At 36.6% G+C, this 115,397-nt stretch overlaps 4 protein-coding genes across 14 annotated transcripts; all 4 read right to left on the reverse strand.

The window, feature by feature from the left end:
* Positions 1-252: 252 nt before the first annotated feature.
* On the reverse strand, positions 253-16,640 carry LOC109062208 (CYFIP-related Rac1 interactor B-like). Of its 2 annotated transcripts, none has more exons than XM_042718475.1 (11): positions 16,479-16,640; positions 7,428-7,517; positions 6,455-6,576; positions 6,216-6,321; positions 4,353-4,489; positions 2,836-2,913; positions 1,938-2,054; positions 1,615-1,694; positions 1,380-1,506; positions 1,084-1,154; positions 253-958 (listed from the first exon to the last, which is right to left on the reverse strand). In XM_042718475.1, exons 2-11 carry the CDS (start codon positions 7,498-7,500, stop codon positions 892-894), a joined length of 978 nt encoding a protein of 325 aa, XP_042574409.1. In that variant the 5' UTR covers positions 7,501-7,517; positions 16,479-16,640; the 3' UTR covers positions 253-891. The 2 variants fall into 2 exon arrangements, with proteins under 2 accessions (XP_042574409.1, XP_042574410.1); XM_042718476.1 differs by lacking the exon at positions 16,479-16,640 and adding an exon at positions 16,391-16,415.
* A 2,847-nt stretch (positions 16,641-19,487) lies between these two features.
* LOC109062209 (arf-GAP with SH3 domain, ANK repeat and PH domain-containing protein 1-like) lies at positions 19,488-62,384 on the reverse strand. 4 transcript variants are annotated; one of them, XM_042718478.1, is made up of 31 exons: positions 62,152-62,379; positions 61,617-61,709; positions 59,900-60,026; positions 44,600-44,672; positions 38,945-39,090; positions 38,716-38,790; positions 36,570-36,619; positions 36,243-36,372; positions 35,514-35,599; positions 34,857-34,932; positions 34,479-34,565; positions 33,958-33,966; positions 33,542-33,642; positions 32,810-32,879; positions 30,137-30,224; positions 29,907-29,955; positions 28,336-28,499; positions 28,001-28,134; positions 27,268-27,359; positions 26,935-27,121; positions 26,500-26,585; positions 26,285-26,400; positions 25,785-25,852; positions 25,483-25,590; positions 24,552-24,777; positions 23,437-23,598; positions 22,622-22,697; positions 22,275-22,339; positions 21,636-22,192; positions 20,285-20,407; positions 19,489-20,194 (listed from the first exon to the last, which is right to left on the reverse strand). In XM_042718478.1, the coding sequence occupies exons 2-31, from the start codon at positions 61,673-61,675 to the stop codon at positions 20,120-20,122; spliced, it is 3,465 nt and encodes a 1,154-aa protein (XP_042574412.1). In that variant the 5' UTR covers positions 61,676-61,709; positions 62,152-62,379; the 3' UTR covers positions 19,489-20,119. The 4 variants fall into 4 exon arrangements, with proteins under 4 accessions (XP_042574414.1, XP_042574415.1, XP_042574412.1 ...); XM_042718480.1 differs by lacking the exon at positions 23,437-23,598 and having other exon boundaries at positions 19,488-20,194; positions 62,152-62,384; XM_042718479.1 differs by lacking the exon at positions 33,958-33,966.
* Positions 62,385-63,269: 885 nt separating this feature from the next.
* Positions 63,270-74,842, reverse strand: LOC109099306 (nucleolar transcription factor 1-A-like). Of its 7 annotated transcripts, none has more exons than XM_042718486.1 (20): positions 74,391-74,842; positions 71,246-71,352; positions 70,932-71,113; positions 70,667-70,750; positions 70,389-70,544; positions 69,489-69,553; positions 69,276-69,396; positions 69,048-69,158; positions 68,827-68,954; positions 68,405-68,546; positions 67,424-67,465; positions 67,184-67,297; positions 66,917-67,072; positions 66,670-66,798; positions 66,114-66,199; positions 65,825-66,014; positions 64,866-64,913; positions 64,413-64,478; positions 64,042-64,155; positions 63,270-63,960 (listed from the first exon to the last, which is right to left on the reverse strand). In XM_042718486.1, the coding sequence occupies exons 1-20, from the start codon at positions 74,588-74,590 to the stop codon at positions 63,859-63,861; spliced, it is 2,343 nt and encodes a 780-aa protein (XP_042574420.1). In that variant the 5' UTR covers positions 74,591-74,842; the 3' UTR covers positions 63,270-63,858. The 7 variants fall into 7 exon arrangements, 6 of the variants coding, with proteins under 6 accessions (XP_042574420.1, XP_042574417.1, XP_042574419.1 ...); XM_042718483.1 differs by having other exon boundaries at positions 64,347-64,478; XM_042718485.1 differs by having other exon boundaries at positions 64,042-64,158; positions 74,391-74,841.
* A 2,671-nt stretch (positions 74,843-77,513) lies between these two features.
* Positions 77,514-109,112, reverse strand: LOC109096629 (anion exchange protein 2-like). Its single transcript, XM_042718488.1, has 24 exons — positions 108,918-109,112; positions 99,736-99,894; positions 93,199-93,355; positions 92,079-92,329; positions 91,831-91,967; positions 91,526-91,737; positions 89,250-89,389; positions 88,830-88,886; positions 86,992-87,172; positions 86,750-86,885; positions 86,449-86,638; positions 86,254-86,359; positions 85,976-86,160; positions 83,965-84,181; positions 83,652-83,855; positions 83,404-83,552; positions 82,853-83,047; positions 82,435-82,647; positions 82,202-82,291; positions 81,172-81,338; positions 80,822-81,075; positions 79,846-80,015; positions 79,533-79,706; positions 77,514-78,391 (listed from the first exon to the last, which is right to left on the reverse strand). The coding sequence occupies exons 2-24, from the start codon at positions 99,793-99,795 to the stop codon at positions 78,311-78,313; spliced, it is 3,726 nt and encodes a 1,241-aa protein (XP_042574422.1). The 5' UTR covers positions 99,796-99,894; positions 108,918-109,112; the 3' UTR covers positions 77,514-78,310.
* Positions 109,113-115,397: the final 6,285 nt, after the last annotated feature.

The raw sequence follows: 115,397 nt of genomic DNA on the forward strand, positions 1-115,397 counted from the left end.
GGAGGTGTGTCCAGTGCAGATGGCGCACGTTCCCAATGGGGCCGAGATCAAATACTGTGTCAGAACAGGGAATGTATTACTCATAATTCTGTAGAACAAACTCCCACTTCCTGGGCTGGATGATGTGGGAATCTCATTCTCCTGACTAATCCACAAGAGTCAGCTGACCATCAAATGGACAGCCTGGAATTTCTAAACACTCTGGTTTTGGTTTCTGGGGGAAAGTTGAAGAGATGCTAACTCATAACAGGGTTAAATTTCAACCATATGTTTGTTTATTTCTGGCTCCAAAAAGCAAAAGAACAGGAATACAGCCTTGAATGGACATTATACGATGACGTGCTGGAGTAGACACTGTCAGGGGATATGAATAATCCTGAACTCTGTTAGCTAAAAGGATGTGGGTTTAGAACGAATTATTTTGTACATAGTAAAGTGGTGAGAGTACATGGTGATTTCAATGGCCTGTTTCGAAGAAGCCTTTCCTGTAAGAGCTGTCAGCCATTCACAGTCCTCTTGGTTAAAATAGCTTTATTCAGTTCAAAAGAGTCATGTTAATAAAAATCACAGTAAATTATGTTATTTAAAAAAGCAATACATTATTTGTGGTCCTCTGGCTGGGCACTCAGTCAACTGTAGAAAACATGGGAAGGGAATGAACGAAGCTCATATTTGTTGGACGCCACACAACAAAGAAGCGTCTTTGAAATCTAAAGGCCACACATGACTTTAAGTCTAACAGGATAAGATGTCAAAATCAAAACTACAACAGTAAAAACAGACTGACAACAGTAGCTGCCACATGATACATGGCTATTCTCATTGTATTACTAAAACTGCTGAAGCGTCTCGTCCAATGTATTCGAGAGGAAATACTTTTGGCAGACACAGTCAAGCTTGTAACATGTTTTTGATTTGCTTGGAGGTAGTCTCATCGTTCAAATGTTTTGTTGTGTACCTGTGAAAGTCAAGAGAGAATGTTTAAATGCAATGAAAGTCATTACATACTGCATGGTTTTTGGCAGAATCAAAGTCTTATATGGATTTCTATCATACTGTAAGAGTCCAGTAAAGCTCACAGACCTGAGGGCATTGAGAAGCCCCTCCACACTGTTGGGCGGCTGATACCGCAGAACCTTAATGCATCCTTTCATCTGTATCATACAAAGACAGACGAGAATATTATATCATTTTATTTTTAATCAGGTTTTGTATTTTCTTTTGCATTTATTTCAACAATGTGTTAATAAACCCTAATTAAACTATTTACAAATATAAAATCTATTAAAAAAAATTGGATTAGCTAAACAGCATATTAATCTAATTAAACTAAAGGAATACATTTCAATAAAATAACAATATGACAGAATAAGGCATACATCGATTTTGGAGGATTTTACGAAAGCTCCAGCTGGATGGACATAGTCGTATAAGATGATCACCCCCACCATCACACGCAGACAGAATAACACTGTGTCCTCACTTGCAAAACGACTGCGGTACTCCCTGATCAATACACACACACACACACACACAGAGGGGATGAATTACAAAGCTACAGCCTGCTACAGAAGAGACAAAAGACCAGTGATTAAACACAAACATGTAACTTACGGTGTCTCTAACATGACTTTACACACGCTTGCCATCGTACTCAGACAATCTGTTGTGTTCTCTACGGGCAGTTCTGCATGCTGATCAGACAGAGAGAGCAAAATGTGTTATTTACCATGGTTTGTAATAAGAAAACAGTGTTTTGGAAGTGAAAGTGATCGAGAAAGATTTTTATATAGATGTGTTGCCGATGTATTTTTTGAGAATTAGGTAGAATTTATTCATGAGCATCTAGACATCATTTATTTAACACCCATTTGAGTGGTTTGAGTTGTGTAAGCACTGCTATAATCAAAATACAGCAGAATTTAACATCCACCTACCTTTGATACAAATTTAGTTGTGGCATCACTTAACGTTTTCAGCATGGGCGTGGCATTGGCGTAGAAGAGAGACATGCGATTGGCCAGTTCGTTGTCAACTTCATTATGCTCTTCTGCCTGTAGAAAGAACATGCATGTTTTTTTTGTTTTTTTTTCAGTATCTAAATGTGAAAAATCCATACTTTTGAAGATTTAAACTAAAGGGGCCATTTAAGAGGTTGGGCTTTTTGGAGGTTATGGATGCGCTTTTCCTTGGTCAGCTTTACTTAAGTAGCTAATCATGGAAATGGATGTAGAAATTGGGCATTCTGGTGCACTGAAAATGCATTTTAGCTGACTTGAAACATTTCATTCATTACTCTATGCTAAAAAACGAATGTAAATCCTGCTTTAATCCACAGACTGCAGACATGTCCAGAATTCCTAATACGTGCTCTTCCACAGCCGAGCTCATGTTTCATGAGATGAAAGCGGCTGTCGTAATTATTCCTCACAGATAGTGCTTTTAATTGGCGAGGCAAGGTCGACGATCCTCGGTGTCAACCCCTGCTGAGCCGCTCCCTGATGATGCAGCACACGCTAATGAGCCTGAAGTCGTTAGCACGCGTTACCGACTCGACGTCAACCAAACACACTACAGCTCTGTGTCAGCTAAAAGATAAAAGCAGGAGGGAGACATACAAAATAAATAGCAGGAAAAGATGAAGAGGATGAGATGTGTGCGATATCTAATGTTTTCCTGACTCAGGATCTTGTGCCGCTCTGCCACCTAATGATCCAGACCATTAGAGAACAGAAGAGCTCCCATTAACCCCTGTGACACGGGGGAACGGGGTATTACTAAAGCATAAGCCGTCTGATAATAAGCCACATTTCCATACGGAGCAGGTTTACTCACTGTTTGGTTGATGATACGCATGCGGCTCAGGGTCCTTCTGTAATAGCTGAAGTCATTCTGGATGGCCGGGTTGGTCATCTAGAAGAGAGAGAGAGAGCAGGTGAGCATTTAAATGCAGAACTGCCAGCTGAAAATTGCATTTCTGCTGAATATGGGAATGGGAAACATGTAAACACGGCATTCATGCATTTTTCATTTTACTGTGAATGTATGAATTCGAGTGAGCAGCTAGAAAATCAATAGAGCATATGGCCATTTCATCCACCGCTGGGTTTTGTGACAGACTTCCTCAGTGCAGTAATCTAGACAATAACAGATTCTCTATGGCACCTTTGAAAGCAAGTGCACTGAGTTTTCCATTAATTTGACTAATTGGTGGCAACTGGACTTTGTGTTCCATTAGTTCAACTAATTAGCTGAATCACTACAAAGCTAATTAAGTTAACTAATTTGATACAAAATTCAGTGGCTTACCAATAAATTCTATTATACACATGCTCTATAGCAATCACATTATGTGTGATACAGCGGCTGCTATCAGTTTCAGTACGAAAAAAAAGCAGCTTCACCGTAGTTTCTAAATGCATGTTATAGATGTACAAAATGAAAACTGTCACCTTTTAGTGATTTTTTGCAGCTTTTAAGCAAAAATATATCACTTAGCCTAGATGGAATTTTTGTATATGTGTGGCTGGGGGAGATCAGTGTAAAATTTTACTAAATGTTCACTTTTAACTTTTTCTGAGTCCAAAATCAGTGCATAATGCAGCACGTTTCCTTGAAGGATTCCCAAAATGCACTGTCAAACACAGAGATAAAGTTTTAGTCTTGTAATTTCCAGTGTTTATATGTTAAATATTGATTTATTTCTATAAGCTACAGAACATGGAGACTGAATCGACTTATAGGACTTATAATCTTAATAATCTTAATATTCTGGAATAGTGAGAATTTAATAAATTACATAGCCTCAGAGCACGCAGACATAACGTAATAAACGCTGTAATAAACATTTCAGATACTGTGTAAAGAAAACAGTCTGCTGGTTATGCCGTCGCATTGTCCAAAGTTACATTACTTTTTTAAGCGCATTGAGGAATTTATTTGGTAAATCTTATCCCATCATAGAGTCTATGCATTTTTTTTTTTCAGATAAAAAAATATATCTATATATAGCTAGAATTTATGTGCATCTTGGCGTTTCTATTCAGCATTTTGTTGTGTGATATCCCAAAAATGTGCATAAAAATAGGTAGATGGAAAGTGTTTTCATACCTTCCCCTGTGGTTTAAAAAGATATTGTAATTTATATACAATATAATTGACAGATTTTAATGGCCAGATGAGTTAATTACAGATTTTTGGAGGTCCGAGATTAAAGACAGGATGCTGGAGTCCCACTAACAACACTTTTGCTCCACATCCTCTCATTCTGCCTAATTGTTGATTTTGCCCATCTTAAAGCAAGAAAGATTAGACATGTACAGTATGGGTGTGACCTGAGGTTGCCTGGTTACCTTCAGCTCATCGAAGCGCAGCGTGAAATGCAAAATCTCAGCGAACTGCCGTGCCAGCGCCTGCTCCTGCTCCAGATGCTGAGTTGGGCTGCAGCGCGAGCTGGTGAGAAACTCCAACAGGCCCTGCAGAGCGTCTTCTACACAAGACACGGAAGAAACAGAACTGCTAATGCTTTTGGTGGATAATACTGGGTTATGGTCGCTCTATTATGACAAAAAAAAAAAAAAAATGAGGCAGAGTGTCTGGCAGAGGAACACGGCTGTGTGTTTGACAGAGAGATGTTAGGTCAGTCTGACCCTTTGATGTTTCACCAGAGCCTCTCCTCCAGAGAGCGCTGCCATTGGCTGGTGTTGATATGTGATTAAGGGCCATGTCATGTTTAATTAGGTCATGACCTATTTCTCAACATCAAGCCCTCCATCTGAATCACTCAAACCCACAGACTTACAAGCACAGACAGAGAGCATAAAAAGTAAAAACAACCACATTTTTCACAGAGCAAATCACATACTGTACTTTGAGACATACAAGATTATAAGACACAAAATATTTCTGCAAAGACAGCAGATAGCAGAACAAATGAGTTAATATGGCATTTCACATTGCTGCATTGAGTACAGTATCAATCTTTGGATTTTACTGGATAATATAATATTATAGTAGAATTTTCCATATGCTTGCTATAGTAACATCCATGCCACATGTACTCAGTTGTCAGATTTTCAGTGCATTCAAGGGATATGTTTTATCAATATGCATGTCAAACTCAGAGATCAAACTCAGAAGCTTGCCTTTGTTAGAATCATGCTACATCAGTTGAGCTACATACTGTATGTACAGTACAGCTAACATAAGCTACCGTTATTTTGGGGTCAGTAAGATTTTTTAGTTTTTTGAAAGACATTAATATTTTATTCAGCTAAAATGCATTAAATTCATCAAGTGTGACAGTAAAGAAATTTTTATCGTTGCAAAAAAAATCAATTTCAAATAAATACAGTTTTTTTTCTATTCATCAAATGATGTATCAAGTATTTTCAACACTGCTAATAATTGATCATAAATCAGCATATTTGAATGATTTCAGAATAATCATGTGAATACTGGAGTAATGACTGCTGAAAAACAGAAACCAGTCATTTTTAAACTGTAATAGTATTTCAAAATATTACTGTTTTTATTGTATTTTTGATGAAAACGTGCCTTGGTGAGCATAAGAGATCTTACAGACTCCAAACTTCTGAATGGTTCTGCATGTTCCAGAAAATGTATTTATTTTGAGGATAATGAATTTATCATTAAGGTACAGTAAATCTGGGGTGTGCTGTGTTTTTGCTGGATATGGTGAAAGAAACTGGCCTTGCCCAAAGAGCATGCTAATCCAATTATGACGCACTGCTGCTCTGTTTATGGCTTGTTTCCTAGGAGGATGTAATGAATCGGAACAGAAATACAACTTCCCAAGAATATTTTCAAAATATGTTGTGCAAAGTCATGTAGCTGTGATTCAACTTTAGGCTCAAGTTCTTATATTCATTACAAATGCAGTCTTGCTCATGTGACATTGCTTAATTATAGCACACAGTCCACATATTGACTCGTTATGTATAGCTGTACGGCAGTAGGCTGCTGACCTGAGCGCTGCTACAGTTTTTTACATCTCTGAAAATCAAAACACAGTCCAGAGCAGATGCTAATACTACAGTATATGGTAAGTGGGTCAGTGTACCATATATCCCTGTGAGGAATTGTAGGAGAGTAGATCATTAAAAATGTCCTCTCATTTATCACCTGTGCCATACATGTTTTTATTTATAGTGTTGTGTGCTGTGCACATTAAAGCGAAGAGAAAAACGACATACCCAGTTTTAGTGAGAACTCATAAAACTTCTTTAGTTTGCCAACCAGTGGGACCACAGCGGCCCACGCGCTCTCTTGCACACGCTCATCATTGGGATGCTGTATGGCCTGAGGAGACAACATGCACACGCTTAAACACAACATTCCTTACAAACAGAATTAATGAGAGCTTGTCATGCAAAGTAACATAAAGCCCAGGCTGATGTGTGAAGAACCTGAAGTGCATTATGGATGTACTCGCCTGCCTGATGGCTTCACCTGCTCCGCTATATGACTGCAGGTCCTGTAACACACTCATAGCCTCTGTCAGCACCTCATTGACCTCCTCCCATACTCTCTTCTCAGCTTCTGTGGGCTTGGCATCTGCAGAGGAGAAATCAGCTCAGTCTTAGATGTGCTGCTGCATTTCATGTCTTTGCTTGGATTTGAGGTGGAGTGTTATTGCTTAAATATTTGTATCCATATATTTACATTTTTGGTTATGCACTATGTTTGAAATGATGTTTTTTTTTTTACCATTAGAGGAACTGCCATTTCAACCATTGTAGCTTATTCGATGCAAGAAGTTAAATATAATAAAAACATATAGTTATAAATAATAAAATCTTATTAAATATGGTTAATAATTTATATCAATAATAATTATTATTGCTATTATCATTATTATTATTATTAAATAATCCAATAGTAATGGTAATTATTAATAATAAATATTAACATTATTATAATGACTAATAAATACAAATAATTATTAGTTATATTAGTAATAATAATTATTAATGTTATTTATAAAAATAAAACTATAATAATAATAACATTTATATGACATTCTAATATTATATTATGATAATTATTATTTATAATATAAATATTACTTAAGTATTATATTAGTATAATCATAATAATATTACTACTGCAGTAGTAATATTATTGTTATTTATATTATGTATTAATATTAATGTTATTGTAGTATTCATGTTATTTATAATAAATATGATTATTATGATCATTATAACAGTAATTGTTGACAGTAATTAATAATATTAATATAATTAATAATTATCAATGTTGTTTACAATAAAAAATATTATAATATTCCTAGTGTTGTATAATTTTATATTGTCAGTAAAATTACTGTAAATATATTGAGTAGGTGCTTTTTCGCCAAGCCCACAACATCAGACAATACAGGTTGTGATTGTTTATTAACTTACTTTCAAAGTCCAGGAAAAAGTTCCCTCCGTTGTTGTCAATGTCTCGTGTGAGAACCTTGATCAGATTCCCCATCCCGACCTGTCAGAGACCTAAAAGACAAGATAAAAAGAAAAAGTGATGCAAACTACTTTATGAATAATGACTTCTGCATGCGATTTGTGCCACTTTGAAAGTCAGTGAAGGTGTAAACCCCATTTGATTTGCCCATACAAGAACACATTCAGGTTGACTCCGTTCGCATCAAATACTGTGACACCTGTGCTCACGACAGCAACATCTGGCCACACGTATGAGCGTAGCAGGCAACATCTGCTCGGGGCAGTGCCGAAAATCAGGGGAGTCCCAAATGCTGCAGCATTACCCTCCTGAACACACACCTAGTTTGACTGCAGGTGAAAGCACACATGCTGCTGAGAATGCAGTAGGACTGCAGCACTCAGGGGTGGATCCTACTGCTGGATCATGTCGCCCTCTAGCAGTCTAAGTCTTATAGTTCAAAACTGACACTCCCTTTGGGCTGAGGGCTAAATCTTTGTGAGAATCATATGTTCCTTGAAAAGAGCACACGCTCATTCTTATTCATCCGCTCTGAGCTCAGCGCTCCCGCAGTGAGTCACTGTCTACAACAGATTAAATAACATCAGGAAAATCCTCAAGAGAACAGACGGACCTCAGAGTTAAGCAGCATGTTCACACATTCAAAGCCCAAGGTCAGACTTTTGTGTTCAAGCTGAAGAGAAACTTTCTTTATTTCTTTGAAGGACTTTGTTTCTCCTCTAAACGATAAGCCTTGAAAGTAGGTAAATGGGTCGCTACAGTGTCTCACTGACCTACAGTGCATCCTGCAGTGTGAGCGGGGGTGTGTTGTCTTTATATCTTGGCGTACTCATATTCTCATGGCATTCAGGATTTAAGAACCGAAGGGACTAAATAAGCACTGCTGTCTTGATCTGTCTTGAACCGCCTAAGCCCCCTGTCAGCTTTACACCCCTCAGACTGGGGGGGATGGTACCATCTAAACTGAGGCTGCTCATTTGACTACAGCATACACACCCTGCAATCCTATTGGCTAAGGAACAAGACCGAACATTCTGCTGTTTCCATGGAGCCTAAAAATATTTTTCAACCCAAAATGTGCCGGCAGCCAATAGGAGCGGAGCACAGGAGTACTCGACAGGACTTAATAGAACTCGAATAAATTAATCATGAGTGCAGCACTAGGAAAAAGAGACATGTGACTCAAAAACAAATTTAAACTCAAAAGTGGAACAGTTTGACAGGGTAAACCTCACAAGCTTTCTTGAATGTTTACAAATGTTATTTTATCTCAAGCTCTACAAAACATGCATTCAATTTATAGAAAGACAAACTATTAAAGCAAAAAGTAACTCATGGTCAAGTATCACAGTGATTTTAGGGATACATAGGTAGACGCAAAGCTTTTAAAATTGTCAAATAAAATTGCTAAATGAAATTGGTAAGGCTAACACCGTGATGATAATGACGTTATAAATGATAAATGGTTATGAATATTATATTTTAAGGAACAATTCTCATTATTCCTTGGCATGCATATTAATAGCATATTGGCTGTTTATTAAATATTAATAAGCTGGAAATTATGAGTTTGCTGTTGCAAAAGTTGTAGTTAAAAATAAGTTAATACAGAGAATTGGACCTTAAAATAAAGTGTGACCAATGAATTTTATATTTAAAAAAAAAAAAAAAAAATACATGTATTAATCATTCTAAAACTAATATTTAATAAATTAAGAAATATAATTTTATTGATTTATTATGTAGGTCTATTGCAAAACCTGTTCTTATTTTTGCTTGTTAATAAATTATAAATATACAATAAATAATAAACTCATAATTTATAAATTAAATTGGTATTTTCATTTCCATAATTTATTTTGAAGATAAAAAAAATGTAAATTATATATTGCAGTTCATAAAAATAAAAAATAAAATCATGCTTCTAAATTTAAAATAGGAAATGATCTCAGTGAGCATGACTGAAATCCCAGTTACTATTAGCAGAATGTGTCCTCATCTCAGTTAATAACAGTGGTGCTGTTCTGAGAGAGCGAGCGAGAGAGGTGTTAGATGATGGGTGTGAATGCAGTGGGCCGTTTCCTCCCCACTGCAGTACTCGTGCACCAGCGTTTGACAGCATGTGCTTCCACGTGCTTTCGCCTCCACTACTACTACTACCACCCAACCAGAGAAGAATACAACCCCACCCTTTTCCTCCCCGCAGCCACTTCATACATCAGAGTCACGTGGCTGGAGGGGAGGCTCTGCTCTGCAGTGAGACGGTCTGCGGCATCGCTCCTTCTGACCCAGATTCCAGCGCTGCCACGTCACACCGGGTTAACATTAACCCCAGAACGGCAAGACATGGACAGATTTGCTGCAGGCTGCCCACGGCTAATAATCACACACACACACACACACACACACACACACACACACACCTCTGGCCACAAAGAGTCTGTCTCTTCCATTAAAAATGAAATTAATCAAGCGAACACTTATGATAATAAATGTAATACATATTTATGTATGATTACATATATATTAATTATAATATTGATTATATAAATATAGTAATAATATGAATAATTTGTTGTTAATTTGAACAAGATTAAGAAATAAAATTGATTTTTACTGTACATATAAAATTTAATAACACTAACACTGAAATGGCAATAAATTATGAATAATGTTTTCTAAAGATTTCTAATATCAACTAATATATATATATATATATATATAAAGTTGATATTATAAATTATTATTCATAATTTAATGTCATCTTCATTTCATCTCATTATAACGTATTAAGATGACAATAAATGTAAATAAATATCTAAAAATGTTAATATAATAAATATATATTTAGGATATAAACAATTATATTTTATTTTTATAATTGAATATAATTACATATATTTTATTACTGTTAATTGTATATAATACTAACTATTATATAATTCTTAATTAATTGTTATATTATATTATATTATATTATATTACAGGACACCTTCAGAATAAAGTGGTACCTATTATTCTTTATTAATGTATTATTCTGTATTATATTATTAAATTCACATTTACATAATATACACAAACATATATTTTATATATATATATATATATATTATTCAGACATAACAAATATCATGAACTGATTCGATTAAATATTAAAATTAATTTGATTAAATTAATTAATAATATTAAGAAAAGCCCTTTGCTCTGATTTTACTCAATTAAATGTCAACCCAAAACCAGAGCTTGATTTTCTACCATCAGGATTCTGGAGGGAAAGAGAGAGACAGACAGTCTACACATGGACACAAGTATGTGACCCGGCCAGCTGTGACAGGGCAGAGGAGCTTCAGGCATGAGTCGCACAGACAGACAGAGCGGTCAGTCCTTCCTCCGCCGCATTACAGAAATTCTGACATCTGCACCCTTTATTTAGACCCTATAAATACCACAGGACAATCAGACCGAATCAAAAATACTGTTGCTACATTAGCCAAAACACAACTGTTAAGAATGTGTCTGCTATGAAAAAATATTTATGCCAATATTTCTAGTGATTTTTCTGTGATTTCCCCTACTGCTTCAGAGTAGACAATGTTATTTAGATCTGCAGCTGTAAACAGTCTCTGATTAACCTGTTAGGAACACAGCTGACCTTTACAGAAACTTAAAATTAACCCCACATCACCCACAAACCGTCTATCATCCACCCCTGCGTGACAATGGACGAGAGACACTGAATCCATCTGCCCACAAGCTAGAAGAGATGCACACACAACATTCTCCCTGAAGCACACAGAGGTGACAGTGAAGTGACAGAGATTTACACATCTAACCAGACTCCTGATGACCTTTAAATGTAAACCTTAATATGACCCTACACACGATACTTTAAAGATGATATGATACTTTTATATAAAGATACTATGTGTCAAGCTGACACGACCTTGAAAAAGCTACAGAAATACAGTTTCATATCTACTTCATAACAGGAAGGTTACAGTTTCTGTGTGAAGGCACTGGGAACTAAAGGGTTTTATTGCCACCTGGTGGACATCAGACATCATGTTTTAAACCTTGGCTTGCTGACTTCAGATCAGAGTTGTGCACCATTCAGAATTCTGTTGAGAATGCACTGTAAATTCTAAATTAATTTCTGACCTTAAATTGAATTTGCAATCAATCGGGATGCAAAAAATGCAATTGAATGTAAGAAAGTAGATTTAAAATAAAAATTGCAGTGCATTTCTTAGAATTTTACATTTCAAAAGCAAGATTTGTCAAAACAATGCTGGCCTAAAGCTTTGTCTGAAGTTTAAAAAAACCTTGAATTTTAAATGTTTATAGAATATGATGATTAAATTATTTTGCCACAACTATAAATAATTATTGTTGCAATTAGTTCAACTCTTAACATTTAGTATTTTCCAGATTTTAACTTTTGAGATAATTATAACAAAATTGTCACTTAATACAACGTAACATTTTAAGTCGTCTAACCTTAATTTTTTTAGGCTTTTTGGTTTGTTTTTTTGTTGTTGTCAGAAACAAGAAATACTTTTTTGCACCTTATATGGACATAATATAGACCATGTCAATGTTATTTTTGTCAAACACATTTCATACAAATAAAAAAGCCGTGGCTATAACCAAGCCCATCACAAACAAACAATAAATAAATAAATGAGTTCAACATCTATTCGTGCTTTACCCCCTTTTTAGGGGAGAGAAACAGATGCAGAAATACTAATGGTTGACACCTCTGGTTTACACCAAAAGCAAGTGCCAACTGTCAAACAGTTTAGAATTCATTTGAATTTCATGTGTTAATTTTTGCACTTACACTTTGAGCTCTCAGTTTCAGGTCATAGATCATATAGATTTATAGATTACATTTATCATTAAACCTCACAGGAACAGGCAATCCCTTGTCAACTCCAGGTCAGAAGGTTCATGTTCATAGGTGAATAATGTTCGATAAAGATATTCATCCACTGTCCTCAGACCAGCCAGATGCAGCTCGATAAATAATATTTGCTTGCTATTCATTTATGCTGTTTATGGGCCCAGTACTTTCCTCCTGAACTAAGAGAAAGGCAAGTTTGCTGCATGAAGTTGATTGCATGACATCAATCGCACTTGCAAGACTGGCTACCTTTATACCTTTTAATATTTCATCCTCATTTCCTTTAATAAATCTATTTTATACTGTGTACAAAAAATAGTTCCTCTCAGGACCTTAAGGACCAAAATGTCCTCATTGAAACCCATTAAAATTGCAATTTTTAATCCCAGGGCCATTTAACTAGAAAATGTTCTTTGTTAATAGGCTTTCATTCTGTTGGCAAGGCTTCAAAATTAAATAAAATAAAAAATACCAGATGGTGCCATTTTCTCAGGTTTGGCCTATAAAGCAAATACTCACATTTTTCCTGTTTTCTGCTTTTGCTGTATTATAGAGCCAGTCGGATAAATGATGCAGTTATAATTGTTTGTTTTTTTTGTTTTTTGTTTTGGTTTTTGGTGTGTATTTTTTTTGTGAAAAAAAAAAGGTGTGTGTGTTTGTGTGTGTGCACCTGTAATGTCTGATAGAGAAAAATTATTCTGTACTGCGAATCACAAATCCCACCACTGTGTATGCCAGCGGAGCTTTGCTGGAATCTAATGGGAAAAGTTTTGTACTGGACCTAAAGAAAATCTTACTAAAAGCTCATTTTTTGAGATATCAACGTCACATTTGGAACACAACTTGTTTAGATTTTTGGCTTTGGTTTTCTAGCAATTTTTGTGTTCAACGTGTTTTATAAAAATATATATTTTATATAAAATATTGCTCATAAATCATTTTCATAAACTTAAACCTTTATAACTTTTTTGGTTTAAATTTTTAAAACTTTTTACCTTCAACAATCTGTCAAGGGTTTTTTTTAATTGACGCACAAGGGTTAAAATTTATTTAAATGAATTATAAAAACATATTGATACAGAAACTTTTATCAATTTTAAAGTGAAATGCGAAACAAAAAGCAAGATTTTGAAACCAACAAAGAACACTGTGCAAAAACAAAACTGAGCAAACCAACTTTTTAAAAATATAAACCTTTTATAAAACACGCCATCATGAGCTTGTTTCCTCTCTCACAAATGCTTTCCTGCACTCACTAACATAACTTCTGCAATGCATGCTACTGAAATACTGGATTCACTTCTCTATACCTCTTCCAAAGAAAAAAAACAAGCAGCATGGAAAAATGCAGTAGGGAGGAACACAAGAGAAACCTAATGTGAGCCGCAGCTATCGGGCCTGTACAAGCATGCTTCCCCTGGCATGACAGCACAGGTGTTTCTGTTCTCTCCTCTGCTTTTACTGCCAAAAAAAAAAAACATGCTGTGTGTTCTTAGACAGTGTCTGAATACCTTTTTTGCACCACTTGACTTACTTTGTATCTTAGAGCAGAAATGCAAGTAAGCTGTCCATATGAATGTATCTGGGGCAGTCTAGCAGTAAAGAATAGAGCTCAAGAGTTTATAAAGAGCATCTGACCACAAAAAGGTGTCAACATTCTGTTGATTTGTTTGACTGTGAAGACTGATAAAAGTGAGCCTGTCCTATCACAAAGCATAATCAGGAAGTTGAACCCACACTAAAAAGGGTAACCTCCTTCACAATACTTCCCAAACTGAAAACAATATACAGTAGTATAAGCTCAGTTTTTAAGTATTTCTTCAGTCACTAATGTCAAAATGCACACACTCAATAATAATACCATAATAAAGTCTACTTAAATGATTTTTTGTTTAACATCTTGTCTTTAAACAGCTTCTACATGCACTCAAAAATATAATATTTAAAACAATATAGACCTCTGCATCAAAATGTAGTTAAAAACCTTGCTAGACATATGAAGGGCGTACTGCTTCTGTTAGTCACACATGCCTTAAGGGCATGTAAAGTGCCGCTAGACGAACCCTGCAGTACAGGAATGCTCTGCTAAATCCAGAAGCACAATCAAAACCTGACATCTCTCAGCACACAGCACAGAACAGATGCTATGGATCTGCATCTTACAGTGATTAGAGCTGTGCAGGTGTTTTTGCTGCAACATTGCTCTTTACAAACTACTGTCTGGAAAAACAACTAAAGCTGCTATACATGTATTTGCGTCCATCAATATTAGCTTTTTTGTAATAATGACCATAATTACAATAAACACTACAATTTTTTGTGAGCCATTCTCCTTTTATATAACACATGATATACATAAATACACTTATTACATGTAAAACATCATTCTGATATAAGTACTGTAGTTATGTAGTGTAGAACCTCCAACTGCTCCCAAGGCTGTGTGTTCACGTTGTGTGCGTGTTTGTTTATTACTCACTGCTGTGTGTGTGCACATGGATGGGTTAAATGCAGAGCACAAATTCCAAGTATGGGACACCATACTTGGCCACACGTCACGTCCTTTCCTTTCCTTTCTTAATAAAGTCTTTTAAATTATGCTAAAATAGTCATATTCACCATAACCTAGCCTGCAGAGTCAACATCTGCACGTCTTGGTGTTTTACTGCTGACCACTGGTCTGGAGATAATAATGAAGGATGCTGTGACAATATTTATAGTTCATGTTTTAATTAAAACCTGTGGCCTTGCACACCACAGACAGTTCTGCAGTCACGGGAGGAGGACAATGACATGGTACAGATAAGCTAATGAATGCATACATGAACAACAAACAAACAAAAAAGGTATTTGCTTGCATGCAGAATGTAGTTTCATATATGCTGTGGATTTCTATGGTTACCATGACCATGCACACAAGGAAATATAAGGGAATTTAAAATTAGACATGGAAAATAAGAATTACTTAAGTCACGCAAACATCATGGAATTCTTAAGTCATATACATTTCTATAAAATATATATCTTATAGTTATGCTCTTTTCTAAAATAAAGAGATTGTCCACTATTTTTCCCCATTAAACTTTAAATACTATGCCTTTCTCACTTGAGAAAGAACACACACTTTATATTTTATGCAAACAACACATTAAATACTCAAGTAACCATGTAGGCTATGCATAAAAAAAGAAGAGGGTTTAAAATTATTATTGCCCTATCTACTTAATTATTTCATAAAGATTGTGAGGAGTAAAACTTCAAAGAATCGTTTAAAACGGTTCACAAAGTGGTCTGCAAGTTTCATTAGTGAATCAGCCTGAATCAAAAATCATGAATATCTAGAAAAGGCATGTAAAGTTATGAAAATTCATTGGCCTAAGAGTGATAACCCTGCGGTTACTTCAAATGAACCGCGCAATTGTGTCATGAACATTTTAAATGTTAAAATGATTAACGTTTATTTAAATAAACAGCCATTAGCCATGTCAAAATAAATGGTTATTTACATCGAATAATCTAGATTTGAACCTGTTGCTGTATGATGTTCTGAAAATGTAGGAACTTGCTGTGCTTTGAAATGCGTGTTTTGAATAAACAAAATCAGGAAGTAGCATGATCTATTTGAACACAGAGGAAGTCTGAAAACTCGCACCATTGCTTTTGTTCATGAGAATAGTCTCGGTTTATATAATACAATTCACTTTTTTTTCTGCTCAGCAGCAGAAAAATGGGCTTCCCATAAGACAAGTGTACACATAAACAAACATATATCGCCAAAACTATGTTATCTATCTGTAATCACCGTCCATTACAATGAACACAAACATCCAAGTCAAGTGAAATGTGATCAAACGCCTTGTTTTCATACAAACGTTGTGAAGTAAAGGTTAATTATTATCTATTTAAAACCCTTAAACTTGAATATAAATTATCGTTGAGCTTAATTTCAGTTTAGTTTCAGTCATTTTACACTCAGGTCGTCTTAATAGACTCTCTCCTCACCTGCGCGCTGAAGGAAACAAACATTCTCTCGCGCCAGGTGTCAGGTTGCATATTTGAATGGTATTGCATCTTAATCCATGATTCTTACCTTAATTTCCAGTTAATTGAGTGAAAAGTAAATATAGGGAAACGCCGAAGAACACCCTGCTCAGCGGATCATTGTGAAGTGTGTCTACATTTTCCGGATTGGCCAATCAGAAGTGTTGCGTTTGACGCGCAGGTTGAGCTCGACTCGACTGTGGGAGCGTTAAACAAGCTCTGCCTACATCTATAAAAGGAACTGATTTCGATAGAGGAAGCTGACTAGTTTTACTATTCATGTAGCGTTCTCTATCTGTTTTGGATGACTTTGCTTTCACTTATGTTTGGAGCTCAGATATGCTAATTGCACGCTAAAAAGCGCAAACAATACGATAGAACGCTCACTTTATCAGTGAAGCAACGTTTGTGAAATGAAAATATGGAAATGCTCTAGTTCTTTTGCACGATAGTGGAGCAGATACAACAGGTGAAGTTGTGCTTTATGGGTCAGTCTCAGTTTCTAAGCTTGGTGACTAACGTGAGTTTTTGACATGGTGACTTAAATAAAAAAAGATTTTAAATATTTGAAGAAATCCAATATAAAAGACAAATCATTTTATATTAACATTTAAACAATAATATATATTAATGATTCCATTAAAATAATACACAAGATACTAAAACACTTAATAAATGCTGGTTTTCAGGATGAAAATAAATCATTATTAATATCAAAAATGTTTTTTTTTTTTTTTAAAGATATGGACACATCATTGGTGTTATCAATGTTAAAAACATTTTGAAGGGAAAAAATGTTTAATGTGTACATGAAATTCATGAAGATTCATGAAAAAAAAGTTCTTCAATTAGTATTGATGAGCCAAAATTCAGAAAATAAGTCTTGAAAGTCAATTTTTTAGACTGACACTGTATGTCAAATAACCCAGCCTGAAGAATAAATAAATAAATAGCATAGAGACTACATGGTTTCACCGTAAAGTCTTTATTTTATGATTCGAAGACTTGATAGCCAAGTTTGATTTTCTTTCAAACTGAACTTACAGTGCAGCAAACACAGAGAGAAAAAAAATTGAGAGTGGCAAAATTCATCCTAAATTTAACGTTAGGACTGAATCCAGTTTATTCACTTAAATGTGAAGTTGTCCTTTTCTCTGTTTCCAGACTTTATTATGCTACAATATTAGCAACCCAAGAATCCATGATCTGGAGTTGTATTGGATTGAACATCTAAACAGATAGATGTTGTCCAACAGTGGGCTCTAAACAAAACAGTCCAGGAGTTGCACAATCTTGAAGTTGTTTTCTTTTTCATGGAGCAGAGATGTTCTTTGTGCTGAATTCCTGTTATTTATTCCATAGTTATTATTATTTAATCGTAACATGACCTAAAACAGAGAAACAAAACCCATAATAAACTCCATGCTGAAACACTTTAGCCCTATAAATGTCAAATACTATCATCATCAAATATAGTACAGGTGGCATTCATTAATACATCTTCTTTTGTTAATACAATAATAGTTAAAAACCAAGAGTGAATGCTGGTCTCCCTGATAGGGTAACGAGAAAAGAGGCAGAGTTAGTTCATTCTGAGTCATACCGAGTCAGTCACTCACTGCCGGGTCCCCTTGCAGCTCATTTCAATGTAAATGAAAGAAATCACATTCCACAGTCACTGTAAGCAAACAACAAAACTCCTCCTAAGCAACCTTTAACAGATTGTGTTCTGCTCAACATATATCCATTTTTATACAAAGCCAAAGACGTTTGACCAGTCAGATCCATGAACGAGTGAAGCTTCATAAATTATGCATGATTCATGACTGATAACCAGAGACCAAATGAATAAGGTACGCTGTTGTATGATCTAATAAAAGAATATCGACAAGGACACTTTCCCAGAGCTGAGGCATCGGTTTTGTCAGATTTGGCATTAAATGACAATGGGGAAGGAATGAAGCGGCCCCACAGATGCAACCAAGGCCACAACCACAATTGACACTGAAATGTTTGACCGATATGAGCTCTTCAGTGGTTCATTCTTAAATTATTAGTGGTTATGTGTGGTAACGTCCTTGCATACAGCCGCCATATGAACATACTGGTAGAAAATAGTAGCACTGCACCAACAATTTTCTAGGGCTGTAAATTGGTCTCCTAATCACTGAGGCATTCAGGATGAAGATGATTTCTGTCTTTTTTTTTTCTTTTTTTTTTTTTTTTTTGTGAGTGATGCAAACCGAGTGAATGCACTTTTTATTGTTCATGTAGAGCAGATGAGATGTTCAAACCTTTGCATTTTGGTTTTGATCCCTGACCAGAATCCCACTCTGCTGGGAATTTCAACACTGGTATAGTATTTAAAGGGATACTCCACCCCAAAATGAAAATTTAGTCATTAATCACTTACCCCCATGTCGTTTCCAAACCCGTAAAAGCTTAATTCATCTTCAGAACACAATTTAAGATATTTTGGATGAAAACCAGGAGGCCTGTGACTGTCCCATAAACTGCCAAGTAAATAACAGTGTCAAGGTCCATAAAAGGTATGAATGTCATCATCAGAATACTCCATCTGCCATCAGACGTGCAATCTGGGTTATATGAAGCGACGGGAACACTTTTTGTAAGTGAAGAAAACAAAAATAACGACTTTATTCAACAATTCCTTTGTCAACAGTCTTCTCTGTGTCTCTCCATATCACCGTATGCTGTGTATGCTCTTCTGTATCATCCGCGGCACATGGACGCGCTGTTTTCTTTCAAATCAAAGCTAAATACACGTAGAAGCGCATCTTTGAGGCGCGGATGATACAGAAGAGCATACGCAGCATACGGTGATAAGGAGAGACACAGAGGAGACTGTTGACAAAGAAATTGTTGAATAAAGTCGTTATTTTTGTTTTCTTCGCTTACAAAAAGTGTTCCTGTCGCTTCATATAACTCAGATTGCTGACGACGACCTTCTTACCTGTTATGGACTTTGACACTGCTATTTACTTGGCAGTCTATGGGACATTCACAGGACTTCCGGTTTTCATCCAAAATATCTTAAATTGTGTTCCGAAGACGAATGAAGCTTTTACAGGTTCGGAACAACATGGGGGTAAGTGATTAATGACAAAATTTTCATTTTGGGGTGGAGTATCCCTTTAAGTATTCTTGCTCATCATTTACGCCTTCGAAAAATTCAAGAGATGATCTTTTTTTCTTTTAAAAGTCACTCTGGCTCCATAAGCAAGCAGGGTTAACACATTTGCACACTTGTACATTATACATACGTACATAAATATACACTTACATCTGTGCATATGTATGTACAGAGACACACTTAAAATGGACATACATATAATTCTATATGTGTACACATACACAAAGTTACAGCATACATGTTAAGTGCTAGATTTCCAAGTATAGCTACTGCAAACCCAGTTTGGCATGCTGGGCTGCCATGGCTACGATAATACTGGTAGGCAGGATAACACAGTTTATGAACAACACATAGTTTACACATTTCAACCTTGAGGATTAAGGGAGCATGGGTTTGATACTTCATGTTTCGTTGGTTTGGAGACCGTTTGGGTTTCAGCAGCTATGTACAGAGGCAATGCCCACAGTCCAGTGTGAGGCCAGAGAGAGCGGAGCTTGTGCTAGTTAGAGAGCCTCTTGGCTGCCGCTTATACACTGTCAGTCTGACAGAATGTGCACGAACGACATTGGGAAGACCCCTTTCCGTTCAGGCTCCCCCTCTATGTGCCCGATCTGTAAAAAGGCAGGTTGATGAATGTGATAGTCTGTCCTAAAACAGAACTAACAATGCTAGTGGCAAGCGCACTGTGCAGATTTACTTACCCACCACTCCTGGTCTTCCTCTCCTGTAACAATTATAACCTCCCCCTCCACAAAAGTCAACTCATCGTCATTATCCGCTTGGCAATCGTAGATGGTTTTCACACGCTTTACTTTGTTCTTGCCCTACACAGAGATGATCTCCAGTTATTAGTGTTACACCCGTTGATCTTTTCCAGTAAGCATTACTGATCAAAATTCGGGGGTCGGATAGATTTATTTGTTTGTTTTTTTAAATAAGTCTCTTATGATCACCAAAGATGCATTCGTTACATGAGAAAAAACAGCAAAAACAGGACAATGTGAAATAGTATTATTTAAAATAACTGTTTTCTATTTTGATATATTCTAAAATATTTTTCAAATTTATTTATTTATTTTTGTTTTTATATTTTATATTATATATTTTATAACCATTACTACATGGTTCAGTGTCACATGATCCTTCAGAAATCATTCTAATATGGTCATTTGAGATTAAGAAACATTTCTTTATAATATTAATGTTAAAAACAGCTGCTTAATGTTTTTGTGGAAACCATGATTTACAGGATTCTTTGATAAATAGTAAGCTTAAAAGAACAACATATATTCAAAAAAATAAATCTTACGTCTTATGTAATATAAAAGTCCCTACTGTCATTTTTTAAGCAAATTAATGTGTCTGTGCTAAGTAAAATGATTCATTTCTTTAAAAAAATTACTGATCCCAAACAGTAAGGTATATAAACTAAAAAAATGATAAATAAATAAATGTATTTTTTTTTTACTAAGAAAATATCTAAACTAATGCTTTTTTTAATGTATTATTTTTTTTATTTTTATTTCACCTTTTAAGCTCAATACTATGCTAAAAATGTTTCATTTTACAACAATAAAATAATAGATATAGGTTGTTCAAGGGATAGTTTACCCAAAAATGGTACTCTCATGAACGTGCATCAAGACTGACAAGAAAGAGAAGAAATACTTGAATAAAGTAATTATTTTTGTTTTCTTTGCGCACAAAAAGTATTCTTGTGGCTTCATAAAATTACAATTGAACCATTGACAGTTAAACTGTCAACATGAACTATTTTAATAATGTCCTTACTACCTTTCTGGGCCTTGAACGTGTCAGTTGCATGCTGTCTATGCAGGGTCAGAAAGCTCTCGGATTTCATCAGAAATATCTTAATTTCTTCCAATGATGAAGGAAGGTCTTACAGGTTTGGAATGATATGGTGAGTAATTAATGACAGAAATTTAGTCCCCTTAAGTGAGGACAAAAAAGAATTTGTGCACTGGTTGTTAAGCCAAAATCTTTTAGGTCCATACTAGATATATGAAACTTTTTAAAAGGTCTTCCACTCACCACTGTGTTTATTTTCCGTGGCATCGGGACTGGCATCTCCACAGCTCCTGCAGGTGCACCATTAGTGTCCTCACTGGCCTGTCTTGGAGAAAGCTCCTCCTGCTGACTGGATGACTGCACCTCTGTCAGCTGGGGCTTTGGACTTGTTTCATCCTGCGCTGTTTGCCTCTGTGTGGTCTCAGCTGCTGTAGACATCGTAGGCTTGGATGGGAGGTCAGAGAGCTGCGGCTTAGGGGGTAGATCCTTAAGCTGAGGTTTCGGGGGCAGGTCAGAAAGCTGAGGTTTGGGAGGTAAATCCGACAATTGTGGTTTTGGGGGAAGATCAGATAACTGTGGCTTGGGGGGGAGGTCTGAGATATGCGGTTTCTGTGGCACCTCCACAGGCTGGGAGCGTTCTGCGGGTTGTGGGATTTTAGGTGGCGGCTCAGTGGGTCTAGTAATTGTATCTGAAGCTCTGGTGGGAGGAGTGTCCTGGGCCTGTGGGGATTTCTGCAGCACATCAGGACTGGACTTGTCCACTGAGGGGAGGTGGATTGTGTCGATCTTTCGTAGTGCCACTGAAAGATGTGTATGTCAATATAAAGTTAAAAATGAGAAATATTATAAATAAATTGTATGTTGTTGTTGTGTTGTATGTACCTTTTTGAGGTAGTTTGGGAAGAACTCGTGGGCCAAATGCTGCTTTTGTGTTCATAGAAGAAGTGCTGAAATCAAGAAGGGCATGTCATTATTATCTCTATAACAGACTAGAAAAACCTTCATGATGGATTTTCAATTCTAACATGAAAATTATACAGTAAATGCTAAATCTTTTTTTTATATACCTTCAAGGTCGATTTGACATGCAGTAAAATGCACAAATGATTATTATGCAAAATAGGACTATTACATTTTAAACATTTCCATTTTAAATTTCTATTAAAAAAACAAAACAGCAGGTTTTCTTTATCAAGCAGGTTTGTCTGAATGTGAGTGCAGTGCAGCACCTTTGCTGCTGCTGAATTCCCTCAAACTTATTGGCCGGGGATGTCCGATTTGCAGAAGGAGGTGTGGACTCACTTCCTATGAGGTTCAAAATAAAAAGAGGGAAGAGGTTTAAAGCGGGTTTGAAGTTCCTGTATTTCATTAAAAGCTTTGGCCATGTTTTACACTCTTGTTTTTATGTGCATGTGACTTTCATTGATGTAAATGATTGATTAATTGTTGCCCAGCAACATTAACAAATTTTATTAACAAATTTTAATTTTAGTTATTCTAAATTCTAGCTGGTGAAGCTTATAGAACAGAAATTACACACTTTACCTTTAAACAAATTATTAGGCTAATTTAATCACAAAAATGCAACACAACATGAACAAAATGAATTGTTATTAAATTGCAAAGCTCAGAATCACAAAATGAAAAGAAAGCAGCCTATTAAGTTGATTAATATGGATATCAAATGGAGATTAACCACTTTAACTCTCATTGTGGGGTGAGGAAAGAGAAAATACTGAAGAAAATGTAAAGTCAAGCAATAATTGTATTAACATCCTTGGGTGTGACGGTTCCACTCAGAAAGCTCTGTTCATTAACACATACTCAAGAACAAGAGCCCTAAATCAGTTACTCAGAGTATCACTTCATTGCAATGGGCATATGAAGATCAGTCTCAGAATTCACACCCACCCACTTCACAGCAACACCACTATCCGCACCAAAACAACACAATTGCAAGATTTTGCTCTTTTCTGTCAGCAGAGGTGGCGACGGAATGTTGTTTCTGCAGTCACAAAACGGAGGTGTTGCCACCTGGACGCACCTTTGCTCTGCGGGCCCTGAAGTACGGGGCTGGGGGGGTCTGAGAGTGTGCGCTTGTGTCCGGGAGGTGGAGGAGGCGCTCTCTTCTTAGACAGAGTGGAGCTGCCTCCTGCACTCGATTGTGATCCCAGCGGCAGGGAGGTGGGCGGTCCAGTGGATGGAGCTGAAAGAGTGACGAGATGACGTGATTGGTCGAGAAACAAGTGAGGCCTGAGTGCACCGGAACACAAGGGCAAAAACAGCACTCCCATCACCACACAAGGAGCATAAAAAGATTTCCATAAACACAACCAAATTATCAAGAAAATTACATTTAGAGGAATAGTGCACCCAAAATTCAAATTTGTGGAAAATCTACTCAATTTTACTCATTTGATGAGTTTCTTCATCAAAACAGATCTGGAGCAATTAAGCATTATATCACTTGCTCACCAGTGGATCCTATGCAGTGAATGGGTGCCGTCAGAATGAGAGTCCATACATAAAACATTACATTAATCCACACTAAAGTTGAAGTTAAAAACATTTTAATGATGGATTAATTACAAACACACAAATTTTTTATATTACAAGATGCTAATTGATGGACTGGAGTCCAGATAATTGTGGATTATTATGATGTTTTTTTCAGCTGTCAGAACTCTCATTCTGACGGCACCCATTCACTGCAGAGGATCCATTGGTGAGCAAGTAAAATAATGCTACATTTCTCCAAATCTGTTCCAATGAAAAAACAAACTCATCTTCATCTGGGATAGCCTGAGGGTGTGCGTTTTCAGCTAATTTTCATTTTTGGGTAAACTACTCCTTTCATATGATCCCAGAATGCAGGCGGCAGGCTAATATCCGATTAGTTGAAACAAAAGCCAAAGGTTGCACATTCCAGTTCAGTTTGCAAGCAAACAGTGGTTGTGGTGTGAGAGGATGTTTCATAATCACTCACGATTAACCTCCATAGATAGCACATTACACCTCACCCACAAGTAGAGTTAATGTAAAGACATCAGAAACATGCAAACAGGTCAATATACCAGCATGTTTCACATTTCCAGGCAGCTGGTCTACTCGTTTTTTTTTCTGCAGTGTCATGCATATTAATCTTATAGGTGTGTATACCTTTTGAAGTGGTCTTGCTGGCTATTGTGGGCCCCTCAGATACTGGAGACGCAGGTGTATCGGTGGAGGTGCTGTAGACGGGATTAGCAAAGGCTCCGTAGGAGAGTCGCTGTTTGTCCCTGGGTCCTAAATACCCTGGCAAAGACAGCTTCTCCTGAGGGGACACGCTTGAGGAATGACAGAAGCTCTGAGGTCGGGGAGAACGCTCTTTCTTCACCGGACTGGGCTGGGGATGGAAAAAATATTTATTTGAGAATAGTAAAACCTTGCTATTACAACTGAATGCACTGGGTCTTCAGGAAATGTAGCAATATTTTGATTCTCATTGGCGTTTTCAGTTCTCATTTCTCAAGTCATGGATCTCTGCAGATGAGGATCCATGTTTATGATGCAATCAAATGTGATTTTGATATAAGAATACATTTAAATCGTTTTGAGAAAGTCTGAGTGGGCAAAGAATAAGGCTGTTAAATTGACTGATCGTGATTATTGCTCCCAAAATAAAAGTATGTGTTCACATAATATATGTGTGTAGTGTGTATATTTATATGTATATAAATACATTACAGTTTACTGCACTTTGTTATTCTTGTAATTATTTACCTACAGCTCCTAATGAATTGGAAGTCTAGCACATTCACAGAAAATAGTTTGCTTCACATTGCAAAATAAAGTGGATAGAATAGTTTTACCATACTATTTATATGTGCATTACACTAACAGCAGCAATATACTTCTCAAATTGTTTTCAGTGTAAACTCTGGGTAACTCCAGTAATGGTTTGACTTATTTTTCTCTTAATACAGAAAATGACTCATAATGCTCATGCCTACTGTACGAGGTGCATAAAAAAGGAGCTCTTAACTGACAGAGTGAAGCAGAGCTCTAGTATAGAGAGATATGGGACAAAATAAAAGGTAGGAACACAAACCTTATCATCTAGGTCATCGTCACTCTCGTCGATCTCCTCCAGCCTCAGATTCCACTCATACTCCACATGCACGTGAGGATTAAACCTCCCGGCTGCTGCCTCCAACAGCTGCGCATCCAATCACAAACCACTAATGTAATACACTTCTCCTCTCTGACATTAATGCCAGAAAAGGCCATGTTTTGAGTAATTACATGACTGTATAGTCAAATTGCAGGTGGCTGTATGGCAAAATTCTTTTGTAATTAACAGTATCGGCAACACAGAAAAATAAACACTGTGTACAAAATGATCACACTCACTAGCTCTTCACACTGTGTATTTTTCAGTCGTCTGGCAATGTCCAAAGCCGTCTCCCCATTTTGATTCACTTAAATAAAACACATAAATCACATAAGAAGAGCCTTGCTATAACTACTGCAATTAAATTAAGAATAAACAATAACTTTGTTTTTAGATCTTTGGAAGTTATATATTATGTTTTGGAAAATTTGCATGTATTTATATTGTGCAAGAAGCAAAAATCAAAGCCTCCAGGTTAGGTGTGGTGTGTATTACTCTGTGCAAAGATATGAGGAATGAAACATGTCGGAGGATGAGCCTCCAAACGTTCATGCAAAGATATGAGGAATGAAACATGTCGGAGGATGAGCCTCCAAACGTTGAGTTTTGAGTGTGGGTCACAGTGGTTTGTTGTATGTCACAAATTCAAAGTAATAAATATCATATTTATTTTGAAATAACTGCAGATGATGTCTCTTTTGAAACATCTTTGGGGAGATGCTATAGGTAGTCCGCTTACCCAAGTCAATAGATGGTTTTCCCCTGAGCAGCAGTTTGAGACACTCTGCCTTCTCATATGTGCAGCAGTAATGGAGAGCAGCGTTTCCACTCTCCGTCTGTCTGTCTGGAGTTCCACTGTACACACACATATCCATATTAACCATCTTGACTCTTAATTCTCTTCTATTGAGTGTCAGTGGACTAATGTGCACAACAGAATATTCTGTCCGATACCTGTTTTGGACAAGAAAATCCACCAGGTGCAGAGAGGTCTGGTCTGATGTCCGCACAGCAAAGTGCAGCGCTGTCTCTCCCGGGTCCTGTTGACAGTAATTCATTCAGAATCAGCACAGCATTACTGAGAATTTAATAAAATATGCTATATAGTTATACAGCTTATTCTTACAATTGACTGTGTAAACAAGCAGATTTCAGATCCTCTAAAATGAACAGGAAGCATCTTACAAAAACAACAAACAAAAAAAAACTGAATACTGATGAACCCTTGGGCAACCATCGCTTCAACCTCACATTTGCAAAAAGCCACACAAGCCATTTGTGCTGACATCAGTTCATGTTCAACTCTAGGGAATAAATGACTATATTTCTCTAAATAAGCAGCATTTAAATCAGTAGGTCCATGACAAACTATTAGTCAGAGATCAATACCTGTCGTGCTTCTGGAAATGGATCCATTAGCTCCACTCCATCTGCATAGAGCTGAATAAGAGCCATCAGGTCTCGAGTTCTCACGGCCTCGTACAAGTCGCCCTGTCTGGCTGTGGCTGTAGTGGCTGTCCTCCGAGCAAACCTGTGCTCCACATACTTTGCGTTTATGTACTCCTTCCTCTCGGTCCTACAAGATTTACAACCTCATTTCAAAGCATATACTGCTTTACATAAATTAGTGCATTAATTACTAAACAAAGGGTCATTCTCATAGCTAAAGTCTGTAGTTCTGTCTACATTTGTTACATGTCTGCTTTGTAGGCTGGTACTCACATGTCACTTGACGGTGTTGGCTTCGGCGAAGGACTCGGCAGATTCCCTTCTAATATTTCATTAAAACTGCTGTTACCCACATTCTTAGCCAACTGTGGAGAAATTGCAGTCAGCTATTAGTAACGAGCATTTTAACAGTTCACAGCATAACTATACTTTGTGCATTTCTAAATAGAAATACATTTGGCTAAAAGCTGATATAGAAAGCTTGATCATTTGTAATTAACATACATACAAATTACTGTTAAAGTATTTGAGATTGTTAATACTATTTAAATGACTATTTTCTCATGCTTACTAAGGCTGCATTTATTTGATTTAAAATACAGCAAAAATAGTAATATTGTGAAATATTATTGCAATTTAAAATGACTGTTTTCTATTCTAATATATTTTAAAATGTAATTTATTCCTGTGATGCAAAGCTGAATTTTCAGCATCATTACTCCAGTCGTCAAATTCACATGATCCTTCAGAAATCATTCGGTGCTCAAGAAACATTTCTTATTATTAGCACTGTTGAAAACAGTTGTGCTGCTTAATTTTAGGGTGATAAATATTTTTCTTGGATAAATAGAAAGAACTGCATTTTTAAATAGATTATAAAAGTTCTAACTGCCAGTTTTGATCAATGAAATACATCCTTGCTAAATAATTGGTAAAAGAATCAAACACTTACTGAACCCAAATTTTTAACAAATATTTTAAATGACCAGATTAATGTTCAGATTACCAAGAGTTCAGAGGTGCCGAGTTTGTCGAGTTCCATGGATTGGATGCGTGAAATATGGACTCCCATTTCCCTGTGAATCCCCGAACACTCGATGCATGTCAGGATGCCCAGGTTAGTGGATAACCATTTAGGCTCTAGAACAGATGAAAAAGGGGAAAATTAGGTCTTTATTGTATTTGTTGAGGGCTGTGCAGTCTGCCATTCACTTCTCAACCACAAGGTGGCGCATGAAGCTATAAAACTCTAATTTGATCCCTTGCTTTCTACACTGACAAAGTAGGGACTTTGTGTCAGATCCAACTGCTACAAAACTTTCATACACTAACTCAGCTAACCTGGTGCACCACAGTCGCAGCAGACTTCATTTCCAGGCATGCGCAGCACGTCCTCGATGATGGCTTTGGTCAGGTCTTCCAAACTGTCATCTCCAGCACTCTGCTCCCCACGGAACGCCATGTTCAGAGCCTCCTCCTTACTGTTAGTCAGCACTGAGATCCATCTGCACATCACACATTCACATACAGTATATGCATTAACCGCTTGAACACCTCTACAGATGGACACGCACATGCGATAAATTATGTGAAACACCACACGAACAAATAAAGGTTTGCATACAATGTTTACACACAAACACTAATTTATATATCAATATAAATGTGTCATACAGATATTATATATCAACAGACACACACAAGCTTAATAACGCACAGCAAAATATACTATATAAAAATCATGGGCAATATATTGACTATTCACAAAATATTCACAATGAATTTTCTGGCTTTCAGCTTATTCTTAGATTATACATATATACAGCAAATATTGTCATGTAAGACGAAAAATCCATATACAGGTGCATCTCAATAAATTAGAATGTCATGAAAAAGTTCATTTATTTCAGTAATTCAACTCAAATTGTGAAACTCGTGTATTAAATAAATTCAATGCACAAAGACTGTAGTTTTTCCTTCCACTCAACTTTCTGTTAACATGCTTGGATACAGCACTCTGTGAACAGCCAGCTTCTTTGGCAATAAATGTTTGTGGCTTACCCTCCTTGTGAAGGGTGTCAATGATTGTCTTCTGGACAACTGTCAGATCAGCAGTCTTCCCCATGATTGTGTAGCCTAGTGAACCAGACTGAAAGACCATTTTGAAGGCTCAGGAAACCTTCTCAGGTGTTTTGAGTTGATTATCTGATTGGCATGTCACCATATTCTAATTTGCTGAGATAGTGAATTGGTGGGTTTTTGTTAAATGTGAGCCAAATTCATCACAATTAAAAGAACCAAAGACTTAAACTACTTCAGTCTGTGTGCACTGAATTTATTTAATACACAGGTTTGAGTTGAATTACTGAAATAAATGAACTTTTCCATGACATTCTAATTTATTGAGATGCACCTGTACATATAGTACTGTTTAAAAGTTTTTTTTTTTTTTAAAGAAATGCATACTTTCATTCAGCAAGGAGGAATTAAATTGATCAAAAATATAATGCACCACTTGTTGCAATTTGCAGTGTCACATGATCCTTCACCAATCATTTTAATATGCTTATCTCCTGCTCAAGGAACATTTCTTATTATCCTCACAGTTGAAAACACTTGTGCTGCTTTATATTTTTATGAAAACTGTGATACATAGAAAGCTTGATTATTTCATAAATTTAATGCATTCTTGCTGAAATAAATGTCTACATTTGTTTCAAAAAAAAGAAAAAAAAACTGAACTGTTTTTAACATATTTATAGCCCAGCCAAGGATGAAATACACACAAACACACATTCATCTCATTAACATGCAGAAGCACTCATACACACGCATCTTGTTCTCACTCGTGAGCATGAGAACAGAGAAATAACAGATGGTATTAACTCTCGACCTCACATATTCACACTTACATCACAAACTCCTGTTCATCCTCTGCCTGGAAATGATATGTTCGATTATCTGCAGGAGAAATAAGCAGACAGATTATTTGTGGAAAGAAGTGCATTATGTTAACTGCCCTGAACAATGCACTTAGTGCTCTCTGGCCGAGTAATGGAGTGAGACTTCCAGAGGCCTTTCTAGCACTTGGTATGGATGAAAGTACTCCGAAGTTTGACGGGGGAAATGTGTAGCCACTCACGGGAGATGAGGTCAAAGCACTTCTTATCCTCTCCACTGGGTTTAACCTGGCAAGTCAGCAGATTCAGTCTCACCGGCTGCCTGTTGGACTGGACACAGCGTAATTACAGTGAGTAAATGACCCCGCAGAGAGACAGACATAACAGAGCTTCACCGGGGCTCAGCAATGAAGATAGCCTAATGGCCCCTCCACCAGTTTGAGACTCGATGAACATGTCATCAGGATGAAGGCATTTACCTGACTAACAAAAATAAGGCTTCGACAAAACTGGAAGAGTGACCTGGAAGCATTAGTTAGTTAGTTACAATGAGTTTAAAAAAATCCCATTGCTGTTTATGAATGTTCAATTTTTGAATTTCAGCTATTATTGTACATAAAAAAAACCTAATATGTTATTTGTTGTTATAAATTATTTTATTGCATTATATTGTATATATCTTTTAGTTATTTATTTCAATAATTATGTACATACATTTACTTAATATATATATATATATATATATATATATATATATATATATATATATAACAAATTAAAAACATTCCCCTGACACAATGTTGCTGTGCTGTATGTGTGACTGTACGGGATTGAGAGATGATAGGAGAGATGACATTATGGAGTCATCGACTTTGCAAAAACTAAAAAAAAAAAACAAAAACACGTCTGGAGAGTCCAAACGCATTCACTGCGCGATGAAACCTAATGGAATTCAGGTAAAATAACCTTATAATTCAAGCAATTAAAGAAAAAATAGCCATGTATGAGTTATGTTTTTATATTCATTGCACAAGGAATGTACTTTTCTGGATATAAGTAGGCCTGCATGCGTGAGCACAAATGTGCTATTAATTTTATACAACAGTGCATAGTAACACAATGTTTTGTTCCTTGAATGAATCAGTTTTTGAACAAATCAAGTGAGCCAGTGATTCAACGGGCCATTCAGATGGACACTTACCCTGAGTCCCAATGTGCATACTATCCAGCCTATCTGCCCTAAATAGTATTGAAAATTACTATTCACATAGAATATCACATAGAATTTAGGATGGATAGTATGCAAATTGGGACGCAGGCTTGTTTCGTTTGTAAATGAATCAGCCGTTTTGAACGAATTGTTTGATTTAAACGATTTAATAAATCATTTATCAAAACAGGGGCTTGCTGCCACCTCCTGGTGTTTTTATTGTCATCATTATTTATCCATGACAGGCCTAAACCAGCCAAAGTTTCAGCACAAAAGCACATTTAGCAAAATATTGTTTAATTATCAGTACTGACCAAAATTCCTCAATTTCAGGCCCAAGAAGGAAAAAAAGCTTATAAATAATAGTTCATTTAATAAGGCTATTTTTTCATTAAATAAAAACATTATGTAAAATTAGCTACAGGACCCACATACCCCCCACTGTGTGTGTATTTATATATATATATATATATATATATATATATATATGTGTGTGTGTGTGTGTGTGTGTATGTATGTATGTATGTATATATATATATATATATATATATATATATATATATATATATATATTGTTACATGTTACTAAAAATACTGTTGTAGTAGTATTCAAGAATACAGACTAAACGCTCATATTTGAAATGTGTTTTTTGTATATCTAACTCAAATCCTAGAGAGAAGGTTCTGCTGGGATTTTTTTTTTTTATCAAAAATCTATAAAAATAAAAAGTCTACAAAAAAGGCTCTTGAGACAAAAGCATTAGCTAGATATAATGTGATAAAACAGATGTCTATAGCTCCATGTCTACAGCCGTGATGAAATGAACTGCCAGCACAGATCTTGTCTGACATCTACAGTAGGCAGTACTGAAGAAATCATACTTCAGAATCATGTCAAATATTTCTCAATTTTTATAAGAAATAACAAGTAAAATGAAGTATCCAAAACATCCTGTATATTGGATGCTCCATTTCCAACCAGTTGTTTCTTCAAATATTACAGACTTAAGAAAAAACCATGAGATGTGTTTAACCCACTGTATTACCATTCAATAAATTCAGGAAACAACATTAATATAACAACTATCATGACTCATTGTTTTGTTTCTGAATAATTCATAAATTAAAACTTCATTTTGTTAAACCCAAGGTGACTAAACAGAAATACCAGCACTGCAGGAGCACTTTTATGCTGATGAAACACACAGACGTGATGGCAGAAAAGTTCTTCACATTAAAATGCTATCAAACAAGAATATGAGCACATTGCCACAGAGATCGGAGAGCAAAATGCATTCGCTCCACACGACATCTGCTGAGCAACAGCGTCCTCGCAGCAGATTACACGAGGAAACTCATAGACCACCTGGGGCCCAGAGCATGCTGGGTCTCATTTGTGCTAATATCATTAGTGTATGAGTCAGATCGCACCGGGTGCATGTTTCTATGGTAACTGGGCAGCACTACCCCCCATGTTCACCTTTACACAGAGCGAGTGAGAGTTTTCAGTGCTATAATGAGGAAACGAAAAGTCTTAAGATAATTAAACTGTGGCAGCTGTGTTGCATCACTGTTTATAAACAACAGTTTGAAAGCTACAGCTTTAATTAAAAAAAAATCAAACTTAAAAAGTATTGGTAAGTAGTACTATAATGAGACAAGTATCCTTTTAATGAGCATATCTTGCAGTTTGACAAGTACTCACTGTGGCATGGGAGATGGTGAGAATGCCGTTTTTCACAGAGCACTTCCTCCTCTGCCACACTTTGCGGATCCTGAGTAAAAAAAGATTACATCCTTCCTTAGGATCTCTAAAAATTGGAAAAATGCAGGAATTTTTTTCTTTTTTTTTCAAAAGAATTCAAATTCAGTTTTGTCTCATCCAGTCTTCAGTATCACTTGATCCTTCAGAAATCATTAATATGCTGTTTCTTAAGACACATATCATATTTGATATCAATGTTAAAAACATTAGTAATATAACTGTTGAAAGCAGTGTGTTTTTGTAACATTATCTGTCACCTTAATTCAATTTAGAGTGTCCTTGCTGAATAAAAATATTAATTTCGTACCGGACCAGACTGGGGAAAAAAATTGTATAGAATAGTAGTATGTTAGATAACATCCTTTCTAACAAATTAACATAAATTCACATTCAAATTATGTAGTAATTTAAACATAACATTTGTGCCTCTATTTCTTTAAAAACAGCTTATTTAAGGAGGGTGCCAATGTTGCATCTGTATTTATTTGACTGGCTTGACACTCTAAAGCCTGAGAAAGCAGTGCTCAGAAGCAGTGTGCTAATGTTGAATCAGTTAATTACAGTGTAGCCAATGCCATTAGGCACGATTAAGAGACAATTACGTGGCCCTACACAGAATGTTCAAAAACAACAACAACATCAGACTACATTTCAGTCAAACTGTGAGCTCACCCATCACTCTTCTTAAACAGATAGCCCTTCTTCTCACTGCCAAACACCTTATTGCCCTGTAGCTGGTGCATACTGTAACCGCTCTGCTTGCTCTGAGAATCCTGCACATCATCCAAAAAACAAAACAGCCATAATCTAATAAATAAAAAGTATGACATGATTATAGTTCAAGTAGAAACTTGTCTTTCTTGAAGAAAAAACAATGCGATCAAAAACCTGAAACTACATTAAAAGTCTGGGATTTTTATTTTTCATTAAAACTGAAAAGAAAGTTTTTGAATTTTGAACAAAGAAAAAAAATGATGTTATTTTTTAGCTGCGCTTTCAGACTTTTGAACACACATTATATATAGAATAAAATCAAATGGGGAAAAAGCAGTCTGGCAACATTAGATGTTACTTTAATGAAAACTTACTCTCCTAGACTTCAGTTGGAAGGCAGTGAAAGGGAAAAAGGAGGAGAGGAGTTAGAAATGCAGATGTCAGATTATTATTATTGCAGTGTGCATAGAATAAAAATAAGAGCGAACCTTACATTATACAATATTCACAGCCACGTTCGAGGATAATACAACGCAGTACATTGTTATTCAATCGAGACCAGAGACGTCCGGTTCAAATGGACATCAACTCCAAACAAAACACATAAAAGATCAAACGCTGGGCTCTACAAAAGAGCTTGTGTTGTCACTGCATGACCCTCATGTCCATGTTTCCTCTCTCTCATGAGAACGAATGTGTGCGCTTGCACACAAACACTGAAAACCTCCTTCACATGTCTCACAGAGGCGGCAAATGTCATGACATACTGGACATGAAAAGCAAATTCACATCTGGACTCATATCTTTAATGTCGAGTACAGCATGTAAATCCAATTCTACGCGATGTTTCTGAAAGGAATAAGCAAGAATATATATTCTCCGGTGATGTACCTACCTCTTTCTGGTCTAGTTGTAAAGACGATTTAATGAGGTCTCTGAGAGCTGTGAGCTGTTTTTTCTCTTCGTCCTGGGTCTGTTTTATCTGATAATACAAATGTAATGTGTTAAAATATAGGAGCAATATAAAACAAACACCTCAATTTAAGATATTTCATAACAGTAAACACTCTCTTAAGAAGGCATTGCTAGTGAACATTTATTACACGTTTGAAGGAACAGTTTGATTTGAGGCTCATATTAATAATGTTTGTCTCATGATATTATATTTAATATAATCCTAATGTTCTCACAAGTAGAGCTGTATAATAATTGAACTAACAACAGAAACAGCAGAAAACAGCAAAAATAATTATAAAATGAAAGGCTAACTAACATTATAGAGATCAGCTGCTAATTTCTCTATATACTGCTTCAACTTGTCAGCGGTTTTCAAGCCATCCTGGAAGAAACTGAGAGAAAACACAAGAAGAGCAAATGAAAGGCTGTAAGGCATTTTTTCAACGCTACATCAAATAATATTCAAAAGTTTGGGGTCAATAAGATTTTTTTCTTATTGTTTTTGAAATAAGCTCATCAAGGCTATATTTATTTGATCAAAAACCAATACAGTGAAATATTACTACATGTTGCAATAACTTTTAGCTATATGAATACATTTTAAAATCCAAAGCTGGTTTTTTTTTTTTTTTTTTTTTGTGAAAACTGCGATACATTTCTGGAATCTTTGATGAACAGAAAGACAGCATTTATTTGAAATAGAAAACTTTTATAACATTATAAATGCCTTCACTGTCACTTTTGATCTTTTGGCCTTGCTGTATAAAAAATATTATTTTTATTTTATTTTTGTAAAAATCACTAACCTTGAAACTTTTTATAACTGTGTACAATTTCAAACCCTTTAAAGGTAATATATCTCCACTTCACACCCTTAATACAGATATCTTAACTAATCTAGGAGACCATTCTTAAAAATTACAGTAACAGACCGAACATCTGATACGAGAAAACAGGATTCTGGGACACTCACTTGCACTGTGCATGATAATACTTGATGAGATTCTGGAGGAGATCCACTCCCTTCTTGGTCTTAATCTCGTTCACTTTGATCAGGTACTGTTGGGAACCATGGACAATAAAGCACATAGAGACACTAGTATGTTAACAGGAAAATACATCAACATTACACACTTCTCAAATGCTCTGCTGCAGACCTGATCTCCAGATAAATTAATCTTGGATATATGTATATATATATACATATATATACATATATATACATATATATATATATATATATATTTGTGTGTGTGTGTGTGTATACAATATGTAAAAAAACAGCATGTTTCAAGTTCCATGTAAAATTGTGTTTAAAAATAAAGCTGGTCTGATATCCTGGTTTGTCTATACTCGAGCATATTCTGCACCTGAAAATACAAAGCCCACTGTTGCTTGACTCATGAATATTAATCAGGTCATGTGAATGGATGGTTCAGCAATGTTACCTAGCAATGTCAGAATGGCCTAATTAATATTCATGAGCTGAGACACTGCCAAGCCATGATGTCTCAAGCAGCTGCTTCAGATCTTGCTCCAGAGCTGCTGAGTGAAACACGAATGCATCTGAAAATCTCCTGGCCTTTCACAACACCTCAAGTCAGAGAAGACGTCACGGCAGAAGAGAACAAGAAACAAAACTACCATCAAGCTAACTTCTCTTGGTGAAACAGAAAGTTTCCATTTTCACAAGCCCACACACCTCACACATCTGCAGCTGAAAGATCCTCCGTTCCTTCTCCATCTCCTCTGCGATCTCTGCACCGGTGATCTCTGTACGGATCATGCCGTGCTGCTTGGCATGTTCCCTCTTCTCCTTCTCAATCTTTGTGCTACAACAAAAAGGCAAGAAACAGAAGATGACAGAGAAAAAACTAGCTTAAATTTAGGTTACCGCAAATGGCTCTTTGACTGTGATGATTATATATTGTTGTGTTTGAGCATAAAACAGCTGTATATCAACACATTACATTAAACAAAATTGTATATACATGACAAAAGAATATGAACACACAATAATGATACTTACAACTTGGTCTCATAGTCTTTCCAGGCCTTGTCGAAAGGCTTTTTAAGATCCTGTGTTGGGGAAATAAAATAAATAGTGCAGGAAGCAATTAGGTTTACTGTGCAGAGTTATATACCATTTTTCACAGTTGTTAAGCTGAACACATTATTATACAATATAAAGCACCAAAGAAATCAAGAGATTTGATCACTACTTTGAAACTCACTGTGCTGATGTACAGTAGTGACTGATATGGACTGTGGTAATGCAATTGCTTTATCAGATTTTCCCACTCTCAGGAACCTATTCTCTGGAGTTAATGACGTTATTCACTTTGCTACTACCCAAATGTTCATCTGCTCAAATAATAATTGATCATGAAACATACGCGGATGTTTTGGAGTGTGTTACTTTACCTGAGGTGTATCAGCTTGCTGGCTTCTTAGAACGGGCATGAGCATAAATTTGCTTCCAGCATGAATATATTCATACTGCTGAAGCAGAATCCAGAAGCTCGCAGCAGTTTTTGCTTCTGAATACTGTAAGTCAGAGCATAAAAAGATGTGGCAGGTCTCCCTCGGTGCTGTTGTACACTTTTATGTTGTTTTTTATTTCTATTTTTAAAAGTTTCAAACTATTATGTTGTTTTGCACATCAAATAAAGCTGGAAGCTTGAAGCTGATGCAGGACTTACACACACATATACTTTTTTTCCCCCGGTCAATTTAAAATCTAACATTTAATCTTGACGTTTAATAGTGCCTCCTGTATGCCATATTATAACATTTAGTGTTTAACAACACCATCATCTAACACTCACTTAAAGTTCTATACATAAAATTATATAAATAAATGAATAAATATATATAAATAATAAAAACATTATAATTAATACATTTAAGAAATTAATTTAATAAACCATATCTGTAGAAAATATAAAAATAAACATCAACTTTTCTGTACTGTACATTATAATTTGCATTTAAAATGACAGATTTTATTTCTAAGTGTATTTAAATTATTTTGGATAAGTTCTTTTTTTCATGAAATAATATTATTTACTACTCCAATAATAGTAACATTGGCTTACACAAACATATATATATATATATATATATATATATATATATATACACATATATATATATATATATATATACTATATATATACAATATATATATATATATATATATATACCATACACATATACATATATATATATACACACACACACACACACACACACACACACACACATATCATTCAGTATATCCACTATACTGAGCTCTGCAGTAATTCTGATGCAACTGAATAGAAAAGCTGTCTTGTGTTTTGGTGTTTTGTCTTGATTTCCAAATAGAATTTAAGAGTCTCAGAGTGAGTCCTGGTTACACATTCAGGAGCACTGGTGTAGGTGCTTTTTAATGGTTTATAAGGCATCTGTTCCAGTGCAGGAAAGATTTTAGAGAGAGCTGAAAATGTCCTCCAGGGACGGAACTAATGCCCTTCAACTGCCTCTGCCTCTGTCAACAAGGGCTTTAGAGAATGGTTTCATTTCCGCTGAGTAAGAGGGTGAAAGAAAGAGAGAGACAAAGTATGAGCGAGATAAGAGAGTGAGAGAGAAAAAATGGGGGCTGGTAGGTATGTATACTAGGTCTATTGAACAAAAAAGTGAAGCCTCATCACTTCCACTCAGAAATTCAGCTGATGCTGCAGAGGCTCTTAGCTTGGGTCATGCTAATGTGAAAACAATCAGACAGCCTTTCCAAAACCGCCCAGTGTGAGACGGCCCTACACTTAGTGTAAGTAATTTTCACAATCACTACATGTTTGCCTTCAAGCCTGAGACATCAACAAGCGGCTGACAGGAGTAGTCAGTCTGACGCCTGAGCTCTTTACCCCAGTCAACCAGTAAACATTTCAAACCGACTGAGTCAAAGGGCCTTAAACACTCCCACACAGTTTACTAGCACTAACAGTGACCATTCCTGCAGCACTGTGTTTCATAGAGGACACGGGCGTGAAGAACCCTGTAATTTAACTCCAACAAGATTTACAGTGTGCGTTTTTTGGTCCAAAGGGATTCATTTAAGGCGGGTATGGAGCAGTAAATCAGAGGGGGCCTTTCCAATTAGTTTAGTTCAGAGACAGCGATGTAAATCTTACCCCCTTCACTCCCTTCAGATCTCCTTTGAGCAGAGAGTCCAGGGTGAAGATGACATTGTGGCTGAGACTCTGGAGCTGAGGAGAAGAATCAGACGAGAAATCATACAGCTTGTGATCAGAAAACTTTACAATAAATAAAATAAATAATAAAAATGTAAAAATGATAAAATATTAAGACTAAGAAAATAAGATAGGAATAAAACAAAATAAAAATTCCACTATCCCTTACCAGGTTCTTGAGGAGAGCGGCCAGTTCCTTGATAAGGCCAGAGAACTTGATGAAGGCTGTTCCCAGATCAGAGTTATCTCGGCTGATGAAGTTGCTGCCAAACTTGTCCAGTGCCAGCCCGTAATTCTCTTCATTCTGCACATGCTCTGTAGAGAATAAGAACAAGCCGTCCATATTATTATAGGATTGGAATATATTTTATTTAAAGATGAAGTGTGTAATTTCTGCATCACTAGAATTACCAAAGGAATTGCAAAATAATAACTTCATTAGTGTTTTCAAACATGCTGCCTGAACACTTCGTCAATCCCACAGCAGATATTTTACTTTTTTTTTCCTCGGTGTATCAACCTATGAATGGATACCTGTCTACATATTAAGCAGAGATAGGAGAAAGTAAATATAAAAAGAAAAACCACACACTTCAGCTTCAAGAATTTATAACCTAACTACTGATTAACATAAAAACCATTAGACTAAATTAAAAAATGACCCTAGTGGGTGGAGTCATGTCATGTCAAAATGGTGTCCATTTCCAAAGTTAGGAATGAAAATTCTGTCATTAATTACTCACCCTCATGTCATTCCATAAGACCTTCATTTATTTTCGGAACACAAAGAAATAGTTGAATAAAGTTATTTTTGTTTTCTTTGCGCACAAAAAAAGCTTCATAAAATTACAGTTGAACCAGTGAAGTCCCATGGACTATTTTAACAGTGTCCTTACTACCTTTCTGGGCCTTGAACGTATAAGTTGTGTTGCTGTCTATGGAGGTCAGAGAGCGCTTGGATTTCATCAAAAATATATTAATTTGTTCTCTGAAGATGAACGAAGGTCTACGGGTTTGGAACAACATGAAACAACATCATTTTTGGGTGAACTATCCCTTTAATAGGTGTGTTCGACTTGAAGCGGCGCTGCGCAGATCAATCGGTGTATGACATCAAGGTACCGCAAGAGTGATTCAAAAGCTTACGGAGCCATTTGCTCTCTAATCGCTCTCATGGTACATTGATGTCATACAACAATCAGTCTGCTCAGCACCGCTTCGATTCAAACAAACCTATTTAAATAGCATAACGTGAAGGAAGAAAAGAGAATTCCACAATTTCCTGTACATTTGTCAGCTAGGACAGCTTTCTGTGTAAATCTCAGCCCACAGGATGTAAACTATAGCAATAATAGCCCTTCCAATACAAACATGCACCTCACTGGGCACAGACAGAGAGTGTGGTCAAAGTCATCAGCACCCACAGGAAAATAATGTACAGCAGGTGCCCGTTAACAATTTGTCCAAACCAAAAAAAACAAAAAAACATCCACACACGAAACAGTCTTTTGTTTGATAAAGAACATGAAAAGAAGTTCTAACATTACCATCTTTAGAGCCGTATAAGTTTAGGGTTTCCATATATTAGGAAACAGTATTGAAACCACCAGCATCTGGGATCATCTTCCCATAGTTCCACACTGGGACCTCAGCCCATGACAGAGTCACATTATTTGGTCATTTGTCTTGTCGAGTGGAGCTAAGTCATCTGGTACCCTGACATAGGCGACTGTAACCTTCTTTAAATGAGCAGCTGGGAAGGTTTACTGCAGCCTTTTTGGACTCAGAGGAACCTAAGGGAACCTAAGAGTTTTAAAGGTGCTAATTTAAATTAATGTATAAACTCTCCACAAACAAGAAACAAGCAAACAAGCAAACAAATAAATAAATAAAAAGTTGAGTTCATTTCTGACTGTTTATGTCCTTGTTACGATCGAAGTGTCTTACTCTTAGGAGCTTATAAATTTCTCCCAAATGCACAAACTTCCACTTAAAAACTTCTTTTATATTACTATTCTCCACATTTTAGAATAATAGTCATTAAAGAAGTAATTAAAACTATGAAATAACACAAATGGAAGTGTTATTGTGTAAAATGTTTCCTTTTCTGTTTTTATTTTCTGATCAGTGAAGCACTTTGCAACTTTGAGCTGCATTTTATGTATGAAAGGTGCTGTAGAAATAAAATTATTATTATTATTATTTTAATTTGATTTATATAGAACCTTACATACATACAGTAAATACAAAATAAACACTACTACTAATACTACTTAATATAAATACTACTACTACTTAATATAAATATAAATTAAAACATATATTACTACTAATAATAATATTTATTATTATTATTTGCATAGCACATTTCATTAATTACATACAGTTTTACATTAAGCAGACATTGATTACACAATTACATACATTAAATACTAATACTAATATAAGCCACTACAGGTGCTGGTCATATAATTAGAATATCATCAAAAAGTTGATTTATTTCACTAATTCCATTCAAAAAGTGAAACTTGTATATTATATTTATTCATTACACACAGACTGATTTAATGAATAAATGACCTTTAAATGGTCTCTCAGTCTAGTTCTGTAGGCTACACAATCATGGGGAAGACTGCTGATTTGACAGTTGTCCAAAAGACGACCATTGACACCTTGCACAAGGAGGGCAAGACACAAAAGGTCATTGCAAAAGAGGCTGGCTGTTCACAGAGCTCTGTGTCCAAGCACATTAATAGAGAGGCGAAGGGAAGGAAAAGATGTGGTGGAAAAAAGTGTACAAGCAATAGGGATAACTGCTCCCTTGAGAGGATTGTGAAACAAAACCCATTCAAAAATGTGGGGGAGATTCACAAAGAGTGGACTGCAGCTGGAGTCAGTGCTTCAAGAACCACTACGCACAGACGTATGCAAGACATGGGTTTCAGCTGTCGCATTCCTTGTGTCAAGCCACTCTTGAACAACAGACAGCGTCAGAAGCGTCTCGCCTGGGCTAAAGACAAAAAGGACTGGACTGCTGCTGAGTGGTCCAAAGTTATGTTCTCTGATGAAAGTAATTTTTGCATTTCCTTTGGAAATCAGGGTCCCAGAGTCTAGAGGAAGAGAGGAGAGGCACACAATCCATGTTGCTTGAGGACTAGTGTAAAGTTTCCACAGTCAGTGATGGTTTGGGGTGCCATGTCATCTGCTGGTGTTGGTCCACTGTGTTTTCTGAGCTCCAAGGTCAACGCAGCCGTATACCAGGAAGTTTTAGAGCACTTCATGCTTCCTGCTGCTGACCAACTTTATGGAGATGCAGATTTCCTTTTCCACCAGGACTTGGCACCTGCACACAGTGCCAAAGCTACCAGTACCTGGTTTAAGGACCATGGTATCCCTGTTCTTAACTGGCCAGCAAACTCTAACCCTTAATTAATTAAAAGAAATAAACATTTGAAATATATCAGTCTGTGTGTAATGAATGAATATAATATACAAGTTTCACTTTTTGAATGGAATTAGTGAAATAAATCAACTTTTTGATGATATTCTAATTATATGACCGGCACCTGTATATTAAAAAATAATAAAATCATTGCAAATATAAATTTCCTTAACTGTCAAGACTTCTGAAGATAAATAGATTGTGCCTGTTACAGACAGATTAAAAGATCGCAGACAGATCTAAACAAGACTGTAAGCAAAGTGACATAAGCAGACCTCTGCAATTCAACAGAGAATAAAAGCCCCATGCCAAGTGTCGAGAGCTCAGGTATTAATCATCAGGAGCCGATTAGAGTGCTTACTATACTGTCACATCTGATTAGACAGGATCGTGCCACCTGCAATGCACACAGCAGTGTCGATAACACAGTGGGAGCCGGCTTACATCCTCTACCTGCCGCCCACAGTAACGCCCTGCACTTAATAGCATAACACTTCAGGAAGACAAGTGAGCAGAGTGATGTGCATCAGGAGCTGCGACATTCAGCTGGAGCTGGAGTGATTTCATTCACAAACCGAAAAGGTGACAATCTGCTGGCATTTGCTGAATAATGATGGTGATGTCTCTGCATTGCTGAAGAGGTATAGAGGACGAATGCTCTCTAAGGGATACTGAGGTCAGAGAGAGGTCAGCCAATCAATCTGATCAAGCACTGCAGTTCACAAGAGGAAGTCTTACATATCACATCACTTAAAACCACCACATGGAGATCTGATACTCAGAAACAGTGGACTGTCACCTTGTATAAATGACCAGCTGGACCCAGAGGAACAACCTGAGGGAATCTCAGAGCATTAAAAGTGCTCATTCAGGGTGATGTGCAAACCATTAATGAACAAAAAAATTAAGTTTATTTTTTCTGACCGTTTATGTCTTTGTAATAAGATTTTAAATCTCCCCCCAAGGAATGCACTTCCACTCAAAAGATTGGACAGACATATATATTTTTTAAATACTTGAAATAACACAAAAGCAAGTACCGTTGTGTAAAAAAGTGCTCTTTCTAAATTTTTTTTTAGTAATGTCAAATCGATTAATCACGATTAATCGCATCCAGAATAAAAGTTTGTGTTTACATTGTGTATATGTATATATAAATATACACACATACATGTACATTTAAGAAATATATGTGATATACATGTATGTGTGTGTATTTATATATACACATAAATATACACAGTACACACACATACATTATGTAAACACAAACTTTTATTTTGGATGCGATTAATTGCAATTAATCGATTTGACAGCATTATTTTTATTTTTAATTTTGAAATATATTGTGAAGCACTTTGAGACTTTGAGCTAATTTTTATTAAGAAAGGTGTTATAATAATAAAATTATTATTAATAATATTATTTTAAAAGTATTATTATTATTATTATCATCAGTGGTATTAGTAGTAGTATTGCTGCTATTAATAAGAATAATCACCGTAATCATAATTTCATAATTTCGTGAATTTCTTATTAATTTCTTGACTGGAAGCCCTGTATAATTAGCCAGCTTTTGATCACAATCAAATATAGTTCTTAAGACTCATTTGCTTTTATTAAACTCATAACAAGCTATCTGATCAAACAGCACAAGAGCCAAAGACATCTGTCTGAATATGTACGGCTGTAGCAGTGCTTTTATCATCTTTTTAGCCTTTTTATACTTTAATAGTCTAGTCGTCCATTGTGACCTATCTCTAGGTCACATAGCAGCAGAACACATTCATCTGTCCTGTTTCTGAGTCCTAAATATACTTACATCCACACACTGTTTGCTACTCAGTCTCCAGCCCTGATCCCAACTTTGCAAATGTCAATGTCTTTGTCAATTTCCGATCCACAAGAGATGACTGAGTGTAAATATTAGGCGTTATGAGGCCTTTATCAAACAGGCACTGATATTTGGCATCTGGACTGTGTGCCTGGCCAACAGGAGAGGAACGACATTGAAGAGTTACAAGCTGATAAAGGGCAGAGAAGGGACTGGTGAGCCAAAAAAACACTCATGAGATGGTCTAGAGGATTTCCTGACCTTTCATGCTGATTTACCCTAGAGGGCATGTAAGCATTCGAGTTTCCCTAGAAGGAATGGGGGAAGAGACGGTAGCAAGGAGCCTGGGAAAAGCAAGCGCTATGACCCACTTCAGGATTATCAGTTAGAGTAGCTCTTCACCAGGAATTTGTCAATTAAACAAGTTGAATGTCACCTTGACCTTTTTTACAGCTATGCATCGTAACAAAAAGTAACTTTCTCTAAAAATGTTGAATCATATTTTAATATTTCCAGAAGTACTGTTGAAGAGCTGGGTCAAAACTCACCTTGACCAGAGTTGTAGATTGCTTTGACGGATTTCTTGACCTTTTGTAAAGCTGTTCGGTCCTGGTCCAAAGCCTGGAGAGGCAGACAAAAAGAGAAGAGAAGAGAAGAGAAGAGAAGAGAAGAGAAGAGAAGGAGTAGAGAAAGAAGAGAAGAGAAGAGAAGAAGAGAAGAAGAGAAGAGAAGAGAAGAGAAGAGAAGAGAAGAGAAGAGAAGAGAAGAGAAGAGAAGAGAAGAGAAGAGAAGAGAAGAGGATGGTTATAAAACACAGCTTTAAAAGGTCTGTGATTCATTTATGATTCATGATCTTAGAATTCCAGAAGAACTGCATCACTGGCCACACCTCGAGGGGCAAAACCAGACACTGGGAATCTGGAGGCATTTCCAATGCTCATAAGGGCCAACAGGTGGAGAAAATGTCAGCGATATTCCCTGGAAGACTAAAATTACGACTAGAAAAGCAGCTTTTGTACTTTGTGAACTGCAATATTTATATACTGATTAAAAGTAAGTCTGCCAACTAATAAATTAAATCAACATTGGGCAAAATCTCCTCAGAAAAGACAAAAACGTATCATACCAATGACAGACCCTTGACATGCAGTTTCCTAGCAACCACGGCAGCACGAGGAAGGGGAGAACCCCTCGACCGCGCTTCATTGTCTTGAGGTGGATATCATTTCAAAAATCAAAGCCGCTGTGAAACTGAGAGGGTAGTGAACAGAACATGCTCCTAAGGGTCTCAGCTCATGGAAATCTCTTTAAATATTTTGAGGAATGACAGTAAACAACAGGGTGTCAACGAATCCTGTTTCCTCCGAGCACCCCACTGACCTTCTATCTACTTGTTTGTTTCTATCTTTAAAAGAAAGAAACCTTGTATGAACTGCTGGCTGTTGCCCTCCTCCCTCCTTGATTCTATCAGATGTGTGTTTCTCTGGATGAAAGGAAAATTATGCAAGTGTATAGGCAATATAATATAGGCAAGCTGACTCAGAAAAAAAAAAAAAAAAAGTATTTTGCGAATTGAATTTGTGATGCATCATAATGCATTCATGTGCTCTGTTCCAGCTGGTGGCTAACAGATGTGTGTCCTAACAGCCACCGTTGTTTCACACCCAAACGTACCCAAAAATAATCTGTGGTGTCTTTAAAGAAGCCCTTCAATGGTGATTAATGCGTAAGACAGAGCTTAAGGCCACAATTTGAAAGCAAATTCCTCCACATTCACAACAGCTCTTTGAAAATAAAAAATACAGGTGACATTTTAAAGGCCTTGGTGAATATTGATACATATCAACTACTAAATTAATGTATTTATATGCTTTATCATGAATTGTGAAGTTATTTGAATAATCTGTTATACATGTACGTTACTCTTACTTGGAATCAGTAAGATTTGAAAAAAAAAAAAAAAGAATACTACTATTTAGCAAGGACATATTCAATTGATCAATTTTAGAATTTTCTATTTCAAATAAATGTTTCAAGTTTTGCTTTTTATTTATTTAAATGAATTTTCTATTAATCAAAAAGTCCTGAAAAAAATATCAAGGTATCCACAAAATATATTTTTCAACATTGATAATAATAGGCCATGTTTTCTTGAGCAGCAAATCAGCATATTAAAATGACTTCTGAAGGATCATGTGACGATAAATACTGAGTAAAGGCTGCTGTAGCTTTACCACCACAAGAATAAATTACATTTGAAAATACATTACAAAAAAAAATTGTGCATTTTAATAAAAATATGTTCATTTAAATTAAAATAACATTCACAATATAATTATTACTCTGTTTTTGTTTAAATGTAGCCTTGGTGAGCATAAGAAAGTTCTTTCAAAATTCAATTTAAGACCTTAATACAGATTAGACGCCAATAGCCTTGTGGGCATCGCACAGACATACAGCACTGTTGCGCTACAGGCGTCCCGAGTTCGAATCCCCCCTCTCCCTCTCTCCCAACTTTATTATTTATCTCCTGTCTCCTCTACACTGCCCTGTCATAATAAAGTCAAAAACACCAAAAATAAATCTTTTAAAAAAATCATACAGATTAAACTAGTGAATGCACTTTAATACTTTAGCTTTGGTTTAAGTTAATATTGTTTGTTTTTGTTTGAAATCAAATGATAATTATCAGACCCTGCAGCAGCAAAACCATGACAAACCCCTGCTGAAGAATCATAATTTCTCTCATTTGCTCTAACGTTGAGATGTGATGTTAGCTAAATCTAATCAGTCACAAATCCATCCATTTTAAATATGAAAAAGGAACATAAAATGTGAATGACACAAACAGCAGTTTCTATACTGATTGTGACTGAGTTACCAGGAAAACCCTGACAGGAAATATGTCATTTCTAATCCAGTCTGTAGACTGATGTCCTGCTATATGTTTAGAGATGAGCTGTGTTTCTATAAACCACTCATTGTGTTCATGTACCTCCTCCTACAGTGAACATAAGGCATGCTGAGGCAGAGGAATAATGAGCATTTGCACAGCTGTGGCACACTGATCAAGAACCTGCGGTGATGAAAGTAGTAGTTCTGAGCCACTCATGTGATAAATGATTTCCCTCTGTGGCCATTCTCTCATTTTCTTGCAGCTATGTTTGGACATCGGTACACCAAAATTGGACTGCCCACTGTGGTCCGGGGAGAGACAGACTCGTCAGGTCGAGACTCTTCAGAGCTTTTTTTATCCCTGGTCATTTCCCTTGTTATTTCATTGTTATGAGCTACAACATCCTATAGCTATATACCAGGATTTAAAGGAACATTGGGAAACATAAAGTTGTAATTGGAAACGAGCACTTACAAATGGATACATCCATCGTTTGTAAAAGTGAACAGAAAATCATTTTTAGTAATGCACTTAGCAGGCAGCACCACAAACAAACATTTAAAAGGCAACTATCAGTCTTCATTAAGTATAACTAAACATTCCACGTATTAGCATTAAACTAGAATATATATAATGCTGCTAAATTTCATCCAGTGATCCAAAGAATAAAAACAAAGTCGATAAGTCTCTTTTGCTCACCAAGGCTGCATTTATTTAATCAAAAATACAGTAAATATTACTCTATTTTCTATTTTAATATTTTAAAATGTTATTTATTTCTGTTATGGCAAAGCTAAAATTTTAGCAGTCATTTCTCCAGTTTTCAGTGTCACATGATCATTCAGAAATTATTCTAATTAGAACACATTTCTTATTAGTGTCAAAGTTGAAAATGGTTGTGCTGTTTAACATTTTTGTGGAAACCGGGATACATTTTTTATATGATTACATATTAATAGAACAGAAAGAATTAACTAATTTCAGCCACAGTTTCAGCATCTATTTGTAGGGGGCAGGAAATTTTGGATTCTAGAGAGCATTTGATTGGACAGAATGACTGAAAAGAAACTGAAGTGCAGGGTGATGTAATGAGGAGTGTAAGTTTTGAATGCTTATATCTTGAAAATACAAATTTTGTTTTGGTGTATGCTAGTCTCAGCCTGAGACAATATGCACTAGAGCTGTGCAATTAATCGCATTCGATTGTCATGCCCATCTCGTCAGTAAAGCCAGTCCCGTGATTAGTAGTAAATCAGCATAACCTGCTTTTAGATTGAGCGGCTTTCACTTTTGTGCCCATTTGTGCGCCCATGGGCGTGCTGGTCTAAAAAAGAGGTGTGTTCAGGCTCATTGCTATTTTAAGGAGCTGAAAATAGACTGCGCCATAGACCAACTCAAACCTGGTCTAAAGTCTGGCGCAATGATTTTCTTTGTTATTTAAAGAGCGTGTTAGTATAGGCGGGTCCACAACGCGCATACACGCTGCTTATTAAACACAGGGACGCACAGCAGCACACAAACATGCCAAATATTAAAAATTAAAGGATTGCAATGCATGAGAATTTTTTGTAGGCTAATTAAATATAAAAATGCCTACATGTCATAATGGATAGTCATCGCATGTATCAGAATTAGGCTATCTATTAGCTCGCACCCGAGCAGCTCCGTTTCATCTCGGAGACGCGTTCTGTCTTTGCGCTTGCCAAATACCGCCATGTAAATAGCAAATCCGTCATGGCACGAGCGCAACTGGCTCTTAAAGGGAATGGAAGATGAGACTCTGCTTGGTTTATTGCACGTTACGCTCAAAAAAACACCCATTACTCATTAAGAGAATAGGGACAACCTGTTTAGATCATGCACCCGGGCGCTCCAACCGTTTTTCCGTCGTTAAAATAGTAAAAGTGGATTTGGACACGCCCTGAGTGCACCTGCGCCGTGCGCTTTACACTTTGCGTTTAGATCGTTAAAATAGGGCCCAATATCGCCTAGCTTGTCAGTGAACTACGGCTCTGTGTAGTGAAAGCCGCTCAATCTGGAAGCAGGTGATGCTGATTTACTACTAATCACAGCACCGGCTTTACTGACGAGATGCACATGACAATCGAATGCGATTAATTGCACAGCCCTATCACGCACACAGACCCGTTGGCTGAACTTCTGATGCATATGGCACACAAAATTGGAAACACTACAGGAGTTTCGAAGTCATCATCGGATTGGTTGAATTATACAGGATTTCCAGGAGACGTGTGTGTCAACGTTCCGCCTGGAAACAAAAAAGCTGTGATGCCTCATGGAAGACAACTGTGACGATGAGCAGCACCTATCAGGATCAACTAAATGCTTGATTTTCAAACGTATGTGTTTACGCCAAAGAATTTATAAAATATGTCCAAAAATGTTACACACCAGTCTGTTATTGTGGGGACATTTCCACACCCCTTAACATGACACAGCACAAAACGAAACGTGATTGGTTGCTTTACCTACCCATATGGCTTCTTGGGCGGGCCTTGGCAATTCAAAGCAGCCAAGGTTCCCAGAACTTCTACAGGTCTGGCTACGCAACACTAGGAGCACAGTATCTTACAGATAACCTTAAGGCTAACATTTTCAAACTAAAAGTCCAAAAACTGCAATTTTGATTTGGCACTTTAAAAAGAACATTATTTGATAAAAATAAGATTGTAACATAAATGTCTTTACTGTTATTTTTGATCAATTTAATTCATCCTTGCTGAAACAACTGCACTGACCCCAAACATTTGAATGGTAGTATATACTCATTCAGTTACCCTGTAAGCGTGAAATATCAGTCTTCAGATGTATGACCAAGAGGGTAATATCATTACACAACTAATTATAACAATCTAACCACATCCTCAAATGGTCTTGTAGGCTATTAGGCGTAACCACAGTGAACAGAACAGTGAATGTGAACACTGCAGAAACGATAAACCTCAGCAGATGACATCTCCATTATGATCTGGAGAATCTCTCAACCGTATGAGTTTGACAACTTAAGTAACATTTAGCTGTTTTATACATTTGACATTATACTTTAAATAATATCATTTCAAGTACTGATTGATATAACCTAGCCAAACATTACATCAAACACTTACATCAAACTGAAAAGAGCTGACAAGATATTCTTTAAAAAAAAAAATTAATCTTGTTCCATTGAGAAAGGAAACTCATACAGAACGACAAGAATGTGAGTAAACAGTGCCAGAAATGTCATTTTTGAGTGAACTATTTCCTTTATAGTCAATCACCTACTTGAATTTTTTTTTGCATTTTCAATCCAACACCATCTGGATCCCGAAGAGAGACCAAAAATGAAATGCAGCACTACAGATATTATACAGACAGAGAAAGTTAAGTGCCCTATTGAGAACAAATGCAACATTACACCCACTGGCACCATTACAATAAAGGGCTACTTTGTCCTTCCATGACTAAGCAGTTTGCTTCTTTATGATGGGATAGACTGCAGTAACATGCTAATACTCGTCTACAATACTCACAACAAACCTTGACCCTCTGTTGTTCACCCACTCAACCGATGGGCATCGTTGAGCCCTTGGCTCTCTTCCTGGAGCACTCAGTAATCCTAGCCTAAATTGAAAGCACCTTTCATGACAACATCTCAAAATCATTAAAATCATATTTTTTGCAGGGGCAAAAAAAGAAGCAAACCATAAACTAAAGAAATGACCCAATCTCGCACACCATTCACCTGAACAAATCTCAAAGCTGTAGGTCCCTCAGAAACAAGATACTGGTGGGAAAACTTCACTATAATATACTTTTACTGCCGCTCAAAGCAACCACAATCCATTAGATTCACACTAAGAAGAACCAGATCGATATTGGAATTTTTCAAGACAGTCAATCGAGAAGACCAACACAGACCTGCCAAGCAAGACAAGACACTCTCTATACAGCCGGCCAAAAAGGTCTTTTACTAGAAAACTTTTCCAGGACTTGAACATACTGCCATGATGCAGGAGAGACCTGCACCAGCTATCAGCCCCAAGAAACATGAACTCCTTAAGGAATTACTTCTCACAGCCAATCCAAAGCCAGCAGACTTGACTAGGGCTGTGGCGAGGCAAGGGAAAGAGCTCAGGCCAAAGTTTCATGGGGTTTATGAGTCAGAACTGCAGGCCAAGGGTGATCCAACTTTATTCTGTCTGTTTTTATTACAGTAAATGTGGAAGAAAAAGATACAGATGACTGAGAGAAACGCAATGGAAACATTACATGAAGTCAACACCCCGATTGCTGAGCCACTGAACACCCACAGGCCTGGCAAGCACCACTCCGGCGCTGGCACTGATTGAATCTGTGGCCCTAGATATGAGAAAAATGGGTCATTGTGTAAATTATGGTCTGTTTGGTTCATATCCATGGCAACGGGCCCTCCTATACTCACGCAGAATGCTAGGTATGCCTTTGGTTCTGAGGATTCCATGTTCTGTCCAAATCTGATTAAACACACTGACAAAAAGAACATACAGAGAGAGCCAGGTGGAAACTCTCGTGGGACTCTAAAAGAAACAATGGGGTCAATGCTTTTAAAAATGTAGGCAGAAAACTGATGTCAGTGCTTGTCATATAATAACTGAAAAATGAGTTCACACAGATATTATTTTTGTCAATTTAATGGTATGTATTAATTAAATATTTCTTTTAGGTTTCATGAAAAACAAAGCTATTTTTTTGTAAATAACATAGAACATGAAATATACAAACATTAGAGGTCAAAAGTTTGGAGTCAGTAAGATGTAGTAATATTGCAGTAATATTGAGAAATAATTTTACAATTTATAAGAACAGTCTTCTGTTTAAAATATTGTAAAATATAATTTATTCCTGTGATGGCAAAGGTGATTTATCATAGCCACTACTTCAGTGTCACATTATCCTTCAGAAACCATTCTTATACTGTATGCTGATTTGGTGCTCAAAGAGTATTTTTTATTATCAATGCTGAAAACAGCTGTGCTGCTTAATGTTCTTGAAGAAACTTTAATACAATTTCTCAGGTTTATTTGACAAATAGTACATTCAAAACAACATTTATTAGAAATATAATTGTTTCGTAACAATGTAAAAAGTCACTTTATCTATTTAATGCATTCTTGCTGAATATATGTGTTCTCTATTGAATTGTAGTGTACCTTTCATGAATGGACTGAATGAAAGAAGCAGAGGGAATGCCTTTTTCTTGTCATCGGCTTGCTTGACCATCATCCAGCCAACTGTAAACTGTCGTCTTTAGATCAGGGCAGAGAAAAGATGTAATAAATTCCAAAGGAAATTTTTTCCAGAAAACTTCTCCACCCATCAAACTAAACTTCTCCTGGAAGGACCAACTATGTGCAGTCTTTTCCAAAAGGCTGGAATTGCCGAAACTAAACAGTATTACCCCCCAAAAAAATGCATTTGTGTTCACTTATAAGGTCAAATGAGGATGACAAGGATGAATGAATCAATCAAGGTCTTCCTCCACAAATACCTAAACCCAAAACTAAAACGGTCTTTTACTAATGCTGTTCCTAAAAGTATATGTTTAGCATTAGTGGTGCCAGTCAGAGCAGGGTGGCTTTTGTTGACAGAGGGGTTGGTCAGCCCTGAAGACCAGTGAAGAAGACAATTCGTCCATGCCTAAGAGTGCGTCTGGTGACCTCAACGCAAGGACACGAGACGCAGCACTCTGTCTTTCCCTCAGCTGCTGCATGCACTTGTATAACCATTCAGCTGAGCTTGGCCTGGACAGTTCTCAAATGACAGACACACAGCACAATCACACAGCAGCAGAGTCAGAGCCAACAGCAGTAGCACTATTATTCTGCTGACTAACACCAAGCAGCCACTGTTCAGTAATCACAGACTGCTACTTCTGACTGATAATGACGTAAAAGTCACATGATCAGTCTTTAATGTACTTAATGTACCTCCAAGAAACACCTCATGCGTGGCCGCTCTCAAGTATAAAGGGCTTTCCTTTCCATTAATGCTTGGACAACCCGTTATTTACACTGCACACATCTGTGGTGCATTACAGCTCAGACACGGGCACTCTAGTCACTGCTTGAGTCCGTGCTCTTTCTCTAAAGACCTGGCTGCATCTCCTTCCACTAAAAATAATGGCTAGTGCGGTGGCTGCAATATATGTAAACTTATCAACATCTGTCACCATGACTTATCACGAGAGGAAAAAAATTATGTTTTAGACACATAACATGGGTGGATGTAAAAAGCGTCATTTCGCTATAGATTTTTATCGCCATTTATAAAATATCGCAAAAGTTTTGCGCAAATCTGTAACAGAAACCCAGAAACTACTGAGTGTAGGTCTGCATAATTAATCGAATTTCTAATTGCGATTATAATTATGGATGCCACAATTGCGTAATCGTGCAAAGCGGCAATTAATCATTCAAAGTCTACTTATGTTATTCTGCATGCTTAAGATGCGTTTTTTTCTTTCTACATGTTATCTTAAGGGTTTTTCCCATTATTTTAATTTTAGTTTTAGTATAGCAGACAAAACTTGCAGCATGTTCTTATAATTAACAGAACATTATTGTGCATTGGTGTGGATGCTATAGTTATCTTTCTTGGTGTGAACAAGCATTAAGGGTCAGTTCAAATGAAAGTGAAAAACTAAATCCATTCACTGACCACAGAACTGACAAATCAGAATCAAGAATCGCAGCGAGCCACAATAATAATTGATTTCCTTTATATGACTTGCTGTGTTCTAAAAAGGAAGCTTTACTTTATCACCGCTCAAGTTGGTGCTGATGCTGTAGTCTTGCTTTGAATCGATTTGTATAAGGTAATTATTACAGCAATTCTCTTTAAATTTCAAGGCGGAATTCTAATTAAATTAAAATAACACCAGGAAGATAATTAAATTGTTTTAAACTTCAATTTGGATAAAAGCATCTGCTAAATGAATGAATGTAAATGAACATTAAACAAAGTAGATTTAACAGTTCAGTCTTCTCCTGCTACATGAAAACATAATGCTGTGAAAAATTAAAATCTGTTCAGCACCGAAACATCAAACCGTACAATCCCATAGATCTCATGCACCAGGAATTTCAAGGCAACCAAATGTGGTGCAAATCCTCTGATTTCCCATCTGGCCACAAATCAATGGTTGCAGATCAGGTCTGCCATAAAATAGGTCACTAGAGCGATTTATTGTTGTTCCCATGAATACTATGCAGGGACTATAATGCATGAATGAATACACAGTAAATAAATGTGTAAATTAAAAAAAGCAAACAAATGCCAAAACTGCAGATGCCAACAATAATAAAAAAAAAAACGTAAAAATGATTTGTAAAAATACTAAACAGCTTTAAAATCAGAATCACATTTGTATAGTGAACTGTTAGCATGTGGTCTTGGCAAATATGCTCATTGTTTCCAGAGCCATCAATAAAAAGCAATGAGGAGATTCCTCAATACTGTCGTAATCTCTGCTTGGAGTTAAAACTACACAAAATGGAACCCAAAATGACAAAAGACTAGAAAATAAAAGTCAAGAATTATTAAAGAGAAAACTATTGTACTCCATAATACAGTGCAGTTCTGACTCCTTGTTTTATTTGCTTGTAGTGAACAAAGCAAACAATAGAGCATATTATGAGCTGCTGGTAAGAAGGGTGGACATCTTTTATTCATATTTATTTGGTTCTAGAGACCGGAATGACTAAGCAGTGGGTGTACATCAGTGTATTGTAAAGGAGGTATTCCTCTGACCCATTTAACCCAGAGTCAGACTACTGAAGTGGAGTTTAACTAAAAACATTCAACTGATCTTTCTGTTCTCATCCTAAACACATAAGACCATAAAATATCCAAGTTTCTTGGCTGTTTTGTCTACGGTTCCCTTTAATACTTTAAGCTCCACCTCAGGCATCAAATGAGTGAATTCGGTCTATAGTTGGATGGGTTTTGCTGCAGTGCAGAATATTACTGCACATCTCTGTGCAAGGAATTTATTCTATGCCCATGTAAATGAAGCACTAACTGCAGTATCAGTCACAGGGGACTTCTCCCTTAAGCACTCAGGGACATTTTTACTTTTTTTGCCAAAAGGATTATCAGTGCGGGCATTACTCCATGCTGGGCTAAAACAGACAATCTCTTCACTAGACTGTTCTGTGTAAAATAAAACCAGCAATAAACAAGAAGCAAGTTTCCATGCAAGCTCCCACAACAAAGCTGTGACTGATCATTTCTGAAATCACCAAAAAATGGAAATTAGAGTAGAAAAAATACTATCTGTGAGTATGCACGCCAGCAGCTTGTCTATTAGGCAGTCTATACATCTACCTTGCCATCTGGTCCTCATGATGAAAATGTACGAGCACAGTGCAATGGAAACCATTATCAAGATGGAGAGGCTTTGTATGGAATGCAGTATTACGGCAAAGGTATTGTGGACATAATGGAGTGAAGGATGCTGAAAATGTAGAAGATTACAGATTTAATGAGTGGAGATACAATACAGTCGTATTAATGTCTGAAGTGTTGAGGTGTTTTATTTGATATCCTACTACTGTTTGAGCACTCGTGTAGTTCAAACAATAAGACATGGTGCTAGCAGCACTAAGGTCATGGGTTTGATTCCAAGGAAATCCATGATCTGATTAATGTCTACATTACAATCATGATTTGATTCATGTATTTATGTAAGTTACTTTGGATAATGATGAATATGAATGATAGTACATATAAATTTCACATATTTACATGTATTGCTCTCAAGGATACAAGGCATATGCAAATTAATACAGTATGTGCTTCTGTAATAAAACACCACAGACATTTGAATAAGCTAACAATAAACTGTTGAATGTCTGATGAAAGAACATATAAAATACATTTGAAATTGTTTGCCAAAACCGTGAGTTGCCTAGAGAAGCAAGATTTAAGGCATCACATGTGTGTTCTTTGTGGATAAGGAAACCCAAGAATTCACTGTAATGAGTTCAGTCAATAAAATTAAAAGAAGACAGCAGATGAGAGGCAAGAGAAAAATTTGAAAACTTTATTTTAAGACACCTTATTTTAAGGTGTCTGTTACAGAGTAATTATACAGTTACTTAACAACTGTACTTACTATATGGTTTGGTTTAAGGTTAACTTCTTGTAATTATGTATAATTTACTGTTATTACTATAGTAAGTACATGTAACATGTCACTAAAATAAACTGTTACCTAAGCAAATACTGTATTTTGTTCAACACTGAAAAGAACTGTGAATAATAGATCAGTGCAATAAAAAAATAATAATTCATTGAATATTATTCAGTGGACCTCTCAACTGTAAGTCGAGTCTCCAGTGTAGAGTGCTATCATGGTGAGTTGCTGCTCTAAATTGATTATCTATGAGGTTTCATGACAGTTAGGAAGCTGCCATAAATGTGGTTTACACAGAACAAGAGATGTATTTAAAAACACGAGACACAAGTCTAGAGCCAAGTTTTTTAAAAGTTAAAAGAACTTCTTAGATTTTAGAATGGAGGAAGGTGCATCAAGTTTACATAGAAAAACACTGGAAAAGCAGTGCGGTGGAATGCAAAAACACATTCTGTGTGAATGTCCCCTTAGAAGGCAGCTGTCTTTGTAGGCAGGAAGCAACGAGGCAGGTTTTGGAACCGAACTTAACATGACTCACTAAAACAAATGTGCTTCACTTTGTGCAGCTGAAAGTGCTGACTCCAATAAAACTGCCAACACAGGTAAAACTTTACACCTTAATGCCAATAGCTTAGTTTGCATGCACCCGAATAATTTATTATCTGACTAATAGCTCAATCAGACTGAAAATTCTTCATGTAAACACCTCAATCGATTTCGACTGGATTGAAAGGGGTGGTGTAGACCTTAAATAATTTGATCAACAAGACAAAATTTAGCATGTCAACACTTGAATCTGGGTACTTTCACAATTGAATTTAAAAATACCACACAATGTTTATGTAAGCTTTACATATAGACCTTTTTCACATTTCCAGGTTTCTTTGCAGCGGAAGTCATCATAGTTGGGTACATTTCGAAAGCAGTGAATGGGAAAGTACCACAAATCTATTTTTTGCATTACCATTTGCTCAAATAGCAAAAGAAAAACTCCACAACATGTCTGGATGACTTTAAAGAAAAGGACAAATTTGAGAGAGACTGATAACGGCAGTCAGAAGAAATAACAATGTCAAATTTACCATCCCTCCCATAGATGCTGCATTACAAACACCCTCTTCATTAACCAGGTTTTTTTTTATAATTTGATGCAAACTTTTGAGGATTTACAATGCTGATGATAGTTGAAATGCGTCATCACAGTCTTGTGAAAAGGTTCCATTGTAATGCGTATGCAAACAAATATGTGAATCAGATTGCAACATTTAGGGTTCATATAAACAGAACTTTCAGTATCTGAAATTAGATTGGATCCATTCCAGTTTATGAAAATTTGTGCCCTTAACACACCTTGTGTGTAGGTTAAATAGAACATTTAAAAATATTTCAGTCATCTGAACTCTAGCCTGATGGTTAGTGCATGTGTTTTAAAACGTAGCGTGATGTCGCTCATATGGAGCAATGCAAATTCATGTCATCTGTCATCTGATCTGTCATTTCTCTATCGCATTCCCTTTTTCTCCCTAACATTCCTGTGTCTTCTAACTCTCAATAAAATGAGAGAGGAAATCCTTTGGATTCCTGATGATGCTTTCAAAGGCCAAAAGAACATGTAGGGCTGCCAAAATGAGACACCATGGAGGAGTCTCTCCAGATCACCAGAAGCATCATTAGCTATAACCACTAATGGGCTCTTTACACAACCCAGCCTGAGCTTTCTGTTTGCTTCCTTAACACCCTCGCTTTAAAAAATACGGTCAGCCTGCTCATGTGCATTATTCAGAGCTCTGTTCATTCACCTCCCATTCATTCCGCTTCACAATGGCTCCTATCAGTACCCTAGACATTGCTAATTCATGGTGGTGACATTCATGTCTCCCAGAGTCATTGGGGGATCACCATGTCTTTCTTGGCCATTAAAACCAAGTGTGTCAATAAAGAGTGGGCTCTGTGGCGGAGCAAGAGGAAGCCCCTTCATCTGCCTGCAGAGCTCTCTGTTGTCTTGGCAAGCCAGGTGTTCGCTGGGCCATGTGTAAGTAGGTTAATCCCTTCTCTCTATCTCACTCTTTCTGCTCCTGGAACCACTGCTCAGGAGAATAACCTCTCCTTGTTGCATGAACTATTCTTAGAACATCACAAATCTCAGATCCACAGAGAATGAGAGATGCTGGCAAGACTTGTGGGATTTCTTTGGGAAGCACAACTGGCTGTTCCCGAGTCTTACGTTTACTTCTCTAAAACATCAAAGATTGAAAATAATCAAAGTGATTGCATTTTCACGTCTGTGGATGGAACTTAAAGAGAGAGCTTGATGCATAACTTACTTAATAGCTCACATGATGAAATAAACAAGCTGATGCTTGGGTATATTATCCCAAATGGCAAAACTATAGGCTGCTGTAGATCATGTGATTTAAAGATATTTATTAAACACAAAAACACACATACACATTAAAACCACTTTCAAGTAAAGTTAATGCAGATTCCTAAACCCCATTCACTCTGCTAGTCCATGCTCATCTATGAACATAACAACATACAGACATCTAGGGCATGGGGACCATTAGCCCATCTGTCTTCACTTATGTTCCAGTGCATTTGTCGCTTTTTACTAATTAACTGAGGTTAATCTAATCACAGTTGCACTTGTATGAGGTGGTTTACAATCTCTGGATGTCCCCCAATATATTCAGCAGATATATACAGTATAAAGGAATTTATTGTTGATGAATTATTTTCTTTAATTAATTAGTATTCGTATGGTAATTATGCCTAAACATGCTTACTCCAAACGTGTAATAAAGACTTGTACAAAACATTATTTTATTTCTAGTTTTGTATAAATGTATTTGTGTGCTTGGTGAATCACTTTATTATAAACATTATTATTTTAGTAATTAATATTATTAATAATAACTGTCAATTGCACGATACAGCAGGTCATGTGATGTCAACATGGCAGCGACCATTAAGGAGCAACCCGCTCCAAGTAAAATTCAACAGCTTCATTATATTTCTGATATCATATGTCTCAAAAGTGTTGTTTTTAACAGCGAAATAAAATACGGAATGCACCTTTAAATACTGAAGGCTGTTTCATTACACAAATAAAAATGGACCGAATTCCCATTATGTCACATTAGGCTCCCAATATATTGCACATCAACGGCCTCGATGACATCACGGAGTTCTTAAGCGAATTGCGCCAACACTCCAAATTATGACGTGTTCTCTGAGGACACAGCAACATAATTAATAAAACGATTTTAAGTCCAAGTGACTTTCTCGCGTGAACGTAATTCTAAATAAACAAAATTAATTTTTATAAGCGCATTACAATAGACCTCTTTATTAAAATGAACTAGAATTCTTTATTTTAAATGAAATGCGCATAAATCAAAATAAAATACACTTAAAACAGCTGAGCGCGATTAAAAATCAGAAACGGTCACATAATAATATTCCTGAATAATGCAATCTATGTTACAGGTATAACGTTAACTGCTAACAATGGATCATAATTTCGTATACTGTTCATCAGCGCCGCATTCTGTGAACTATATCTACCAAACTAACGTTACAAGCAACCCAACTGGGACAAACCGGAGCTTCAGAGGAGAGATAACGTTAGAGAGTCAAGGAGAATTTAGAGGTTGTAGGACAGAAATGTGGATGAAAATAGTGGCTCCTCCATTGGACTGGGACCGTTATTTGTGTCTTGCACAACAGTGCGAGTTGAGTCTCCCTCGCATAACAGTGACAGAGCGGCCTTACCTCTTCCAGAACATTGACCGTGTTCCGACAGCTCTGCAGGCGGGTGGTGAAGCTGGATGTCGTGGGGGAATTGTAATCCTCCGTCGTCTCCGAGAGAAACTCGGACACCGAGATCTGATCCGGCATCTTGCAAACACAGTCGCCCAATAAAAATGGAGGGGAGAAAAATCACAATAGCACCATGAATTAGACAGGGCTGGTCAAGAACGGAGCGTTGTCTCTGTTTGGATAAGGTTGAATGGCAAGGCAATGCGTAAAATGAAAAGAAACGTGGCCAAATGTGTAGCAGTGCTCTTTTCTTCACTGACTATGCAGCTCCCGTCCCTAGAGAGGGTCGTTGTGTGTAATTTCCACGTCTTTCCTCTTCCCTTGTCTTAATTATCCACTTGCATCTACATAAAACGGTTCAGACTCCTCTCCTTGTTCTCTCAGTGTCAGCTGTAAGCTGCTGGTTTAGAATGCTCTCATTCCACAATCTAGCTTTAAAATAGTCTTATATTTTGAGTATTTCCTTCAATTATTGCTGTTCCGGTTTCGGAAGCGGATTCATTCTGTTTTCCCCCTCTCTTTCCTCCGTTTTCCCCCCCGTGCTGACGGTCTGAGCTCCTTGAAACCAGCGCGTGCACGCACGCTCATCTCCTCCCACCATTGATGACGGGATAAAAGAACAGAAACTGCGCATGCGTCAGAACGCAATGGAAAGGGTTTTACTTTGGCTGCTTTGTGACAGAGCACATATGGGGGAAAAAATCAGATAATAATACTAAGTACAGATTTAAATAAGGGCAAGAGTAAATTAAATAAATACAGTATATTACTGGTAAAATTAATGTATTATTATATTAAATTGTACAAAAAAAAGACCCATCGGGTCATGTATTTATGCATTCATTTATATTTATTAGTATTAATCAAAACTTTAGAAATGTAATGCAGTCTATAAAGCATATAATTTGCCCTAATGCTGATATCTACTGAACACAGCCAGAAATTATGGTTTCATGCACTGAAGGCAAGTTAAATATATGTAGATGGTGACCCTGGACCACAAAACCAGACATAAGGGTCTATATGTCTATCTATAAATTCTTAGCAATGCATATTATAATCAAAAGTTCAGTTTTGATATATTATATTAGAAAATTTACAAAATATCTTCATGGAATATGATCTTTACTTAATATCCTAATGATTTATGGCATAAAAGAAAAATTGATAAATTTGACACATACAATGGGCTTTTGCTACAAATATACCTGTGCTACTTATGACTGGTTTTGTGGTCCAGGGTCAAATATGTGTATTATGCTGCTATAACACAGCATAATGTAACTTGTGCCACATAAAATGGTTTAATCATTCTCTCAAATTCACCAATTTTACTTTGTTTGAACTTTAGGTTCTCACTGAACTATTACTGCACATAATTTGGATATCTCCATACTGTAACTGTGACAAGAGGGGACATCCATAAAGACTGTTGCCCAGGGCCTCACAAGACCACAGTCTGTCTTTAGGGGCATGAAACAATTTCAGAGGTCAGGGAGTTTTTTGATTAAACTTAAACATACTTTGATTACTGCGCTAAAACTGAGGAATGTTAGTACAGACTGATGTGCAAATCTAGAAGCAGAATAAACTCAAGCACATATGATGTGCAGATGTAATATTCACTGGTATAATGCATGAAAGAAGAGCAGTGCATTTTTCAACTTACCGGCTCCATAAAGAATCCCTGGAGGAAAAACTTGATAAACGCGAGGATGAGGACCTCATGGCTCTGTAGTCACCTCAACAGAACAACCTCGAGCTAAGACAATGAAGAAAAAAAGGTGATATTATCAGAGAGTGGAGCTAGATAATCAAGTCAATACAATGGATCTCTATTGGAAAATCCAGTTTAAGCTAGGTGCTGGTTTCTAGCTGTTCCAAGCTGGTAGACCAGTTTAGGACCATCAACAAAAATCAGCATCTTAAAATGGTTAATCTTTTTGAAACATATAGTTGGTCAGTCAGCTAAATGCAATCTTAAACCAGCTAGAAACCAGCTACCAAAACACACCCTCCAGTTTAAGTTGGATTGTCCAGAGAAATAAACACGACAATAATTAAGTGTGATTCTCATCTTTCCTAGGAAAAATACAATCCCTAGAAAAAGTGCGCCTTTCGTTAAGTTTCTATTTGCTGCTGACATCACATTTTCTAAAACAAATTTTGCCACTCGGGAAAAATAACCACGCCTTATAACTTACCGAGACAGCTGCGGTTTCACACCGTATTAATAGCTTCAAAAGTAATTTCAAAGTAAACTGTGCACAAAGCTCCGTGTTTCCAAGTGGCACCATATTCACTGCATTGTGCTCAACCCAGCGCGCGGACATTACGGGCTGAAATCACATGCCGCTACAGTTACAATGAGCTGGAATGCGCGCATTGATCTGCTCCATCTGGAGCTGCTGGACAGGAAGCGAAAATCAAGCATGTGAGCCGGAGGGGGCCGGAGGAGGGAATCCTGCACAGGACCACAACTAATTGCAGGAACTGGGAACGCTTAACTTTCAAATGGAAATCTGACACCGTTTGCGAAATGAACGCGGTATGCAGAATTAAATTCAGCTTTACTTACAGAAATGACAGTCTCGCTCTTTGAGAAAACACCATGCTGATCAACCTTGTCTCTGAAAGTAATGCGCATCAAAGAATTAAGGTCATCAAAAGCACAAAAATAGAGGTGTCACACACTAAAAACAGAGATTTAATATGATGTTTTTTTTATTACATTTAATTAGTTTCAACGTATTTGGAAACAACTAGTGACTACCAACTGCACGTAAAATTAAGTTAAATGATGCATAAGTAAATTTGTTTGCTTTTTTGAGAATGTTTTTAAATTTATAAAAAGATCATATCCAGAATCCTCCATCTCCTTAAAACATAAAGTTTTTCTTTAAAACTTCATATTTTCTATAAATATTCATGGAATCATGATAAATATACGAAGACATACATATACATAATAAAAACTTAAATATCTTACCCCTTATAAGGGGTATATATAAGGATTTATTGTTTTTATCATTATTATTATCCTTTTATTATCCATCATGGAAATTATTATTATAATTAAAAGTTAGAAATATGAAATCCAACATCTCTAGGGTCCCTCGGTTGGTTGAAAGTCCGGATCTGGATCTGTAAAGCTTGGAAATCATTGCATTGCTCTAAAGGCATCGGTCATATTATTTATAACAACTTACTTAATAATTTGGCACATTGGACCCTCCACCCTCCAATCCATATACTAAAAATCCCTTTGCAAAGCAGTATGTGAATATCCCCTTTCACAAGTATTTGAAAATACACAATTGAGTACAAGAGGGGAAAAGTGCATTTATTATTGAGGATCTGCAACAGAATGATCCAAACAAGACTTGAGCAGCTCATACAGCCCTCAGAGCCCCAGCAACTAAGTGAGGCGAACAAATATAAACAGGAGAACAGGAGAATTCATCTCCTTCATTTCAAAGTCTTTCATCCCTAACATCCACCTCCGAGCAACCCTGATACTTTCGTAACTTATAAAAGCTCAACCGGCTTAAATGAACAAATTATTTTCAAGTTAAAATAAAAAGAACAAAACAAAACAACACAGATTTTAATAACACACCTATATAAAGGCAATAAAATTGATGCGATTGCCACACATGTAACACAGCTCCTTTAAAAGAAGAAGAAAAAAAAAAAAACAGTTGTCCGATTGACTTCAAGTCGCATGACACATGGACGAGGTGATGGGGAGAGCTGTTGGCCCCCATCCTGTTTTTTGCCCTGTAAAGATAGGGAGCACAATTACTGCATGCTGTGAGCTCACAGCTACTGGACCTCCTCCCTGTTTTCCGGGAGGGGTGTTGCTAGGGGGTGTGTCCGGCACAGCCCCCTCTAAGAGGGGGTGGGACAGGTTAGTCTGAATCAGAGTCAATACTATCTTCTGATGATGAGCTGCTGGAACCGTCCGATTGGTCATCATCATCATTGTCGTCATCATCATCGTCATCTTCATTCTACGTCAACATTACAAAAGAATGAATACCTGTGCTCATAACAAAGCAGATTTTCTAGAATTTAACCAAAGCAAAATTAACCTCATCATCTTCGTCATCATCATCACTATCAGTGCTGCCAGATGACTCATCATCATCATCCTCCGAGTCTGACGTATCTGTTTTCTCATCATCTTCATCTGAGTCCGACGTGTCCTGCTGGAAACCAAGAGTCACACATCTCTCAAACTCTCTTTATATGTGCATATCACTGTATTTGCACACAAACACACACACATCGTCAGCACAATCAATTAGTGAAATTTAAAATGATGTAACACCCTAAGCCACTTCATATAGAGTCCACAGCCTGTGTGGGTGAGTTGCCCAGAGAGAGCGGGCGTTACCTTGGCCCGGTACGCCATGGAACGCTTGCCCCCCCCGGGACCCACCGTCGCGGCTCTGGCACCTACCGCCTTCCCCTTGGTGACTTGGACTTTCGCCCCGGGACCTCGTGCTTTTGTAGTGCTTCGCCGTTTCTGTGAGGGCAGAGAGAGGGCAGGGTGGGGGTGCAAGATAGAGCGACACGGGGGGAAAAAAAACACATTCAAGCTTAAGCAATGATTAGTAGCCCTAAGAACATTATCCATTCAAGTCATGTTAGTTTGAGCCAAGAGATGTGATTCTAAATAGGGAGAAAGTAAATAATGAAGCCACAGGTGATGGCATGGATAGAAACAGCTTTTACAAGCAAAGTCAATCAACTAAATTAACCAGGGTGCCTCATCTTGCCATGCAGTGCAGGGGTATCGATATAGAGAAGAGTAAATCATAATCTCAGCTATATGAATGACTGTGTGAGACAAAACACTAATATACAAAGCTTTAAGTGCAAGTTACAGCTGCAAAAATGAGCAATTACTTACCGTAGACGAGAACTCTTTATACACCGCACGCTCCTGAGGGGATAGCGACTAGGAAAACAAGAAAACAGTGAGGGAAATACATTACTACAAATCTCCAAACTCATATTGCTCACACATTGTTTTTTAAATAAGGTCATTGAGAGACAAAAGTTTCCATGAAAAAGAAAAGAAACGTCTTTTTAAAATGTGCCAATTTCTTAAAAGTTGTTGGTTTCATATGGTGTTGCAAAAATATTTTTTAGAAAAGTTTACATTTATTATGAAAATGTAATGTAGTGTAACCATCAAGTAAAAATTTATAACATTTTCGCTTGATTGCATCTTAGTCCTTCTATTTAAAAAAAAAAAACATATGCATTATTGTTTTTGCTAATTCATACTACATGACATTGTATACAATCTGAGCAACTAGCTTTGTATTTTTTAAAAATTACGTAGTGAAGCTTTTGTTAAAAGAAAAAATAATAAACAAAACTTAATTTAAAAAAGGTTACACTTTATTTTATGGTATCCTTGTTACACGTTACATGTGCTTACTATTACAATAACAATAAATGATGCATAATTATATGCAAGTAACCCTAAGCCAAACCCTAATCCTAAGTACATGTAGTTAATTCATATAACTCAGTACTTAAATGTATAATTACACTATAACAAGGACACCTTAAAATAAAGTGTAACCTAAAATATTATGCAGGGTCAGAAAGCTCTCTGATTTCATCAAAAATGTGTTCATTTGTATTCTGAAGATGAATGAAGGTCTTACAGGTTTAGAATGACATGAGGGTGAGTAGTTAATGACAGAATTTTCCTTTTTGGTTTTCCTTTAAGCGATTGCATATTTAAAATTGTTTTTTAATGTATTTTTTGAATAAGCAGGACAATAAATAAGCACCCAATAATAAACAAAAAGTGTATTTAATTTGTAGAACAGAAAGATTCAACAAACTTCCTACCTTTACCCAAGCGTCAAGCTCAGCTTTGTACTCTAGTTGTTGCTCCTCCACCTGTTTTTTATATTTGTCCTTCTGGCTCTGACTAAGCTTGTGCCATCGCTTGCCGATCTCCACCATGCGCTCCTTCAGGCTGAAGTGATTCAGCTCACCGTTAGTTAGCAGTTCCTGAGAGAACATTTGATACCCGCTCCTGAGGTTGGACAGGAGAAGACAAAGTAGCATTGAAACAGACGAAATAGTATTTTTTAAGTCTCTCAGAAAGCAACCAGCTAAAAAAAGTTACACTCACACTGGGGGCTTCTTAGGCTCGCCATCGAATTTTGGTTTTCTTTGACCCTGTCCTGACAGAACTGTCCTCATCTCCAACAGCTCTCTCTGCAGGATGGAAAAACAAGAAACATGAGCAAAGAGACTGTTTCTATTCAACCTGAATGCAAAGACAAGACATAAGACAAGTTGACATGCTCGTGAAAACAAATTAACAGACTGATAAACCAAAAACTACATACGTTTACACTGCAAATATATATATAATCAACCGTTTACAGCACATCAAGATGTCAGATTCATGAGAATATACATGAATAAGTGACAGATCACTGAAATGAAGACATTTAAATATCACTGCAATGATGGCAAGTCACGCTCATCAAATCTAAGTACAAATTCCACCAACTTCTGCTAGAAACAGCCCAGACTTAGCATATACACATTGAGACACATCTGCATTCATTGCAGACCCCTCCGCCTCTACTCTGGGGAGGAGGAAAGTTATGGGTGACCAACATTTTGACATTTCTTCAGCACAGGTGAGAAGACAGTGGTCAAAATGTCTGGTCACTGACCACGGTCCGGTACTGAACCTCGTATCGCTTCTGGTCCTCTGCAGCCTTCTTGATCCAAGGAATCTTCTCCTTCTTTTCCATGGCCTTCCAAGCGGCATCCATTGCATTCTGCGCTTTCTTCCGGTCATTCTGTGAATAGCAACAGTTTAAGGTTATTGTTTCTAGATGAACAAATCTTTCTTTAGAGTTCTGTGATTCTTTAGGGGTCTCTTTGTAGTATATGAACAATCATTAATGATGCTCTTACTCTGTATTTAGCCAGATAGTCTCCTATCACATTCTGCTGCCACATTTCCTCTGGAGTCTTCGGTGTTTCAGGAAGCCGTGTTTTCTTCTTACCATCTCGCTTCTCTTTCAAAAGCCCATGTACACACTGATCCTGCTCAGGGTCACGACACCGTTCCTACGGCACAACAAGAAGAAAAAAACTGCTTCTCATTCTGATTCAGACAACACACCACCAGAACATAACAGCATGCAAGTACATAAACAAGGGCATCTTGCACTTGCCCACCTTCACAGATGGGGATTTGGCCCTTAGGGGGCTGCCTACACCCGCTATGTTCAGCTTGGTGCCTCCCATCTTCTCCTCTCCCAACACACGCTCCCTCTCCTCTTCTGGGAGACTCTGCAGAGAGAGACGGAGATTGAGGCAAAGGATCAAAATAAGCCAAGCTTCCCTTTAAAAGCAGGACCAGGAATTCAACAGTAACAATTGTTTTAATAAAATGAATTGTAGTAAATTTGTTCTTACCTCAAGAAACCTCTGAATGTCAATCTCATACTGTTTCTTTCTCTGATGAGAAAGATAAACATGTTATTTTTAGTTATAACTAAGCCATGTTGTTGATGTAACAACTGTTATTGAGAACTGTAACAATAAAAATGTTAATAATAATAATAATAATAATAATTATTATTATTATTAATCATGCCTGCTTTGCTGATTAAAGGGATTAAAATGAAAATATGATGTTTATCTGCTTACCCCCAGGGCATCCAAGATGTAGATGACTTTGTTTCTTCAGTAGAACACAAACCAAGACCGTTTACCCCCAGGGCCCAAAGCCATGATTCCCATCCACTTACATTATAAGACTGATAGACTGCAACGGTCTTGGTTTGTGTTCTACTGACTCCCAAAACAAAAGTCATCTACATTATAAGACGTCTTGGTTTGTGTTCTACTGAAGAAACAAAGTCATCTACATCTTGGATGCCCTGGGGGTAAGCAGATACACATAATATTTTCATTTTTGGGTTTTTTTTGATGTTAAGTAAACAATTTCTAGTATAATTTTGAGTAAAAATTCTATATGTTTTTTTTTTTTTAATCTTTATCTTTATTATTTATGAAGAATCATGTGACCCTGAAGACTGGAGTAATGGCTGCTGAAATTTCAGCTTTGCCATCACAGTTATGAATAACATTTGAAAATGTATTAAAATAGAAAGTTATTTTGAACTGTAATAATATTACACAATTATTTTTTACTGTATTTTCTCTCAAATAAATGCAGCCTTGGTGGGCATAAGAGACTTTCAAAACCTTTGAACAGTAATGTATACATATGCATATATTATACTGGCCATCGACCACAGAGCTTCCTACAAATCAGGGTTGGCCATTACTGGTCAACCACAGAAACTTTTCCAGATTACAATTATTTAGCATCAATTTTTTATATTTTTGTTTTTGGTTTAAACAAATCAAGAGTGAGCTGTTCTGTCAGACCTGTTCACATTGTTTCTGGAACATATCCTTCTCTTTCTGGGTCATCAACTTCCATTTCTTACTGCACAGCACCATTCGCTCCGTACTTGGCACGTCCTTCATGGTTACCATTAGTTCAGCACAGTACAGAGAATAGCCATTTCTGCAGAACATAGCAATAAAAATATACATGAAATTAATACACAATTATATATATATATATATATATATAATGAATCGAACATATCACAAACACTGCAAATATATAGACAAGAACCATTAGTGGATTTCAAAACGGTCACCAACATTAATTTCTATTCTAAGAGTAGTATATCATGGTATGAGCAAGACTTTGGTAAGATACGACTGCATAAGCCGTGCAAAACAACTAAATTAAGGGATTCCTGAGAAAACTAAATTCTTCTAATTGGTTTGAAACATACGGTGGTGGTTTGGTTGGCCGGCCATCAAACTTGTCCTTGAGCTGCCGTTCAGCCTTGGTCAGGACAGATTTGACGTGTTCCTCAGAGTTTGCATCCGGGTGAGCTTCAAGATACGCTCTCATGCTGTCCTGTATGAGAAAGTAAAATTTCACAATGTCCTTTATCCCTTTAATCAACAAAGACTTCATCACTTTTGCTACTGTGAAAACACAAAGTCATACCTCATATTGTTTCTGCAGCTCTAGAGCTTTGCTGATCCATTTTAGCCTCTTTTTGTCTGGTAACTGGGACCACTGTCTACGTAATGCTTCCTTCAGGTCCTTCTGGCTTACCTACAGGCATCAGACATGGAAAAGTGAGTGCAGGTCTTTCCATAACCAGTTCAATCTGATGTGATGCTCTCAAAAATAAGAATAAATGACAACACACTAAGATTATACTAAGACTACCTCTGGGTGAACTTTCATGAAGGCCTTCTTCTCATGGTTGTACCATAGCTGCTGAGGGGTCTTGGGCTTCTCTGGAAGGTCTGACTTCTTTCTCTCCTCTATTAAATCTGGGTGGTCTTCCCTAAAAACAACCGAATCCTCTCACTGAATCGCCAATAAAAAACGGACATATATGTGTTAGGTATTTTTGTGCAGAGGAACATGGACACTTACTTGAATCTTGCCATGTTCTTTTCAAAAGCCTCTTTCTCTCTCTGGAACTCTTGAATGTACTTGAGCTGACAAAAGTAATAGTGCAAATTTACAAGCAAAACAGATGACCTTCAAAAGTAATATTTGCAAGCACTTAAAGAGAAACATGACTCAAAACTATGGAAAGAATGACATTACTAATACCAGAACTTTACATATAGTAGGACATGTTCATTAAAAAAAAAACAAAAAAACAAACAAACAAGATTTTAGGTTAAAGTTCATTGGAATGTATAACAGAAAGTATATATATTAGGTTACCATTCCTGGTACAATATTTACCATTGGTAATCATCATTTTGCCATTTCAATTGTCCTGTTGTGGGACAAATGAATACTGAAGTACAAATATTTTCAATTAATGTGAGATGTAAAGTGTTATTTTAATATTATGTTTATACTATTTCAGTATTTGTTAATATTTTCAATTACATTTTATATTTTAATTTTAAGATTTTAATCAATTTGATATGGACTTTTGTCATTTTATTAATTGTTTTTTAATTCTATATAGCTTTACTTACATTTTTCATTTTCAGTTTTTGTCATTTTAGTATTTCGACTTATTTAGTTTCCAATGCACCATTTCTCAAGATGCAATTCAATGCTAATAAAAATGATGGTGAGTCTCTTCAGACAAACACTGGAATGAAAGTTTCTTCATCTAATGTGATTTTAGTTTAATTCAGTTATCAAAAAATGTTTTTAATAATTTTAGTTAACTAACCCCAATGAGCTCCATTCATATTAGAAACACGCAAGCAAAATACAATCTTAAAGTTTAAAGTATACATGTCACACACTGAAGGACAAGTAAAACTTCCCAAAAGTGTTTCATGCCAAATACCCAGAAAAACTAACCTTTTTCTTTTCAGGAAGCTCTTTATATTTTTTGGACAAAATCTTGGTGAGATCCAAGTTGCTCATCTCTGGATGGATTTTTGCATACTTGGCTCGCTTCTCCATAAAGAAGCGAAAATAGGGAGTGAGGGCTTTCTTTGGGAAGTCTGGATGTGTCTAAAACAGAGGTAAACACATAAACACTGAAAATAACCTTTTATCTGACAACACATCAGGCTAAAACAACACATTAAGAAAAAAAGAGAGAATGTTAAATATTGACATCTTAGGATTCTCACCTTTAATTTTTTCCCCTTGTAAGGGTTCTTCACATGCTCAGTAGCATCAACAATGAGCTCTGTCATTGTTCTGTATTTACGCACCTAGGGTGGGAAAATCATACACAACTCCAATGAATGAAGGCAAATAGTAATTTTAACATTCAGTTTATTAAAATAATCTTTACATGGACAATCTAAAGAAAGTGTCTTTAACGTAAACACGTATTACAGTTATTTGGAAAACAGGCACATTATTGCTTTAGCTCGCTGGAATTTGGCTCACCTCGGTGGAAACTTTCTGCCATTTCTGCTTACACATGTCTCCAGTGAAACCCCCGAACCCCACCTTCTCCCAGTCAAAATGAGACTCTGTGGTTTTATACTTCATTGTGTCTCCATCAGGTAGCAGACTGCGTATCCTCTCCAGCAGTGTCAGACAATCCTCTTTGCTCCATGTATCTGCAACTAACAAAAACAGTGCACATCGACGCATTAAGCATGCTGATTGTGTTTGCAGGTTGCAGGTTGTGTTTATGCGGAATATAACTGCAATGAGTCTGTGTGACTATGCCCATCATGGACAACATGCGAGCGTACCTGACTCGCTTTTGAGTCGTGCTGTCTGGGTGCCAGACACACTGGTGCTGCCATTCATGATGACAGAATTCACCAAGCTCCACCTTGACACTTCCTTGGCCAAGTGGCTACATAGAGAAAACAAGACAATTCAAAGTGAGGCTACTGGCTGAATATGGAGGCTGTAAATATGGGCTACTGGCTGAATATGGCAAACCTTTATAACATTTATCCATCTACTTCAGTTACTAGCATTTTTTTTAATTACTAGTATTTCAAACAGTGACATTCATTAGATACTAGTGCTTATTCATTTACTACTAGTCACTATGCCAATGTCTAATGAGAATTATTTATTATATATTATTACATATTTATAAGATATTAGTACATATTCCTTTAACTGTTACTAATAGAAGAGAATCATGATAGTAACAATTGTTTTTTGACTTGTCATGTGTAATAAATAATCAGGAAAATGTTTAGATAAAAAACATATTTGGGATACCGATAACTATTTGAATTGTTACAAGTCATTAAAAAATAAGCAGCGTTACAACCAAATGAATAGTTACTAGTAAATACTGGAATAGGCACAATCAACAACTGAAATACATGCTAGATGGAAGAGAATAATTGATATCTTGAGAGATTTTTTTTTTATTATTTAATTTGTTAGCAGTAACAATGGAATAGTTATTTGTCATATTGAGTGGCTAACAGCGAAGGAATAAATACAAGTAAGTAATTAAAAGCACTACTGACTAATTGTACAGATACTGGTATTTAAACTAAGTATAGTATCTAAAAAAACTACTGAAATTGAAAAAGATATTAGTTAACACTGTATTGCTTAATGGAGCTTTTAAAAAGTACAAAAAAGACATAAACAGATGCTAGTTAGTTTTAAGGAATAAATGTATTGCCTTAACACGGGGGATTTAGTGGCATAAAATCTCCTTAATAAACGAGTGATTTAATTTTGTGAATGGTCGTCTAATTGTGATGTGATTAATCAATGTTCCGGATGTCATCAGTGCCACCCGGAGGAACACGTGACCTTGCTCCGCCTCTGGACCACCTCGACGCGGACGCGTCATCACGCACCAGCGGCGGCGGCGAGCGGTGAGAAACCATGACAAAGATGCCCTAACTGCACATTTCCAACGCCTATCCATGATCAAACCGCGAATTTCTTCTAGGTTCACCTATAGCGATCGGCTAAGTAAAGCGACAAGGATAGGACCGAGAACTGTCCGGGCTTCATGTCTCGATTCGAGGATGCGAGAGAAACGCACGTACACGGTGTCGGGGGTCATCTTGGCAAGGAATGGCAGGAAGGAATTTCTTTTGTTTTTGTTTATGTAAGAGCGGGGTGATGTATGTGAGGACGAGCACGACTCTCGCTAAAGTGCATCAGTGTCCCGGAAGCCTCGGTCTCTCCTCCCGTTCTCCGCGAGCGCTCTCTATTTACGTGCTGCCAGTATGACACATTCATAGGCGAGTAACGTTACTTCATTATATGCAAAAAATATTACAGACATTTTATTTTTTTATCCGTAAGGCACTATAACACATACTGTTTGCTTTTTAAAGAATCAACGGATTTTATAACTATAAAACTGTATAAATTTTCTTTATGAGTGATAACATCCCATGTAGCCTAATTTGTGTATAAATCATATTTAATAAATACGAGGTCCGGGATTATGTTAGCAAAGACTCGTGTGTATATTTTTATATACTTTGTCAGCATCACAATATGTACTGTATTGTATGTTGTGGTGTGTCATGTCATTTAGCGCGCAACATCACCGGGAAGTGCCAGTGAAGGGTCACCCGCGTCCTTCTCGAGCTGCGGCGTCGCTGCGCGCCCGCACGAGGCGCCGGTTCCCCGGTTACAGTGTCATCCCCGCCCGCGCGCAAGGGCAACCGAGCCAAAAGAGCTAAAAACTAGGAAAATCTCTTTTTCTGCAATATTCGAGACTCTCTGGTAACAATAAACCATTATTGGCCGTTTTATGTTCAAGAGGTATTGGACTAACGTTAAGTTAATCACTTCTGACAGAAAGTATGGCTTAAAGTAAACTGTCAAAAATGCAATGTGCTTTATTTAAATTAATGTCAGTAACAAGTCTCCGCATATTTACTTTAATATTTCGTGTGAACCGATTAAATAAATTCGTGTAAAATAGGTTGCTTGTAGCGCACCGACCGTTACTGTTTCCAAGCCCGGTAATGGCGTCTTTATTCCGGCAGGAGTCACCACGCAGCTTCCGCTGGCACGAATGCCTCAGCTAGCGAGCAAGCTACTGGCGAAAGTACGAGGAATATCGCTTACGCCGATTTAATTTGTGAAGTGATGTCTTAATATATACGTATCAAATACCTCCTTGCCGACGATTCAAGTGTGGATGCATGCACATTTTGATTTTTTTTTGCAGGGATTGTGACAATATATAAAAACGCATTATTTCGCTTTAAAATCAATTCTGTCGTGAACATAAAGGCTTAAATGTTTAATTCTGGTTACATATTCAGTCTTAGTATAATAATACTATGTTTTGGTGAATCAGAATCCCAAACAGAGCTATGAGCGGCCGCTTGTGCCTTCCCTCGCCCCAGAGCCCTCACTGCAGAGCCGCCATGAATGTTACAAAGACTCGGGGACGAGCAAATTGAAAAACGATCTAAACGGGCTCAAAAATCATCAAATCACTTACCTTTTTCAACAATACGTCGCGGATGTGCTTATTAACTAGCGACGTGTTCGTGTTAAATGCTTTTATTGTATTTAAGTATCTGTTTTTTAGCCGTAAACCCCGGGGAGTCAGGTCGAAACGAATCCGACAAAAGGAGCGTCTGGTTCGGTATGAAACTCCGCCCAGCGCCGCAGGGGGAGGAACTCCGAGGGACAACATGCGAGAAAAAAAAGGCGGAGGCTAAAACTTAAAAATAATATTTATTTTTAACATTTAGATACATTTCTGAATGAAATTGATCAAATGTTTATTCATTTTGCAACATTTTAAAGCGCTATTTTCTCAAGCCTTAAACTCACCTAAACCGAAGTAGCAAATTACCGTGCATGCATCTAACAATAATAAACTACGTTAATATTAGTTTACAATTGCTAGAGAGTTCTCTTTTATGACTGAGCATTTACCAGGACAAAAATATCTGGTTCCAATGCAAAAGAGTAGGACTCTTTGCCAACCCTGCAAGGACTTCAAGCACTAAACCGATTAGTTGGGTGCCCACGTTCATCCTGCTGCCGCTGAGACTCACACGGCCTCCGCGCTCCAAAAACCTCGCCTCTGCAGCCCAAAAACACACGGGTCTAATTGGTGTTGAGTTGATATCCATTTGACGTTAAACTGATGTGTTGGCAGAGACGATGTAGAATGACGGCTGCTTGTGCTTAAAGTTCCCATGGCTTGAACTGAGCGTAAAGATCAGAGTCAGAGAGGCACCGTTTCCTCTCAGAATGAGTAAAAGTGCCATTGACGGTATCTCGCCCTCATGCTCTCTGATTGTACACAATCGTCACGAGATTTCTTTACGTGAAACTGACCAATGGCACGAGGAAAGGAGGAGACAGCTGTGACTGACTCAACCCCCTCAGACTGACCAGGCCTGAGAGAGATGCTTCACTGGAAGTGTACCATTGATGAGCATTTATTTAGGCAGCATTTTGTGACATATATTGCGCTGGATGTTTCATGAATAGTGAGCATTAGTGGTGTGTGTGATCATTTCTCTCAAAATTCTGGTCAAGGAAAACCTGGAAAAAAACAAGTAAAATGGCAATCAAGTTACACATTTTACAAGGTGCACAATATACATTTATTAAGACATTTAGCTTCTAAATATTTCACCAGCTAGACAATTTTCTTAATTAAAATAAAACTTGCTTGATTTATAGTGATTAATGATTTGAGAGTGAATTGTTCTTTTGGGTCAGTTCTTTTTGTTAGGTGTATTTTGTTACTTGTTTCCTGAGTTGGTCTTACTGGTTTAAAACTAAATGCTAAAATTAAACAAAATTTGTCTGTAGGAAAATTATGCAAGGTGACTTTTTTTTTTTTTTAGGTCTAATTGCCAAATCTTTTCCACTCCTCATGGAAAAAGAAATGTATGGGAGGTCAGTTTTGAGTCACTATGACACAATAGTTTCATATATTTCCAAAGAAGATATTTTGAAGAATGTTGGTAACCAAGCAGTTGACAGCGTTATTGACTTCCATATAGAATGGGAAAATACTATGGAAGTCAATGGCTACTGTCAACTGTTTGGTTAGCAACATTCTTCAGAATACCTTATTTTGTGCTCAACGGGAGAAAGAAACTCATACAGGCTTGGAACAATTTGAGGGTGATTAAATGATGACATAATTGTTATTTTTGGATAAAAAAAATAATGTAACTATGTAATGGCCATGAGATGGCAGCAGAGGTTCATTAACAGAGTGACCGGGCCTTCATTAATGTAGATCACTGCATCTGGATTATAACCTCTTTTCATTTCATATCTAGCAAATGGTGTTTTATTGTCAGTTTGTCCTGTCCTTGTAAAATATGCCATCATAGTACAGGGAACATAAAAAGTGCACTAGATAGAGGATACGTGGAGAGTATTTACTCTGAAAGTAAAACATATCCACCAGTGACTGATATATCTGGTAGTTTTTAAAAACAGAATAACTTGGGAAAATATTGTAGTGGCATTGCCATCTAATACCATACTCATCTAACAATACAAGTCAATATGACAAAACATTATAGCATGTCAGTAAGATACACCAGCACAATTTTATTATTAATTTGATTTATATGTGTAAAATTATGATTGTAATAAATAAAAACAAAATGTCTAGTGTTAAATCAGTTCCATTATTTTATTAGGTTTGGGCCTGTACTCTAAACATTTACAAAGCTAAAACAAAGACCATTTTCATCATTGACATTCTACAGTAATATGTTAATTATCACAAAAATCTTGTTGAACAGCTCTTTTTCTTTCATACTTGCTAAGGTCACTTTTTTCAACTTTGTGAAGCAACATAATATCTGAAAAAAGGCACTACTACAATATGTGAGATGGTATAGAAAACAGTAAAATGAACTGTCAGTTTTTGCAGGGGAAAATACACATTTTGACATTACGCACACACAACAGATTAAATAACATCTTAAATGTAGTCCCTTCTTTATAAAAATAATTTGTTTCCAAGATCATCATTTTGATTGGAATGTACATGAGACACATTTAAGAAAATGGATTACAACATTATACTTAATCTACATTTGTTTTTTTTGTTTTTTTTGTTTTTTTGCTTTAACAAATTTTATAGATTCTAGTTCTCTTCCCTTAAAAGACAAATATTCACCTATGAAGCTTGTTAATAAAAATAAACTGTAGTGCATAAAATGATCAAACCATTTCGTGTGCTCTGTGATATTTTAATCATAACATTATTATTATCATAACAAACAAGGTGAATGAAATCCACTAAAATCAAATGACTCTGTATGTTTATGTATTATTGTAACTATTAAAGGGATACTCCACCCCGAAATGAAAATTTTGTCATTAATCACTTACCCCCATGTCGTTCCAAACCCGTAAAAGCTTCGTTCCTCTTCAGAACACAATTTAAGATATTTTGGATGAAAACCGGTAGGCTTGAGACTGTTCCATAGACTGCCAAGTAAATAACAGTGTCAAGGTCCAGGAAAGTATGAAAGTCGTTGTCAGAATACTCCATCTGCCATCAGACGTGCAATCTGGGTTATATGAAGCGACGGGAACACTTTTTGTAAGCGAAGAAAACAAAAATAACTTTATTCAACGATTCCTTTGTCAACACTCTCCTCTGTGTCTCTCCATATCACCGTATGCTCCTTCTGTGTTGTGTGTGCTTTTCTGATGCGCTGTTTTCTTTCAAATCAAAGCTAAATACACATAGAAACTGCATCCTTGTGGCATGTATGATACAGAAGAGCATATGCAGCATACGGTGATATGGAGAGACACAGAGGAAACCGTTGAGAAAGGAATTATTGATTAAAGTAGTTATTTTTGTTTTCTTCGCTTACAAAAAAGTGTTCCTGTCACTTCATATAACCCAGATTGCACGTCTGATGGCAGATGGAGTATTCTGACGACGACTTTCATACCTTTCATGGACTTTGACACTGTTATTTATTTGGCAGTCTATGGGACAGTCACAGGCCTCCCGGTTTTCATCCAAAATATCTTAAATTGTCTTCCGAAGACGAACAAAGCTTATACAGGTTTGGAACGACATGGGAGTAAGTGATTAATGACAAAATTTTCATTTTGGGGTGGAGTATCCCTTTAAGTCTACTTCTAGCATTCTCTTCATGTTCATGTTATATAAACACAGTTTCAAAACCGCTATGCAACAATTTTCAAAAGAACATATTTGTAGATCAACATATATGTTTTTTTCTTCCAAATAAACTGGTGACATCAACCAGTTTTTTGTTGTTATAGGCAATATTTATAGATATTTATATATTTAATTGAGTTGAATACAGCATAAATCTGTGTATTATTTCTGTTTAGCTACAAAAATATCAACCATATATAATTGGCATTAATGTCATTCTGTACAGTTGTTCATTTTTAGGAGTACATTGTTTGTCATCTTGCAATGAAATAAAATGAACTGATAAGTAGTAGAAAAGGCTTCATTTTAAATTTACCTTAAAGTGCTTCCTGTATCATTTTGAAATGACTGGATATCATATCATAAATTCATTTAACCCTCCAAAACACACACATAACATTTCAAATCTGATAAATATACAGAAAAAAAAAAAAATAATAGTACAGGTGACGCTAGTTGCTCAAGTGACATTGAGCAACCTCTTAACATTTTTACATATGTATAAATATAATGTTTAAATAATTTAAGCAAAAATAAAATGGGGGAAACAAAATGGAGATAAAAACTGATTAATGAAAAAAAAAAAAAAACAGGCAGACCATCTGGACATCTCTGACTGAAAAGAAAGCCAGGCCAGGCCAGCCCAGGCAGAGACAGGTGAGGAATGAGGTCATACTGGCATTTGCATTTCTGTATATTCGTCTTGGCCTTCTCTGTCATCCAATGACGGCTCTGCATCTTCTGCGTCAAGCTGTCACATAGACAAAACAAACAACATTAAAGGCAAACAGCAAAATAAGATTTAATATTAGTCCTGAAAACAAGGTGTTACTGAAAAGTGCAAAACTTTTTTCCATTATTTTTCAAACTATATAGCCATAATAAAAAATTAAATATATAAAATATACAGTTGAGGTCAAAAGTTTACATCCCCCTTTCAGAATCTGCTAAATGTTAATTATTTTACCAAAATAAGGGGGATTATAAAAAAAATGCATGTAATTGTTTATTTAGTACTGAATAAGATATTTCACATAAAAGATGTTTACATATAGTCCACAAGATAAAATAATAGCTGAATTTATAAAAATGAATCCCCTTGATTCTTAATGCTGTGTTGTTACCTGAATGATCCACAGCGGTTTTTTTATTTTTTTTGGGGGGGGGGGGGGGTTCCTTTAGTTGTTCATGAGTCCCTTGATTGTCCTGAACAGTTAAACTGCCTGCTGTTCTTCAGAAAAATCCTTCAGGTCCCACAAATTCTGTGGTTTTCCAGTATTTTTGTGTATTTGAACCCTTTCCAACAATGACTGGACTGTAAGATTTTGAGATCCATCTTTTCACATTTAGGACAACTGAGGGACTCATATGCAACTATTACAGAAGGCTCAAACACTCACTGATGCTCCAGAAGGAAAAACCATGCATTAAGAGCCAGGGGCTGAAAACTTTTGACAAGAATGAAGATGTGTACATTTTTCTTATTTTGCCTAAATATAATTTTTTTTTTTTCATTTAGTACTGCCCTTCAAAGGTTACAGAATATAATTACATGTTTCCCAGAAGACAAAATAAGTTAAATTTACTCTGATCTTCAAATTCAAAAAGTTTTCACCCCCAGCTCATAATGCATGGTTTTTCCTTCTGGAGCATTAGTACTAAATATACAATAACATGCATTTTGTATGATCCCTCTTATTTTGGTAAAGTAATTAACATTTTGCAGATTCTGAAAGGGAGATGTAAATTTTGACCTCAACTGTATTTTAATCTTTAATCTCACTATAAATTTACACAACTGCATAAGATATAACTAAACATGTAAAAAAACAACACTGTCAATACATCTACAAATCAATTTCCCTATCAACAAAAAGAAAAGAAACACTCACACATTGTATTTCACGGTGAGTAAATATTCGGGACAGCAGGAACCTTCTGAATGGCACAGTGAGGACGAGAACAAACGGGAAGGCTAACGAGGCCGAGGTTGACATTACAGCCCACAGCACAGCCAGGCACACCAGCTGCAAACATGTGAACAGGTGCATGCGTAGAGTACGCACCTGAAATAGACAAGTCAAGGGTTAAAGCACAGCTAAATCTGAAGAGACAATTTGAGAATGGCGTTCCAGACATACTGTTATCTGATTATTGATTTAAGACTGGTGAGTATTGTGCTTGGCTGTGTTCTCGATGACAAACCTTGCGGACATAGGTGTGGTCAGGATGGTACTTCGGTGGCATAAATAGCAGCATCATGCGTTCTGTTAGCTGGATCCCATTGAGAGACATCACTCCCATATAGAGGAATATACCAAACAACACAGCGATAGGAACCTGCCGCAAAACATCTCCAATCACAATGGACAGACCTTTGGAGGAAAAAGAGTTTGTTCGAAACAGCAAATATAAAGAAATTATATCTAATAACTCAACAAGCCATTCACTGAGGGTAACGTGTTAGAATTTATATAGGGATGCAATGATATTAAAATGACCAATAAGCCAATAATTCTTTCTATGCTAGGGCTAATAATAGAAAAAAAAATACTATTTTGAATTAAAAATAAAACATTAAAAACAGGGTTGCCAGGTTTTCACAACAAAACCTGCCAAATTGCTACTCAAAACTAGCCCAATTGCATTACGAGGGGGTCCCCCGGTAAAAATCGCGTTCCAGGGGGTAAAATACACTTTTTTTTGGTGAGGTTCCCCCTGTAAAATTCGCATTGCATGGGCTAAATAAGAAAAACAACCCACAGCAACAGTGTTAAAGTAGCCCAATTCCAGAGGAAAACTGCAGACTTGGCATCACTGATTAAAAACCTAAACTAAAAACCTATAATTCTAATGAGTATTACAAGCAAATGTAGGCATTACAAAATTGTACATTTGCTAAAGATAAAATATGTTCAATTATTTAAATTATTATTATTACTATAAAGTATTATTAATTGTAAAGTATAAGGAAAATTATTATTAGTAAGCATTATTTTGTTATTAAAGTAATAAATGTGAGCATTAGATAATGGCAAGGTAATGGGAGAAATAGGTAAATACAAATAAAATTTCAGTTTATATATTTGCAATATTGTCTGATAACAATAAACTATATCGGCTGCTAAACACTGTGGTGCAGATATAGGCCTACTGTAGATGATAAAATTAACCCACTCACCTACTAGAAGAGCCACTAGAAATCCTGTTACTCTCTGCTCTTTCACTTCCTGAATGCGTGGTTTGTCACCAGGTGCAACAGCTTTGCTCATCACTGTGAGGCTATTTGCATGAGTTACAGAACGAACTGTAGCACCGGTCAACCACGGCAGCCCAAACAGCGCTGAAACACCTCCCCCGACCACGATGATCAGCAGGTCCAAGTGAAACCCTGAACCCTTAACCAGCATCCTGTCCTTCTTGCTCACAATAAGACTGTAAAGGAAATCTGAATCAATATAAATCCAGGAATAATATAATGGAGGTTATATAGGTATGGTCAGAACAAGTTAGTGAATGCCTGTGACTTACGTGGTGATTTGAGTCTCCATGAAAATGAGGATGTAGACGAGCAGAGCAGGCAGAATGCTGGCAACCATCATCCAAATGGGGAACTGGCCATCAGAGCCCAGCGGGTGTATTAACCAGCCACGCTTGTCCGGGCTGGTCACAGAGAAGCCATCAGGCACACTTAGTTTCTATATGGGGAGGAAAGAAGTTTAAAGTTCACAAATTATGCAGGAGTCATGTGTCAGATAACTTCTGGGGATATGAAGTCATTTGCTATAAAGGCAAAAAAGTTTTATTGTCTATTGAAGCACAGCTCACAAAGAAGCCTCTTTCAAACCAAGCTTCTTATTGTTGGCCAGCAGAGTGAATACCAGAAATCTTTTATCCTCATACAAAATACACAGTTATGTGGATTCTTATTGAAATGACTGGATACCATCTACAAACATTTACAGAACAACAGTAAATGTGACCACCCTTTTACCAAAAAGTAATGAGATGATATTTAGAAAAAAAATCTTTAATTGAATCCTTAAAATTTATTAAAATATCTTGAATTCGCTTTTCAAAATGTTGGAATGTACATGTAGGGAAAAAAATGTAGGTATTGTAGGTAGTATTTGGTCTTAAAGGGATAGTTCACCAAAAATGAAAATCCTGTCTTCATTTATTCACCCTCCACTTGAACACAAAATAATGTAGGTAACCTGACGGTAGCCTTTGACTTTCATAGTATTTTTTCCCATACTATAAAAGTCTACCAGCAATTGTTTGTGTGAACTATCCTTTTAATTTGTGTTTGTTTTCTTTTTTGTATTAATTATTTAACTTTTATGCATTTTTTCCATATTCGGTTCCTATAATTTCCTCTAAAGTTCTTCAGAAATGTCAAATATTAGTTAGACTTAAGTAATTTTGAAATGTCTTTTTTTTATTTTGCTTGATGTACAATGAATTTGGGTGTTTGAGTGGAAAATGCAAAGAGTAAACCAGTTCATAAATGATAAATTATACATGAATCAAATGATATAAACACATCTTTATGTCTCACCTGTGTGTAAGTGTCCTTAATGCTGTAGTCCAACAGAACCATGGTGGAGATTGCAATAGGAACTCCAAAATCTCCAATAGCCCTTCGGAGCTGAGCAAAAGATAAGAGACAATATCACTATGGTCAATGCCACTTTATCACCCAAAGATATTTGACACTGTCATTAAAAAATTTTCCTATATGTTTATCTAGACATCATTGCGTAAATGGCAAAAACTGGCACAATGGCTTACCGTGCCAGGGAAAAAAGCGCTGTTCTTGAATTTACGCAGATAAAAGGCAATGAAGAAGGTGCCAGCCGTGAGCACCAGGGAGAGGAGAGCTGTGTTTGGCTGGTTTAGGGTTTGAGAGGCATCTGGAGACCTGCCGTCACTTGTGGGTGTTGGTAAAGCAGTGTCATTTTCTTCTCGCCCACTGCAGCTTCTGAGAGGATGATCCATGAAGATCTGCACAGTACACAAGACTGTCTTAATATATACTGATCACATTTAAATATTTCATAAACAAACACCACTAATGTGATTAAGATTTTTCTATTTAATTAATTAATACTTTTATTCAGCAAAGATTAGCTTTTGATCAACTAAATGCAGCCTTAGTGAATATAAATATCATAATTCTTAGCATAAACAACAAAAAACATCTCAATACTTTGCCCAGCTTGAAGAATGTCTCGTAGATGAAGATGAGAGAGATAAGGAAGGAGAAGATCTCTTGGGTGAAGCGTGTCACAAATCGCACCAGGAAGCTCCCTTCAAAGGCCACCGTGAGAACTACAATGATGATCAACCAGATTCCAATCCACAAACGTCCTGTCAGATACTCGATTTCACTGGACCTACAGAACTGCAAACACATTGATTCATATTCAGTTTTCCTGCTATATTATTCCAGTGAAACATTTCACATTTGAGTTGTGGGGCGAATTCACTAAACAGTTGTGCCACTTTTGCATGCAAAAGTTCAGTCTTCTACACTAACCCAGGTTCTAAATGCATTGCACTAGCACAGAAAAATAATTGAATTTATTATATACTGTGATTTTCAGTCCAAAGACGCATTTATATTCAAATTATGCTCAATATAGAATGTGCTTTATTCTCAAAAATCAGTGCTATTTGCATGCATTTTGTAAATTAAATCAACTACACTAATAGCAGGCACAATTGCAGTATTTATATCCATTTATCAGAAATACTAACTGAATAGAAGGACTCTTCAAACACTAGAAGGGGTCCAGAGAAGCCCACCACCAGCAGAGGTTGAGCCCCAAGCAGACAGAACACCATTCCCTGCACGGCAGTGGAAATAATCAGCTCTGACACACCTATCAAACCATCTGTCTTTTCACCTGGGGAGGAGAGAAAGGATTTCATTAGGCAAATTTCCTTGTTTTAGATGCTTCATTAAAACAGTGGCTTCTATAGTAAAAAGAAGAGCTCTGACTAACCCAATAGTCCTCCAAAGGTGATGGCAGGAGAAAGGGCAGCAAAGTAAATGAATATGACTGTGGCCATGCATTGAGGACTTAGGGCATCTTTAAAATCACTGATGTATTTGGGGTAGCGGCGCCGTGCATCTCGGATAACCCCACCAAACAGCCGACCCGTCCTCCGAAGAGGATCATCTTCAGGTTTCAGGGGAGGATGAAGAGCTGAGAACATTAAGAACGAATGAAAAAGGTAATTCAATACATTTATTGTGGATAATCAGTAAACTGATCTGTTCACTTTTTTGATTCTGTATGAGCGAGAGCCTTGTACCAGTGTCCTCAGGGCTCTTGGGTTCCTTGGCCTGTAGTTTGACCTCTTGTTCATGTCTCTTGTGCAGCATCTCTCTTTGGAAGCGAGCGATAGAATGCAGCAGCTCATCTCCTCCAACCTCAGATGGAGGAAGCACAATACTGCAGTCCAGGAAGCTGTTGATGGCTGTCAGCAGGTCCTGCCGCTCATCTGCCAAATACGCCGCTTCATGGAAGTGCTGGAAGAGATGATTGAAATGCTGTTTATACTTCTGGCAATGCGGCAAAACAAATGTATAAAGATATGTTTTCAAAGGCTTGCAGTAAAATTATCTTGTTTCAACGATTTTTTAGATATTTATACACTACCACTCAAAAGTTTGGGGTTGGTAAGATTTCTTTTTTTTTTTTTTTTAAGAAGTCTCTTATATTCACCAAGACTGCACTTATTTGATCAGAAATAAAGAATAAACAGAAATATTGTGAAGTATGTGACCCTGGACCACAAAACCAGTTATAAGTATGTAGCACTGGTATATTTGTAGCAATAGCCAACAATACATTGTATGGGTCAAAATGATCGATTTTTCTTTTATGCCAAAATAATCATTAGGATATTAAGGAAAGATCATGCTCCATGAAGATATTCTGTAAACCTCCAACCATATATCAAAACTTAATTTTTGATTAGTAATATGCATTGCAGTTTCACAAAATTTACACTTATGAGCAGATTTGTCCAGGGTCACATACTATATTATTACAATTTCTAATAACTGTTTTCTATTTTAAAGGGGTCATACGATGCAATTTTAAGTTTTTCTTTCTCTTTGGAGTGTTACAAGCTGTTCATGCATAGATAAGATCCCTAAAGTTGCAAAGACTAAAGTCTCAAACCCAAAGAGATATTCTTTATAAAAGTTAAGACTTGTCCACGCCCTCCTGAAATGCCTCGTTTATACATGCCCCCACACTGTTCCAGAACAGTTCAAAAGAAATATTCAGATGTGTGCAGCGCATTTTATGGAGGACTATTTCCTGAACCTGGGAGAGTAGCCTACAATGCCGGCTGTTCTGACTCACAGCCTGTAAGTACGTTTTCATATTTAAAGAATTTGCCACTGACTATTAAAACGTGAGTTTTGAGCAGTGTGGAGTAGCGCTTGTTGTTTGTCATTCCTCCAATCACAAATGCAGACATGGTGTTATGTTTATGTGGCGCTATGCAACACAACGCATAAAAAGACAGTATAAGTCATTATAATCAGTAATTATGTCCCCACTGGATGCAACAAATGCCTCGTTTTTAATGGGTTTTATTGGTTTTGTCTCGTTGTGCAGGGAGATGGCTTCACAGTATGGTAAGGGGCGTAACTTTCCGTCACATTGACGCTTGAGGTATTCGGCCAATCACAATGCACTGGATAGCTGGCCAATCAGAGCACACCTCGCTTTTCAGAAGATGAGCTTTGTAAAAATCAACGTGTTTCAGAAAGGCGGGGCATAGAGGAGAAACAATAGTGTACAGTATGTGGAAATTAATGTGTTTTTTGAACCTTAAACCGCATAAACACATTTTATTACACCAAATACACAAAATAATGTTCTTTTCTATCAACGTCAAAATTACCCCTTTAATATGCTTAAAAATGTAACTTATTCCTGTGATGCAAAGCTAAATTTTCAGCATCATCGATCCAGTCTTCAGCGTCACATGATCCTTCTGAAATCATTCTAATATGCTTATTTGGTGCTCAAGAAACATTGTTTATTATCAGTGTTGCTGTGTTGAATTTTTAAAGTATTCTTTGACGTATAGAAAGTTCAGCAGCATTTATTTGAAACAGAATATTTTGTAACATTATAAATGTCTATACTGTTACTTTTGATCAATTTAATGTTCCTTACTCATTATTTTTTTTTTTTTTGGTTTTTCCAAAAACTAAAATTTTACTCACTCCAAATCTTTGAACGGTAGTCTATATACATAATATGACAGAATATTATTTTTTCTCTTATTTAATGAGACCTACTTTATCAGACATAAGTGTTGATATGGAGCGGCCGATTTGGTGGTAGTCAATGTTGGCATTGGGAGGGCCGAGCAACACGAAAAGAAAGCGCACTGGAATCGGCACTTCTAGAACTGACTCTAACAGAACCGCTTCCTGCAGTCTCACAAAGGCCATGGTGGGCTGGTCCAGGAAATCCACACTACCTGTGAAAATCGAGATCATCTACATCATGGCTTCAACAGATGTAATGTATCATGTGCTGACTGTTGTGAGTTAAATACGGACAGTTAACTGACCCACAAGGACAACAGTTGCTTCTGCATCCTCTGGAATCTTCTCAAGCAGCTTCAGCTCATGTTTAGATTTGGTCTTGTGCAAACCAAAAAACTGGGGTGTGTCTTTCTATGGAAACAAAGAGGGAAAGTTCTAATTGTCTATTTTACCATTCTTTTCCTCTTAAAAACACACACAGACTTTAATGCACACAGCACCTCATTCCTATCTGAGTCTACACTCATGCGTGACTCAAAGTTACGTAGTCCTCCGATGAGCGGGTCTGTGGCAGGGGCCTCCGGTGCGGCGATATGGTTACTGCTATGGTAATGAGATATGAGAGAGCCAAGGCTGGTTGCTGAGATGTTGCGTTTAAATAAGCTGTGCTCCTTGCCGTCACTCGGATGACTGACAAACAGAAGAATAACAAAGCAGGAAATTCAGCTGCATGATCCAAATGAGTAAGGTGTTCTTTAATAGGCAAGTAACTTTTTTGAGATGCGCAGTGGTGAAACTAACCTGTGTTTGAGGAGCAGGGCTCGGAGCACATTCGCTCTGTCCTGTGCTCTGATTTGATCTGAGATAATCATCTGCTCCACAACCTGATGAGCAATACCAGGCAGTGTCTTCTGGTCCAGATCCAACAACACTGCACCTGTAAAATTATACCACCAATACATCAGTCACACCAAAAAGCATTTTAAATGTGTAAGAAGTCAGAGTCATTTAAACTAAAGTTAGAATTTGTATTCCCTTCTCACCATGTGAAATGGTCTTGCGGAGCTCCAGCAGGCTGCGGAATGAGAGTGAAGCTACATGAGGTTTGCCCCAGCGCTCTGTCTCCTCCTCCACATCCTCCTCAAACTTTATCCAACGAGCTGTTTCCTTCCAGTGCATCTCCTGGTTCTTATCCATCAGTAACTCGTTCAGCTCAACAAACACCTGTGAGAACACATACATTTATTATTTATGTGACCTTTATTTCAAAGTTGTACATTTTTAGATCCAGTACAAGTAATCTGATGGAAAGCCGTCTGTTTATGCTATAAGAAATTATGAGTTAATTGAGTCAGATTAGGTTCAGTAAACATTCTTTCTATAAAATATAAAAATTAAGAAAAAAAAGAGTTAATGCATCATTGCAGGCAATGCTAAACACTTCATTTGAGGAAGCAGACAAGATTAAAATTAGTCTACATTTCATTGTGGATTATATCTGTAGTTTTAGTTTTTTCTTTCAGTCAGATGGTCAAGAGCAATCTTGAGCAATCTTTTCAGGCAAGCCATCCAAAAATATCTGCAGATTTCAGCTGTTGGAATAAAACCTAATTTATTGTGTTTTAAGTTGATGATGTCAGTAGAGCTGTTCGGTTATCTTAAAACTAATGTTAAGCATTTGGAGCTCTCTGAGAAATGTCTAATTGGTTGTTAGAAAATAGTTTTTTGTTTATTTTTGAGTAACATCAGCACTTGAAGAGACTTTAAATTACACAAATCAAATGTGAATCCTAAATGTATTGTGTCCTTTAAAAATGCTAATATGCCATAATATATATAAGCTACACTGCCATTCAAAAAAGTTTGGGGTTGATAAGATTATTTTTACATTTTTTAAATAAGTTTAAGAATATCAGTTAAAAACAGTTTTGCTGCTTAATATTTTTGTGGAAACTATGATATTTTTTCTGGATCTTTGATGAATAGAATGTTTAAAAGAATAGCATTTATTTTAAATATTATTTTTAAATCTTTTGTAATATGTGACCCTGGACCACAAAACCAGTCATAAGGGTAAATATCTGAAAGATGAATAAAAAAGCTTTCCATTGATGTATGGTTTGTTATGATAGGACAATATTTGACCGAGATACAACAATTTGAATATCTGGAATCTGAGGGTGCAAAAAAATCTAAATATTAAGAAAATCACCTTTTATTATCCAATTGAAGTTCTTAGCCATGCATATTACTAATCAAAAATTAAGTTTTAATATATTTACAGTAGGAAATTTACAAAATATCTTCATGGAACACGATCTTTACTTAATTTCCTAATGATTTTTAGCATAAAAGAAAAATCAATAATTTTGACCCATACGATGTATTTTTGGCTATTGCTACAAATATACCCCAGCGACTTAAGACTGGTTTTGTTGTCCAGGGTCACTTATTATAATGTCTTTAACTCTCACTTTTGGTCAATTCAGTGTGTCCTTAAGTTCTAAAAGTGTTTATTTCTTTTGAAAAAAAAAAAAAAAATCTATAATTGCCACTTGATTCGACAAGCATGTAAACTCTTATCCTTTACATTAAATGTTAAAGTCTCTTTAAGTAATGTTACAAAAATTTAATTAATGTTAGTAATGTTAACAGACCTATTCTACTCATAAATCAAAAAGTGGCATTCTATAATGACTGAACAGCTCTACACAAGTACAGTTCTACCAGCTTAGTTATACACAGTTCTGATACTGTGACCATCCTCTGCCTTCCACAAAGCCAGTGGTACAGATGTATTAGCAAACAAGTGGTGAGTAAAAACCACACACAAGCTTCAGCTGTTCCACAAAGCAATCATACCAGCTCTGTGTCACCCTACCTTCAGCTGTCGGGCACGACGAACCCTGTAGTCCATGTAACAGGGCCATGATCTCCTCTAATAAACAACAGCAGGCTCAGTGAGCCAATGGCAGTGATACCCCAGCTCTGTACAGCATGCAAACTAAATCGATATCTTTTACTGTATTGTCTCATCAAGTATACGAAAGCATTACAGCTAAAGAATGCAATTTGCTTGATACTGAAACTTTAGTAGGTTGATTTCCTGAAAACATTTTTTTTTTTTTTTTTTGTGCATTCATAATCTTTTAAGATTTTAATAATCATATTTTGACAATTGGGTAATTAAGGTGATGCTGAAGACATAAATGCATGTTTAATTAGCTACACCAAACACCCAAGCCTAAAAAATTGCTTCAAGTGGACAGGGGAAAGATAATTTAGTTAGCTGGTGTCTCACCTCATGTGGGGTTCGATCCAACTTGGTCCGGATACGACTGCTGGGCTCTTTGTGGTCCTTGCCGATGTGAACCACCTGACCTTTAGCGCTTTTCTTAACCAGGTGCCTAGGAATAACTTGTGCATTTTCAGAATTGTTAGCTGAAAGAAAGATGCTGAAATACTAAGCCAAGAGTTAAAAAACAACAAACAAGTCAGAACAACACTGAATCCATTGTATCAGTATCAGTAACTGTGACAATACTGGCTACATTACACACAATACTCAGCATCCAAGCACAGAAACACACAACTGGGCGCTCACTAGACCAGGACTCCGTTTTGTGTCTCAAAGTGATCTATTGTTCAGTCAAAATTATCTGTATTTACAGCACACACACAAAGACACGCGCATACAAAAGAGACGTCAAAGGCACAGTTGCAGTGGGCAGCTCTGCACCCTTTGAGAATGTCCACATTCCTGAATCACAGCCATAGATGGTTAGATGTACGGACTGAAAACATGATTTATTCTCAGAAGAATGAGAACAGAAAGGTAAATAAAGGAGTCCTTTATAACCTTAGAAAAAACTGAACAACAAACACATTTTCCAGCACTGAAAACATGTTATTGAAATGGATTGATACAATACACACACACATATATATATATATGTGAGGGAAAATAAAAAATCTTTTTCACTAAGAACTCAGATTAAAGATTTTTGTCTAATTAGGAATAAATTGATAGATTATATTAAACTGGTACATCCAGATTTTTCTTGAATTGTAACAGTTTTTTAAGGCAACATTTGTGGGTTGTAAGGAATAGCTACCTATGTCCTGTTTTATATAGTTGCTGTTAAGAGGAAAAAAATATGATTATGTAACAATGTAAAATCTGTTTTCATGATTTTACGGTAATAAGAATCTCAACAGTAACAATAATGTGTATGTATTTTCATTTATGTATTAATTTATTTATCTTTTTCTGAGAAATTATGTATGTCCTGATCTCTGTATGCATTTTCCCTCTGGAAAGAAAAAAATAACATTATTGATGATCTATGATCAGCTGAAATTCCCAATACTCACTAATAACTAATATACGGCTAAACTATACCATAGGAGGTACTTAAATAGGTTTTATGGGTACTCGGAAAATTCTGAATTTGCTGTGATAAACATCTTAAACAGAATTCATAATTTTAAAACAAAAAATATTTAAAAGGCTATCGATTTATTTAAATTATTAATTGAAATTGAAGTGTAAACACATTCAGTAAGGGAAAAAAAAGTTGCATCAATATGTGTAGATATGTATACACTGTATATCACCTAACTGATAAATTAGTAAATATATTATTTATAAATATTAAATAGCATTATAACATTGATTGTATATATTATGTTTTTATAAATTGTTTAATGTTAGATATGGGTTGGGTTTGTCTTTATTAACATTTTTTAGTTTTTGTATGTATGTGTACAGTGTATATTTATTATGTATATATAAATACACACACATAAAGTATATATTTAGAAAAATATTTACATGTATATACATTTATATATTTATATTCTTATATTTTATATTATATATAAATATATTTAATATATAAACAACATATTCTTCTTAAATATATACATGCATGTGTTTGTATTTATATACACATAATAAATATACACAGCATACACACATATATTATGTAAACAAAACTTTTATTTTGGATGCGATTAATCGTGATTAATCATTTGACAGCACTAATTATTATATACTATTTATTATGTATATATTATTTTTTAGAATGTACATTCAATTTTTATTTAATTATAATGATCATCATCATTGTGATCAATCTTGGACTTTAAAAAAAATATTTTTAGATTTCTATTTCAAATAAATGCTGTCCTTTCATCACTATTTGTAAAAAAAAAATACTGAAAAGAATGTATCAGCATATTAAAATGATTTCTGAAGGATCATGTGACACTGAAGACTTGAGGAATGGCTGCTGAAAATTCAGCTTTGTCACCACAGGAATCAATTACATTTTAAAATATATTAAAAACAGAAAACTGTTATTTTACATTGTAATAGTATTTTACAATATTACTGTTTTTACTGTATCAAATAAATGCATCCTTGTTGAGCAAATAAGAGACTACTTTCCAAAACATGAAACAAACCTTACCGACCACAAACTGTTGATAATATGACAAATGTTAAAACTCTTTACTGGTCTTATGTTGCCAAATACATTTTTTGTCAAATTTTACACAAACACACATACTCACTTTTAATGCCATCCAGGTCAACGGTGGCGAGCGTCTGTGCCTCGCTCTCATCAGTAGGCATGTATTGGTAGCGTTCTAGTGAAGTGCCTGTCATGTTGCCCGTCCGGCGGCGCTCCTGCAGATCATAGCTGCGGCCAGAACTCGAACTTGGAAACAAACATGGTGCAGAAACTCGTCTGCCATTGGGCAGATTACGAACCCAGTTTCTGCCTCTGAGGTGGTAACAGAACATAGTGAGTACATACATGTATTTTTATCTTTCTTTGCATTTGTGTGTGTGTGTGTGTGTGTGCATATACACTTACGCAGTTGCTGTAACATTTTCTGGGATGCTGATACTGGTGTGAAGCGTTGAATGGGGTATGATTGGCAGCTTTCGTTGAGGTGAGGCTTTACCGTTCTTCTTTACAGTGGAGTCGGGATCATCTTCTGATACAAAAAACTGTGAGCCAACAAAGAGAGGAGTTAGTAAGATCATAACAAGTAGTGTGTGTGTGTGTGTGTGTGTGTGTGTGTGTGTGTGTGTGTGTGTGTGTGTGTGTGACTCGACTACCTGTGCGTCCACCTCTGAGTCCGTTTCCGGTGTAGGTGTGGTGGTGACATTGCCCTCTTTATCCTGCTGACTACAGGAATCTTCATCCACCTCTTCATCCTCTTCATCCTCATCTATCGGGGGAGCTGATCCCATAGATGAACTCCTCCTCCGTCCTGAGTCCTTCCGCTTTCTTCCGGGCTTTTTCCTCCGGCCCTCTGGGAGGTGTTTAGACAGAGGGTGGTGAATATGTAGAGAGGTGTGACGGTGATCTACAAATGCCAAAAACATCAAAGACTTAGAAGAGCATCACTACAGAGCCCCTTAAGGGAAATGGTCATGGTAAAAAAAAGATAGGACAAAAAAAAAGAAATACTGCTACTATGGGGTATCGTGTATGCTATGGGGGTTATTCATATTATATGTAAGAATTACTGCTGCTGCACATATAATATGAATAACCCCAATAGCATACTTGATCAGCCCGTAGAAGATCTATACAGGTGGAGCTGGGGAAGGTGGAGGGTTTCTGAAGTGCACTGCAAACTCCTACCACAAACATTAGCTGAGTATTTGAATGTTGAGCAGCGAGCTCATTTGCTACCGATACTGGAGAGAACCAATCAGCTGTGACATGTGATGATGTTGTCATTATGTCATACTGAGTTGTATCTATCGGACTGAGCCATCTAGAGTTTCATGCCAGAACTTTGTATTTCAGTGCTCTGTATTGCAAACAAACACAAAGCTTCTCAGGAGAACAAAATACTTTTGTAGGAAAACGCAAATGCATTGAAATATAATTTAACTTCCCCTTAAGGGCTTCATAGCCTCACTAACTATCCATTGAGTCATTTATGATTCATTGAGCATTTACTGATTTAATTTTTGCAGAACATGGAAGAAAGGCATTCAGATTTGGAATGAAATGAGGAAGAGTAAACAATGACAGTTTACTTTTCACTTTTGTTGTTTTCTTAATATTAAAATAATTTAGTATTAATAATTTTTTGAAAAAACACTATAAAACACTATAAATATCAATAAAACAGTCAAATTAATATGCATTCTCATTTAATTTAGTTATTTATAATACGAAGAATGTTTTTAAGGCTAAATGCATCAGTAGTAAAGCTCTCACACTCAAAGTCCTCCTCATTAAAGGTGCGGTGTTGTTCGATGGGCACGCGCTGGGGGGGTGTGAGGATCTGCTGGAAGCGCTGCACTCCCAGTGTCTTGTTCAAGTCCCCTTCATCATCATCATCACATCGCTGGGGCGGAGAATGCACTGCAACAGGCTACATGTAACCAGAGAGAAAAATATTAACTTTCACTTCTTTTCAAATAGCCTACGTTGATATCAAAGCAGATGTTATGCAAGAAAGAGACATGCATTCTCAGATTCTTATTTGTACATCATAGAAAAGGCAAATTAATTTATATAGCACAGTTTATACACTATGCTAATTCATAACAAAAATTATTTAAAAATAATAAAAAGTGATTTAACATTTATTTAAAATGAATTAAACACAAATAAGAAGAAAAGAATATATAAATAAGATGATTTTTGTATAACTCTTATATAAATAAATCTAACAAATGAAATATATTACATTGTTGACCTCCTTCATGGTAAATGAATGACATATCTGTATATATATATTTATGGATGGTATTGCTCTCTCTACACTCATTTTCTCATTCCGTCTCTTCTCCCCCGCTGTCTGTGGTATGCTATCCTGAGGATCAATTGAGGCTTGTGGTCATGTGCTTCATTTAATTCTGTTTTGACAGAGGGGCCCTGCTCCGGGTAAAACTAACATGCCTACGGATACCAAACTCTGGCACGCACACGCTCAATCAAGATGCAGCATCCTGTAGCTCATCCCACCAGAGCCACAGAGAGTGAGTCAGCACTCCTACAGCCACTAACAGAGTCGCTCCAGCAGATCATGACTAAAGTCAGCCAGTGATGCTGAATGCCTCAAGGAGCCTTGTGAAGCTGTTGGACCGTGGTTGTCTCGCTGCTTAAGCTTGGTAAGAAGCCTGGTATGATACACACATACAAAACTGCACATGAGGTGGACCAAAAAACACAATGTGCAGTAGTGACCAGCTGCTCTTGTCAACCGTTGAGACAATCAAGACACTGAAAGGTCTTCTGACAGCAGTGTGTAACCATGGCATCCACATGCTAGGCAGTCCTCAAGAAAAGGAAGCAGAGGATGTGATATCAAATATAGAGCCGCAGGATCTAATCAGACACTTCTCTACACCCCCAGCCTCTGACATCATCACCCATATCTATAGTCACATCCTGATCCCTTACACGCAGTCACCTTTCTATTTACAGAACTTTCACTTCTTAACACAATATAATGTAGGCATACAGCTAACCTGTATTTACTTGTAGTCAGAGAACAGTCTGAACAGTAAACCTTCATGTACACAAGTGACAGGACTATGATAAAATTATTATATACGCATATTGAGAAGTTACGTCAAGTGGATTTTTTATGCAACTTTAAACATTTTATCCTTGAATTTTTTAGCATGATCATTGATGGAAAAATGCTTGTGTATAATACTGTGGAAAAAAAAAATCACCCATCCACATGTCTAAATTTTATCATTCCAATGAAATTCTACAGGTCACTTGTATAAAATTTTAGAACTTTAAAAAAGTAAAAATATCAAGGCTGCTCCATTCAATACTACTAAATATCAAGTCAAGTTAGTTTATCAGGCTAACATAACCAAATACATGTATAAGGACAGGATTTGACAGGACAGGATTGCCATTTGATGCTAAACTATTCCACCAGACTTAGAACACAGAATGTGTTTTTGCATTTAGCTCCTCTCCTTTTCTATTGTTTTTATATCTAAAAAACAACTAGACAAAAGTGTTTGAACATTGTGTTTGCATCTTTTGCAGTATCTCGCACATTTTTTCATTCCTGTGCCCTGCATCTTGCATTTTTAAGACAAAACTGTGCTTAATGTCCCGTTAATCAGTACAATCCAGTACAGTACGTCCTAACCAGCTGTAATGCAAGCAACAAGTGATAAAATGTATCTGTCATGTTAATAGCCGTGACCGCTACAAGTGACACTACTCATGGAGCAAGAACAAAATTATCACTGCTCGAGGGCACCTATTATGCAAAATCCACTTTGTATATCCACATTGTATATGGCTGGGCCATGGGGGTTGATTGACAGCTCTGCATTGCTATATTTTCCGCCCTCAGCAGTTGTACACTGTCCTCCATTTTCTCTGCACTCGAGCAGCTGTAACGTCAAAAATGTCTTGCAAGCAATTCCAGTGCTCTGTGTTTGGATGTTAGACTGAACATAAGAGTCTTCATTTTCTCCCAACATCTGAGCTGCTGAGGATACTGTGCATTACTTTAATTTTTCAAGGTAATGCGCCTCAAAATCTACCTAAATACGTGCATCACTCCAGACTCCTTTGTGAATGTCATGTCATTATAGTGCTTAGCGTTTCAACTGTATTTGTGTGCTTACATTAAGTATTTTTTCATCCTTCCCCCCACTTTCTACCCTTTCCCCTTTTTTCTCCCTCCCTCTTCCATCCCACCCTCTCCCCCCTTCTCTCTCCCCCCCTCTCCCTCCCTTCCCTATCCCCTCCCATCCTCTTTCCCCTCCTCCTTCCCCCCTCCCCTTTTTTTCCCTTCCCTCTTCCTTCCCTCCTTCCTCCCTCTTCTTTCCCCCTCCCTTCCTCCCTCCCCTCCATCCCTTCCTCCCCGTTCCTCTCCCCCCTTCCTCTCCTTCTCCCTTCCCCCCTCTTCCCCTCCCCTCCCTCCCCCCTCCTTTTTTCCATCCTTCCCCTTCCTCCCCCTCCCCTCCTTTCCCCCCCTCTCCTCTCCCCCCCCTCCCCCCCCTCCTCCCTCCCCCCTCCCTCCCCCCCTTCTTCCTCCTCTTACTCTCTCCTTCCTCCCCCTCCCTCCTCCCCCTTCCCTTTACCCTCCTCCTTCCTCCTCCCTCTCCCCCCTTCCTCCTTCCTTTCCTCCTTCCTTCCTCCCCCCCCCCTCCCTCTCCTCCCTTTCCTCCCCCTCTCCTCTTTCCCCCTCTCCTTTCCTCCTCTTCCTCCTCTCCTCCTCCTCTCATCTTCCCTTCCCTCCCCCCCTCCATTAAGTATTTTTTACGCTTGTGACATTAGTTCACGCCTTTCCTATAGCAAGATTAATTCGGTAAAGCGGTCACACGGCTCGGTCCTTTGATTCACGTCGATGACAGGTCAGCGCGGCGCGAGCTCTGTAACATCGTGCTGTTTCGTCACACTTTCAGTGCATTTTGCCTCCCATATGTACGGCTAAACACAGGTTCTCTCGCCCTCAGTTATGTTGCTTCTACCAGCTGTTTATTGCTGTAGATATGCAATGCAGAGAGATGTACGCAAACGCCCTCTTCTGGAGGCAGGGCAGGAATATGCAGATCATTTGCATTTAAAGCAATACTCTCCAAAACAGCTGTTTTTTAGACACACCCCAAAAATGACATTTTCCAGCTGTTATAATAAATGATTTATATTTACTTTTGGGTATTTTGGGCTGAAACTTCACAGACACATTCTGGGGACACCTAAGATCAATATTACATTTTGTAAAAAGGGGCATAATAGGTGCCCTTTAACCCTTTAAGCGTACGATCACACCAGTGTGATCAGTCTTGGCTGGTCCCTGAAGTGTACGATCACACCGAACTTTCAGTGCGTCACGTCATCAACTGCTGAATTTAAATCTGCTTTCGCGCTTTGGCTGGCACAGAGCCAGATTGGACACACTGAGCGATTGTAATATTATCAAAAATATTCAGTGTTTAGACTTAAATACACGAGTACTAGCAAAAACATACATTTACAGTTTGTAAAATACACGCCATGATGTCTGTGAAAATGGCAATAAAGATCCTTACAAATGTAATTTGATGACATGTTTTTATTGATATCACATACAGATTGTGTAGGTAACTATGAAGTTTACTCTGCTCTACTCACAGTTTACCAGAGATCTACTTTAACGTGTTTCAGGAGGAGAGGATGAATTAGCGTGTTGTAAATCCCACAGCTCGCCATGGAAACAATAATGCGATACGTTCTAAAATAACGGTTGCCTAAAAAACCTACGCTGTGGGCTCAGCTAGAATATTTTAAAGTCACGTGCGAAAGGGTTAAATTTATCAAACGTGGATGAGGAGAGACTGACTGTGTGCATTTAGGATCATATATTATATAATAAAATCCCTTAATTTTGTATGGGTAACACTTTAGTATAGGGACCAATTCTCACTATTAACTATCTGCTTATTAGCATGCCTATTATTAATGTATTGGCTGTTTCTTAGTACTTATAAAGCACATGTTCTGCATGAGCGTATTCTACATCCCTAATACTACCCAATACCTCAACTTAACAACTACTGTACTAACTATTAATAAGCAACAAATTAGGAGTTTATTGAGGGAAAAGTCAAAGCTAATGGTTTGTTAATAGTGAGAATTGGACCATAACAAAGTGTGACTGTTGTATGAAAACACAAGGTATGTCATCTTTTTTTTTTTTTTATTAAGCCCTTATTTTTAAGCTCCGTTTTTAAGTTGTGATCCAAATGTACAAGAGGGACCAAGCAGATGGGAACTTTTCAGATTTTTTTGTGTCGCATCACACGTTTTATGACAGACAACTGCTTGTTGCAACAACCTAGTTAGGATATTGTAGTCATAATTCTTATCCCACCAAGTCAGGACTGTTATTGATGCCCCCAGGTGCATGAGGCCCCTGTAAACACACACACACACACACACACATTCCATCTCCTCAAATCCATCTGTATCTGATTTGCCTCCATTATATACACCTGGCTCGAATATTTCTGATATAACTCAAAGTTTTTTTCCTGAATACTGAATCCTCTACACAGGGATTAAAGGGTTTGTTTTTTTTGTTTTCCCAAAGGATGAAATGTGATGCTCCTGTCACCTCACCTTCCTGCCTCCATCCACACAGCGAGCGACTCATATTAACTTATACTTTCCCACAGAAGTGTCATCGCCTCTGTGAGATCTGTGAATGATTTTAATATGGGGAACAATGCTCATACTGAATGAGCAGAGCCAGAGATCCTGCAGAATTATGCAATCGTTTCACCAGACAGAAAATTTCTTCACAGTGAACCCGCTGATGACCTTATTTAGCTCTTTTATCTCATCACAAAAAAATCCTAGAACTTCTACATAATCTCCTAATCAAAACACCATCATGTAATCAGGTATTAAAATTATGCTTCAGGATGTTCTGTTTGTTCCACCCACTCTGAAGTAATATTTATTACAGGAGACATTTCCTGTGACAATGTCCACTTTATGTATAATATGATATAATAAACTTATATCATACCTAAACATATAGTGTGTTTCTTCACTAACACAGGAAAGAACCTCACACAGGTTTGGAACAAGTAAATGATAACAAATCATTTTTGGGTGAACTATTCCTTTGAAAAGAAAAAAAACAATGGGGTAAAAAAGTTGATGTTTAGCTATTTTTACTGAAAAACAGGACAATGTGTGACAAGTTGAAACACATTTCAAGTTATAACTACTGTCTAGTGCCATTATAGATGTTTATCATCTACTGTTCAAATGATTACTTAAGGATCTATTATGTAACAATATTATTCAGACTGCAGAATCATCAATAAGAGCTTTTATCAATACAAGCTTTGTTGGCAGGAGGCTTGATTTCTTGATTGTTACTGCTGAGAGCCCCTGTTCCCATCATGAGTGTCAGAAGCAAGTCCATCAAGCCATGCATGGCTCTTTGAGGAGCAGAAAACCACCCAGATGAAGGCTAATTGAAACACTACAGTTTTCCAGGGACATATTTAAAAACCAGACACAGTCTGCACAGCACGTCTTCATCACTGCTGTATAATGGCACAACATGTTCCTCAGAAGTAAACTGATTTCTGGGTATGGCACATTAGGTGGCTCTGTCCCCATGGTTACACAAATTGTTTTTAAATCTTATTCTGGTTAATCAGACCTCTAGAGAATCAATGGCAATTGAGAGCAGAGCACTGCTAGAATCTCACCAAATCAGCAGAAGACTGCCGAAGAAAACACTAAGCTACACAACATTGGAGAGCCAATTTTCTGCAATCTACATTTGACCTCTCCTGATATCAACTGTATTTTCAGCGGATGCGTGAAAGTGTACAACCAAATATACCGCGATATACAAAACCTCACAACTACAAAACGTTGAGTTGTAAATTGTATTGACATACAACCGACCAGTGTAGTTTGATTCACAAACAAATGACTCTTATAAACCGATTCTTTTTAAATAATCAAAAACACAGCGCAACCAGAGTAGTCCAATTCTCAAACAGAATGACTCATATGTTCTGGTTCTTTAATAAATTACTAAAAAAAGACAATTAAACCGTTTGAATTTGCAACAGGTATATTGTGTTAAAAAAGTAAACAGGCTGACTGTTTCACTCACTTTACTTATATTTTGTGTTTAATAGAAAAGCAGTGGATGAATACTGATGAAACTAACCTTAGATGTACTGTATAGGCAAAACATATTCCAGTTTAATCATCTTCATAGCCTAAAAAATTAAAAAGTTAAAGATTACTTACCAAATGCTTCGTCAAGCCTGTGGCTGAAGTGACGTCACTGGCATCCTGAGGGTCACTCATTGCTTGTGGTCAGGTTTGTGGGTGGTGCTGTAAAGTGCGCTGGCTTTAGCCCTTTTCTCTTTTACTCAGACTCAACTGGGAACTTTCGGGCAGCATAACCTGAGATGACACATGGAAAAAAAAAACATCTGCCTGGTTAAAAGTTCTCCAACAGATCAATTTAGAATATTTTAGAGACAACCTTTATTTTTTCCTCACTGAGCTTCTGTTTTTTGATAGTTTATTGAGAAATGCAGCACTGAGAAAGCTCTTGACTTTAAAGAGACTTTAATGACCATTAAAGCCTTTCCATTAATGGCCTTAAAGCCCTAAAGTAAAGATCCATATAGTTAAATAGTAACATAAATGATACATTCTGTGAATAGCAGTAAATATATATTGCTGGAAGTCTTTCAAGGACCCAGTAGATGGAACAATTTTTCTTCCATGTCATTTCACTTGATTATTATGAGAGAAAATGACAAAATAAAATATAAATCACATTTCCCTAAGAGGCTTTTTTCATGTCCTTGTAAAACCAAGGAGACTTGGGGCTGGAAGATGTGTTTTTCAATGCTATATTTTATTTCAACTTGACATTTATATGCTGCATTAGAGAGACATTCAGACACTGTGAATCTCTCTGAGCATCAGTCCACAACAAGGTCAAAGCTCATATACAATATCACAGTAACAGCATCTCATATAAATTAGGCATGGGACAGGAAATTCTGTAACATTTCTCAATGGAAAATACCACATCCTTATTCAAATCGATAGAGATGTAGGTGTCATATCAGTATGTGAAAGGTCACAGTGGTATTCATTTCTTCCTATAGGCCACCAGTAAACAATTTTTAAAGGAAAAAGCATCAGTTGTTTATAATAATATACTTAAGGAATCGCCAAAACTATATTGAATTAAAAAAAGGAAAATGAGAATAGCATGACATGAGAATACAAACATCTTAAAAAAAAAAAAAAGAAGAATTCTTGTGTGAATGCCCAAATATGAGAACACCGTTGCCATTGCAGTCTAAGTGTGCCTACTCACTCAGCTTATCTATTTCCCCTGACTCTTTCTTGCAGTTTCCTGTAGCACCCTCCATTCAAAGGTTAAGTAATGTGTGAGATGTTTGTGACGCATGCACTTGCCTAAACAGAGAACACTCTTTTCAAGCCTGAGTAGTTATAATGGCTGGAGTTGATGTGCATGTTTCCTTTCTTATTAGGACCTAAAATGTCTTCAAAACTTTAACAAGAAGTTGTTTTACAAAGTTATGTTAAACTGTGATACTGTGTTATGCTAAACTGTGATGTTTTCAGAGCCATGGGTTGATGATATGACCCCAATTTGGTGAAGGTGCTCTATTTTCAAACTTAGACTTCATATATTGATTACTTGGGTTCAAGTTCATTTAATTGGAGTTGGAGCTGAACTCCAGGAACAGGACTGGACACTGCTGATTTAATGCAGCACTCAAGCTGCATTATCTCCACATGTTTGTCAGATTTGATGATCATGTTGTTCAGCATGATTTGAGAAGGATCCAAAGAGCACTTTAATGGAAGTAAAGCTGAACTTTTATACAAAGGGGTTCACATGGCCAGTGTCATATATTTGTAATTCTAAATTCAAAATCAGAATAAATTTGCTTTATTTGGAGATTTAAAAGTTTCCTCAAAATATATATAGTTTATTTCAACCTAATTGATTTGTTTTACAGGTGCATCATATTGTGAAAAAGTTTTTTTTTGTAACTTTATCTATTCTAAATTCATTACATGTAAAGTAAAACATTTCAAAAGTTTTTTTTTTTTTTTTGATGCTCATGAAAGTCAAATATCCAGTTTCTCAAAATTGAGTATTTCCTAAAATCAATAAAAAAAAAAGAAAAAGGATTATTAGAAGTATTTTTATTAGAGTTAATTTTAATTTCTTTAAAGTATGTTCATCTCTGCTCTCAATACTTGGTTGGGGCTCCTTTAGCACAAACTCCAGCATCAGTGAGGTATGGCATGGAAGCGATCAGCCTGTGACACTGCTGAGGCACTATTGAGCCTTCAGCTTATCTGTATTGTTGGATCGACTGTTTCTCATCTATCTCTTAAAATATCCCATAGATTCCATATAGGGTTCAGGTTGGGAATGTTGGCTGGCCAGTCAAGCACAGTAATATCATGGTCAGCAAACCTTTTGGAAGTGTTTTTGGCACTATGGGCAGGTGCTAAGTCCTGCTGGAAAAGTAAATCAGCATCTACATAAAGCTTGTCAGCAGATGGAAGCATAAAGTGCTTCAAAATCTCCTGGTAGACGGCTGCATTGACTTTGAACTGGATAAAACACAATGAACCAACACCAGCAGACGTCACGGCACCCCAAATCATCAGTGACTTTAGAAACTTCACACTGGACTTCAAGCAGCTGGAATTATGTGCCTCTCCAGACTCCTGACTTTGATTTACAAAATTTACTTTCATCTGAAAAGAGAATTTGGACCACTGAGCAACAGTCCAGTTCTTTTTCTACTAAGGTAAGATGCTTCTGATGTTGTTTCTGTTTCAGAAGTGGCATGGTAGCTCTTGTCCTGAAGACGTCTGAGCGTGGTGACTCTTGATGCACTGACTCCAGCTTCAGTCCACTTCTTGTGAAGCTCTCCCAAGTGTTTGAATCGGTTTTGCTTGACAGTATTCTCAAGCTTGCGGTCATCCCTCTTGCTTTTGCACCTTTTCCTACCCAATTTCTTCCTTCCAGTCAACTTTGCATTTAATATGCTTTGATACAGCACTCTGTGAACAGCCACCGTAATTTCGTAATGACATTCTGTGAATTTCCCTCTTTGTGGAGGGTGTCAATGATTGTCTTCTGGACCATTGCCAAGTCAGCTGTCTTCCCCATTATTGTGGTTTTAAAGAACAAGAGATACCCGGAATTTATACTGTAGGGATGGTCATTTAATGAAACTCAAATGTAAATATTCTAGTATTTGGATTTTTGACTTTCATCAAAATTAAAACAAAAAAACTTTTGAAATGTTTTACTTTACATGTAATGAATCTAGAATATAAGAAAGTTTCACTTTTTAAGATGCACCTGCATGTTTGTCAAACTCTTGGAACTTTATTTTTATGTCAGATTTTCAGTGCATCCTCAGACTTTTGCGCCCCACTGTGTGTCTGTACACTAAAGGTGACTGAGGACAGTGATTCAGCAGAGATGTTCCCCAGAGACTATGAGCATCCACACTGTGAGCCTTATGCTTATGCTGCTGCCATGTGAACACTAAATTCAGAACCGTGTGATATAAATAATAGTTTCTAACAAAAAACACGCAATATTGCAGTTTCTTTACAGCATGCAATCACAGCACATTGGCTGTTGCTATGTTATCAGTGCTATTTGCCTGTCTGGTGACAGTAGATGGTCAGAAATAGAAAAAAAAAAATGTCAGAGCCATGTAGATAAACATGCAACTCAACATTGCATTGCTTTGTATTTGTGTTTAAATTTAGATAAATGTTCATTTTTATGCATATTTATGCACCTGGTAAAGTGACTTGCAATGCATTCAAGTTACTAGATCTATATACTTTATCAGTCCATGCATTCCCTTGGAATCAAACCAACAATCTTGACGGCCCCTAGCACCATGCTCTACTGTTTGAACTATAGGAACTCTAAATAGAACAAGTTTGTTAGAAAGTAAGTAAAATCTTCAGTATTCCAGTCCATTAGAAGAATCACTGAGTCATCTAATGCTCTTAATCTGGGCCAAAGTCATTGTTACCCTGATACCAAGCGTAACTCTAGACCCCTCATCATCACTGGGCTGGATATACAAAGGATGAAAGAAAGAAAGAACCACATTCCTGACAATCACAGTCCATTGACAACAAAGAACGAGCAAAAAACATGATTACGATTCATTCATGCATATTTCTAAGCGTATAATTCATCTCTCCCTGATAGTGTGTATAAAAATAAAGAATTCCAACAGGAAACACTTTGTAAGACAGGAAGGGCTGCAGTTACTTTTTCAGCAAAATACAACTCCAAACACTTTATATGCCACCACAAAAATATGAACATACCCTTCCTATATAACAAGCACCAGAAAACCAAAGAAATCAAACCTAAAACTTACTTTTTTTTCTCTGAAACATATATTTAAAAGAACATCCCAATGTTTTTTGTTCATACAATAAAAGTCAGAGGTCACCACAATGGTTCAGTTACCATAATTCCTTAAAAAATAATTGTTCGTGTTCCACACAAGAAACTAAGTAATACAAGTTTGGAACGACATGAGGGTGAGTAAATGATGACAGCATATCCAATTTTGGGTGAACTGTCCCTTTAACTAGACCTTGTTACAGAGAAAAAAAGCACATGCTTTGCTTCTAACAGAGAGAGAGAGAGAGAGAGAGACTTACCTCAGAATGCTTACTGCAGGGAGGCTACAGCTACAGCAGCCATTGTAGTGTGATGGCAAATACCCACTGAAGCCAAACAGCCACCGAAAGGTAGAAAAAGAAAGAGACCCAGAGAGGGAGGAGGGACAGGAGAGGAAAAAAGGCAGTGATTGGAGAACAGAAAAGCTGTTCTGGAAGTTGAAGCGCACTACCCTTTTACCCTAACCTCTCTCTGTCTCAGTCTCTCTCTCTCTCTATCTGTCACACACACATGCTTTTCACTTCCAACCTTGAGGCACCCACTGATAGCTGTCCCTCCCCCCTCGATTAAGTTTCCTCCTTTAGCCCTCTGAAAACATGTGACCAAAGGGACATGACTCAACAATACGGCTCTGTGGCATTAATTCCAGGAATCATTTGAAAAAGACTGAGACACGCACATGCTCTGTGCTCTGTTTGGCACCTACAGACATACTTCATATGTGTCCATGTATGCTTTTATTAAAGATTGTGCAAAAGTGACAGCTTTGACATGTATATACCTGAAATTAACGCTGGCTGAATGAATGAATGAATGAATGAATGAATGAATGAATGAATGGTCTGGGATCAGTACGACAAACTCATTTGATAGCATTTGAGGCAAAATGTTGACTATCATAAAATTTTATTGTGAATTTATTTATTTTGACAGAAAACATGTATTTAAGAAAAAAACTTGTAAGTGAATTTGACAATATTTAAATGTTAAAATACTGTTTCAATAGTAAAGCCACAAGACTTTAAAATATGCACATTAACATGGATTTAGGATGAAAACAATCGCTTACTAACTGTATAGCATTATATTTAACTTTACAGCCTTGTTGCCATGGCAACGAAACAACAAACCCTAAAATTACTGTAAAGGCCTGTTCACACCAAAAATGATAACTATAAAGATAGCTATATTAGCGTCCACACCAGCGGATGATATTGTCTGTTTGTTCTAAGAACACACTCGTCTGCTGCTTTAAATTCTCGAGCTCATTATAGCAGGATTGATTCTGATTGGGCGTCAGCTGGAAAAAAATTGTTTTGAAAATGATTCCGACGATATCGTTTCTCTGCGTCTTTATAATTATAGCTGTGCTGTGGACTCTGCTATTCTTTAATACTAAGAACAATTTTAGAACTATATTTTTATCATTATCTTTATCATCCTTGGTGTGAACAGGCCTTAAATTGGTAGTGTTTTTTTTAGTGAAAATTTTGTTGTTTATTTTTTTAGTGTTTTTCGTTCCAAACCCGTAAAAGCTCTGTTCGTCTTCGGACACAATTTAAGATATTTTGGATGAAAACCGGGAGGTTTGAGATTTTCCCATAGACTGCCAAGTAAATAGCAGTTTCAAGGTCCATAAAAGTTATGAAAGTCATCATCAGAATACTCCATAAATTGTGTTCCAAAGACGAATGAAGCTTTTACGGGTTTGGAACAACATGGGGGTAAGTGATTAATGACAAAATTTTTATTTTGGTGTGGAGTATCCCTGTAAGGCTAATTTATAGCTTTACAGCTTAAATACACAAGTTTTAACACAAGAATTAATGAACATTCATTTAAAAAATTACAGGTTTCACATTTCTGCTTTTAAATCCTCCATAAATTGGCCCCATTCACTTCCTTTATAAGTGCCTCATAGTAAAGGCCCATTTACACCAAAGATGATAACTATAAAGATTACGATAAAGATACAGTTCTAAAAAATTATTCTCAGTATTTATGAATAGCAGAGCCCTCACCACAGCTATAACGATAAAGGCACAGAAAAACAACATAATTGGAATCACTTTCAGAATATTTTTTTCCTTTTGACAAACGATAAAAACATTGACACCCAAACAGAATCAATCCTGCTATCACGAGCACAAGAATTTAAAGAGACAGACCAACGTGCACTTAGACGTTCACTGGTCTGGATGCTAATATCTTTATATAGTTATCTTTATAGTTATCATTCTTGGAGTGGACGGGGCTTAACTATTGATTTTTTTTTAAAAAAAAGAGAGGGACAAGTCTAAATTATTCATCTGTTTGTGACCGTCAAAATTACATTGCTATTGTATTAAGCCCAAATTATTACTTTATTTTATTTATTATTTTGCAAAATTGACAGTTTAATTGTGAAACAATAAAACAGAGAGGCTCAATAGTCTTACTAGCCAAAAAATTTTTTTCAAGCAAGTAAATTCGCATGCTTGCTCTATCAGTGGAGATACGCTTTATCCTGCTTATGACCTCAGTGGCCACTGGACGTTTTATGTCTCGGTGACAAACTACAGCACAACAGTTTGTGTTTAACTGATTATATGTCCAGCATTGTTCTAGGAAATTTGCCTCATATCTTTTTTGTTTCCCGAGGTTATAGTCTTAATTGCAAAATGACGTCTTCATAATGCATTTAACAGAGAAACATAATCCTTGTCCTGAAAATTATCATATAATGGATCACCACGATCCTGCGATGACGTGAATTCACGGCTGAATTGTTGCACACCATGCAATCCAGCCACCAGCAATGAAATAGTACTGTTTTAATTCCACATTACAAGGTTGCTATTATAACTGTAAATTATAACTGAACACTGTCATTTCCTGTTTGAGCTATGCAGATTTTCTTTTTATAAATACACCCTGATGATTGCAGCAATCACGTCTCGTTACATGGCAGTCAAGGGTTTGGCCGCAAGCTGATTTTGTGTCTGTTTTCTGATTATGGTACTTGTGGAAGACATGGCCCAGCAAAAACCTTTGATAAATCAAAGCAATACACTTGAAAATACAGTTATTTATATGCAAGTGTTATTATGTGGATTAGATTCATCTGTAGAAAAGATCTAATGTTTCTATCCAATTGCATTGTAATAATGAAATATTTCACAATGGGTGGTCAAATAAAAACTGAAACTATAAATTGGAAATATGACAAGTGGACAAGCAACCGGTGGGTTAACTATGGATAATTATTGCTTTGGGAATAACCATAACCCTGCCAAAACATTTGTTCAACTCCAGCAGCTGTGGTGGGAGCAGTCGGAGGGAGGGGCGCAGGGAGCTGGGTTATTTTTACAGCGACAAATATTTGTTGTTAAGGTCTTCATTTACAAATGGAGATGTCTCGAAAACAAGCCTGCCGATTCCTCATCCAGCCAACTATATTTCTGTATGTTCAAATAAACACTGCTCTGCAAAGTCAATCTAACCTGGAAAAAAAAAAAAATCAATGACCTGGAAACACAAAGCCATTCATAATGTCTATTTAGTAAGCCAACCTAATAATAAACCAAGAGAAACAATGCGTAAAATGAACAGTGCTGTGTTCATTGACCATGTTTACATACACATCATTTTCCAATTAAGATCCAAATTCTATTTGAGACTTGCTCCACATTTATGTAATTGCATATTTGGAAAAACTAAGAACCTTTTCTTGATAATGTCCTCTGCTAACTATTGCAACATTGAACAGTAATGTATAAAACTTCAAATTTAAACATAGCTTGGACCCATGGTACTGTTCAGTCTTATATAGTGATTCTTATACTACTTTTAAAAAAAAGAAAAAGAAAAAGAAAAGAAATCACCATGGAAACGATAGTTCTGCCAAAGGTAATGTACAATTCAACTTTGGTAGCTTCCAATTAACCACGACTGTCGTCTATTAAAAATAAAAAACCGTTTTAATTAAAAACCCATTGACAGAAATAATGCTTAAAATGCTTTAAGGAGATCTCATTCAATTTTAAATAGGGTTTAGAATAACAGTAACCCTTGTTACCATGGTATTGTGGCGGAACTGGTGACCATTGAGCTTTGAGAGACGAGCTGCACTCTTTTTACTACAATCTATCACGCAGATCTCTGCTGTTCGTTCTTGCACTGATTACTTATTTGTCTAGTACAGTTTAACTAACGTCAGTGACTCATTTACAGTCAAATGCATTTGCAGAATGCGTTCAAATCACACACCGACTCAACGCACGTGTCTGTCGAGCAAACGAACTCGCTTCTTGTCATCTCGTCCCAAACGCTCAGGAAAACGTGGACATGCGGCATGCAGGTGTTTGTATCCATGTCAGCCCATCTACACTGCAAGCGACATGATAAACCTACGAGACGAGAGATTATTGCCAATAAAAAAGAGAGAAAGAAATCAACACTGCATTATTTACAATTGACATCCCGCGCTTGCCGCGCACGCAGCTCGTTAGCAGCGTCTCTCCCGCCAGCAGTCAGTTGACTGGGTGTGTTTCAAAAAAAACCAAAAAAACATGACATTCATGAAGCGAACATCAGAGTTCAAATGATCACCGACCTCATCAATTGCCTGGACTTCATCTACCGTGCGAAAAAAAAAGTTAAATGTTCAATAAGCTCCATAAAGCATTAAATAAAATACAGCATGAGCTGCACGCTTCGTCAGCCTCAGTCAAATATTGACCATGACTAGAATTCATAAGTAAAGGAAACGACTGGTTAAACAGATCTGAAGGCTGAGCATCAACCACCCTAGAATAAATACATTCATAAAAAGAGAAAAAAATGCATAAACATTTTTTTGCATAAACATTTTTTTGCTATGAAATGACAATACTCGCAGTAGAAGGGAGATTCAGTAAATGACTATTCCAGTAGCGCACAGCAAGCCCCACCAGACAATCCAAAAAAAATAAAAAATAAAAATACTCACCTGTCATGCAAGAGGTGTAGAAGGGAAGTTTTCCAAATGCTAAATGTTTGTGTTAACCAAAAGATGATGGAGTCGCTCTGTCAAGTATTAGGAGTGAAAAACGTCAGTCAGATGGAGAAGGAGGTCTCTTCTGCATGCCCTCACATGAAGAATCAGTCAACTTTTAGTAAAGGGCACTCAAGACCCACTTTATATACAAGAAGTGGTGCATAGTGTGTGCGTGTGATTAATTGGTCAGCTTTTACATCCCTGGGGAAGAAGTGCAAAACCTAGGCTAGCAGTCATATTACAAATGCACAGCACAAATATTAACTCACAATCGAACACTCCTTTGTGTTCATCACTGTGTTTATCTAATAGTCTTGACACTTGTTTTTGATGTAGATGTAAAATTAGTTTGTGATATTATTCTAGTGGATCTTGAAGGGAGAGTTCACCTAAAAAAAATTAATGATATTTCAGGCATATGACTACACAGATTTGACATGAAGGTGTACATTTTGGAGTGAACTATCCCTTTAATGTTAATATTTGAGAAAACAATACATTTACATATATGACTGAATAACCCATATTAAATACTTATATTAAATACAATCATCAAGCAGCACTTGTTTAGACCGCACAGCTGTTTACTGTCATAGCAAAGCACACAGCTGCATCTTTGAACTGCATTTGAAGAATAAATAGAGCTCTTATTCTAACATGTGTCTGAAATGATGTATAGTTGCATAATAATTCACCTAATCTTTTTTTCCTCCCAAAGTTTATCAGTGACAAATGACAGATTGTTTAAACCAAAAGTGTGCACTCCATGTCTGATCCATATACTGGGGAGTAATTGTCCCTGCTTACAAAAATGCACATGTAGGTAACTTAAAAGGTCAATTTAGTGAACCTTAGTCAAAAAATGTCAGGGGTCAATATTAGTTACCATCAGTGCTCTGCAGTGTTCTTTCAGGGGTGAAAATACAATTATGATAGATCAGCACATAGTGAACTTAAAACAACTGTGGAAGCATGTCAGTTTGTTTTGCATGAAATCAAGTTTTTTCTTTTGATCTAATCACTCTGATAAGAGTGGTACCCTTTTCTAAGTGGCAAATAAACAAGCTGTTCTTTTCCAACACAGAATAATCCTGTGAAAGCTCAAAGCAGATGATAATACATACACGTGAAGAATGGAACAGAATGAATAATGACCGCCCTTTGTGCAGGTGTTCTGTGGGAACAATTGCGTCTGTCAGTGTTGTTAATAATTAGGGATCCTATGACAGAACAGTGTTATGCAAACCTGCTTTACAAATATCTAATTAAAGGCTTTTGAATCAGCATAAATGATAGCCTTTTTACACTAAAGGGTGGGAAACTAAATATTTGTGAGAAGTAGGTTACTGTTATGTCCAGAATAATGTTTCATCTGTTTAAAAGAAATCCAGCAAATATTCTGTTTGCCAGTAAGTTAAAATCAAAATAAAATGCCAAAAATAAAATGTGAAATTCATAGGCTATCTGATTTATCTTTAAGGATGAAAGACTGAATCACTTGATATGCTTTACCCACAAGGAACTTAAAGATGCACTTTTTAAATTTGCAGTAAACAGATTTGTTTATAAATTTGTTTTTTCTTAATTTGTAATGTTAATTCGATATAGTTTGCTTTTATGGTTAAATAACACACCCAACAATGAAAACTTGTTAAACATTTACTCACTCTCAGGCCATTCAAGATGTATATGAGTTCATCAAAATAGGTAAAAAAAAATTAAGCTTTATATCAGTTGTTTAACCGGACCCTCTGAAGTGAATGGGTGCGGTCAGAATGAGAGTTCAAAACAGCTGATGAAAACATCACCATAATCCACAAGTAATCCACACGATCCAGTCCATCAATTAATGTCTAGAGAAGTGAAAAGCTTTATGTTTGTAATTACATTTATAACTTTTACAAACTAGCCCTCTATCAGTAATATTGCTTTCTTTGTGAAGAAGCTGTCTTATCTGAATACTATGGATTGTGGACTGATATTTTGGTCAGAAGTGATGGTTTAAAGATAATATTCCTTAATTATGTATTTGTTTCTTACATACTAAGAGCTTTTCACTTCACAAGACATTAATTGATGGACTGCAGTGGTGTGGATTACATGTTTTTATCAGCTGTTTGCACTCGCATTCTGACGGCACCCATTCACTGCAGAGGATCTATTGGTGAGCAAGTGATGTAATGCTAAATTTCTGTAAATCTATTCAGATGAACAAACTCATCTACATCTTGAATGGCCTGAGGGTGAGTACATTTTAAGCAGATTTTCATTTTGGGTGAGCAATTCCTGTATTGTTTTGTTGCACCCATGACACTAGGTGTCAGTAAAATTTACAAAGTGTGAAGAAAGCAACTTTATTCTGTGGAATAATTCCAACATGCTAAATGGTAAATTATATGCTAAATTTATATAAGCAACAAGAAATCAACTTAAAGGGATACTCCACCCCAAAATGAAAATTTTGTCATTAATCACTTACCCCCATGTCGTTCCAAACCCGTAAAAGCTCTGTTCGTCTTCGGACACAATTTAAGATATTTTGGATGAAAACCGGGAGGTTTGAGACTTTCCCATAGACTGCCAAGTAAATAGCAGTGTCAAGGTCCATAAAAGGTATGAAAGTCATCGTCAGAATACTCCATCTGCCATCAGATGTGCAATCTGGGTTATATGAAGTGACGGGAACACTTTTTGTAAGCGAAGAAAACCAAAATAATGACTTTATTCAATAATTCCTTTGTCAGCAGTCTCCTCTGTGTCTCTCCATATCACTGTGTGCTGTGTATGCTCTTCTGTATCATCCGCATCACAAGGATACGCTGTTTCTATGTGTATTTAGCTTTGATTTGAAATAAGAAGTTGCATTATTGTGGCGCGGATGATACAGAAGAGCAAACACATTTAGCTTTGATTTGAAGAGACACAGAGGAGACCGTTGACAAAGGAATTATTGAATAAAGTCATTATTTTGGTTTTCTTTGCTTACAAAAAGTGTTCCCGTCGCATCATATAACCCATATTGCACATCTGATGGCAACGTCTTTGGAACACAATTTACTTTCATACTTTTTATGGACCTTGACACTGCTATTTACTTGGCAGTCTATGGGACAGTCACAGGCCTCCCGGTTTTCATCCAAAATACCTTAAATTGTGTTCCAAAGACGAATGAAGCTTTTACGGGTTTGGAACGACATGGGTGTAAGTGATTAATGACAAAATTTTCATTTCTCGGGTGGAGTATCCCTTTAAGAACATTTAACAGTCTTAGTCCAATAAAATAAAACAATAAAATAAGCAAAATAATGAATAGCAATCCATATTCCTTCATCATTTGCTATAAGTTGAGAATGAGGTTTTGTTGAGGGAGATATCATGTTAAAAAAAAAGAAAGAAAAATGAAGATCAGATTTTGTCTTTACTCTTTTCCTTTTTTTTTTTTTTCTTTTTTTTCTGAGAGAGAGAAACCGAAGCAGGCTTTCATAAAAATTAACCCTGGCTTCACATTGTTCATAATACACAGTCAATTCAATAATAACTCAGCATAAAAAAGAATCAGAGCGGCTGTTGGGAAAATGACCTCTAGCTTTAACACACTAACAGAAGCTTTTGCCTGAAGCCACAAAATTCAATTAAATATAAGCAGCAGCAGACATTATTGTTATAAAGCTAAATCCAAACAGCTTACATGGTTCTGGGTACCTGGCAGCTTAAAAAAAGCTTGAAAAAGTGCATAGAGAAATAACGAACCAAAAACAAATTAAAAATGCAATATAAAAAAAAAATTGCATAAAGGGCTTAAAAGATCATTATCCAAAATATCACATACACGCATGCTTTCTACATGTTAACACATTGTGAACTGCAAAAACACATAACATTCAGTCATACCAGAGAGAGCATGTCAGAGAACATGGGGCTTTTCAGTGAGAGGAAAGTAATCACAGCACAACAGAAAGCTCATGTAAATCATCATTTTCTTCCCTCAGACTTGTTAAACCAGCAATTATTGTTCACATGACTGCTTGCCAGTATGAGGGCAGCGAGCAAGAGAAGTTATTTTAGTTGCAAACCAGAATAAACAAATAAACCAATGCTCATTAAGAAAATTCTTAAAAAGCTCTTAAAAATAAAAGTTCCAAAATAAGGTTTTATCCATTTTTGGTTCCCCAACAAACCTTTAAGTGAGCAGCTCATAAAAGAAACATTTATTTTCTCAGTGTGAAGAACATTTAAAAAATCCAAAGAAAGATTCCATGAATGTTAAAGATTCTTCATGGAACCACTGATGCCAATAAATAGTGAAGGATAAACAAAATAAATATCTGTATACACAGTGGCCCTAAAAAGTAAAAGTAAAAAAAAAAACAAAAAAAAAAAAAAAACAAACATGCTTAAAGAAAGGTTTAAGTCAAAAGGCGAAAAGATTTGAGGCCTAAAGTCATTGCACAACATGACTTACAACATTAATTTTTGTGCCAATATAAACTTTTTGGCCCACCTCGTGCCCAATAGACATGCCCAAAAGATTTGAGTTTGAATGAAAATATGAGCTGCTCTTATCTGATGAGATCCTTAATTATTAGTTGAGTCATGTTGATCTCAGCCTCATGCTCCCACTGCATCTTTTACCAGCCAAACATTCAGCGCGTCCAGCCCTAATGCATCCCTTCTCCTTTATTAGGACGGCACTCGCTGTTCCCACTATTAATAATTACAGGTTTAAAATATCATGTGTGGATTCTAATACATAGGGAACATGATGACACAGCAGCTCTTCTTAGAGCACTTTCTGAAAACATCTCTCGTGAAGCACAGTACAGATCAGATGGAGCTGCTGATTTGAATCTTTTAGGTCTTTTTACCCTGAAGAATGAGAGAATATTTAACTCTTTTATTGAGAATGAGAATCATCTTCAGAGAATAAGACCAACATCTGACTAATGGTTTAAAGAGTGAAAAGGATCCAAGGCCAGTTATTAAGTAACCAAGTTAATCGAATTTTCCTTTAAATTGAGGCACTAAAAATAGCAGAGAAACTTCTGGGCATCCACTTCGCTTAAGTCGCACATTTTAAACAACACCTGATATCCTTATTAAAAGACGTTATAAGTTAAACAGATAAGATGAAATCCTTTCCGCAAGAATGCAGATGCTAACATTTATAAAGATATAAATTAAATGAGATATTTAACCCTGTAAAGCCCACTGTTGCAGAATTACATCACTTTTAACAATAAAAAAAAGGGCCTGCAAATGTTTTTTTTTTTTCTCAAGACCACATTTACATAGTTAATGGGTTCTATTGTTTGTCCTCACAATGCTATTGTATAGAAGAAGTGTTTATAGGTCCGGTCATCTGGCCATGAACTCACTCTACCTACCAACTTTGCGTTGAGCTCATCTCCTTTTCTTGCATGACTGGATTTGTCAAGATTCAAGAAAGAAAAATTCCTTACATATTTTTGTTGTGTGTTTATTACAATGTCTATAACACATACACATTTAGTTATTTTGGAAAACATTAATCAAATTAGATTTAGAGCTTGTTAAGTCTATGTTGTAATTCTACAACGTTGGGCCAGAGTGGTAGTCAAAATAGCCTGTGCTCCTTACACATTACATAAGGACACTGCACTTCTCAAATGGTCACAAATTGAAATTTAAACTGTTAGATGATTCATTGTAACTAAGTTCTAAATGTGCTTTTCTACTTATTTGTACTTAGTTTAGCTTAGACCATAATTAAACACAGGACTAAATTGTATGTGGTATTTGAAACTCCATCATCTAGAGCAGTATCTGAAACTCCCTGTATCTTTGTAGTTTTTTGTTTGTTTTTTAACTTCTAAATGATCCTGAGATTTTTTATGAGTGTTGCCCAAGTAGCAGTTTATAGCATTAAGAAATAGAAAAACTCTGAATGTTCTAGATTTTTTGGGGGGGGCAAGCCACACCCATGGGGGTTCAAACTGTGGGTGAGAACTGGAATCTCTGGCATGCTGTGTGACTTTGATGTGTAGCAAGTATGTGTAGATGGAATACGACAAGCCAAATCTGAACTTGGACTGTCAGGTGATGTTGTGATGATGAGGTGATGAAGCTCACCTCCACACTTCTAGAGGGTCAAAACTACAAGATCTACGCAGACAACCGGTGACCCATTGGTAGTCAAGCTCCTTGAGCGTGGAATGGAAACAGCGAAGCAGGTACACCTACCCAACTGCAACCTTGAAGATGAGAAGAGCTTGAAGAAAAAGGGGAGAGGAAGATTTGATGTCCGAGTGGAGGGGAACCACAACATCTGCACTATCAAATGGTATGACAACAGAGCAATCACACTTGTGTCATCCTTTGCTGGACCAGAACCTGTGCAGAAGATTCAGCACTGGGACAAAGCCACCAAAACCATCATTGATGTTGAGAGGCCTT

The sequence above is a fragment of the Cyprinus carpio genome, chromosome B2 (genome assembly GCF_018340385.1).
Source record: "Cyprinus carpio isolate SPL01 chromosome B2, ASM1834038v1, whole genome shotgun sequence".
Classification (NCBI taxonomy): domain Eukaryota; kingdom Metazoa; phylum Chordata; class Actinopteri; order Cypriniformes; family Cyprinidae; genus Cyprinus; species Cyprinus carpio.

Bases quoted from the DNA above. Each gene is read 5' to 3' on its own strand.
- LOC109062208 (XM_042718475.1), bottom strand. From the start codon at position 7,500: ATGGGGAATCTGATCAAGGTTCTCACACGAGACATTGACAACAACGGA. The intron at 2,055-2,835 runs GTGAGTAAACCT...TTCTTTCTACAG, and splicing joins TGCGTATCATCAACCAAACA to GCAGAAGAGCATAATGAAGT. The intron at 1,695-1,937 runs GTAGGTGGATGT...CTGTCTGATCAG, and splicing joins CAACTAAATTTGTATCAAAG to CATGCAGAACTGCCCGTAGA.
- LOC109062209 (XM_042718478.1), bottom strand. From the start codon at position 61,675: ATGAGGTCCTCATCCTCGCGTTTATCAAGTTTTTCCTCCAGGGATTCT. The intron at 27,122-27,267 runs GTGAGTACCAGC...TAAATCTTGTAG, and splicing joins CCAACACCGTCAAGTGACAT to GACCGAGAGGAAGGAGTACA. The intron at 22,340-22,621 runs GTGCTGCACTGC...TCTTGATTTCAG, and splicing joins GGAATTCAGCAGCAGCAAAG to CACTTCTTCTATGAACACAA.
- LOC109099306 (XM_042718482.1), bottom strand. From the start codon at position 74,590: ATGGATATCAACTCAACACCAATTAGACCCGTGTGTTTTTGGGCTGCA. The intron at 68,547-68,826 runs GTATGTTTCAAA...TATGTTCTGCAG, and splicing joins CGGCCAACCAAACCACCACC to AAATGGCTATTCTCTGTACT. The intron at 67,466-68,404 runs GTCTGACAGAAC...CTTTCTCATCAG, and splicing joins TCCAGAAACAATGTGAACAG to AGAAAGAAACAGTATGAGAT.
- LOC109096629 (XM_042718488.1), bottom strand. From the start codon at position 99,795: ATGAGTGACCCTCAGGATGCCAGTGACGTCACTTCAGCCACAGGCTTG. The intron at 86,161-86,253 runs GTCAGTTAACTG...CGATTTTCACAG, and splicing joins AGCAACTGTTGTCCTTGTGG to GTAGTGTGGATTTCCTGGAC. The intron at 82,648-82,852 runs GTATTGAGATGT...TGTACTGTGCAG, and splicing joins CATTCTTCAAGCTGGGCAAA to ATCTTCATGGATCATCCTCT.